At 48.3% G+C, this 141509-nt stretch overlaps 2 protein-coding genes, 1 long non-coding RNA gene and 2 other non-coding genes across 5 annotated transcripts; 2 read left to right on the top strand and 3 right to left on the bottom strand.

The window, feature by feature from the left end:
* The first annotated feature begins 10250 nt into the window (after positions 1-10250).
* Positions 10251-15595, top strand: TMEM248 (transmembrane protein 248). Its single transcript, XM_009982888.2, has 6 exons — positions 10251-10420; positions 10834-11119; positions 12374-12524; positions 13311-13494; positions 13966-14109; positions 14884-15595. The coding sequence occupies exons 1-6, from the start codon at positions 10262-10264 to the stop codon at positions 14902-14904; spliced, it is 945 nt and encodes a 314-aa protein (XP_009981190.1). The 5' UTR covers positions 10251-10261; the 3' UTR covers positions 14905-15595.
* Positions 15596-40431: 24836 nt separating this feature from the next.
* On the top strand, positions 40432-119522 carry LRRC75A (leucine rich repeat containing 75A). The gene is made up of 4 exons (XM_086624784.1): positions 40432-40698; positions 67362-67490; positions 87546-87658; positions 118937-119522. Exons 1-4 carry the CDS (start codon positions 40432-40434, stop codon positions 119520-119522), a joined length of 1095 nt encoding a protein of 364 aa, XP_086480910.1.
* A 19997-nt stretch (positions 119523-139519) lies between these two features.
* On the bottom strand, positions 139520-139594 carry LOC147527267 (small nucleolar RNA SNORD65). The gene has a single exon (XR_015222776.1). It is a non-coding gene; the product is annotated as a small nucleolar RNA SNORD65 (small nucleolar RNA).
* Positions 139595-139916: 322 nt separating this feature from the next.
* Positions 139917-141200, bottom strand: LOC147527265 (uncharacterized). Its single transcript, XR_015222767.1, has 4 exons — positions 141165-141200; positions 140795-140818; positions 140224-140299; positions 139917-139965 (listed from the first exon to the last, which is right to left on the bottom strand). It is a non-coding gene; the product is annotated as an uncharacterized LOC147527265 (long non-coding RNA).
* Positions 140447-140521, bottom strand: LOC147527266 (small nucleolar RNA SNORD49). The gene has a single exon (XR_015222772.1). It is a non-coding gene; the product is annotated as a small nucleolar RNA SNORD49 (small nucleolar RNA).
* Positions 141201-141509: the final 309 nt, after the last annotated feature.

The following is a 141509-nucleotide window of genomic DNA, read 5'->3' as shown; positions in this document are numbered from 1 at the left end:
GCTGGATTCGCTCCAGCGTGCGACTCCTCCCCAGGTCCAGGACTTCACATTCTCCTCTCCTGGACTTCATTATAACTAAATGTTATTTTTCTGGGTCCTTCTGCTAAGTCATCTGCTTTAAGGATTTCATCTCGAACACTTCTGGGTATTGAACACTTTTTTTTTTTTTTTAAAAAAAAGTTGTTTTGGATAGTTTTTAATCGCAAAATGGGTGGAGGGAAGAGGGGACCGGAGGGGTCGGCAGCACCTTTGTAATGAAAACAGGAGCAGGTGCTGCACCAACACCCCCATCCCCCTCCAGCGCTGCGCTCCGGCCCGACGGGGCGGCTCGAGCCGCGAGCGCTTCGCGGACCCCGAGCTGCCGCCTCCGAGCCCGCTCCCGGAGCAGCGGCGAGCGCGGCCGCCGGTGCGGCTGAAGCGGCGGTGCCCGCCCGGCCGCCCCCGGGCCCGGTGCGGCTCCGCCCGCGGGCGGGGGCCGGGCCGCGCGCTGCCGCCGCCGCCGCCGCAGCAAGCTTGTCCCCCCCGCGCCGCCGTCCGCCGGGGTGAAAGGTCACGGCTGCGTCCCCGGAAGCAGCGGGAGGCGGCGGCGGAGGAGGAGGCGGGTGTCCGGGCAGCGGCGCCGGCAACGGCCTCCCCCCCGCCTCCGCGCCCCCTCCTCGTGGCGCCCCCCGCCCCGCAGCCCCCCGCCAGGGCAGGAGGATGGTGCAGAGCCCGCCCGCACCGCAGCCCCGCCGCCTCTGAGCTCCGCCGCTGCCTCCGGGCCCCGACCCGCCCGGCCCGGGGGCCTCTTCCCCACTGCGGGCGCCGGTAAGGTGGGGACGGGGGCGGCTCCGGCCGGCGGGGCCCGCGGGCCTCCCGCGCCGTGCCGCGAGCGGGGATCCCGGCCGTCGCCAGCCTGCGGGCCCGCGGGCGGGGGGTGGGGGGTCGCCTTCGTCCTCCGCCGCCCCGGGGGAGACCTGCCGGTGAGCGGTGGGGGCACCGCCGGGCGGCGGCGGGGCGCTCCGGTGGCCGTTGTGTAACGGCTGACAGCGCCGCGGCAGCGGCCGCCCCATCGGCGGGGCGGGGCGGTGGGCTGCGCGCTCCCCCCGCCGCCGCCGAGCTTTGTCTCCGGGTGGTTTGTCCGCAGGTCGGCGCGGCGGTGCGAGGGACGGGGGCGGTTCGGCGTGGCTGGTACATCTGAGCCTTAGTTTTGCTTCATTGTATTTTATTTTTTTTAAAAAAAAAAAGGTTATTGGGTTGAACTTTGTATGTGTGGCATCGTACCAGGAAAAAATAGTAAGAAAGAGTAATTCCGGTAGTATTAAAAATATTTTCATTTAAAAATATCTTCTGAATAGTGATTCCTCAATTGTTGTTTGTTTTTTTTTTTTTTTTTTTTGCTGTTCCCTACGTATCCATATGTTATCCTCATTTACTTTTTTGATGTTACTTAATGTCTAAAGATGCTGTCACGTCTTTAATAGCAAAATTTCTGGTGCATCGTGCCTGGAACATGGCTGCTAGATACCGAACATCGAGTTGGAACCATGTGTCATAGTCACAGATATGGACACCCTGGGAAACATTTCTGCTTGACAAGGGAAAGAACAGATTCCAGCACAGCTTTCCCCCTCCCTTTCCCTTTGTTTGCTTCTTAAGGGCTTGTTCTTCTCTGGGGAAATTTATTTGCATGATTAGCGCTAGCAGTATAATTATACGGATAAATTTGCCCTGTTAGACCTTGAGTCTAGATAAGAATTCCTTAAGGATTACCCTCCACGTCCTCATCAAACTTCTGAGAAGTTTTGCAGTTGGAAGCATATCGTGAGATGAAGGCGGGGCCCGTCGTTGGTGGTAAAGCATTAATGCATTTAATAGTAACGGCTGAGTTATAGGAAGCACATACTAATCCGTTGGCTCTAGGTTGGACGTATAAAACGGTTCTAGGCTCATCTGGTGAGCTGCTGCCACTTCCATCCACCTGCGTCTCCTCTGGTCTCTGGGAAGAAGCCGATGGCTGCGATCCAGTGTCTGGTCAGCAGGTGTCTGCAGGACAGGGACAACTTTTGTAGGCAGGCTGAGCAGAGACAATACTGAATTGTCCTGCAGACTGAACACTCTTTGCCCCTAGATTTAGTCCCATCAAAGAGGATTAAGACCAGAGTAGCTTTGTTACCTCCTGTGATTCGAGGAGTGGCTCAGGGCCGCTGGAATGTGACTCCTCTTTCCCACTTGAAAGACAAGAACTTGAAACTGCCGCCTGATAACACACCAGACGTGCTCTGTCAGCGGAGAGGAGCAGCTGAGGGCAGGAACAAACGGACCCCGGTGTCCTTTGTGGGAGCCGGACGCATCCGGCAAGAGATGGGAGACCGGCACATCCATCGCCCCTGGATGGATGGCGTTCTGCTGGAGCGCCGCTCCCTTCTTGGGCACTCCCGGGCAGCGTTCCTGCAGACCTGTTAGCTGTGATCCTCTTTATTTTTTTATTAAATAGCATCAACTTCTTAGAAATGAAGCTACTTTATCAAATGAGCCCCGAACTAATTATTAACGAACTTGGTTGGTGTCAGAATTTTGTTGCTTTTCCCAAATCTCCGCTTCCCAAAAGCCTGCCTGTGTTGGGAGTTTCATTTTTTTTGGAGAAGGCCATTCTGACCTGTGAATCAAACTGGTTCCCAGGACTCAGAACTCCTGGGGTTTGTTTTGGAAGAAAGCTTACATATGCCCTGGCATGTCGGGTTTTGTTAATTATCTCTCCGTAAAACGGAGACTGTACTCACCCACGTGAGTTTGGGCTGAGCAAATTCAAGTCCTGTTTCTTTTGACCAGTGGGGGTGAAGTGCAGAGACACGGTAATATTATTGCCCCAAACTCGATGTTTTGACTCTTGCCTAAGTGCCTGACTTCAGTGGTTTTTGCTGCTGTTTGCGTTCACCCCCTCACTGGTGGCCACTGGCGGTTGTCCCCCTTCTCTCGCACAGCCGGCGTTACCTTCCTTCCGCATCCAGAACTCTGATTTTGCCATTTTCTCCAAAGCTGCCATTTCCTCAACTTGTCAGTCATTTTCTGCTTGTGATTCAAGCTGTGTGTCTGCCTGTGTCTCCGCCGCCTTACAGTTCTCATTACAGGCTGAAGAGCCTTTTTCTGGCGTTTTTCCGTCATTTTTCCGTACTTGCGCTGCTGAATTCTGTACCGCATTCCTTAATGTGTAGCCTTAATGAAGCCAACGATTAACCTGCTTAAATTGCTCACTAAACCAGTTTCTGATTATTGAACTGAGACTTTTTATACTTCCTGAGCTGAAGCCTTTCTGTGAACTGCATTGAGCTCTTGTCAGTACAGTACGCGCAGAATTTGATTTCTCCCGGAACTTCAACAGATCCTGTAAAACTGAATCGTTTTACTTTTGCCTTCCTCTCCCAGGTTCTCATGCTGATCAGCAGTGAGCAGAATAGCACTTTTTTAATGCAACTTCAAAGTCCTTTAGTCTAATATTTTATGTTTTACTGTAGTCCGTGTGATCTAGATTGCGGTAAGTCATGTTGTAAGTCACGACTTGTAAAACTTGGAAGGTTTTGAAAATGCCCAAGCCAGAACTCCTGTATATGAAGGTGTACTCTTTCCCATGGCACAGGCTCACCTGGCAAACAGGGCAGCCTTTTTGAAAATTGGCAGCAAAACATCTATTTTAAACCAGAGGTTAGGTTTACTTTCCTTTTACAGCTGAGTATATTTTACGTTGTGTTTTTCGCTTGTAACAAAAGTTAGAGTTCGGGGTTCTTTGAACTTGTGAAATAAGGCTTTTCTTGCATCATTTATATTTTCTGGCTTATAACTTTTCTACCCTTTTCTGGTTCTTCAATTTCTTTAAAACTCTTGGCATTTAAAAAAAGTATTTGGAACTTGTTTGCATTTGTCTGTTTCTGCATGAATTTCTTTTAAGTGGTAAATGAAAATCCACTTTGCTGTCCCAGGAGCATCAGCTGACACCATGTTCAGGTGCTTCTGTTAAATCCACCACAGACATTTTGAACCACCACACACATTTGTTGGGAAGGGCTGTTAAGTATCTGGAAACTTTGCGTACACAGTTTGAGTAATGTCTGATCCACAAATTTTCCTTTATATTTTTTAACTCATCTACTTTTTTTTTATGAGTTCTCTGTCTTTAACAAGAGTTACAGTCAGAAATTTGGGAGTTTGAAATTCAGTATCAATTTGATCCTTAAAATTTACTGTAACTGGCCAAATTACTTCTCTTCCCTGGCTTTGTTTTACGGGTAGAACTGAAATATTTGCTGTTTATGTAGCTCTGGGGGATGTTGAAATGCTTAGTTATGCTTTGAGAAGTGTTTTGAGAGGTGAAAAGAAACGTTTCGTGCAAGTGTGAAGCATTTTGCTTCGTTCTGTTCTTGCAAGTCCCTGGGCTCTCAGGCCTCCGTTAATAATCTGCTTCCTGACTGACTCCGGTATCGGAATAACACAAGAAATGCAGCTCCTTTTCACCAGGTGCTGTTCTGGCTCCAGTCTGTGCTGTGCACTGGTCCAGTCTGTGCTCTGTGCACCTGCAAAGGGCCAGGCCACTTCCCTGCCACACTCTCTGCTTCCAGACTCTAAGAAAATGTTGCGGTTTTTTATCAGTGAATATGTTTATAGGATAAAGTAGCTCAGAAAACTGTAGTGAGCCACTGACTGGTTTGAGATGACTCCATGTTACCTCCCAGTTGGGTGCTTTCTCCATTACCTCCCAGTTGGGTGCTTTCTCCTTGCACAGTCTCGAAGGAGTAGGGAGCCGGTGCACATCTGGCTGCTGTTTTTTTGGCCACATGGGGTTGCAGTGGCTTGAAGGATTCCAGGTGATGTTTTCATCAACTTTCTTCCTCCACAAGTCCTGATCGCTTCTCTTCCCCTGCTTTGGGAAGAAGACCAATGGCACTTAACTACGGGTCTGTTTTACTTTGTTTTATTTTTTTTGAGACTGAAGGACAGGAGAAGGGGAAGAGGCTCAGCTGGATAGAAGCGCTCTTCTCCAGAGGATTCCTCTCCTTTCATTCCTCCAGGAGTCAGCCCTGCCTGCCCTTCTGCTGCTGACAGAGGTTTTAGGCTGCCCAGTTGCGTCTTGCGGGGTCTTGGTGTGTTTCCTAAAAAGATGAACTGAAACAGCTCCTGATAATGGCACCCTCTTTTTTTCCCCATAGATATGAGTATGGTAAAGTAAGCCTTCCTATAAAATTAGTAGGAACTCTCTCTTTTCCTCCCAACTACATGTTTTATGATAAAAATATGGTGTTGCAAAATTCTTAACAAAGATTTAAAGCAAAAAAAAAAAAAAAAGAAAAATCAGAGGGTGGTGAGGCAGTGGAACAGGTTGCCCAGAGAAGTTGTGGCTGCCCCATCCCTGGAAGTGTTCAAGGCCAGGTTGGATGGCAGGGGGGTTGGAACTAGGTGATCTTTGAGGTCCCTTCCGACTCTAACCATTCTGTGATTCTATGATTCTAAAATAAAATGTTGATTAGCCTTCCCCAGTTCCTCAAAGAAACTGACTGTAAGACCTCTTGATTGTTTATTTAGTAGAAATTAATAGTTCATTTTAGGGCATGAAAGGGAAGATTTCTGGTGAGTTTAGGAGCTTCTGTTTAATTTTAATCCTGTTATCTTTCACTTAAAAAAAAGGGAATAATAATTGCTGCTGCTCTGAGAACCAGCAGAGACTTAATTTACAGTTGTAAGATCAGGTAGAGGTTACTTTTGCTAGTCCTGTTTGATAGGCTGGTGATATTAGATTAGAGATAAGAATGTCTATATTAATAAGTCTTTATAAATCTTTTGACAGACTGTTTTGAATATTTTGAATATTTTGAACTTTAATAGGCAGTTTCACAGTTCACACAACTGCGATCTGTTTTGCTTTGCTATTTTAGTGGTTTGGTTTGAAGAGCAGAAAACTGAGTTAAAGATATTTTTGGTACTTGCTAGTGTTTACTGTTCTTAAATGAGAGGCCCTTTAGTTTGAGATCAGCACCATTTCTTTGTTTGCATGTTATTTATGGATGGTTTGCTAGGAAAATCACAGTTTGGTTCGTTTGTGTTTATGAGTGTTTTTCTGGCACGCAACTTTATTTTCATTCAAAGTAGTTAACCCTGATGTGACCCATTTCCTAACCCCTGTTGTACTACTGGTAATGGGGCATCTTGGAAAATGTGATTTATAAACAAACTGAACTGCACTGAAGATCAAACACCGTTATGTGCAATAAGAGGTTCAGCTTAGAAAACATGTGAGGTCTTAATGGGGTGCTGTTGGGATGGGGTAGCACTGGCCTGCTGCCCTTTCCTTCCACCCACGGGTTTCTTCCTTAAAACATTTCAGTGGTAGTTTTTTATTATTTAACCCCCTCCCCTCAAAAGTTTTTCCTCCTCTAGACTGTGGCTATCTTGAATGCACAAGAAAGGGCAGTATTTGCAAGAAAATTACATGACTTTTAAGGTTTCTGGTGGAAAGATGGTAGTTGACATTATAGCAAGATAAAAAATTGTTAGCTGTTTACTTTGATCTCTTTAAAATTCATGTTTTGGGTTTTTTCCTTTTGGCAGCTGCAATTTTACTTTTAATACCTGCTTTAGTACAGCATGCATTTTTAAAATTGTTGTTAAGAATTCAATTCCTTTGATATTAAGCCTCAAAATACGAATTTAATACTTCTGCTATGACTCATTTAATTGTCTTTTTGATCTTTGCAATAGACTTCAAGATTTTCCTTATTTGTAATTTATTCTTGAAAAACTCTTAGGTGTATTTCGGAAGTTACCTTTTCTTTACTCTTTCGTGTACAAATAAGGAAGAATTTAAAATGTTACATCTTTGAGTGTATTTGATCTTGAGCTGCTGTGGAGGAAGAATCCCCTAAATTGTAGAATAAGTATTTCCTTGCTTTTTAGATGGCTACCCAATTCTGTGTTTGCCTGGGACTCTGACGTGTTAACTGTTGCATGTTTCCATCCTTCACCGTTTTTATCTTTTTAACTCCATAACAGATTTTCTGGGGTTTGTAGGGCCTGATTGAAGAGCACAGTATCTCTCCAGTGCTTCCCGAGCAGTACCACCAGCTGAACATGGCATTTTGTCCTGACGTGTACACCTCAATACCGAGCAATTACTTTGGAATGGTGGCCAATGTTCCAGGCTGGCAGTTTTCATTCTTCCCGTTGCGCTCGAGCTACTTGTTAGGCTGACCGTGGAGATTTTTATTGCATCGGTATTAGGCGGCTTAGCCGGAGCGGAGAGAGGCAGGCAGCAGTTATTAGAGCCGCTTTCTACATTATTTATTGAGCTAAAAAGTGAAATCTGATCTTGCTTTCCTGACCTGCCAGGAGGTAATAGCATTCGGTTTCTTTTTTTGACTGTGTGAAAAAGAAATGAAAGTTTGAATTATATTGTTTGGGTTAGTTATTTACACAGAGGAAGTCGTTAGTTACAACTAGAGCTGGTAGAAGAATAGCATTTGTGTTGTGTTTCTACCAGGTCCTAACAGAAAGGAGGAGTTTCAGTGTGGGCCATTAACCAAACCCCTAGAATGCAGTGGGAATATATGTTTTGATTTACGTGCACCGATCTATTTCACAAGTTCTTTGATAATTAGTATTATTTAAGCACTTTATTTCATAAAAAATGGGCAGTTCTTCAGGCAGCAGGGTGGAAACATTTGTCTTCGTTCTGGTTTGTACTAACCGTGTCCAGTGGCTGTTTTCGTGTCAGCTGTAGTATTGAAATCCACAGTTGTTCCCTCTTCTCTCACAAATGCTCAAAAGGCATATTACGCTTCGGAAATTGCAGCTTATAGCATTTTCTAATTGCTTTCAAAGCTGTTGAGTTGTGGGAGTATATTAAGCAACTGGCACTTAAAAGCTGGTGATCTCTTACATAAAAATATTAGCCCAAATATTTTTATATGTGTGCTTTTCAGCACATCCAGTTTTATGGCTGATTTTTAGACCCTGTGGTAAACACAAGTGCTAATGGAGCTGTTGGAAGCCCCTTAAAAAGGGATCACAGGAGTGTATGTGCTGTGGGTGACATTCAGCTTTGATTAAATGCTGTAATAAAGCCTTCGTCTGCGGTGTTATTTTCAAAAAGGAAATTCAGACGGGAACACTGAATACAACTCTGCTTTTGGTTTATCTTTTGATCTTTTTCCATCTCAACATGTGTCTCCAATGTTTCTAGATGGAGCATTTGGGATTTTTAACTAGGGCTCATTTGAGAAATTTGCTGCCGGTGACACGATAAGAGGCAGAACGTGCAGAAGTGCAGATTGTGCCCAGTGTGATCCTTCCTCACACCAGCTCTCCCCTGTCCCTCTCACTCCTGCCTTCTTCTGACACCTTCGCTGGCCTGTTTGGCCATAGCACAGCTGGTCTTGGACAAAGATAGAAGTCCTGGTAAGGCACACATTTATCATCACCTTTTCTTTCCTCTCTTCTTGTCTCCATCCTTTCTCTACGCCGTGCTTTTCACTCCGACACACACGGTATTTTTGTAGAGAGGTGTTTGCAGCACCCAGTCATTCTTGGGCTGATAAAACGGTGCTGGCTTTCCTGGTCTCTGCAGAGTGGATGAAAATTGGTTGATGGTGCAAAATAGGAAACCCAGGACGTGATCTTGTGCACTGGAGTGAGCCTTGCTTCAGCAGATTTCACGGAGGGGAGCAAGTAGGTGTGCAGGGAGGAGATGGGGAAAGTCGCCACGCACAACTCCGTGTTGTGCTATTGTCACTGGCTCTCAGGTCTCTTCTCAGTGAGTTGAATTTTCCCCTCTCTGGAGTAATTTTGCAGGTTTTGTCTGTATTTCTTCCATTAAGAATAACAGGAGCATTTCTGCCAGTAAAATCTCAAGTATGCACAAGAAAGTTCTGATCGTTTTATGATGTGGGATCTGAAAAAGACTTTGTTTGAAAGCTTGTCCTTTTCCCTTCTCTTGCTTGCTTTGAAATGAGTAGATCAGGTCAAAGATTGCTCTCTCCTTCTCTTGCCCTCTTTTTCAAAAGTCTCCCTCTGGTCCCTCTCGCATCCTTTGACTTGCCACCCTGCAGCCCTGCTGCAGGGGATTGCAAGTGACCTGCGCTTCCAAGGAGTCAGTGAGAATCACCCAGACCTGCTGGGAGCAGAGTCCCTGACTTAATTAAGTTATCAGATCTGTGAGAATGCTCACACATTAACCAGTCAGTGCTGAATTCTTTAAATACTAGTCTTAAGGCTTGCCTGTTCCTATGAATTTTGGGGATTAGCAACACATTGTTAGGAACAGTTACCATCCTTCTAGTTTATTTGAGGTTAAAAGCCTTTTCATCCAGGATTGTAGATAAGACCAAGATTAAGAGGTTTGCTTGAAGTTCCTTCCTTGCAGAGCTTCTGAAGCAGATGCCACAAGGTTGCCCTTTGACTGGACTTGTTTGTGAGTGGATATGGGGAAGGTGATACAGTAAACTTAGTCCACATCTTTCTGCTCTGCAAATGAAAAGAAAATTCAGAAGGGGAATCAGACAAAATATTTTGGACAAAAATTAATGATTCAGTACATTTCTCAGCATGTGTAAGGTCTTCTCTTTGTTTGCCAACTCTAGCAAAAGTTTTCTGGATCCTGCAAGAATCAAGTAAAGGGAGGAGTCTTCCAACCTCCACCCTGGAGGTGTTTCTTACCACAAGATTCTTGATGCAGATGCCTAAAGTGATGTAGACTGCTTTTCAGATCCCATTTTGAAGGTCTTGTCCTTTGGGGGGCAGGGATGGGGAAAAGGGGATTTTTAAGGCTTCAGCCTCAGTTTTGGAAGTATTTGCAGGGAAGTACAAAGCTTGATTTATGGGCTGCATTACAATGCCATCCGCACTGTAGTTTGGTGAATTCAGATATTACTGGGATTAACATACAGCAGTATATATTCTGCCTAGGTGTGTGGAGAAAGAAAAGATCTGGTTTAATTGCTCGTTAGCAATGTTTGACTGTATTAGAAGTTGTCCTCGTTTCTTAGAATCTCTTCCTAGCTGGCAATTTCAGGCGCTGAGAAGGTGAAGTCGAGCACGTTTTGATTTGTAATGTATTTAAGGCATACTGTGTTCAATGAACAGAACAGAGTCGTATAATTGAATCTCATTTTGGTCTATGATTCTATTTTTTGTTGTCAAACTTTTGTCTCATGTGATCTGCCAACCCTGCACCCTGTAACACACACAGCCCCGTCACTCTGTTGTAATATTCTTTGTTTTCAGGTGAACAATCAGAATAATGTTCAACATAAACCTGTTGGAGAACCTGAAGGTTTACATCAGCAGTCGACCTCCACTGGTGGTCTTTATGGTCAGCGTAAGCGCTATGGCAATAGCTTTTTTGACACTGGGTTATTTCTTCAAAATCAAGGAGATCAAGTCACCAGAAATGACAGAGGTAGGTACAAAATGTCCCTGAGCTAAACAGTGAGAATACTAATTTGAAAAACGTGCCCAAACTATTCTGTAAGGAGGGAAACCTTGCTAGAAACCACTCATACCCTGAGCGTGGTGAGAACGGACCAAGTTAGTATATTCCCTCCATAGTTTAAAGGAGGATATTGTGCGGCTGTGCTGAGCGGCCGTCAGGCAGCGACTGCGATTGAACACCTCTGACTTTTGTAAACACCTTGCCCCGGTGTCGAGATAGCCATGGTGGTGTTCGTGCTTGCTTTGCGAGCCATGTCGTTTTTGTTCGATGGCTTGGAACTGCAGGAGGGATGGTACGTATCGAGGTCCGCACTGCTCGAGAGAAGTGGCAGTCAACAGTTAATTTGCTAATCTGGTTGAAATCTCCATGTTTGTTTTAAGGACTGGAATACTTTCCTCCTGCGGTTTAATGATTTGGACTTCTGTATATCTGAGAATGAAACCTTAAAGCATCTCATCAACGATACCACAACTCCGGAAAGTACCGTGACTAGCGGTCAGGCAAGGTCTTCTACACAGTCTCCACAAACTCTTGAGGACTCTGGTCCCATAAACATCTCCGTTACAATCACGTTGACGCTGGACCCACTCCGACCATTTGGCGGATATTCTCGCAATGTCACACATCTAAGTTCCACAATTTTTGGGCACCAAATTGGACTTTCAGGTATGGAAGACTTGTTCTTTATAAATGTGAATGTTAGCTGCATAATTAGATAAAAATTTTCCAGCTTATTACTGGTGAGGTAAATGGTTTGCTTAGAACATAACATGTATTTCCAGATTCGCTGTGAGTATATTCCTATGTAGACCCATTCACTTGTTCCCTAGAAAAACTTTTCCCTGCATTCAGAAGGGAAAAGAACCTGCAGATTTGCCAAGACTAAGCTTTGCGGTTTTAAATGATTAACCTAATGACAATGGAAGGTAATTTTTAAGCCACCAAAATTTCAAGCAGCAAAAGCTTCTACAGTTCTATCTCGATACATCTTCAAGCCTTGCGCTCACATTTTAGAGGCATTAATGTTTATGCATTAGAGAGCAAGTAGCATGTTACCTAAAAAAATAAAGAGTTTATCTAAAATGCGGGTATGAATAAGCTTTAATATCACAAACAGCAACAAATAAGACGGTTACGATTTCTGTGATATGAAGAGACTGATCTGCTGTGTGGCTGCCCTGACAGTAAGTTTTGATAGGAGATTGTAGAAAATTAGTAGAAATTGATAATGGAGCCTGATTGAATTTCAGCTTTTAGCCAGGGTTGTGTTTTGTAATAACGTCTGAAGGTGGCTTGAACCTCAGAGACCTGTGAAGAGACATTTGCCATAGCTGTAAATCTGTATTGCTGTGCTTTATGATGTTGTTATGCTACTGCTTTAAGAGCTATCGAATGAAAGTTCCATTTCCAGTAGCCTGGATTTATTTTCCATGTGAATATATCCACATGGAGTTAACCTACACTACTTAATCTGCAGTTCAGTATCTGCTGGCACCTTTTTGTCTACACGAATTTCTCCAATTTGAAAAGTAAGCATCAGAAAAAGCAAATGCGGAACAAAGTCTTTGGGAGGAGAAAGGCTGAAGATCTGTGACTTTATAATTCTCTGAACATGCATGAATTCACTTACAAACAGTGAGTTTGTCATTTGTGAAAGGAACCTGATGACCCCATGTCTTCTAGGGGCAGGAGAGATTGGAAAGACCAGCAGCTGGGGTTTTTGTAGTTTGTGGTTTTTTTTTTTTTTGTTTTCAACTTTCTTTTTGCTCTCTCTGTTAGTAAAGATCCTGGATGACTTCAGAGGTACAGATTGAGGGTTATGGTTGCTGCCTTGGTCATTTGCGTGTTGTCCTTATCCTGGTGATGTTGCTCAGATACTTTTGTGAGCAAAACCCAGGTTTCCTTCTCTTTTTCTCAAAGGCAGAGAATCCCATGAGGAGATAAATATTACGTTCACCCTGCCAGCTGCCTGGAATTCAGACGACTGTGTTCTTCATGGCCACTGCGAGCAGGTTGTGTTCACCACCTGCATGACTGTGACAGCAGCCAGCAATGTATTTCCCGTCACAGTGTAAGTGCGTTTTAAACACTCCTTCTTAGACTGGTTACTGGGTGATTAATTGCTCAGCTGGTTCTCTGAGGTTGTTACTTCCTGATGAAGGTTATTGTTGACTGTGGAAGTTATGTACCTGCCTGACTTCCCCCATGGTAGAACCCTTGTCTTGACACTTGCTGTCTTTTAGCAACACTAGATTTTTCTGTGGATATTTAGAACTACACTCCCTACCTACCTTTCAACATGCTACCTGTGATTTAAACTTCACTAGGAACAAAAGAATTTGTGAGTATTTAAGAAAGATACCCTGTAATTCAGTTTCACTACCTTGTGTGAGAGCTAAGGCTTCACACTGAGGTTCTCTTCCCTGCTGAGAGATCAGCATAAGCCAAATGCTGCTTTGCCACCATACCCCAACAGGTACAGACCGTTCATCAAAATAGTTTCCCTTAGTCTTCTCTGGACTCTCTGACACTATTCAGTACACCCTGGAGAACCACCAGATAGATTCACATGACTGTGTAAAACCTTATGAAAACCAGTGTTTTTCTAATGAAGCTGTGGGGTGTTGACTTACAGGAACAACATGCAGTTAAATTCTAATCTTTACATAGGAATCATACGCTTTTTGTATGCTCGTTTGGTTAAGCTTTGTTATTGGTTCTTGTTTTGGAAGGTCCAATATAAAACTGTGTTTTATGTGTCCGTTGAGAAGACTGGGCTTGACTCAGTTCTGAAAGTTAGCCTTACTGGACATGGAGAATGGCAATTGGGGTGCTAATTATTTCTGGTTTTCTGCAGTCAGCCACCACATTGTGTTCCTGAAACATACAGCAACGCTACGCTTTGGTACAAGATCTTTACCACAGCAAGGGACTCTAATACCAAATATGCACAAGATTATAATCCTTTCTGGTGTTACAAAGGAGCAATCGGAAAAGTGTATCATGCTTTAAATCCCAAACTAACTGTTATAGTTCCAGATGTAAGTGCCACAGTGTTTTTATATGTTATGTTGAATGAAGTCTTAGCTCTGGTTTAGTTGAATATGGTTCTGTTCATGTCCTGACACAGTCACGTTCAGTGCTGGCTTGTTACGTAGTGCGAGGGTTGAGGCAGAGTTGGATATGCTTGATCCCTGGTGGGTGTGATGGTCTTCATGTAATCTCCATGTGCCTCACGGCTTTTAGTAACTAACATTTATATTTTGAAATCATTTGACAAAAGACACTGCCAGTATATGGGAAGAGATCTCTAGTACAGATTTTTAACATGAGAAACGTTTTGGCTCTTTATGTGCCACAACTGGGAATCACTTTCATTACTATGCCAGCTGCGTAAAGGGGAGAAAGTTGATTCATGAAGTAATTTCTGTGCAGATCTGATAATTATTGCTTTAATATAAAATGCCAGCTATTGGTGCGTTGTCAGTAAATGGTCTTAATTCTCCGTGCAGGATGATCGCTCCCTAATAAACCTGCATCTCATGCATACCAGTTACTTTCTTTTCGTGATGGTGATTACAATGTTCTGCTATGCAGTTATTAAAGGCAGACCAAGCAAACTGAGGCAAAGCAATACAGAATTCTGCTCTGAAAAGGTGAGTCTGTGTAATAACAAAATATTGACTCTGATAAGAAAACATAGGAAACCTCCTTTTTACTTAGTACGGACTGTTTTTTCTTACCTCTGGAGATGTAGATTTAATTCCCTTTCAAAGAGTGTTTCATTGTGGACAGTATGGATGGGTGCTACAAAAGACATATATGTGCTTCATAAATCCTCATAGTTTGATTTCTCTCCTACAAAAGTGGTTTATTGCAGTTAAGTAAGTGCTGTAACACAACTCTGCTGCCATAATTCTGATGTTACTTGCACCAATTTGTATGAAGCATTGAATAGATAGCATTGAGTAGTTTTATTTATCTTTTATCACAACAGACTGAAAACTTTGAATAAAAGATGATATGTGATCCTAATGGTGGTTAATCAGATTAAATTAAAACAATGACAAAGCTATTGAAACCATAATTAGTCAATACTGCATTGGAGACCTGCACTTTGCTTGAAGGTTTAAATATGAATATATTTAATTGTGAAGTAGGAAGCTAATGTTGGCAATTTTTGTTCTTAATGATGATTTGTAGTATAAGCTGGTTTGGTTTTTTTGGTTTTTTTTGTTTGTTTGTTTTAAGTGATTATGCTAAGTACAAAACACCTTCAGACTGACTTTGATTTCCTTTCCAAGTTAAACTTTTCAAGGTTCTTTGGAAAGGCAAGGACAGATATGCCAGCTGCATGGAGATAAGTAATATCACTGTTATTGGATTAAGAATTTGACTTTAATTAAATGTTTTCTTTTCCTTTTGCTTAGGTTGCTTTGTCAGAAGCATAATCCATCCTGTCCTCTTACTGAGAATGACTGAGAACCGTAACCATTGCCTGCTGAACCCAGAATGGGTCTTAACACTCTGTGAATACATTATCTTGCAATGTTGGTTTATTCCAACCAAAGACATTTCAAGTGCCTGTAATTGATTTGTACATATTTATAAAAGTATATTCAGAATAGGTCAGATGATGCACTTGTTCCGCATTGTAGTGCGGCCGGAAACTTTCAGTCTTTACCTGTGGACATAGCCGAATGTTCGTGTAGATATGTTTAGTGATATGGCTACATATAGTCAGAGCAAGATATTTTTGTCTAGCTGCATCTGGGCAGGTTAAGATGCCTTTGCAAGTGTCTCAAACAAACCAACAGATCTTTGTTTTTTGCCCAATGATATGTACAGTGTGTTTGAAACAGTATGCACCTTTGATATAATACTGCATTTCCAAAGCCACCAATCTACTACATGAATTAAATGTGTATTTGTGTGGCCTAATACTTTCTTCCATTTGCTCCTTGCTTGCAAGAAAAGATATCAACATTTTAGATTTTTTTTGAGAAAAGAAATACATATTCACGTTTTAATAGTGCTGTACTTAGGACAAACTTGTGCTTTTATTCATAGTAAAAAAATTAAGAAGTGAAGTCCCATTTTAAAATGTTTCTTATTGAAAAGTGCGAAGTTTGATGATTTTTTTTTTTTTTTTTTTTTCCATTTGGCTTGCTGAATGCCAGAGAATCAGTCAGCATAGAGACTATCTGGAAAGCTTTCCACTTGGCCTCCCATCCGCAGCCCTCAAACCTGGATTGTGTGTCTCTGCTGCAGAGCAGCTTTCTGTCAACTCTTTTTTTTTCTAGAAAGTGAAACTTAATAAAAAGGTATCTTTGTATTAACAGTCTGTTGGGGCTCTGCGCAGCCTTGGGCAAGTGCAAATAATGAAAGGAAAAGAAATCCCATAGTCTGTTATAGAGCTTCACTTTGGGACTTTCCATCTGTCTCTGAAGGGCAGCTGAAAATGACACTTTGTCCCGTTTCCATTCAGTGCTGCCCACTCAGGGGAAGATGACAAGGAGGGGACCAGGGCTGTTGTGATTAAGGTCAAAGAAACCAGTAAAACACACACTGTTCTCTCTGTCCATTCTTAAATCAGAGGTTTTATTCTGGGCATTTCTCCCTTTCCCATTCTGACTTTAGCTCTTTCTGTCTGGCTTCTTATTGAGTAGCTTCCTTAATTTTCAAGAGTCAGGGTTTTCCTGCAGACATTTCCACCACTGCTTTTAAAATCTCACTGGTTGCCTTAATTGACCTTTCATCTTGTCTTTCAGCTTTCTTGTCAGGTAGTAGAACTGTAGGTCTGCATACATACACATACACTTTTTTTCCCCCTCCTCCTTTCACTCTAAACTACACAAAAGAAGAAACTCAAGTCAAAATTTCATGGTCTCAGTTATGCTGGCATAAGATTCTTAGTTTATTACCTATAGACACTATTAAATGGGACCCTACTGGTCTGAAGGCCTGTGTGTATGGGACTTCAGTAAGTTCAGGAGTCTTCAGACCATCTGAAGCAAAATAGTCACACTTTTCTTCAGAACATGTTTCCTTTATAGAATTTCAGTTACTTAAGTGATGTTAACTAACGTGTTTTTCTCCGGGATGTTAAGGCAAAGCTTTAGAGATGGCCTAGTTTGAAGTCTAGGAATAAAATGAAGGTTCCAGTTTTCTCCTGATGCTGCTATGGGCTAATACTGCTTCGCTGAAATGAACCAGTGAAGTCAAAACAGGTAGACAGCTTCTCTTGAAAACTGTCCAAGCAGTTCCTAATTCACACATACGCAGCCTTCGGCATTAACACTGACTTCTAGAGTTGCCTACGAGGGTGGCTTGATCTGGGGACCAAAGGCAGGAATGGGAAACAGACAGATGGTGTTGCAAATTCTGGAGATACCTAGAAAACACCCAACATAACGCAACTCCTTTAAAAAAGCAAAGCCGAGTCCTTTTTGCTTCAACAAATTAAAAATCAGACTCCCAATGTTCTAACTGGAATTTGGTCTGTTGGGGAAAACAGAATTGTTTTTCAGCCTGGTTTTGCTGTTTGGTAATTCGAGGAGCCTGCTTTGCGATTTATCGCCCACTGCATTGAAGTACCCAGAAATACTGAGATTGCAACCCACGAAGTCAAAAGGGAAAACGTTAGAGAGTTGTATTTTTTGGCCTTAGTTTATCCCTTCGCACGCCTGTATTGCAGCGGAGAGGGAAGGGTGTCCACCAGGTTGAAATGCTGTAATACTGAGGAATATGGGATTGTTCCGAGGCGCAATGTACAGAAGTTAAATGCAGCCAAACAGAAGAGTAAAAAACTTAATATTAAAGTTCAGATCATATTGATCTTTCCTTTTTTGTTTTCTTTTTCTTTTTAACTATGACTTGAATCAGTTTTGATTCTATTTGTACGTGTTTTCTTGTTCTTAGAAAGCTGCCATTTTCTTTTGCATTTTTCTTTGGCATTACACAGAAAATCTGAGCCTTGGTTTTCAACCCTCTGCAGGTGATTGTAGGGTTAAGATGGCTTTTGTTTGTTTGTTTTGTTCTTGCATTTCACTTGTCTTGTTGCATGATGGTTAATAGCTGATTTGGAAATGACATTTCTCTCCTAGATTAATTTTGTGTTTGTAAGATGTGCATATTGCTTTGCAGAATAAAAAAGATGAAGTTTATTCTCTTGTCTTTATTTCTACTGCCCAGTTGCTGTGGAATTTCCTAGATCATCTGTTACATGGACTGTTGAAGGAGATTAGTAGGGAAAGACTGCAATAAATTGGAATTTCAAACTCTATGTGTGCCTATGGTGCACTGAGCACCTTATTGTCAACTTTTTTTTTTTTCTTTAGATATTACAGTGTAGGGGATGTGGCTGATGAAATGAGAAATGCAGAATTTGTGACCTAGACCCATTGCTCTCCTGTTGCTTTTCCTTGGTGAGGATCACACCTTCCACTGCCTCCTTGCTACAGGTGCTGCGTCACTGACTCAGCTGAACCAAATCCAGATGCTGAGTGTTTCAGAGTGCCTGCAGGTGACTGGAGATGGCCAGAGGAGGTATCTGGATGGCTGTTGACATCGAGATAATGAGACTTGTTAAATTCTAGCTCCAGTTACTCGGCAGCTGGAACAAGTTGCACCTGCATGTTCTCAGTGCTTGAGAGAGTAGGAAAAACAGACTTTGTTTCGCTCTTGGAAGCTTGTTAAAAGCTAGGCACTGCGTATCTGACAAGGACAAGGTGGCCAGCTTGTCTTGCTTCTCTGAAAAACAAGAGTTCAAACCATCCAAATGGTGCTTATTCAAATCTGGTGGCGAACAGGAGCATTGTTTAAAAGCAAATCTGTGACAGTTTTGTAATTTTTACTGGGGAGAGGGGACTCTGAGAGTTTGTAGGAAAAAGTAATTTTAATAGAATAGTTTTTACAAATCCCCTTGGTATGGCTCTAGGAAACCTGGTTGGTTCTGAAATGTCTGCCCTGAATTAATGCCCTGTGTTATCATGGTCTCAACTCAGAGTGAGTCTGCCACTTAGTTAGCAAAGCATCTTTGGCCTCCGCTGAATTCTGTCCCTCAGCCAGCAAAGAGGAAGAGAAAGGCAGTCGGACACGTATTCACTTGTTTTCTGTTAAACAATCTCTCTTTCATAACTCGAGCAGCCACTATTTGGCAAATGCACAGCTTTGTTCAATGACTTCTAAAGAAGTGCAACTTCCTTGAAGAAAATCCTGTTTTCATAGCTCTTGCTGCGTAGTTACACTTGAGTAAACTTATAGGAGGATCTATGGGGAGTTCCCACTGGGGAAAAAGTACCTGGCAAATCAATATGTGATTGAATCCATTTTGTTCTAAAGTAAAGGTGAGCAACCTGCTGCCTGGAATATTTCCCAAGCCTCTTAACAAAAGAAAAGTCTCACTGTAACTCAGTGCCATAGCCTTAAGTCAGCTTCTTTCAAGGCTCTTGTTAGTATGAGCAGCTTAAAACTAGGTGTTACAAGCAAGTAGTACAATGAGAGGGGGGAAAAAGGCTGTTTTGCTCATATAACAGGACATTTCCAGGTGCTGGAAGGTTGGAAGGGTGGAGTGAGCAGAAGGGATTCATTTGATGACATTGTAATCAGGCTGTTTGCTCATGATGATGATGTTTGTTAGCAAACTAAAATAAGGGCAATGAAAAATTATGTAAAGCTTGCTCATCTGGAAAAAACGCACGCGCTGTGTTTGCAATCAGCTTACGTCTAACGTTAGCAGGCTGCTACAGATCGGGATGAGAAGGACCATCTGCCATCAGCCATGGCATTTCTTTAATCAGGTGCTTTGTGCCAAATATTTTGGTATTACGTGAAAGTATTGCTGAAAATGAGGAACGGCATCTGTCTTCTCGCAGCAGTGCCTTCTTTCTGCAAGGAAATTGCTTTAGCCCTCTTTTTAAAATAGTTTCAAAGACATGTTGTTCTCAAAAGCTCATATGAATGAGCGTGCTGGCAGCTGCTGAAATTTGGATTGTAAATTCTCCTTTCCTCTCCAGCTCTAATCAAAACTTTGCTGGTGATGAATGGCCTGGCAGAGTGAGAAAATAAATCTGTAGCTAAAGGTAGAAACCTGTGTTCCAGTTAAACTCCTGCGACTTGTTTGCCTGCCATTAACCAGCTAACTCGGTGACTTTCCAGCTTCTGATTTCTGAGCCCCACAACTGTCCTCCTGGAAGACGCCCGAGAAGCTGCACACACAAAGGGTCCATTAACTGGACATCCCTTCTGTTAGCTTGTGCCAACTTTTCCGGGGTAGCCTGAGGACTGACCTTGAGGTGTCTTAATCCTGGGCTGAAAACAACTCAGCTAAAGAAACAGCTGAGAAGCAAGGTGCAAGCTGGCAGGATTTGGATCTTGCTGCAGCACTGATGCCAAGCGCTGTCCTTGTCCCTCAGTGCGCTGCACCAGCTCTCGGGAGACCTGCGTTCCTCGCAGGGTGACTTGGGCAGCTTGGTTTGTCTTTGTAGGTCTCAGCTTCTCCTTTATAAGGGTTTTTACAGCTCTGCCAAGTGCTATGACTTTTACTGATAGAACTAACCTATCCGCAGCTGGAAAACGCATCCGGCTGACCATGCTGGTACAGGGAGGGGGGGGGCTGTGTCCTCACCTGCCAGGCTTTTTGCAGAACCAATATTCCCTATTTACCTTTTGAAGGTGTTTCTTTACAAGATGTTAAACAGTTTGGACTTAAGCATGGATTTCCTTGTGCTATCTCTATTGTTAGCTCCTTGTGACATGATTCTTGCACCTCGAGGAAACAAATAACAACAACATAAGATTTAATCTGTAGCTATGAAAAAAAAGAGTAGGGCAATCCATGGACCAGCTTTTTCATAGACCTTATTAATATTTGTGAATAAAACATTTCACAATACACTACATTATTGTTTATCCTTTGGAAAGATTGCTTCTGCTAACGACCTCTACCTTCTAGCAAGAGGGGGCTTTACAGCGAGGAGGATGGCAATATCCTGCCTATGGGCTTGGCATAAATCATGCCAGGGAGTTGTTTTGTCTTTGGGGAAAGGGTGAGAGCCCAGGAGCAGCTGGGGTAAGGTGAGAGACTGAAAAAGGTGGGTAAACCAATTATATCCTTGTACCCATTTCACCCCAGAGCCCTGCATGAACAAAATTGTCATTTTCTAGCAGGCACAAACACTAACAAATGTGATTTTGTGGCCCGTGGCTGTTGCAGCTCCTCCTCCAGCACTTGCTATGGCTCAGCACCCCAGGCAGGATTTTCCCCCCTGGAAAATTCCATCTCCCTGGACTCTTACCCTCTCCTGCCTTTGGAAACATCGTTTGCTGAGCACCTGGGGCTGGGTCACTGCCTGCTCTGTTTTGGGAGGGTCCCAGGTGGGTGGAATCACCATTTTGCAGAGTAACGAGGACGAGTGACCTCATGCGTGCCACCCAGAGAGATGGTTGGGTTTTCCTCTACCATAGAGCCAGGTAGGCTGGGAGCTTTGGCCTAGCACAGCTGGAGGAGGCTCTGGGATGGAGCCCAGTGGTTACCCACAGGAGATGCCAATCACCTCTGATTGCTCCTCAGCTGGGTGGTGAGAGGCTGTGGTTGAGCTGGAGCCATCACCACCCAGTTCTCCCTGCTGCTCCCTGGCTGGCAGGGTCACTTGTCTCCCCAGGGCACCATGGAGAAGTATTTCAGGCAATAAATTGATGGTTTGGGTGCTGTGGCTTAGGGAGATACAAGTAATCTCTTGGAAGCAAACAGGCTGCACTGGAGCTACTGGATTCCTCTGGCCCTGGTAAGTCTCTGCCTGTGGGGATGGCTGTGGTGTGGGGGGCTGCAGGGCTGTCTCCAGTGGTGCCTTTGCTGTTTTGGGGCAAAACTGGGCTTTGGAGTGATCTCAAAGGGGTTTAGGAGACTGTGGTCAGCAGACTAAGGGCTCACTACAGGGCTTAGAGCAATGGGGGCGGCTGAATGTGCCCCCAGCCTTTGAGCCTCCCCCTCCTGAAAACCCCCTTGTGCTCATTATGGCTCAGGGAAGGAGCAAACAGCTTGAAAAACGAAAATTTCCAGAGAAATCCTCAGTGAGATCAGAGCTAGTGCAGGCAACCTGAGAGAGCCTGGAAACGAGGAGAAACGAAGAGCTGATCTGGGTCAGGAAAAGAAGTCTGAAACTCCTGCAAGCAAATAATTTGAAGCACTGAGAGAAACTGAAAATTGCTAGCTGGGGATGCGTGATGATTTAACCCAGCCAGCAGCTACAGGGCACACAGCTGCTTGCTCGCACCCCCCCACCCCTGAGGGACGAGGAAGAGAATTAAAGGGGAAAAGGGAAGGAGACTTGTGAGTTAAGAACAATTTGATAGTAATAACAATTATATAAAATTTAAAGGAATAATGATAATAATATATGAATATATATATATAAAAATTGAAAATAATATATACAGACAGGTCATGCACAGCATAATTGCTCACCATTTGGTGACTGACACCTGTCCTGTCCTGGCAAGCAATCCCCAAATAGATAAGACCTGACACTGCAATTCCAGATGACTGAGAGCCCTGCAGCCTTCCAGTACCTAAAGGGGGCCTACAGGAAAGGTGGGGAGGGACTTTTTACAAGGGCGTGTAGTGACAGGACAAGGGGCAATGGATTTAAACTGAAAGAGGGCAGATTTAGATTAGATATAAGGAAGAAATTTTTCACTCTGAGGGTGCTGAGGCACTGGCACAGGTTGCCCAGAGAAGCTGTGGCTGCCCCATCCCTGGAAGTGTTCCAGGCCAGGTTGGATGGGGCTTTGGGCAACTTGGTGTAGTGGAAGGTGTCCCTGCCCATGGCAGGGGGGTTGGAACTAGATGATCTTTGAGGTCTCTTCCAACCCAAACCATTCTATAATTCTATGATTAAAAGAGAGTGTGAGAGAGAGGCAGAACTCCGAGAGAGCCCTCGGAAGAGCAGGAGCATTCCCAACTTCCCGATCAATCCTCATCTATATACTGGGCATAACGTGCATGACATGGAATACACCATTGGCCAGTTTGGCCCTCAATCCTCAGCTTAAATTCAAATTTAAAAAAAAAAAGAAAAACGCTGTTAAAAAGAAAAACGGACTGTCCCGGGCCGGGCAGTCCCCGCGCGCGCCGCTAGGTGGCGGTAGGAGCTCGGCCCGGCGGGACTGGCGCGCTCCTGCTGCTGCTGATCCTGCGGGAAGGGGAAATCGGCCCCGGCAAAGCTACACCGGGAATAAGCGGCAGAGGGAGCGTCGGGTGTCCCGAGTCCCTTCAGGGCACGCGGGCTGGTGGGGGCTGTCTGTCCGTGTGTCCGTCCGTGCTGCCGCCCCGCCCGCTCAGAGCCGTCAGCCCCAGCCCCTCGGGGGCTCGGGTCAGCGGCAACGACGTGTGGCTCCGCCTGGAGCTGTAAGAGCCACAGAATCATGGAATGGTTTGGGTTGGAAGGGACCTCAAATATCATCCAGTTCCAACCCCCCTGCCATGGGCAGGGACACCCTCCACCACACCAGGTTGCCCAAAGCCTCATCCAACCTGGCCTTGAACACTGCCAGGGATGGGGCAGCCACAACTTCTCTGGGAAACCTGTACCAGTGCCTCATCACCCTCACAGTGAAGAATTTCTTCCTTATACCTAATCGAAATCTCCCCTCATTCAGTTTAAAGCCATTACCTTAAAGGGCTCTTTTCTTGGTGAAAAAGCTCCAACAAAGGGACCCCACAGCCCTCCTGGGGGGTGTATGACCCCAAAGGGAGGTTGGAGCATCCATTGTTGGGAGGGCAGGGGAGTCGGGGTCTGCATCTGCCGGGTGTTGTGGCCGCACCTCCTGACCGAGCGTAGGGAACAGCAGTGCAAAGGCAGGCTGCTTCCCTCCTTCCCATGATAAATGGGTCTTTGTCAGATGTTGTGAACCCTCTAAAGTAGGGGGGGTTCGTTTAGGAAGGGATGGAAAATTGAACAGCAGCAGTTCTCCAGCCTTTTCCTCTGATGTTCCCAAGCGGTCTCTTAGTTCATGTGTTCCTTTGGACTTGGTGAGTGCCCGGGTTTTGTGCAGTGAGCTCAGCTGCAGGAGTGAAGACAGGCATTTTTCAGCAAGGCTGACTTATCTATCACTTTTCCAGTCGTGGCCGTGCCCCCGGCATCTCCTGGTGGCATCACCAGACCCAGCCAAGGTGCAGCTGGCGAAAGTGAGAGCTCTGAGGTTTGCCTGTGGTGATCCCAGCCAGCGGACAGAGACCTGCTGGTCTTCCTGGTGCTGGGCAGCTCTTGGTGGCAGCGAGGACCGTGACCATGCTGCTCCCCTCCTGCAGCCCCACTCGCTGCCACGTCCCCTGGCTGCCACCGAGCGTGGTGGGAGACCACACTGTGCCAACACACCTCCTGCCTGACACACTGCCTTGTCTCTTTGTCTCCTGTATTTTCAATCAACGATGCACCCAGCCTTAGCACCCACTTAGTAGGCACATGGTATCCCCTGAGCAGCGTCCGAGGCCACAGATGTGATCTTTGACTTAGAAACAAACCTCTAATGCAACAGAGGCCCTGTAGCTTCCCAGGGCTGCTTTGTAGGGCTTTTAGACTGACTCAAAGCTGGTCCTATAAACTGGTGCTCACTCCAGGTGGGCGTTGGAGAGAAGTAGCTCCTTGACACATTCGGTGCGGCAGAGACAGCCCGATACCTCAGCTCAGTTCTGTTCCTGCAGGTCCTTCTGCGTCTGCGGTTGCTTGGGGAAAGTCTGGGAAATTGGTTCATTTTTCCTGGGTCTTGCTCCCAGGCAGGGAAAGGGAACAGCAGGAAAGATGTAAGGAATAAATCGGGCTTGTGGATCTCGCCCACTGAAGCCCATCCTGGTGAGCGGAAGGTTTACCGAGCAAAGGTCATAGCAATTAGACAAGCCTGTTCCTGCTACCAGTTAAAGGAGATATTGTGGAGGATTTGACTTTCTCCATTGTGACAGTCATAAACCTCAGCCCCCAGGTCTGACACTGGTGCTGGCTAACAAGCACAGGGTCTGTCTTAATTCAGAATAATTATCAACATTGATATCGGGAGGAGAGAGGTGATGTTTCCAGGAAGATGGCTCAAACTCTTGCTGGCAGCAAGACATGACCAGAACCCAGCTCCTGTGCATAGGTTTGCTCTGAAGACCACAGGAATTAGGTACCTAATTGTTCTTTGGAGGATTTGAGCTTTCTCCCATCTCCTATTTTTAAAAAAAGGCACAGTCTCCATGTTTCCCAGCCATGGTGGATGAGAGAACTCTTCTTGTTTCTCCCACCGCTTTGGACCTTGCTTGAATGAAGATGCTGCGTGCAGGGTTCCTGCTGGCTGTTTGCAAGCGAGGCAAACTCCTGGCAAACCGTGCTGCGCTCGGTGCTCCCGTGCTTGTAATTATTTATGACGCTCCATCGTGCATGAATAAAATGGTTTGTAGGAGTACAGGAAGCCTTCATCATGGGAGATCTCTTGCCCCAGGCACACCGCTTGCGTGAGGATACTTTCCCATTGCTGGAGCACCACGATCTGCCTGGTTCAATGCAGCCCTTCTGCAGGGGTTACAGTCTCCCCAGCATTTCATGTGCAGAAGGGATGTGGACCGATAGAAAGCAGCTTTTCAGCAGAAAAGCTCCCTTCACCAACTGGTTGCCCGGGCACGACTGTACATGCGTAAAACAAACCAGTGACTGTGGCACGGGGGGAAGCCTGTAGCCCAGCACACAAGGCAGCCATCATCTGCTCAAAGCCTGGGCCTGGCTGGATGCTGGCATGGACCTTGGTGTCAATCAGAGTGGCTTGAAAGCTGCTGTGTTTGAGCTGACTGGCTGGAGGAAGGAGTCCTCCAGTGTCCAGGGCTTGTTCAGAGCCCGGGGCTGCTGGGACTTGCCTGCTTTTGCTCGTGGGGGTGGCTGAATACGCTGGGGCAGATAATGGCCCCCCGCAGTGGTCACCATGACAAAGTCAAAATACTTAGAGAAGTGCTTTCCCAGCGTTGAGAACTGGGATCTAAGCAGATCCGCTGAAAACTAGAGGGCTAAGTGTGAGCGTGCACGGAATAACACAGCCTCGGGTTGATGTGCCAGCTCCTGCAGCATCCAGGTCTCCCCTGGAGTCACTCGTGGCATCACAGCAGCAGATAGAGCTAAATTTGAGCTAAAGTTCATAGCTCCCCAGTAACAAAGTCCAGGCTGCTGTTCCCAGATGGGGTGGGACAGGGAGGACGTGGTGATGCTCCCCAGGAGAAGGAATGTGCCGTGCAGGGAGGGTGTTCACAGCCTGGCCGCCGAGGGCGAGGGGCTTCTCCTGTTACCTGCCACCTGCTGCTGGCATCTCTGCTAAACTCTTGGCAGTCCTAAGTCCCTTGAGGCCTTCTGGGACTTTGCGCTCACACCTCCAGGAGTTTTTTTACTGCTGTGCTTAGGACAAGCTGGTAGCTTGTTTTCCACTGAGAACATCTCTTGGAGGATCTTCAAAAGCAAAGAGCATCTCTCTGTGTACCGGCACGGCCTGGAGGAGCTTTTAGCACTGACACAGCTCTGCTGTGGTGTGAAGGAGTAGCTGGTAGATGGAGTAGGAGCTGCTGGGGGGCCTCTCCGTGTGACTCCCGTGGTGTGACCTCAGGAGGGCAAAAAGCTTGTGACTCTCGGAGACAGCACAACGTGTTTGCTGTTTTTGGCCAAATTTCCTGAGAGCAGCTTGCAGATGTTCATGTTGTTAGAAACACAATGTCTCCAGGAGCTGCCTTATATGTACGGGACAGCCTGGGAGAGCTGTCAGCTTCCTGCTGGAGAGGTCTCTCCGGTGGGGTCTGCCTCTTCTGGGGCTTCTTAGTAATGCTGATAATGCCGCCCGCTGCTGCCACCTCCTCCTCCTCCTCCCAGCTGGATTCTGTGTGACACGTGGCTTTGTCCATAAGGGCACCATTGATTGCAAAACCAGAAGGTACCTCGCTGCCAAAAGATTTTGGGAAACATTCCTCCCTGCTGCCTCCTCTGTGGACTGAGGGTGCTCTGGGCATCATTCTACTCATTTCCCCAAAATAAGTCGCTTCCGGCCGTGACCCTCTGAGGTTTTTACTGTTGCAGAAAGCTGCCAGTAAAGACTGCAACCTTCAGCATGCCTGAGAACGTGCCTGTTCCCGGGAATGGGAAACTCTCCGCTGAACTAGCTGTCCGTCCATCACATCACCCAGGGTTCTTCGTGCCGAGCGTTAGTAGGGGTTGCTTTTCCTTCTGGAAAATGCAGGTGTTTGGTTTTGTTTATTTATTTGTTTGTTTTGACCTTTCAGGAGAAGATGCCAAGGACGTGTTAGAGGGGTTTAGTTTAATTTCTTGGGCTTCCAGAGGTGCTGAAACCAGAGGGTGAATCATAGAACCGTAGAATTTCTTCCTTACATCTAATCGAAATCTCCCCTCTTCCAGTTTCCAAAGCCATTGCCCCTTGTCCTGTCACGACACGCCCTTGTCCAAAGCCCCTCTCCAGCTTTCTTGTAGCCCCTTTAGGTACTGGAAGGCTGCTGGAAGGTCTCCCTGAAGCCTTCTCTTCTCCAGGCTGAACAGGTTCACTGGTTTCATTTGGGGTTTTTGGGGTGGTTTTTTGGAGCTGTCACAGTTTTGACGGGTGCTGACATGGAGCACCCAAGTCAGGAAACCATGCTGGGATGTAGGGCCTGACCAGTATGATTTCTAAGTTGCAGGCAGCTCCATGCCCTTGGTGGATGGGTGTATCTCCATCGGGCTCTCCCTCACCCACCACAGCTATTTGCTGTGACCAGTAGCACCTCTCACCTTGTACAAACCTCGCCTGTCTCGATGCCTTGGTGCTGAGGGGTTGGGTTTGTGTGTATTTCTATTAAAATTCATGATGCACAATAGAAATTGTGGCGAGACTAACCACTGTTCATGAAGAACTGAAGACTGCTGCTTCTGGTCGGTAAATGTTTTACAGAGCTAGGAGTGTGAAGAGAAAGGCTTGAATAAGAAGCACGGCTGTACCTCTGCAGTTTAGGGTTTTAAATAAAACAAGAATCGACTCTTCTGCTGTGGCAAAGGTATGAGCTTGGGTGAGTCTAGGAGAGACCCTGACCTTGGCTTCTGGAGCCCAACTCATGCTCCTGCTCCAGTCTGCCTCTTGCTTTGAGTTCTCAGCTGCAAAAAAGGGATAAATCCTCTTTGCCCCCATTGTTGAGAATTCAGAAAGAGCCCTGAGGTGGGACAGGATCGACAGACTCCGCAGGGACGAGCATCAGTGTGAGGCTGCTGTAGTCGTAGGCGGCAGTCTCGCATCTCTTTGTCGATGTCTATTAAATGGGAGGTTGCGTTTTGGAAGGATTTTGGGGGAGTGGCAAGGCTTGTAAGGCTCCCTGAGATGGCCAGGAAGAAAGGCAGGGCTCAGTGCTTTCCGCCGCACTCGGGGTTAACGCTGCTGGTGCTCGCTGCTCCGCGCTGCCGCTTGAATCCAAAATCAGATGTTCAGAGCCCTCTCTGCAGGAATTCAAAGCGCTCCTGGATTATTTCAGTGCTGAAGGTTGTAGTGAGAGGGAGAGCTGCAGCATTTAACTTTGATTTGATTTCTCTTTCTTCTTGTGCCTTTTAAGACTTTCAGGCCTGTAACTTTCCCTCCTACCCCCTGGGATCCACCGCACTGTGTCCATCTGCTCATCCCTTATCTGCAGCTGCCAGACAGCCGGCTTTGCTTCTGTCCTCAGCAGCAGAAACACGGCTGGTTTTCATCTTGATAGCAAGAGCAAGGACTAGAAGGTACCTGGGAGTGGAGGCCTCCCTGTGCTTTCATGAGTTTTTCCTCCTATTTATGGCCAGGGCATTCCCACACAACAGCACGGAGAAGCCTGTTGTGTCTGTTGCCCATCCATGGGTTGACCTTCCAATGCCAGATGGGGTAATGTGTCCAAGCACAGGTTTCCTTCTGCAGATGCCATATGAAAATCCAGCTCCATTCCCTGCAAATAGCCTTTGGAGTGATCCACAGAGACCCATGCTCAGCTTTCCCCCAGGGATTTGGTTCCAGGTGGGCTTACTCTAGCCTTTGGGAGCCTGTATAGCCTTACAAAGCTGGGTCTAAAATGTCTGAAAATATGAACACACATTGGCAAAATTGTTATTTCAGGGGTCCAAGCCATGATTGCAACCAACTGAAGTTACTTTGAAGAGCTTTAGCTCTTCTTTCCTGCTGGGGGTATAGGCTGTCCCAGGTCATCTACTGGTTTGCCCTCACAAAGAAGGGTGAGACTGGGAATGTTTAGTGCAAGATCTGAGACAGTTGGGTCTTGGGATGTCTCATCCCCTCCTCTAAATAGCAATACTCCTCTGGCTCTCCAAGATTTAACACCCTCATCTTCTTACTGCAGAAAATAAGCTCTTTGCTCGAGAAGCGAGGGCTTTTATCTAGATTAGGGCTGAGAAGACTAAGCAGGGAAGAAGCCTTGGAATTTGGTCCGGCCTGCTGCCATCTGGCACTTGGATGAGCTTTGTCTGTTTTTTTGCTGAATCTTTTTGGGTCTTTGGGTTAATTTGTGCTCATTGTGCTGAAAAAAAAAAAAAAAAAATCAATCGCTTAGTGTCTGAACTGGTTGTCCCAGGGTAAGAGCTTCTCAGCCTCCCGGCTGCTCTCTGATGGCAGCTGGTAAGAGCAGAGGCTCTGGGTTGTTGAAGGGCTGTGAAGTGATCGCTGTTATCCCTGTGCTGATGACACAGAGTCCTAAAAATGCCAGTGTGGGCACGGCAGCGTGTTGGCTCTGCGGAGGAGCTCCTACCCTGGCTGGGGTTTGGACGGTGGCCTCTGCAATGAGTCTCTGCAGAGGCGTGATGAAGGTCTGATCTGTCAGTGGTTCATTTCTGTGATGGTTTTTAATGTTAATTTTGCTAAGTGATGGTGGCTATTGTTTTCAAATGCTCTGAGATTAAGTCCAGTGACTGCATTTAAAAATATTGCTCTTCTGACCCCGTGATACTGTCACATCTGCGTTCCTCTTCCCGCGGTACTGCTGAGATGCTGAGCGGTGCCATGAAAGGAGCCCTGCAGTAAAGGGAAAGTAGATCCACGCTTCTCAACACTGTTTCTGAATCTTCTCCAAATTCTAGGTCTAGATTTTGATTTGTGGCTCATCTGCACAGCTTGTCTTTTCTTTCTAAAGCACCCTAAACTTTTGATGTTCCCACCTGCGCAGGGCGGAGGGAACTGGTATCCTCTTCCTCTAGCCTTGTTTTCTTTTTCCTTAAGAAAGCTGCAGTTTCTTTCCTTCCATTTACCTTCATCAAATGGTTTGTGCTGTTATTTTCTTGTCCTGCCTCCGCTTGTCATGATGAGAAAAATAATCCTGTTTGTGCTACTGAAAAAAAAAAAAGAAAAAAATATAAAATTGAGAGGAGCAGATTTTGGATTTCACCTGCAGTGTGAAGGCTGTGAATTGCTCTGCCCCGGCTGTTTCCCTTCCATTTCTGCCCTTCTCCGCTCGCCCACAGTTGTTTTGTGTTTAACATCTCTCGTTTATGAACACATTTTCCATCTGGGCTGGATTATTTAGGCATCCCAAGGAATGTTTTAAGCTGCGTCTCCCCCTCCCCCTCTTCCTGGGAAACAAATATTTTATGCAAAAGACTTCCCCACCCCTTGTATAGTGGTGCTTAATTAATTGTCTCACGGTGAATGGGGCTGTCCGATAGGGACCAGCCCAGGAGCTGGAGCTGAGCGAGCACCAGGGGCTGAGCACCCAGCTCTGGGCTTCTCTGCCAGGCTGGAAAAGGGAAAATCCTGGGTTCCATCAACTCTTCTGGTTCTTTGGGGGTGACTGGAGGAAGATGGGGAGTGTTCGCCAGCGAGGTTAACATCAGAGCCCTGCTGCATGGACAGGGATGTCGGGCAACTTGGCTGGGATTTAGGGCTGCTTACCTGGGGATGTGCTCAGGGACTGGACTGAGGGAACACTGGGATTTTAATGCCTGAATAAATCCTGTTGATATAATCTAAAATCAGGCTGGGTTTCGCAAAGCCCTTGGCCGCTCTGCTCCCCCACTGTGGTGGGGGGGGACGGAGGGCTGTGACCCCGCCAGCGCTCGGCGTTGTTCGGCAAATTCCCCTCCGAACACGGCTGCTTCTGCCCGGGGAGCGCCGAGCGAGTGTATCATGCTGGATCGGGTCAGCCTGACTCACAGTACTGTGTTTTGCTGAAACAGCCCCAAAACATTTGATTATTTCACTGAAACAAAATTGAATCTTGCTGCTGGTGCGTTGCGTGATGCAAGTTGGGTGGGTTTTTTTTTAATCACCTATTTTATCCCGTGGACAAGGCTTCCAGCAAGGTCTAACCCTGCGTTGCCAGGCAGGTACCTTCTTAGGTCAGCTTGGAAAGAGGCTTTGTCCTGGGTTCATCCCTGGAGCCCAGCTGGGCCAGGGACCCTCCTGGGAGGGAGGATGAAGGCAGGAGGAGATGCATCAGTAGAGAGAAACACGGGGTAACGTTGATGCCAGCTGCCTTGCTTCCAGTCACTTCATCACAGTAAACTGATAAGAAAATTAGCGTTTCTGAAATCAGAAAGTTTTTCCTTGCACAAGTGAATGAAAACTTTGATTTATAATTATCGTTTTGAAATATCAACTTTTTACTCCAGGTTGGAAAGAAACACGTGGTTTAAGCCTCTCTGCAGCCAGGAAGTCTTGGATTTAGGTCAGTTTTATCCCACGCTTGAGAGATTTGAACTGCAAACACAAGATTTTACTTATTCCTTCTTAAAAGAAGGATATTTTTGGGTTTATGAATAGAGAAGGTGTCCAAGCTGGACCATAGCACCTGGGAAGGTCCAGATCTTGGTGCGGTCCATGCTGGGGGAAATCCCTGCTTGGAAAAACACGCCATGCCATGCCAGTCTTTCCTCTAGATAGAATATAATTCTTTCCAGCTTTAACAAAGTTAGAACGAGGAGGGTAAAACTTAATTTTGCAATTAAACTAAGACAAGTTGTGCTGCGCTGGATGGAGATTCCTTCTCGTAACTGAGAGTTTAAGCCTAAATTTTCTGCTCTTTTGAATGCCCTGAGGACAGTTCCTTCATCCCAGATAAGGACCCAGCACAGCTCACCGAGGGCACGTCCGGTCCATGAACGTAGGCGATCTGAAAGGGAGATGAAATGATCAGGATTTATTTGTTGTCCTCCTCCTCCCATCTGCACTTATTTTCCTTTCAGACTCTGTTGAGCAGCAGGTAACTGAGCCTAGATTTTTTTTTTTTCCTATTTATTATTTTAATCCTGTGGAGCTGCAAATTTCTAGCCTGCTTGAAATGCAACCTTCAGGTGCCGAGGCTGGCAGCAAACCCAGGCTGTAAACTTGCTTTTTTCCCTGACCCTTATCAGCAAACGTGCCCAACCCCTGCACCGGGCAAAACGAAAAGACTCTGAACAAGAGGGTTTAAGCAGCTTTGCACAAATAGGATTTGCACCCGCTTGTTTCTGATAAACAACCCGCGGGTTCAGCTCCTCCTACTCATCCCCAATAGCTCGGGTGGAGAGAGGTTATTTTGTTCCTCCTCTAAACAAAAGGCAGCGTGAGCTCGGCTGGCTCAGTTTATTGTGAAGGCAACCGCGCCGGCATCGCCCTGCCCCTGCGTCTGGCGCTGAGATTTGGTGAGGCTGATGCTGCCACTTGGTCTCTGGGGCTGAACTCTGTGTCCTGGAGCAGCAGCTGACGCGGGCAGGGAGCAGGAGGGTCGGGATGGAGGAGCTCGGGGGAACGTGTGGCTGGGGACATTGGTGCTTGAGAGACGAGACACCGTTCATGTTTTGAAGCCACTGATTGGAATAGGGAATGGGCAGTAACAGCTGGAAAGGCAGTGCCCGCAATGCGGAATGGGCTAGCAAGTTTGGTTTGTGTCCTCGTGGCCACCCGTTGTCCCTGGAAGCCACCTCAGCCCTGATGCTCGCAGCAGCACGTCCATCAGGCATTAATCCTGAGCAGAAACTGGAGAGCAGATAACCGGAGTGCTTAATCCAGAGCCACCGGCACGTGCAGAATGCACTTAATAAACTCCCGTAATGAGTGATGGCCCCTCTTCCCAAGGCCAAACGTGATCAGAGTTGGGCTGTGGCAGGGACGGATGGGGTCAGCCCCTCCGAATTATTTGTCTTCATGTCACGGCTGGATGCCGGGAAACATTTGGAAAGCATCAGGAGCGTGAGTCAAAGTGACTCGTGGCTCTTGGCTCGGACCGGGCGCCCTGCTCGCTTCTCCCTGGCCGCAGAAATGGTGCGGAGCGGCTGGCTCCTCCAGGAGGGCTGGCTGCGATCCTGGCAAAGCGTTCCCTGAGCGCAGGGCTGGTCCTGCTGGGGTTTCGCCCTTCCCGGCCATTTTCCGGTCCTGCCGGGCAGCAACCAGCCCTTCGTCCCCTCCATGCACCGACCTCAGCACCTCGCTTGGCTGGTGATGGATTAACCCCTCTTGCACTGCTGGGTATTCGCATCCCATTACGGATCGTGTACCCGAGCCTGGAAGGGGATGCGACTCCGGGGCACGAAGCTATCTTCAGGAAAAACTCAAGAACATACTCCCAGAGGTTTGACTCCCAATCCCACATTTGAATTGGCTGTTTCCCTAACAGCACAAAAGGATAATTCTCCATAAAAATGCTCCTTGATTTTTTTTTTTTATTGCAATAATTTTTCCCTACAGACCAAAGTGCAGAAAACCGTCCAAGCATTTTAAATCCTGCTGGAGTGAAAGCAGAGGGTAGTTTTCAAGATGACTCCAGAAAAATATTTGGCAGCTTTAACCTCTTGCTAAACAACTTTTGGACAGTGTGTAAACAGTCTCCTGGTTTTATAAACACAGCATTCAGATTGTTGAGTAGAAAAAAAAGCCAAAGGCATCACGTGAAGGGAAGATGTATTGCTTCCGGCAGCTTAAGTATTTTTATATTCTCTCAGGGTTAAAGGTTTGAGTTTGGACATACTTTGCATGGGAAATCTGGGAGGAGGGAGAGGTGGCACTGGAGGGCAAAAGCACCTGCATTTAGAAAAATATGAGATTATAGAAGTGTCTCTTGACAGCAGTTCCCATGGGTGTTTGATACCTAAGTGTGGGGGGAGGAGGGATGTCCCTGCTCCCCTCTGCTCTGGAGGGGTCGGTTTTGATGCAGAAGGGTCTGTCCTCCCAGCACCCATGGGTGTAACGCGGGCAACCACCTCTCCAGGCTGTCTCTTTTTATTGAGGAAATGCTTCTGGGATCTAACAAATGTTTTCCTACTCTTCTGATTGAACTAAATGATTAAGCACTCACCAGCAGCAGAAAAAAAACCACCAAACAAAACCACTCAAAACCAAAAACACCCCAAAACCTAAACCAACAAAAACTCGAACACCCCACTCCATGCATTCTCTTGGAGAGGAATATAGCCTTTGCTGGATTTTGTTGTTTTTTTTTTTTAAAGTCCCATGAGTAGCACCACAGGGATCTTCTCTCGTGCCCCCCCAGGGCAGTGGAGCAGAGGCAGCGGCTGCTGGTGGGATAACAGGGTGACGGCACATTTTGTTGGCCCCCCAGTGAGCCCAGCTTTGCGAGGGGAATGGAGCATCAGGAGGTGAAATGGTTTGGCTGAGAGTGTTGCCTGAAAAATCCCCATTTCCTTCTGTTGGAACAGAATTCCTTGAAAGGGGACTAGGGTTTGATTAGAATGCTAATTCTGTTCTTCTAAAAACTCTTGTGTAGGTAGAAGAAAGCTTTCCACATCATGGTTTGGGGATTTTGGCAGCTCCATGCTTTTGTCTGTAGGAACTTTTCTCACCCTGGTACCTGGGTGTGATGAACACCTCTCCCCTTTCCCTGTCCCTGTCCCATCTCTAACCATCTCCCCTGGGCTGTGCTGGAAACGGGTGCCGGAGCTCAGGGCACGTTTCAAGCAGTGAGGAAGAACAGGAGGAAGGCACTTCCCTCTATTTTGCACCAATATCTCTCTGGCTACTCAGGCTGTGTTCTCCCTTGCTTTCGGGGATGAAGACAGGGATATTTTTAATCCTTTTCATCTGCCTTTTCTAGCTTAGGCCAAATGTGGAGAATTAATTCAAAGGTGACTATGGGAAGACTTCATCCATTGCCTGGAGGAAACATAAGTGCTTCTACATGAGATTCTTTCACTTCTCTTTAAAAACATCTCTCAGTACATGTAATGTTTCTCATCATTCTGTTGCCCCATTTATCCTGGAGTTTAGTTCATGTGCAATTACATCTTGCAGCGTTTCACGAGGCTCTTCAACTCTGTCTCGCTGCGATGCCTTGGCAAAGCCGAATTGAATCAAGCTTAGGATACGGAGAGCCTTTTGTTCTTTTAAAATCATATTTTTCCATTTGGCCTTCTTCCCCGGAGATTGTCTGTTGAGACCGACTGGTCTCCTCTTGCTGGACTTGGTGGTGAGGCTGGGGTTTTTATGAAGTAAGAGGCAAAATCATATTAACCCTGAGATTCCTTTAAATGCCATCTTGAAAGTAATATTTCTTACAGTCAGCTTAGTCCTTTCCACACGCTGAGTAGCACCAACCTGAATCTGATGCTGACATTTAAAATTAATCCTAATCATCCCATCCTTATCAAGAAAAATCAGCCGTGTTCTGCACTGCCCTCCAAAGCAAGAGAGTTTGATGAGAAGCAGAGCTTGGTGCCAACTCAATCTCTGACTTGAATGCCCTGAACGTTTGGGGAAGGGACAGATGTAGATGAGGTAGTTGGTGCTCCAAGTGCTTCCAGTTGCCGTGGCTTTGTTCAGTCCTGCCAAGACATGGGTTGTGGAAAAGATTTTCGGGGTGATGAAACAGTTAAATGCTGGGGGGGTGTGCCTTGACAAGCAAAATGAACAACTGCCCTTGAATTCGTGGGGGGTTTCATCTCTGTTTCTTAGAGAAACAGTAACTGTGGGGTTTAGACCAAGAGCTGAGCTGCCAAGAAACCCCCTCAAGACCTGTCAAGTGAGGAAGAAGTCATAAACTCCTAGGTTTCATGTGTTTGAGTGTCCCTGGGGTGGAGTACAAGAGCTCTCGAATACAGAAGTGATGGTGGGGATGTCTTACAAAACACCCATTTATGGAGGTCTAGAAGAGTTTCGAGTAATATCCCTCTTTAGATTATCCTGTTTTGGACTGTACTTGTCCAGAGTGGATTTTTTGGTTTAGGATGGGAGTTCTGGTCAAAACCTGGGATCAGAAAGGTGTTTTCTACCTTAGGCAAGCTGCAAAATTAATGTTCCCCTTCTAAGCCTGTGAGTACATGGATACAAGGGTCAGTTGCTGCACCTTAAAAAGCGCATTGCAAAGAACAAAAGCGTGCTGGCAAGAGAGAAGTGTAACTAGACTGTGATCTTCCAGTAAAACCAGTCAGTCCTTCCTGGAAGCAGGGAGTTAGTTTTATCTGTGACTAATCTGAAACCAAATGCGTACATGGGTTCAAAGCGGTTTGGTGGTGGGTACCCACACAGGGGATGTCAGGGAACTTGAGGCTGAATGTTTCTGTTTTCAGGTATTTGATGTTGGGTTTCCTGCACGCGGGCTTTTTCCATCAGGTTATCGACTCCTGTGGTGTGGATGTTCCCTGGCTTCTGCATAATACATTGAAAAGCTTTCGTTTCATTTTGTTGTCAAGTGAGAACATTCTTAAATCTGAGTTTTGCGGGAGAGGAGAAACTGTTTTCTTCAACCGTCTCACAATCCGAAGTTATTTCCTTTAAATCTGTGGACTTTTCTAACATACCTTTAATATTAGATACCATAAGGAGTATAAATGCGAGTAAACCAAAAAAAAAGCGAATTTCCTTAGACAAACATCTACTAATTTGCAGTTTGCTCACATCTGCGCTAAGGAAAAAAATGTATATTGGCTGCGGATCTGCTAATGAGTTTAGCAGAATATTTCATCGGTCGGAGAGCTGCAGAGCGAGCTCCAGCCCACAGAGAGCCGCGGGGCTGACCTGGTTCCCAGCACACAAGTGCTGGGGTCAGGTTTTTCGGCAGTGGGTGGGTTTGGTTTGTATAGGGGCGTTTCGAGCACGTATGGGAAACTCTGTGCGTGCGCGAAGGCTGAGTGTTGCCATGAGGTTGGGTCTGGAGCCAGATGAGATCCTTTTGTGGGTGCAGAAGCGAGTAACACCCTAGGATGGGGCATTACTGAGGGATCTGCACGTCTTGGACCATCAAGCCACCAGTGCTGAGCCTCGAGGTTACTCTTGCACTGCCCTGAGCGGTCACGGTGCCTTCGCATCCGCTCGCGGGCGCCTGAACCTGACCCGGCAGCACTTGGCATTTGCTTTGCATTGGTGTAACGAGAATACGTACTGCACTCTTCTGGTTTTTTTTTTCTGGCTTTGTCCTCTGTGCTATAAATAAACCTGTTCAGGAGCAGCAGATAAACTCTCTGCCCTGCTGATAGAAGTGTCAGAAGTGCAAAGGTTGGGGTTTATTTATTTACTCAGGGCCGTGGTTGCTGAGCAAAACCACCTCCTCGGGCAGGATGTGGCTCTGCCAGGCTGGGTGGGTGAAGGGAGATGAGTTTGTAGCTCCTATTCTATTGGGATCCCCAGGGGATGGGTATGGTGGTCCCCCAGGAATGTGAAATGGCCCTTGGGATGGACCTGGAGAGGTGGAGGGATGGCTGTGTCTGCCTGGCGCAGTCAGTCCCACAGCCCATGCTGACAAAGCTGCCCAATCTCATGGGGCTCGGCACAAAGAGCCTTTGTTAAGGTGGGGAAAAATCAGTGATGAGCTGGATTTGGCTCTCCATATGCCTCTAGAAACAAGGTGTTCAAATCCTGAACTATAAAAATTACTAAGTTTTCTCCCCGTGCCCCTCAGTGGCTTCTCTCTTCAGACCAGGCTGTATGTCTCGATTTTGTGGTGCTTCTTGGCGTGAGCAAGGATGCTGCAAACCACCCTTGTGCTGTCCCCGTGGCTGCTGGGTCTCAGGAGAGCTCAGGAGCACGCGGCTGGGTGGGTTCGTTCAGCCGACCTGGTGTGAGCATCCTTCTCCCAGCACAGCCGGGGCCGTCACGGCCAAACTCTTTTCCCTGCAGGACAAGCGTCTGCATTGCAAACCACTACCGGAGACGGTATGGACCAGCCTGAAAACTGTAGTGGGCACAGGACCCACACTGCCCACTCCCGGCAGAGACGAGGCTTCAGGTGACTTTTGGGGTCTTGGCCATCAGCTGGACAGGCTGCAGGTTACTGGTCTCAGTATACAGTGGACTTACAGATGTGTGTAAAGAACAGGCTCTGAGATGAAACTCGGGGACAGGCAGAGGATTTTAGGGCTGGAAGCACCTTGTCTGCCAGCTCCCATCAGGCAGCAAGGTTGCATGTGTCGGCGGGACCGAGCACACAGTTGCTGCTCCTGATGAGGCTCAACTTCTTTCAGGGTGGGAAAACTGCCTTATGCAGAACGAACGTGCAAGGTGACCGATCCCATTCCCACCCACTTTGGGGCACAGTGTGAGGCTCCAGGTCTGACATGATGCTCCTTCAGCCAGGTTTTCAGACATGGGCCCCCCGCAGCGTCTTGCAGGGTCAGAGCAACCTGATTGTTTAATGTTGTTATGTGTTATCACCCTGGTAATAGCACAAAGAGGACTGAACCTTTTAAAGGCAGGGGGGCTGTGCCTAGGATGGAGTCTGCAGGGGAAAATGCTGCTGGGGGGGGGTGAGCCATTGCTTCCCACTGCCTCCTGTAGGCATTAGCAAATTGGCTGCCTCTCCCTGATTTCTCTGGGGAGGTTTACTGCCAGGGGAGGTCTCTGGTTCACACAAACTCGTGCTTTCTGCAAACCGTGGTGTGTTTCCTCGTGTGACTTGACATGGCAGAACCAGCGAAATGTAGTTTCATGCAGCCATGAGCTCTCTTTCTGGGGGAAGACAGTGGTGTTTGGTGTGGTTTTGGATCCCGTGTGGTACGGTTCTGTAAACCAGAGCCAAACCCTACTGAAGTCTGTGGTGCTCTGCGCCATTCTGGTGGTCCATGAATAAAAATGCGTTACAGCGGTTGGCCTTTGGAGTTTTAGAAACAACTACGTGGGCCTCCAGCCATTCATCTGTCGGGGAGAGCCGCCTGTTACTTGTTGACATAACATGATGCTTGTGTGTTTGTGGATGTGCAGTTGCACAGGACGCAGAGGAGGCAAAATGTTCTCATGTGTTGCTCCGGGGTTATTTCTAACACAGTTGCAAAATGTCCCCACACCGTGTTACTGCTGCAGGAGGAGATGCCTTCCCCAGCCCCAGCAATGGCTGCGCTCCGTCTTCTCCTGCCGTGGTCAAGCAGAGATGTGGGGGTGAATGCAGAGTTTGCTGCATGTTTGTGTTGGAAAACAGCTCCTTGCACTGGGAGAGGGTCTGGGGCTGCTGTGGGGGCCTGGTCAGTCCAAAGCTTGTTCCTCCCAGGCGTTTCTCGAGCAATGTCTCCTGCAGCAGGTGAGCAGTCCCTGTCTGGAAGAGTTGTTCATCATGATCTTTATCCAAGAGCTTTAATCCGTGCTTTAAGCCCTGCCAGTGGAGTGCCTGGAAGATACGGAGAGACTGGATATTGGATGGGCAGCTGCTGGAAGGAGCAGCGTGTGCAAGGGTGGGTTGCAGGCGCTGGATGAGGGTGGCGGGGGGGAGCTTTGGCTGGTGCACGGCTGGCAGGGCACAAACGGTGGCTTCCAGACGGGCACCAAAGCGGGTGGTGACAGGGAGGAGGCTGGGAGGTGCAGGAGCAGCCGCGGGTTGGTGCGGCTCCGCAGCGGGCGTCGGAGCTGGGAGACCCGCAGGATCCCCCTGCCCGGTGCCCGATCCCGAGGACGGGCTCAGCGGAGCGCCCGAGGGGCCGGAGCGGGCTGCGTGCGGGGCCTGCCCCGGTCGGAGGACATCGCTGCGGGGCACGGGCACGGCCATGTGCCCGTACATCCTTCGGAGCGAGAATACAACGGGAAACCCCTCCGCGCTCCTCCCCGGGAACCACCAGCGGGGATGCCCCACGCTGCCTCCCAGGGGCTGCCTGCAGCCCAGCCGCGGTGCCTCCCTCCCCCAGTGCAACGCCCCCCCACAAGCCCGGTGCGGCTCCCCTCGATGCAACCCCCCCGGTACGCCCCCCCCTACCCTCCCTGGTGCAATCCCCAGCGCTGCGGGGCGAGATGAGGCGGCGGAGGAAGGAAGAGCCCCGTCCGGCTTCAGCTTCCTCCGCAAGCCCTGCCTCGGTGCCCGGTGCCCGCCCCCGGCCCTCCCCCGGCTCTCCCCGTTCCATGCACCCCACAGCCGGGCGAACCGCGCCGAGCCGAGCCGCGCCACCTCCCCGGGGAGCTCCCGCCGCCGCCCCCGCCGCGCAACAGTTGCCCCCAAGTCGTGGCCGCTCCCCCCGCCCCGGAGGAGCCCCCTCGGCGCCGGCGGGAGGAGGCGGGGGGGACTCGGGGGCTGCGCGGAGCCGCCGCCGCTTTGCAGCGCTGAGCACTGCCGCTCTCATCGCTCCGCTGCCACCGCCCGGGGCCGGGAGAAGGAGCTGCTCGGATCCCGGCTTCTCGCCTCCTCGCAGCGATGGAGCCGGGCGGCGGGGCCGCCGCGCGGTTCCTTTCCGCCGGGAGCAGCCGTCCTCTCCTCCGCCTGCGGGAACGGAGCAGCTCCGCCGCCGGGCACCGGCCCCCCTGCTAGGCTGCCGAGGGGCGCCGAGCCTCATCCCGCACCCCCTGACTCCTTCGTGCACCTCCTGACCCCCTCGTGCATCCCCTCAACCCCTTGTGCATTCCTTTGTGCATCCCCCTAAACCCTTGTGCACCCCCAAACCCCTTGTGCATCTCCCCCACCCCTTTGTGCATTCCCCCGTGTGCTCCCAAATTCCTTGTGCATCCACTCCATCCTCTTGTGTACCCCCTTGTCCCCCCTCACCTCCGTGCCTTCCACCCCAAGCCCCCCCTCCCCACCCTTGCATGCAGCCCCGGGGCTGCAGGAGCCGGGGCCGCACACCATGGGCACCAAACAGACCAAGGGCTGCCAGCCGGGCAGCGCTGGGGAGAGCCCCCCGGCCCACCACCACCGCAAGAAAGTACCCCCCAGGGAAAGGGGAGACTTCCTCGCCTCCCTCGTGGTGAAGTCCGGCGAGAAGTTTGGGAAGGGCGGTGGCAGCAGCTTGCCCCCTTACCACCGGCGGATCTGCATGATCCAGGACATGCTGGTGCTGGTGAAGCAGGGGAAGCAGGAGGAGGCCACCGAGCTGCTGAGGCACCTGCGGCAGGTGAGGACGGGCAGGTTTCTCCTGGGGGGGCTGCCTGCTTGTGGCGGGGAAGAAGATAGCGTAGGAGTGAAACGCATCCTGGTTTCGAAAACCTGCGAGCAAAGAGGGGGCATGCTGGGTTTTCGCAGGTCTAACGTTCGTGGCGGCGTTTTGGGGAAGTGGCTGAGGAGCTGCAGGGTGGTCATGGTGTTGGAGATGGGAAAATAACCCTGGGGAGATGCTTCGTGTTGTCTGCAGTGAGGAACCCTGCCGGGTGCGTTTTTCGCCTTCCCTTCGTTGCTTGTGCTGGTACCTCCGGGCTTTGCAGTGTGCACAGCCCACTCATGGAGGTTCCCACTCAACTTTCTGAAAGTTTCGAGTTTAAAGCAGATCTGTAAAAGCGCTGAGGCGATTTGAGCTGGAAGCTTTTGAGGATCAGCTCTTCCTGGCTCAGAAATACCGACAGTTGGCAGCTTTGCTTTTTATCTTGTTCTTTTTGAACACACGATCACTTGGCAGAGTTTTGCTGATGTTGACTGGGGCTTGTAGAAACGAATGTGTGAGATGCTGTGCGAGAGCGGGGAATTAATGGTACGGAGCCCGAGACCTTTCCCCTTGAAAGTCTGTTTGAGCTGGGCATTAGCTGAGAAGCAACGCTACGGAAAGTTGCTGTGAGCAAACAGAAAGGCAGCTGAGCAGCACCGCTCTGTACCCAGCAAATTAGCATTTAACCTTTTCTACTGACAGACCGTGATAAAAAGACCAAAGCGCTGGGTATTTTCAAGGCTCTGGGGTACACAGGGCTTTGAAAACCAGCAAGTTTTCCGTGCAAACTGAAAACAGACCTGGCTTCAAGCTTGGTTTTTCTCCCAAGGAGCCTGCAAGGCACCTGGCTGTTTGGCGTAACCAGTTCTACCACCTGGGGAAGAGTTGCTCAGATCTTCACTGGGCATTGGGAGCTGCTTTCTTGCCCCGTAAATCTGCTCCGTGTCAGTCCATCCACATGAAAACAGCTGGTCCAGAATCTTGCAGTTTTCTTCTTGATTTTGTTTTGGGTTTTGTTATGTGTTTCCCCCCCCCGCCATTTTCCAGTCCTGTTAACTTTTGAGCAAGCGGACGTGTTGTTCGGGGCATATCCCTGACCCCTTTGCCCCTCCGAGAGGCACGCTGCCATCTACCCCATCAGCCAGGGTCCCTCTGTCCGGCCACTTTATGTGACCCAGGACTATCCCTGGAGCAGTCCAGCCGAGAAATCCAAACACTTTCCTATGTGTTTGCATTCCTTTATAGAAAACTCTCATGACTTACTCTCAACCTTGAGATAAGATGCTTTTTCTGAGATGAACGTGACCCCTCCCCAGAAGTCGGGGGTACAGCTCTTTGGGACACTGTCCTCTCTGTGTGGGATCTGTGCAGCCACGATGGGTCAAACACGTGGCCGGGAAAACCCCGTGGGACAGAAGTGGCCGTGAGTCGGGCAGCGGATCTGTGCCAAAATGTTGCACCCTCTTGGCCCCGCTAAAGCTTTATCGTTGCACCAGCAGCTCGTTGGAGCTGGCAGAAAGGCAGGTGCTACTTTTAGAAGGTGTTTATATCAAGCACACCCCCCCAAAAAAAAAATCTCAGTGCCTATGAAGTACTGTGAGTCGTTCCCAAGTTCTCTCGGGCTTCAGATACCTTTTTTTTTTCAGCGATGCTCCGGACCATCCTCTCCCTCCCCGCGGGTTGGCTGTGCAGAGTACGAGTGAGCTGGGACGTGTCACAGCGACTGCCCTAATGACACATCTGACCATGGGGGCATCCCGTCATCTGGCTAAGGGGGAAAAAAAACAAACTAGAAATTAATTTTAAAATGCTGGGGGAAGCGAGGAACCTGTTACAGTCAGATAAGTCTTTGTGAGTGAGTGTTTCTGAAGAGCTTGCTCTGATAAAATATATCTTAGAGTGTCAAAATAGGGAACACTTTGTCCTAGATACTATAATAGACTCGAAGCACATTTTTAATGAGACAGTGTTATTCCTTGCCTTCGGGTAGCGAACGTGGGATGCCCCCACTGAACAAATCCTGATGGCTGTGGTTTTCCACGGGTCAGCATTTGGGAGGTGGCATTTTGGGAATGCCTTGGTGGCTGCAGGGGATGCTGGGTTCGCTCCCGAGGAGCTGGGGCTGTGAGGCAGTGGGAGCCATTGAGAACTGAGCTCCTGCCGCGTCCCAGCCTGAAAATGCGGATTTGGGGGGAAGGATGAGGTTCCCCTTGCAGAGAGGGATGGACAAGTGAGCACAGTGGGGCAGAGACTTCTTGTGAGCTGTTGATATGGCATCCAGTGCTGCGGGGCTGCGGCGTTGGGTGGTCCGTGTAGTTGCTAATGTAACGTGTTGCACTACTACTGTGAAACTGGGGTTTTCAAGCAAACCTAGTGACCTGGTGCCCAGCTCTCAGTTTTGTTTATTTTTTTTCTATTTTTTGAAAATCCCAGCCATTTAGGTCACTGGGAACCTTTCCACTGACCTCACCAAGCTTTGAAGCTGGCCCAGCGTGCGAGTGAGGGTGTAGGTGACAGCATCCCCGCGGTTTGGAGGGGCTCCATCCTTTTTTATAAGTGCGACGAGCGTGTTGCCAGACACAAGGCTGACCAGCTCTTTGGCTTTCCGTGGCATGATGTCTTGCCCAACCCACCCACTGCTAGACAAGGTTCAGGGGGGCTTCACCTGCCGCCTTCCAGGGCCCCTGCAGAAGCTGTGTTTGATAATCAGCATAAGGGCAGGGCAAAGAAACCATATTTATAAAGGTCATTCCCTCCCAGCCCCACCGCTGGCACCGATGTCCTGCGCTACCTTTTGCATTTCACCCAATTTATCTGTCCTGCTCCCCCGAAATGGGAGCGATGCTGTTGTCTTTACAGGCTTAATTAGTGTATCCGAGAACTCTTGGAGGTCACAAAAGGCTATAAAAGTGCTAAGATAAGAAGCGGGCTTCTTTTAGTTTAAAAAGGTAAAAAAACACGAACGGCAGATGGACTTATTGCTTCGAAGCTGCTCCTCAGAGAGGTCAGAAGTGGGCTCCGGTGCAGGGGCAATTTGATCCCGCTGCCTGTCCTCAAAATAACACTTATGTTATTGTGCGTGCAGGAGCTGGCAGCGGCCGTTCGGAAGGGCATGTGCTCCTTTGGCACAGCCAGCCCAGTTTAACGACAGGTTCTTTAACTGGAGATACTGGTTGCTCTTTCCTCCTGCTCCAGTAACACTGTCGACTGCCTGGAGCCCAAACCCCACACTGCAAAATGAAAATCTCCTCCAAAAAAAGTGCTGTCCGCTGTGGATGAGGTGTGTTTTCCCATAAGCCCTCCTCGCCGTAGGAGACTTTTTTGGCAGTTAAGTGCATTGGAGGAGAAGTGGAAATACACTGAAATACTTAACATTTTATTGAGGCTGGAGTCTGGGCTTGCGAGAAGCTTCCTAATCACCTGGATGGAGCCGGTCGCCTTTCATGGCAGTAATCCTTGCGCTGAAAAACTTTGAATTCTGTTTCTCTGCTATAAAGCAACTTCCTAGACTGACCTGTTGGCATGTTCTCTGCTTTCCTGCAAGGAGCTGCTGCAGGGCCTCACCCTGTGAGAGGGTGAAAACTGAATTAATTAGGGATGGCTCGCGCTTGGAGAAACCTGGGACCATGTACCCTGACCCTGCCGGCTGCCATGAGTGGGAGATTTGTGGCTTCTCTGTGCCGATGGATTGCCATGCCCGATGCCACCGCTTGCAGAACAGGATAGGCTTTAATATGATATAGTGTATCACTTTTTTTTTTTCCCCTTTTTTTTTTGATGCATTCTTGAGTTTCAGTGGTTAAAGCAGCCAAACGCTGTCAGTGTATTAAATTCTGGGAGTGTCTCTCCTGCTGGGGAGAGGATTTGTAAAACAAAGCATGTTTTCCTCCTCTCCGCTGCCAAACGGATCGTTTTCCCAAGTGAAATGGTGAAGCGCTTCCCAGCACATTACGTTTCACTCGAAGAATTTGCCATTGGTTATGGCTCGACGTGGAGTTTTTGTTGGGCTGTTGCTGCTGCTCTGGCGGAGCTGGGCTGGTGGGAGAGGGGAGGAGGAGGAGGTGGCATCCGCCGGCTCTGGGCATCCCCTGTGTGGGACAAGAGGTGTGCAGCAGTGCCAGGAATTAAAAAATGAAAAAAAAGGAAAAAGGAAAAAGAGAGCAAAGTATGGTAATAAAACCTCCGGGCGCTGAAGGTGGCCAGAAGCCAAATGGCAAGGTCCAAGGTAAGGCAAAGCTTCACGACTTGTAAGGTGGCTTCTCTGCTCATGCCAGCCTTGCCTGGGCGGTGGCAGGGTGTGGAGGGCAGGGGAGAGGGGTCAGGGCCCAAATGGGCACAGACACCACCATAACTCCAATTTGCAGGAAGGCACTGGGGGCGAATGTGCTCTGAAGCCCACGGAGCCGTGCAGACCCCGCGCCCACGGTGCAAGCAGCCACCTCTTCACCGTGGGCAGCCTGCGACCCTCGTGATCTCTCCCCCAAATACGTCCCTGCCGTGGGTGCAGGCGTCCCCCTGCCCCGTCCGAGGCTGACCCCTGGGTTTTGCAGGCAGTGGTTGTGGGGAGCGAGGCGCAACGTGTCCCGACGTCTGCCCTGCTGCATCGGTGATCAAACGCCTGCTGCTTCTGAGCAGCTGCCTGGTGCCGTGGGGACCGCGTGGCACAGGGATGCTTTCCTAATGAAATGATGAATATCTTCCTGGTAAGAGGGGGCTTGGCCAGGGGGAATAATAAAAAAAAAAATTAAAAAAAAATGGTTAATGTGAAGACAGTTCACTTTGGGCTCGCTCCCCGCTACACCCGAGCAAAGGGCTGTGTGATAAAATTAAAAAGCAATACTTAGGGGCAGTCCTCCTGCTTAATTAACATTGGTGAGGGCATTAAATGGCAGCCGACTTACCTCGGTTGTCCCTGTGATTTATATCACACCGAGCCCTTCCTCCCTGTGTCCCTGTTTTCTTCTCCCAGTGCTTGGGATTTTGCGCTGTCCGGGGAGGCAGGAGCTGCTGGGGAGAGTTTGGAGCAGGGCTGGGAGGGCAGCGAGCCTTGGCCGAGGGCTGGGGCAGCCCGGGGGGAGCAATGAGACATCCAAACGCTGGAACCCTTCCTGGGGAGAGGGAGCATGGCTTCTGGAGATCTCAAAAAGGGAAGTGCAGATGTTTCCAGACCTTCCTGGGAAGTCATCTCTGGCGTCTCATGGGTGCTGGGAGATGCTGAAATGGGGAGGAAGAGGTTTCCCTGGGCTCAGAGCAGCTGGGCAGCGTCACACCTGGTGGGATCTTGAAAATCAGTCACTTGCGAAGGTGGTTTGGCCCCTTGGCGTAACTTTGGGTCATCAGTAAAAGCTCCTGAGCTCTTTCATGGCCCAATATCAGCCTGGTCTGTGTTACGCAACGTGCACCTTGACGGTACCCGCTGTGGGCTGCGGGTGCTTTCGGGGTTATTTATTTCCTCCAGCTACACTGAAGAGGCAGCGACGCTGTTGCGTAGCAGCTCCCCATCACGGTGGGCTCATTGTCAGGCAGGTTTGCGATGATTGCGGCGGCTCCGGCAGCTCATCAGGATGAAGGGAATGTTTTTCGGTGCCACCTTGTCTCAGATTCAAACTCTCTCCCAGAAGGATGCCGAACCCCGGCTTTGCACCAGCCTGGCAGCCTGCGCTCCAGCCTTGCCCCTGCCGAAACTGCAGGAACCTTCCTCCTTGGCCCCGCGGTTGGCCATGTGGGTTGGCACCTGGAGCAGACCTTGGGCAGCACTGCGGGCTGCCCGACGTGACGCAGCTTCGCCGCAGCCGGCGGGTGCCTCGTAGCCAGACCATGCCACTCTGTGCTTGCTCCCTGCCCACCAGCCATGGGGCATCATCCCCGTGGAGACCATCCTGGGATGCTGGAGGACCTTCAGCATCGTTTCTGCCACGCAAGCGAAGGCTGGATCCCTCCTCCCAAGCGCTAAGAGCCTCAGAGGTGACCAGGGCTGGAGTTTCTCGGCTCCCTGCAGCCTGTGAGCTGCTGGTGGGAGGGCAGGGAGGAAGAGATTTGCAGCACCAGGGTTGGTTTTTTGCAAGGGGGAGTCCCCAGGGCTGGGGAGCAGGGGGCCGAGGCCAGATGTCCACTGTGCCTGCAGCACCGGGCATTGCACGGTGGAAATTGGGTAACTCCTCCACGCAGGGCTGCTTTGGGATTAGAGCTCATTTCCTTTGGTTTGGGTTGCTGATGAAACCACCAGCACTCCCTGCAGTCATTTTTAACCCTTAGGCTGCTGGAGGCGTTGACAGCAAATGACCATGCCTGGCAGCAGTGGGGTGTTTTCTGCCCCAAATGGGTGTCTGGGTCTCCTTGCTGTGCTGAAAGCCCTGCCCTCTAACAGGTGCTAACCCTGCCCTGCTGAAAGCTGCTCTGTTGCAGCATCTTTTCTCTACTTGCTTCCCATCCTGTCTCCTTCTGCTCTTTTTGCATCTCCTGTGGGATTCGCAGGTGGATGCGTCTCATGTCCGCTTGGCATCCGAGCAGCCTGGTTTTAATTAAACCCCTGGAAGGTGGCTGGAAACGTGTCTTTGGGGGATGCTGAGGTGAGGGAGGGCGGGAAGGTGGGGCAGTGCCGGGGAGGGCAGAGGTGGAAGGTGCTTGGCATCCCTGGAGCCCCGGTGTGCGGCAGTGACGCTCACCCTGCCGCCGGCGCGGAGCAGGGCGGGTTTTCTCTGCACGCAGGGATGTTCCCCCTGGGACTGGGGAATCACAGGCATAAGGAATCAGCGTTGCTAGTGGATACGTTCAGGCAACACACACGGTGCACCCAGCCAGGGACAGCACTCAGAGAGCTCGAGCAGGGGTGAGATCCGTGTTCATGTGTCCGCTTGCATCTGAGGAGCATGTCCTGGACTAGCTCCTTCCATGGCCTGTTTTCCAAGGGTCCCCGGTTCAGCTTTTCCCCCACCCCAGCTGCTGGAAGCTCTGCTGGCTCTGAGGGCTGCATGCCCAGGGAGGTGGTGGCTCCCACACGTGCCATAGCTCAGGGTCTGGAAGATGATGGAGTAGGGAGCTGCCTTGTCCAAAAGGGTCAGAAATGAAACTGCTGGGTCAGACCTTGGGTTCCTTCCGCTGGGCTGGGCTAGGCTCTGCTGCTGCCCAGGGCGGTGGGCGATCGGAGACAGAGCTCTTGCCTGTGCCCTCGCCAGAGCCAGCTATCTCTACACTGGGAGAGGTTTGCAGTTGGCAAGCCAGCCCCTATTCAGCACTTTATCTGTTTATATAATAGCAGGAATGTGTCTTTTTATTTTTTCCTCCTTTTTCCCCTCCAGGCTGCTGCTGCTTTCACATCTGATGTGAAATGCAGGCAGCTCTGGGGCTTCAGCCCTCAGACAGGCTGGCATGCTCCTTTTTTTTTTTTTTTTTTCCCCTTTTCCTTTTTATCTTGCTTCAAAATGTGAAAACCTTGTGTCTGAGGATGTCTCCTCTCTCTTGCCAGCGTGTGGGTGTGATGGCTGCGCGGGGAGGGACCTCCTGGCAGACTCCGGTGCTGGTGTGCCTGGGTGTGCAACGGGTCTCGGCGGGCAGGGACGCAGGGGAGCGCGCTTGAAATTCAGTATATTCTAGATTCTTGATTGCTTTACATCAATAATAATATTCCAGGTGATGGGGGGGTTGGTGACTGTGGCCTCCTCTTAGATAAGGGAGATGGTTATATATTAATATTCATTTCATTCTCATACAAAGGGATACGGGATTTTTTTAGCATTTAAATTCTGTGGGTCCCAGCCAAAAGCCTAATGTGATTTAATGTCTAGTTCCCTTTCTCTCTTTTGTGTATCTCAGCCTTCTCCTCCTCCAAATTTTGGACAAAAGACCACTGAATGGTAAATTTAATCTTGCCTCTAAAAGCAAAAGCAAATTGTCCTTTCCGTTCCACCCCAAGCAGAAGGTTTTAGCTCCAATTACTCCTGGCTCTGCCCTTGCTACTTTGCAAGCAGGAGCTGCTTCGAGCTTGCCAGCTTTCTCAGATCTTTTCAAGAATTTTTACCTTTCAGGCTTTGTTTCTTTCAAAGTCAGCGACGCTTTCTTTGTGCGAGGGTTTGAGCACGCAGCGTCGCCAGCTCCAGGATGATCCTCAGACGCACCAGAGCCGATGGGAGGGAGATGCCTCCTTCCTCATGCCTTTGGATATCTCAATGGGTATCTGATTCCTTAGGGCCTCTTTGTATTATCATAGAACCGTAGAATGGTTTGGGTTGGAAGGGACCTTCAAGATCATCTAGTTCCAACCCCCAGCCATGGGCAGGGACACCTTCCACTACACCAGGTTGCCCAAAGCCTCACCCAACCTGGCCTTGAACACTTCCAGGGATGGGGCACCCACAACTAGGAAGATTATATTATAATTATCATAATGTAATATATATATAATAATTATAATCTTCCTAGAGGTCTGGTTCTCTGGCCGTTACGGAGCAGAATTCAGGTTTGATATTGGTGGAGGAATTTCTTTATGAGATGTTTCTGGGTTTTGCCGGGGTTCCAACAACCTGCGCGTTGGCCCATGGAGGGTTTCCTTGAGGTCTGCTCTCCACAGGCACCGCACTTTCAGCCCTTTAACGTCCCCTTTGCCTTCAAGGTTGGTTTCTGGGAAACAGCAGTGGCATTTCCAGGGCTGCTTCACTGCAGACCTGCTCCTGCTTCCCACCAGCGCTGCTCCGCCTGCCCGTCCCCGTGCGGTTTTGCAACGTTTGCGGGTGCGCTCGCGGCGGGCGGTGGATTGCATTCTTGTGTTGCACAAGAGATTGTTTCTAAGGCACTGTCCCTACACTTCTAATAGCAATTGTGTCGAAATGAACGTTAATGAATTAAAGAAGAGCCCAACCACCCAACCTGCGCTCGGAGCAGGACCTGCAGGTGAATTTTTTTGGAGGATGGGGACGCGTGTGCTGGGTTTCTCGGCTCCTTGCTTTATGTTTAGCTACAGAAGATGGGTGCTAGCTGGGAAAGCAGAAGTACACCGGATGGGAAAAGGTGAGACACCAGCATGGGCTGTGGGGTGCGGAGTGGCTCGGCTGAGCTGAGGGGCACGGGGCAAGCACTGGTCCTTGCCTTCACCCAGCCAGGGGGACGCTGTGGCACCCACTGGGGACGGGACCTCCAGCTACAGCACCATTCTGTAAAGCTCAGCGTGTAAAACACGCTGAGGGAGTGAGTGCCCCAGCTGTCCCTTTCTCCCCCTTCGAAGCGTGGTGAGCTCAGAAAACGTGATATTAAAACCCAACAATGATGCCTTTAGTGGTTCCTGTACCTTCATGTCTCTGTTGTGTGCAAATGCAGAGATTCCCCGTGTTTGCGTGACCAAAGGGCACGGGGCGTTAAGCACATCTGTGCCTGGGAGCCCCTGGTCTCGTGGCCAGGTACTATGCTGGGAAACGCTCCTGGAGCTGACTCTTCCTCTTTCTCCTTCTCTGGGGATGCTTAAACTGAGCCCGCTCGGGGGACGGCTGGTTGCCGGCGAGCGATTAATTACTATCTCGTTCTGCAGAGCTGTTCCTTCGCCCCCATCCTCCCCAAGGCCAGGCAGATCTTGGCACAACAGTTAAATCCCAGCAGGGGAAAGCAAAATCTGCTGAGGAAGGAGAGCAGATGTGCCCTCAGCCTTTTGCAGTCTACGGTGGGAAATGGTTATTTTAGCCGGCGATGTGCTGAGGGGTTTTGCCAGGACACCTGTTCCCACCTTGCCAGCAGAGCTGGTCCCACCACCGCGGTGCTTGTGGTGGGAACCACCACCATCGCTTTGACCATGGTTTGGGGACCTCCCCACCTCCAGCAGGAAGTGGAAGTCAGGAGGTTGACTGAAACCCCCAAAATGAAAAACCCTCAAAAATGAAAGAGCACATTGGGGCAGAGCCCCAACTCCTGCACACAGGGGATGTGTCGTACCCGCTGCAGCATCTACCGTGGGTTTTGCTTGTGTTGAACAAGGCACAGGCTCTGGGCCAGCCTGAGCTCACCGAAATCAGGATAGCAAAGCACAAATCTCTGCAGAAGAAGGACTCAAACCTGTCCAGACAACCTGTCCTTGATGGTCCCTTCTCTGAAGGTCCCTGTTGAAACATGGTGGCCCGTAGACAGAGCTAACAAAGCTTTTGTTCATTCTGGTGTTGCTTCATATATCTCCATGTATCCCATCTATTTGGATACAGCTCTCCCCGCTCCAGGATTAAATCCTCACTCCTGATAGCTGCTGTGGCCTTCCTGGGTGAAGGTGGAAAGTGTGAAACAATTTGGGATGCGAGTGCGAATGACCTACCATCCATGGTGGTGACTGCAGCAAGCGAGGAATCTTGATGTAAGCAGTCTGATTTTGTGGGTAGGAGGTTTTTTTTGATCATTTTGTAAGAGAGAGGATCTTTTCCTGTTTGGTTGTAAAAAGCTGCTTCTGCTTGGTGTAATCGGATACTTCCTTTTCTGAGCAAGGAGCCTGGTGTATTTGTGGGCATTTATTTAGGCAGCTGTACAGCTGGGTGATTAATTTTTGTATGTTTTCATTCTAGTGGGAAATGGTGAATTTTGGGTTTCCACGATTGATTTATTTTTTTGTATTTCTGACTCAAGTTACATGGAGATGAAAACGAGAGTTACAAATGTCTAAAGCCAGTGTTAAAATGTTATTGGGTCAGTTAATAAACTTGAAGTATGTTGGATACGTAGGGCAGACAAAGTAAATGTCTCCAAACATATTTTACATTTAAAACTAGCTGATTCATTAACTGGGGTATTAATTGTTCATAACGAATTACACTTCTGGTCACCATAACGAGTGATCTCGGCCTCTCAGGTTGCGGCTTTACTTGCAGATCGGAAAACGCGCGTTTCTCCGTTGTGCTCCTTGTTTGTTCCTTGACTCGTTGAAGTTAGGCGTTGAGCTGGACTGGGTGAATTAACTGAAATGAAGATGTTTTCTTTGTCCTTGTGAGAGAGCCAGACTCCCCCGAAAGCTGTGTTGGCACTTGGGTCTTTTCTGGTGGTGTTTTCGTCAGTGACTTTCCTTAAAACTTTGGCAGCCGGCGTATCATAGAATCATAGAATGTTTAGAGTTGGAAGGGACCTCAAAGACCATCTAGTTGCAACCCCCCTGCCATGGGCAGGGACACCCTCCACTACACCAGGTTGCCCAAAGCCTCATCCAACCTGGCCTTGAACACTTTCAGGGATGGGGCAGCCACAACTTCTCTGGGTGACCTGTTCCAGTGCCTCACCACCCTCACTGTAAAAAATTTCCTCCTTATATCTCATCTAAATCTCTTGTCTTTCAATTTAAAGCCATTGCCCCGTGTCCTATCACTACCTGTCCTTGTAAAAAGTCCCTCTCCAGCTTTCTTGCAGCCCCTTTTAGGTACTGGAAGGCTGCAAGAAGGTCTCCCCGGAGCCTTCTCTTTTCCAGGCTGAACAATCCCAACTCTCTCAGCCTGTCTCCATAGCAGAGGTGCTCCAGCTCTCGGTTCATCTTTGTGGCCTCCTCTGGACCTGCTCCAACAGCTCCATGTCCTTCTTACGTTGGGGGACCTAGAGCTGAACACTGTACTGCACTGGGGGATCTCACAAGAGCAGAGTAGACTGCTTGTTGGTCTGCTGGCTCTCAAAAGCAGGTTTTCTCAACCTTTTCTACTTGTCAGTGGTGATTTTGGATCAGCCTGTGGCATCTTCAGAAAGAAACAAGTCTTGTTTTCTTCTTGTTTAATGTCTTGCAAAAGGAGTCTTTCCTTCAAGCATGATTCCTTGGCATTTCTTGCGGGGGTAAGAAAGTCCCAAGATTCATTTGGTGTTATTCTGTGTTAAATGCCACCCCAGCCTGTTGTGAATGCCGTGGTTTACCCACATCTCTTGTGTGTGAGGCTGTAGGTGTCTGGTTCACCATGGGCCAGTTGCTTCTACAGTTGGAGAGCAGCCCGATGACTGTATTAGTCACATCTCAGTGCTGTCTGGATATTGAAATCAGCTGTTTCATGGCCAGTTGAGGAATTTCAGCCGAGGGTTGTGGATGTCTCAGTGGGGCTATAGCAGGGAAGAGAAAGCTCAGCTCGCCGGCGGACAGGGCTGCGCAGTGAGCTCATCTGGGCATTGCTCTTGCTCAGCTCATCGTCTTGCATCAGGTTTCAACAATTATTCAGCCCTGCAGTTGTATCTGGAAAACAATATTAAGAAGTTAGTCCCGCATCCTGAAGGCTTCTAGGGTTCTTCTTTCTCTGCTAACTTCAGGAGAAACCGGTGGTCAAAAATATTAGTGTTGGCTATTTTGAAGTTGGAAGATAAATGTTCCTGGCTTGTAGAGCTGTGGTGGGAGTTTCAAGCCAAAGGCTTTTTCTAGCACCTGTGGAAATGTTCTTCATCCATAGCATTTCATGGGGTCTAGTTTAGTTTTCCCAGGACGGCTCAACCACCTACAGAGGAGGAAGGGGGATTAGCAGGGTACTCTGTTACTGCCGGCATTTCTGGCCTCTGCTTCTGGCTGGAGTCGCTTCCTGGGGTTGTGTCACATTGTAAAGAAATAGAGAAATAACCCAGGCCATGGAGACAGAGGCTTTTCTTGCTGGGTGCTTTGCTGATGTTCCTCCAAGGTTTGTGCAAGGCGAGATTTTGGCTGTCCCTGCAGACTATGTGAGCAGAACTCTTAGGCAAGTTTCCCAGGCACAAGATCCGCTCCAGAAATTGTCTCCTTCTAGTCAACAAGCAAAACCCAGCGTGATCCATGGGGAACACCTGCCCTAGGGGCTGGTGTGTGTTGGACCTCGCTGGTGTGGGCAGCGGTGTTGGGGGTCAGCAGCCAGGTCTGGGAGGTGAAATTCAAACGGATGCCAGAAATTACAGGAGGAGGAAGGATCTGCAGTAGGGTAAATGAAGGAGAAGCCAACAGCATGTACTGATAACAACCTAAAGCTATTAGAGATGGGATGGAAGGGCTGATCTGACGAAGGACCCGAGGGTTGCCCTGACCAGCTGACATGCTGGATGCTACAAGCCTTCACCCCAGAACCATCTCATGGAGGTTTATGTCAGCATCATCGTTGGAAGTGCAGACTCTTCTATCTGAAAGAAAACCAGTGCCAAAAATCACAAAGTGAAGCACCAGCTGTCCTTTCATCCTTTTGTCCCTCACTGTTGTTCTGCAAGAAGGAAACTCTTGGAGCCTGTTGGACACCTCCATCCCTTGGTGGGAACTCCAGCTTTGGCTGGTTCCGGATGAGATATCTAATGGTTGAGTCAGCGATGCCTGTTCTGGGCAAACAGTGATGCTTTGCTGGTGCAAAGGCTCTACCTTCCTAAGGAGGGAACCCATTAGTGTGGAGCCAGGTGTTTGGGAGATGCGGATCAGCCCCAGGCAGAGGAGGAGGAGGAGGAGGCACAGTAGTGGGCGAGGCACAATGGTGGGCGAGGCACAATGGTGGGCAAGGCACTACAGACCTTACTTGGTGCAGCTCAGCATAGCACCGTAGCCACAGCTCACTGCTGGTCCTGCTTTCTTCATGTGTCTTGGCCTCTTGACCATGCTACAGTTGTGAGAAGCAACTGTGCAAGTCCAGGCTTTTATTCCGAGCACCAGGGCATGGAGCTCAGCTGTGCTCCCATGGGTGTGAAAACACAGAATAGAAGCTGACACAGAAACGGCGATCTCCAGCACAAACCTCTTCTAGATCTACCTCCTGCCTTGTTCCTGAGACTGGCTGGTGGTCCTTCTGGTCCTCATCTTGGACCCCAACAATGGAAGTTGGGTAGAAGCTGCTGATGGAAGGAAATGATGTTGGGAGTGACAAGAAGCAGAAGCCTGTGCTGGAACGTGCGTTGCATCAGCTGGGAGTGCACGAGCTGCGGCGTGACTCAGCAGCGGAAGCAGCAGGTTTTGGATGAAGCTGTCTCCTGCAAAGTGAGCTTCAGGCTTAAGGTGTGGCTGTTGTCACGCACACGCATCGGCTGACGGCGCGCTATCGTCTGCCGGGCGCCACACCACCACGAATCCATCACATGCAGAATTTCCTTCGCAGAAGCTTCCCGGCCGAAGGTATGTTTTCTGTCTAGGTCATCCCGAGTTCGTTCGGCGCACGCTACCGGCGTCTTCCCTGGGAAATGAAACATCGACAAGAGCAGCTTAATGGCCCTGGCTGTCAAACAAAGCAGAAATATTCTCATTTTTAATCGGGGGATGGGGTCAACTCTGACAGCCCTTGTTGCTGAACAAGACATATGGCTGCCTGTCCGAGCTGGAGGCAGCTGCCGGGTGGGCAAGAGGGATGTGCTTCCTTCTCCTTGCCACCCCCGGCCTGCCTGGCTTGGGGATGCTGCTGTGGGTTTGGGGATGCAGAGAGCACCTCTTCCCCCTTGTAGACAACCCGGAGCCTGCAAACAGGGCGAGAGGCACGGAGTAGAGCGGAGAGGCTGTTTATTTTCCTGTGTTCAGCACCACTAATGAAACCTGGATGAATTTCTCTCCTTGGCCAAGTGCGGGCGTCTCTGGCCGTGTCTGGGTTAATCTGTCGCATCCCTCGCAGCCACCACCCTCAAGCCCTTCTGCATCGATGTGTGGTGAAATGAAGAGGAGGATCTTAATAGCACTTACTGGAAAGTAAGCTCGGACCAGCCCAGCCTGCAAATTGCCTACATCTCCTGGGATCCCGTTGCCTGATTTTGTGCAAAACGCTCTTCCACTGATGGCTGAAGCTGTGTTTCACTCTGGTGAGCTGATGTTCGTGGTGTGGCCTCGTACCCTGTGCTGCCGCGAAGGGACCGGGGAGTGAAGGGCAGCGGCAGAGAAGTTTTGCGTAGCGAAAACCTGTATTAAGTGCTCTGCTAATCAAAGGCCTTTGGCTTCAGTGGGGCTTAAACATGTGCTTGTAGTTAATCAGGTATTTAAGTGGTTTTCTGACTTGGCAAGCATGAGATAAGACATCCCGAAGGAGAAGGAGGAGAGCAGAACCGTGGCCTCCCAACTACAGGTGTTTGCAGACGTGGACATTAAAAGGCAGAAGGCAGCAGCATGTGAGTCTGGGGACGTGGGTTTGACTTGCTCAGACTCATTTCTCCAGTTTATTTAGGAGAAGACTCTCCAGCTAAGGCTGGATGCTAAGCCTTAGCTCTCATGCTACATATTGCTGTGACATCACTTTTAGGCACAGCTCCTGCAAAAAAGGCATGTCACAGACTTGATTAGGAGTTAATTGGAGAGGTGGGTGGTACCCCTACTTCTCCCTAGGTCAGAGCAGATGTGGCTGGTTCCAGAGCGTGTCTGTTACCATCCCATAATTGGAGGGATAACTCGCCGCCTCGGTGCAGTGGGTATCGTTGTGCAAAAGCACGTGCAGTGGGTGCTTAATGACACTGCTTCTGAGCCACCGGCTGTCGGCGTCTGGAGAGAAACAAGCCGCCGGCTCCAACTGTAATTCCTGCAATGGGAACGCTGAGGAGTTTATCCCTTCCTCGCGCTCCTCAGACAACCCCTGCCCCTCGCGTGGCTTTTGGGAACACGTTGGATGGTAACTATGGGTGTGCATCTCCGTTCAGCGATGGTAGCCTTTTTTTATCGGAATTACAAAGACATGATGGGACATAATATAGCATTTTCCATGTATTTTTTTGAATTAGGAGTGCCAGCCCTCTGTGTTAAATAGCATCCTCCCTGCTGCAGCTGCTTTGTGCACAGGTTTATCAGGTTTTCTTGCTGGGTAGGTCTTCAGTGGCCGTTCATTCCCGGCACTGGCTGCATCCCACTGCAGGAGAAACAGACCTCGCCAAGCTTGTTAGGTGGCCTGGGCTGGTCTTGAATATGTCTCCATATAAATACACAGCATTACAGTTACTGTGATTATTATGCAAAGCATAGATTATTCTAGCATACAAGTGGGTTATGTATTGATTTGCCATTGCTTTGAATCCCATTACATGAATCTACTTTATTAATGGACTTCGTCCATGTTTGAGATTAACTGTGATGCTGGATTTGCAAATGAAAGAATTGAAATTCATGTTGTCCATATTAATTACTTGTGCGATGCTGGCCTTCTTGGCAAGCTGTTAGAAGCTATGGAAACCTTTATTTTTATTCCATTCCTGTTGCTCTGTCTTAAGTAAGAAAATGAGTTTGGTGCTGTGGGATTTGTTTGTTTTGCTCCTTTGCTAGAAGCCTCTTTTAACCGTTGAGAAGGTACCAAGCGTAGAAAGAGGCGTCATCCTTGGTGTGGAACAGGCTGTTGTTAACTCAGGATAAGCCTTACTTGGTGTGCTTAGGATAGTGCTGGTGGTGCGTGTTGCCATGTCTAGCTCTTCCCTTTCCACCATCTATCCGAACCCATTGCTATCCCTGCTCTCCTCCCGTCCAGGCTCCTGCAGTGGTATAAATGGCATGAAAAAGGCTTTTTTTTTTGTTGGAGTCAGCTGTCATTTGTTCATTTAAATGATCTTTTTTGTGACGTTCACATCATTCCACAGCAGCTGGTTTAAAGAGTTAATCGAATATTTCTCTCTCTCAAAGATGTCTTAAATTACTTCCCTCGAATAACCTACTCTGGAAAACAGCTGTGTTGAGGAATCATTTACGCCTGTTTTTACTAGTGCCTCTATCAATAAGACCTTGGGTTTTATTCTAGCACCTATCTGCTCTGAAGGGTCCAAAAAGCAATTGTCAAAGCATTTGTATAACCTTCCACTGCCGAAATTCAGTCTCTTTGAAGTGGAGTTTAGCATTCATTGAGAGGTAACAATATGTTCCTCCATAGCTAATGCAATAATAATCAACCCAGGGCTTGGAAGTGAACCTGGTTTTAGATAGCGGTTATTGGATTGCAAGCTCTTATTGTATGTGCAGGAACGGATTGATTTCTTTTGGGTGCTGCGGGGGGGTCCAGGAGGCTTCCTGGTGAGAGGGTAACACCACTATCAACGCTGCAGGCTTGGTGTGATGTGCCTGAGAATTTCGGTACTTGGGGATGATGTGGGAGCGTTTCCCGGCGGCTGGCTGCGTGCTCACTGCATCCAAACAAACCCCGGATCAGATAGGTGTGGGTAATCCCCGTCTCAGCATTTTTGGCAGCTCTGCTAACATGGACTTGATTGATCCCCCGACACGATCGAGTTTCTTTTTCCATCATTGGATTACAACAGCTCTCCTGGCCGAGGAGAGGAGGGGAAATCTTCAGAAAGCAGCATTTTGAATGGGTAGAGAAGCAAATGTGACATTTCAGCCCTGATTTGCGATTCCTTCTGTGCTGTGTTGGGATCACCTGCCCCGGGAATGGCTCATTACACTGTGCTCCGGGAGGGCTTTTCGCTCGGCAGCCAGACCCCACACCCTTGTACATTGGAAGGAGACCCGTGGTGGCCTCTTCCTGAAATCTCTCACAGTGGCAGCTGCTGGAAACAGGAGATGGGGCTCAGGCGGGCCAAGGCAATCAATCCTGCTTTCCTGCTAACCAGAGGCTGGTTCAAGAGAATTAATGCTGGAGCTGGACGGCTCATGCTGTGTTGTGTTAATCTGTGAAATGAGGGCAACTTGGAGAAAATGGCTGGATTAGCACAGGGAAGAGTGAGAGATGAGGACTCCTCTTCTCTCCTCTTTTCTGTTTAGAAAAGAGGGTGGTCCCAGTGTAGGACCAGGTGAGGTTGGCTTTCCTGCAGGTTTATCTTGGTTGTCTATCACATCAGCCAAACCTCAGCTCTAGGAAAATCCAGCTTCTCCCAGTGTTGTCCTTGGGGTCTCAGCTGGGCAACCCTGATGGCATCTGTAGGCCATCTGGACCATCTGCAGACCATCTGTCCCCCTGTCTGTCCATCTGCTGCCATGCAGGGTGCACCGCAGCCAAGTCCCAGTCCTTCCCTTACTGGACTCTCTTCCTTCCTGTGACACCGACTCCCCAAAACTTACAGGACCTTAATTACCTTTGAGTAGTTCCCTCAGTTTAGTGAGACTGTCTGACACACCGAGTTCCCAGGGAAGGACGGAGAGGTGGAAGGATGGACAGACAGCACAGTTGCTTAAGCCTTGTTGCCTGTTTGATTCGTTCTTAAGGTTGGGCCATCTGAGTCAGGGTTTTTGGATTCTCTTCTTGGTGTATCCCTTAGCAGAGATATTTGCAGGGATGTGTAAAGCAAGGGTGTTTGGCTCGTCACTGTTAATGCCGCGCTGTACGTGCGGGTGGGGGTTAAGAGCAGATTGCACGAAGCGTGTGTAGACTCAGTGTTGCTCCAAGAATCCTCATCAGTTGTAGCGCGTGCGGGGAGACTCGTCTGTAATTTCAAACAGAAAAGGGGTGTGATGTGAATGCTGCTGTCGTGTTGGGAGTCGTTCACTTGTTGTATGCCCAGATACTGGGGTGCTCTCTAACAGGCAGTGGAAATTATGAAGATGAGTGATTCTTCCTCATCTGACAGTGTCGTCTTCTATTTGGAAATCTCTTCCCCTTTCCTGCAAGTATCTCAGTTCTGCCTTTTTTTTTTTTTTCCTGTAAATACTTACTATACAGACGTGCATGTGTGTATTTAGTGCATGCGAACACAAATAAAAGTCTTCAGTGCCCATAAGGCATCTGCTGTCACCTTCCAAGGACAAGAGTTGTTTGAGCTCCCGGTTACTTCCAACAAAACAGTGGGGGCCTAAAGCAAGACTTAAAAATGTAACTAGTGTTGATGGATGATCAGCTGCAAAACAGATGGGACTGTTCTTTGGCTGGAAGAGTGAGTAGGAAAGCCGTGCGGAGCTCTGCACCTGCTGTGCTGGAAAACAAAGGTGAGAACAGGACGAGAGGGATTTTCCTGCTCCGGTTGCCTAAACATTAAATGTCTAGGATAAGCTAATTAGGGGGGCTTTTCTTGGCAGATAACTCGTAGGCAGCCACATCCAGAGACTGACTCAGCCCAGCTGCCTTAGAATAGGATGAATCACCATCTTCATATGAATTGACAGGACACTGAGCTTAGGTGACAAGCCTGGATCCTTACCTGATGGGAGATTAGATGCATCCTGTGCTGCAAGTCCCTTTTCACACAGAGATCTCTGAGACTTTTGCAAGGGAAAATAAGTATTTTTTTGCACATGGAGTGGCAGGGGAAGAGGTGTGTAGCCTTCATCCTGGGCATCAGCCACTGACCCGTGCTGGGGCAGGAGTCCCTGTGCAACCCCTACTGCCTTTAATAGTCAAAGGCAATCATCACAGAGCAAAAAGAGTGGTAAACTGAAGTTCTGCTTCTGACGGGGGGTTTGGATGCTCCAGTCAGCATCTGAGTTGCTCCAGCAAGCTCTTTGAGCAGACATGCGAGGTTGGGAATGGCAGATGCTAGATTAAATGTGTCATATTTCCTTTTAATGCTTCACTGCGGAGTTGTTAATGGGAGTTCCAGCAGCGAGACCAAAGTTGATAGGGTGGGTGTCTTGCAGGGTTGATGCATTAGCCTTTTTCTTTGGATTTTAGCCATGTAACGTGGTGGGCTCTGGGTGGAGCTGGCTAGCAGGAGGTGAGGTGGCCATGAGAGTGGCCCTTTGGTGTTTGCACTCAGCTGTTGGCAAACTGGAGAGAGCGATGTGTTTGCTCACAGCCTCCTCCACGTCTTGCCATTAGAACTGTGGCTTTTTCTGCCCTCATCTTTCCTCTGCAAGAGGAAAACCATGGGGGATTGCTTTTCCTGGGAGCATTTCGGTGCAGAGCAAAAGAGTCTCTAGTGCCTTAGGGCTGAGACTGCTGGGAGGTTCCTGCTGTCACCCATCCGTCTGGAGAGCAAGAGAAAGAAGTAACAAGTCCCACCAGAAGCCATCTGGTGCAGGCTCCGTATGGCCAGCGGGATCCTGGCTTGGGGCTGGAGCCCCAGGTGGAGCAACGGCCCTGGAGTGATGCACTGGGTTAGGTGGGAAACCGGGATGCAGACAGCTGCCTCTGGTTTAGAAGGGATGAGTGAACAATGTTTTTGTGAGCTTAAGACGAATGCTTGTGTTAAAGGCAGTGATGGATCTCAAGTTTTTGAATTGTTCAAAGGAAGGACTGGAGAGTCACCTTCCTCAAACAGCGTTCCCAAGGTTTTTCTGTACTGGGATCCCTCTGTAAATCAAGATGGGATGGGTAGCTGAAGCGATCTATTCTCTTTCAATATCCACAGGCGCTTTTCTGAAGAAGTCTGTTAGCTGTGGTCTGGCCAAACTCCAGTTGGGGTAATTGCATTTGCCTCGCTGTTTAAAACAAACACAGTGCGTTCTTCTGCAAATCTCTTAGTTGTGGTTGTTTATTATCTGGATGGTGGCATCATATCTCTGCCCGTTAATCCATTTCTCCGAGTTTCTATAATTCCAGCCTGCTGGAGGGGGTTCAAGCTGCCACCATTTATTATTTGAGTCAATCTGCTAGGGAAATGTTTACTTCTTCCCTGAAACATTGACTCTCTTCTGTAGCTGCACCCTCACTTGAGGCTTGAATGAGCAATTGTTGGTTCCAAACCGATATTTACTCTCTTAAACAGAAAATAACCCACATATTTAAACTCTGTTTTTGCCCTATTCTGTTGAATTAAACACAGAAATTTGCAGTAGCAATTGCTGGTTTGGAGGCTCCCAGGGTTCCTGCTGCGATGCCCCATCCAAACGTACTGGTCCCACCACCAGCTGCCTGAACACAGCCAAGCCATGCCTGGCTGCTAACTGCGGCCTGCCTTCTTCAAAGGTGCAAACTTGGGCATCTCTACATTGCTGAGGTCTGTTTTTTTCCCAAAACCTGTTGGAAAGTCATTACCTTTCAGATACTTTACTCCTCTTTCAACCCATGAAATTGGTTCCTGTGTTACAAAGCTGTTTGAGGAAGAGAAGGAGATGGATGGACAACATGACTATTTCAGCCTTAGGACACCCAGTTAAGAATTAAGCTGTCCATAGCATGTGTAAAACACCTTACTGAAATGTAAAAACAGAGGGTTTGTAAGGGGTGTGTGTGGATGGCCGGGGCTGTTGGGCTGCAATAAATGTACCAGGCAGATACTCTTTCCAGCACTGCACTTCTACATTGCATGGTCTTATCTCAGAGGAAAGTAAAGCAGCACCAAACTTACTAACGATGAAGCAAATGCTGGAGGGCTCATCACATGCAAAACAGGTGGAGGCGGATTTTAGATGCCGTGGCCGGCCATGGCCGATTGCAGCTGGCAAATCCATAAATACCAGGTTTTGTGGTCACTTACTAACCTCATAAGTCAACCAGACATCAGAGAGTTTGTGATGGAGTCGAACATCTGAAGGACCAAAGGTGAGAAATATTTTGTTGGCTTGTTTTCAAGGGGCTACCTCTCAAGGCACGGGAGTTGAGCAGCTAAACATGTCCTCCATCAAGACAACCAACCCTGTCCCCTTTGAGCAGCCCCTGCTGTGCTCGCTGTCGAGTCACATCTCACATGCCTGTCGCTCTGAGCTGACCTTACTCACCACATTGCTAATGCTCACCTCATGAAATCATTTTTCCCAGATGAGTCGCTGCGGGTGATTGATCACCCACAATATTAATCCTTCTCTTCCTTCATGCCCGACCCTTGTTTATAAATACCAGCCTCTCTGCTTGGATATCCATTATGCTGCCTTGGCTATTAGTGGAGACAAGAAACAGTTTTGGAAGAGGTGCCGGCCAAAATAGCAGCTATCAGGATATTTATGAGCAGCCGTGATTGCGGGAGCTCGGGGTGATATTTTACACATTAACCTCATTTGGGCAGCTGGTAACTGCGTTCGCTCTGTTTTAATGAAAGCAGCAACAGCAGAACCTGCTTTGTTGTCTGACTTCTCACGTGGAGTTGCTGAATTTTCCTCTAATTGCAGTTCAATTTGCAGTGATAAATAGTTTAATAAGCGAAAACGGGATTGACTTCCATTGTCTATGGCTCCTCGTGGCTTAGGGGAGTATTCCACGATGCTGAGTCTCATGGAAACACAACTTGGAGCTTCAAAAGCTGGTTGCTCAACTGTTAGCTATTGTTGTGTTGCGTTTTTTGACAGGCAGCCGAAGGGCAATAACAAGTTGTTTTACCTGGCACTAGGGAAAGATAAGCTGGGGCTGCAGCTCCCAGATGCCTTGCGTTTATTGTTCCTTATTCACGGGGAAAATGGCATTGCTTGAGTAGTGTTGACTACTCAATGGTGAGCTCTTAGTTTGGGCAGGTTTTTGTGTGGAAGGGCTGTTTCTGTGATTGTTGCTTATGAAAGGGGCCTGGGTTGAAGAGAGCATCTAGCACAGCATCAGCTCTGTGGGGCAGCAGGACCGACTGTGCCTGGACTCTCACCTGGCTTGGTTTTCTTTCAAAAAAATTGGATTGTCTTACGCTGTTCGTGGCTGTAGCTGGGAACTTTCTGTCGCTGGCTGCTGTGGAGCGAGGCATTACGTTTTTCTGCTAGGCTTCTTTGATTTAAATTTCTAATTGCATTTTTGTTGTTTGTTTGTTCATTGGTTTTATTTATTTTTTTTTAAATCTAATAGCTTTGCATTGCTACGTTTGCAGGAGACTCCTCCTATGGAGGCTGAATGCAACTAGTTGGTGGCAGGAAGCTTTCCTTCCAGCGGGTAAGCCATCCCCGAGGACTGACGAGCAGTTTCTCTCTCTCTCGGCCTCCCAAAGCTGGAAACAAATCAAATAAATTGCAGGAAGGGCATGGGTGATGGCAGGGAGGATGCACAGCAAAACAAATTGAGCAAGACTCTTGCTTCTTTACTGCGTTCAGCTCTGGGGCCCCCAACATCAGAAGGACATGGAGCTGTTGGAGCAGGTCCAGAGGAGGCCACGATGATGTTCCAAGGGCTGGAGCACCTCTGCTGTGGAGACAGGCTGAGATAGTTAGGGCTGTTTAGCCTGGAGAAGAGAAGGCTTCACGGAGACCTTCCAGTACCTAAAGGGGCTACAAGAAAGCTGGAGAGGGACTTTTTACAAGGGTGTGTAGTGACAGGACAAGGGTCAATGGCTTTAACTGAAAGAGGGCAGATTTAGATGAGATCTAAGGAAGAAATTTTATACAATGAAGGTGGTGAGGCACTGGACCAGATTGCCCAGAGAAGTTGTGGCTGCCTCATCCCTGGAAGTGTTCGAGACCAGGTTGGATGAGGCTTTGAGCAACCTGATCTGGGAGAGAGTGTCGCTGCCCATGGCAGGGGGGCTGGAACTAGATGGTCTTGAAGGTCCCTTTCAACCCAAACCATTCTATGATCTATGATTCTCTGCTTAGCCCCAAAGTGATCCCCTATCCCTATTCTTTAGTCTTGCCTGGTAACGCAAGACCTCAGCTGATGTGCTCAGTGGTAGGCATGGTTTCTTAAGACACACTCAATGCAGCAGCTCAAGTTGCAGGGAGCAGCTGAACGTCAGGATCAGCAGCTTCTTCCCTGTGCTTTTTGGTCCGCTCGCAGCCTTTGGGTTGCTTTCAGTCACTTCTGGCGTTCTCTGTTTGTTTGATGTCATTAATTCCAAATCCTGCTGGAGTTGGGCATTAGCGCCGGCTGCCTCACAGGTGTAGATGTGCTGTTGAACGCTGCTCTCAAATGTCCTCTTGGCCTTGTCCTGCCAGTGCCTATGGGGACCTTGGCACTTGAGGTGGCTCAGGGATGCGGAGATGTTTCCCTTCTCCTGCCGCCCACGTGCAAACCTTCTCAAACCATCTTAGTGCTGTGCAGGATTTTGGGTGCACACGAAAAAACACCCCTCAAGCATACACCAACAAAGCCGTGGTCCTGCCTGGCTCATAAATACCATCATTTTAAACCCTTATACCCTTCCTATTTGAACGTTGCACTTGCTCTCCAGGTAAAGATCCCCCAGGAAAAGGGAACGTGCTGAAAAAACTCCAAGTGAGTCAAACCAGATGCTGGGTGTTTCCTCCAAAGCCAGCGATTTGTGATCTGCTGCTGACAGCGTGAACTGGTGTTAAGTTATTAAACTGCAGATGAGCTCATCGCTTGGCCTCGAACGAGTTTCAGCCTTGAGTGGCTTTAAAATATTACATGTGGTGGAAAAGAGACAATGCTGGTGTGGCAGAGAGATTTAGGGAGCAGCTGAGAAAGACATCTGTGTATAAAAAAACTTGTACCAGGAGGGAGGAGGGGATACTTCATGTGAAAAATGTAAGGTCTCCCAGGAGAGGGGAAGAGAAATTCCCCGATTTATTCGTTCTATGTTTTAATTTTAACATAAGAGAAAACTGACAGAGTTCTGAGGTGCTTAAAGGGAAGTGGCAAGATGCTAAGCCTGGTTTGATCCTCAGAGATCCCGGTGTGTTGAGAGCTGTGTGTGTGGGATTACTTCTACCAAGCCCCAAAACCAGCTCCTTTGGTAGAGCATGGTGTTTGCCAGCGACACCATACAACTGTGGGCCAAATCCTGATCTTACTTGATATTTGCTTAATCCTAATGTTGAGCTCTACGAGACAGGGAAGGTAACATCCACACTGCTATTAGGAGAGGTGTTTCTCTCCCTGAAAGAGTGGGAATTTCCTTTGGGGATCTCCTTGCCCTACATTATCTAGTTCTTCCTTTTTACCCCTCTTGCCAAGGAGCCTGAGCTCCTGAACCTCCCCCGTTCTGTGCAGTCACCTGTGGATCTGCACAGTGCCAAAATACTTGAGGATGAAGATGGTCTTGAATGGAGGAGTTAGTTTTTCCAGCCTAATTAAACCCAACCACGCTGGAGCAGCTTTGGTGGGCTGGTCTGGCCATCACGGTGCTGGTCCTGGTGAGCACGCCCTCCTCTTCGCTCTAGATCTCAACACTGAGATTAATTCGTTTTCTTTAAGGGCCAACTTGGCAGAAGCCATGAGATAGCTCATAAATCAGTTCCGATGCTTTATTTTTTCAAACTAGATGCATTTGCAATCAGAGGGTACATTGGCTGGTTGAGTTTTGTGGCCGGTTGGGTTTATTGTTTTGGGGCTTTTTTTGGTGTTCCCGGTGAGGGAGAACAGCCCCACACGTGGGGGTTTTTAGCTGCCTCAGCTCTTTTTTACCAAATGGCGTGTTTGCAGTCAAAGCGTCAGCAAAGCCCATGTTAACTCAGCCAGTGCTGCAGTGATGCCCCTAAAAATATCAAAGAAAACAGTATGATCAAGGCTTGCCATCTCCTTTGTGGCATGCGCTGTAATTACACGCAATAGGAGATCTCTCTGCTGCAGCTGGTGTCTCAAGGTGTAATGGATTTGGTTTTTTTAAGTGAAGATGATCGTTTTCAGCCTGTCTGAAGTCACAGAGCAGCAGCACTTACAGCCACAGGTGTTTGCAACGGAGCGATACCCGTGGTCAGTTCTTCCTTACCAAGTTACATCTCCACTAGTCAGTGCTGGCTGTCAAACAACCGCTTCCGCATCGTTTTGGCAGTGTTAGGGGCTCTATTTTGCCAAAACGCATGGCAGGGTGGCAGGCAGGTCTCAGCGTGGGTATGTCCATACTCACTGAGTCTTGTGGAGGTCGTCTGGAAAGTAAATGGTTTGGGGTAGATGTGATAGTGTCTCTGCTATGGGAAGGTTGGATGCATTACCCAAAGGAGGGATGAACTTCCTGAAATGCAGCAGGACCCATGGGTCTTCATCTGGATAAATCCTGTCCATACCAAGTAGAGGAGGCTGCTTCTGGGCTTCACTCTTTAAAAGCAAATGCAGGTCTTTGAAGAGAAATACAAAACGTCTTATTCCTGTCAAAAATAAAAGGCAAAAGGGAAATGACTTGCTCAAGGTCACCTGGTAAGGCAGGGCTAGAAAAGGAGCCCAGCTCTCCTGCAGCCTGGCGTTGGATGGGACCTGTGAGGCCCATCTCCTTTATGGACTGGCTCCGGCCATCCTGTGGGGTGGCTGGTGGACCTCACTGCAATGTGCGTTCATCTGAGAGGAGTTGCTGTCCTATCCCCTGCTCAGCTGCTGCTGAGGAACAAAACATAGTGGAGATGAAATAGCTGAAGTAAAAGGAGTACACTGTATATAACCCTTCCCCTCCTCGTCCCTGTGCACTAATATATTTCATACAATGACGAGTTCTCTGCCAAAATTCCTCAAATTATTATGTCTAAGCATTGAAAATCGGAGAAAACAGTCTTGGAGGAGACCTCAGGAGGTCCGATCCATCCCCAGGGCAGGATCAGCTTGATCTGAACTGTTTTTGACACATCCTTGTCCAGTCTCCAACGGCAGAGCCTCCACCCCTTCTGCAGGCAATCTACTCCACCATTTCGCCCTTCCCAAGCCCCTCCAGTTCATCCTTTTTCCCTTACTGCAATTTTAGGCACATTCCTTCCTCCCTATGCGCAGCAGACCCGGAACACATCTATGCTATATTTATTCTCCAATTCCAGTTTTGTGTTGATCGAGGTGTCATGTTCCCTGGAGTCGTCTTTGGTTTTACCTTGTTGTAAGCAATCTGTTTGCTCGGTGGATTTATGGCTTGTGAGGAGCATCAGGGTTTTCATCCTGCAGCCCTAACACCTCTTTGCAGAGCAGATAGAGCAGAGGAGGGCAGCTTTCCCCAGGGTGACATGCTCATGTGTCCCTTCCTTGCGTTGGGTGGTGATGGGGATCACTTTCTTCTCGACATCTTCATAGAGACCACCAATGTGGGATAATTTTAAGATCCTCGCTAGCGCTGGCTTTTGTAGCACATCTCATATTGCTCCTTTACTCTGTTTTCTGCAGGATTTGGGAATGGAGTCAACCTCTCTGGATGATGTCCTCTATCGATATGCCAGCTTTCGAAACCTGGTGGATCCAATCACTCATGACTTGATCATCAGCCTTGCTAGGTACATCCACTGCCCCAAACCGGTAGGTACCACAGTCTTATCACACCTCCATAACTCTGCTGGCTGGGGAAACTGTTCTGCTGGGAGCATGGAGCTTACTTCTGAGTTCCAGAGAAAAAGCCTGCCGGTTACTGCTGTGCCTTTGGACAGAGAGGACCTACTCAGAGATCGTGGTTTGATTGCACAGTACTGGGCTTTCCAGCTGACCTATTCACCTAATGTCAGTACTTTGGCTGTTGGCACTTTGTTTTGCAAGGGATTTCTGTTTTCTGCCCCTTTTTCTTTCTGTGTTAAAGAACTTACCCCGTCAGGAACACTTTCTGCCTCGCAGGGGTGACAGACCATTCCTCGCCCTCCTGCGATATTTATCATGACATCCAATGACGAGAGAGTCCTTGGCTGTGCCTTCAAGGCCATGTTCCCAAAAAAGCACGGCCTCCGCGGGCTGCTGTTTGGGCTCGGACAGGAGCAGGTTTCCCTGTGAGCACAGCCTCAGGCCAATGTGGACTTTTCAAACTCTCAGCCCCATTTACTCACCGGCACCTCCAGTGATATAAGGGCTCTTGAAAACCCCAGGCTGGTTCCCTGCCCTTCCGTGGTAAATGTGACTTTGTGTGGTGGCCACTGGCTGTTTGGATAATTAAGGTTTCTTTCCCCAGGCGTTCTTTTAAATAAGCAATATTGTCTGTGTCTGTTTTGCTTAGAAAGGTATGAAATGTCTGATTTCTCCAAACATGCTGGATGAGGAGGAAGAGGGGTGAGAGAGAAGCCAAAAGCTACCAGATGGTGATCACGGGAGATGTAGGTGGCATCAGATCTCTGGGGATTTTTGAGGTCTGAGTCCTCCTGTGCTGCAGTTCCCTACCTGTAATTTTGGGAGGATGGTGCACACAGCTCTGCTAAATCGATGTGATGTGTCCTGGCACTAAAGTCACGGTGACATGCCATGCAGCAAACATGGATCAATTGCATCTAAGATGCACCTTTCAGAGGAAATACCTTTCTTCTTGTCCTGGTTCTGGCTGTAGGGTGAGCAGGAGCTGTAGCTGATGCTCCCTCGATTCCTCTTGAAACTCCCAGGAATAGGCTTCCTCCTAAAGAGACATTTCTGTCCATGTTTCGTCTTGCCTGGTACAGGTCAGAGTGTGGTGGGGGAGCTGAAGGCTCATCTATCATGGTTGTGTTTTTCTTCTGCCCTGCACATTTGCTTGTCAGGAATTAGGGTTGCATTTAAAACAAACGATGTGAATTGTAGGAAGAGGCTGAATGATGTTTTCCGGTAAGCCTGAAGGATGGTTTGCAGAGCTTCCTGATGGGACATCTTCATCGTAACAGCTTCCCTGGGAGTGTGGGAGCTGCATGGCCTCCCTGAACTCGCTGTCTGGAACCAATAATCTGCCAAAAAGTTCACTTTGAGCAAAAAGGAAGCTCTTCCACCCCCGTAACCTGCATTTGGCTCTGGTCATGCTTGCAGATGTGATGGAGCTCTGTTTGAGGGCCACCAGGAACAACCTCTCAGGCCACGTAATTCCCAACATTCTCCTTCCCCATCCTCCAAACACTTCCCATGCCTTTTTGTTCTTGGGAAAGAGCCGCCTGGAGCAGCGCCATGGCATCAGTCATGCAGGTTCGTTACCTCACAGACGACTTCATACGCTGACGTAACCGGGAGCAGGGAGGAGAGGTGCAAACACCCCAGGTGGGGTGTGTACCTGGTGTTTGTGGGTCCATCCCCGGTGATGCAGCAGGGTGCAGCCCTTCCTGCAGCTCTCCTGGCCGGCAGCACTGCCAATGTCCCAGCCATGTCTTGGGGGGACATCTGTGCAAGACCCAGGTCCCGTTGGGGATCACATGGTGAACCCCAGGTATTTTTTGGATGTTCCTGGAGGGGATGTGTGTATTTCCCAGCAGGACCCAGTGAGCTCTTCAGGCCTCTGAATTTCTGCCAAGAGCACACTTGTTGCACTCTGTGTCCTTGGATTTTGTTGGGGATGGGGGGTTTGTTTGTTTGTTTTTCCCTCTTGGAGACAGCAAACTCAGAGCTAGCTCGTCTGTTCTTGTCTCTGCTGCTGAACTGCAAGTCACTAACCCATCTCGTGCTTCCTTTTGATTTGTACGCGGTATTTTTAAGCTCTTCTTGGGAAGGGACCATCCATAGGTGTGACGTGCCTGGTGCCATGGGGCAAGGGTCGGAGCTGGGACCTGGAGGCATTGTTCTCCTGTACTTACTGCTAATAACAGGGTTTTAATTTCCTGTAAGAGTGTATGAAAGAGAGAGTCATTCACTGGCGTTTCTTGTGAATGTTTTACCTAATAATAGCCTCCATCGCTACTTAAAAATGAGGGAAATTGCCTTTTTGAAATATTTGAAGATTTCTCTAATTTTGCTGAGGAACAGCTTCAGTGATGCTTGGGGTGTGTCCTCCTGGGCTACGGTGTGAAACTGGATCTGGAATTGCTTCATAAAACTCTGTACACTCCATAAACCACGTTAGGAAGGGTGGAGTGGGCGCAGCAGTGTGCAAACGTGACTTGGGGACATCAAGGACCCAACTCTCCATCCCTAGAGTGAGGATAGATGTCCTGTGTCCTACAGCATGAGCTCAAGGTACAGACACATCCCTGTGCCGTGTAGCTAAACTCATGCAAGGATGCAAATACATCCCTTTTCGTTTTCTTATGGAGAGTAAGATCCTTTCCCCTCTCCTCCCCCATGGGGCAATGAGATGGGAAACTGGAGAAACCTATTTTGACGGGCGCGTTTCCAGGCGGAGAGGCCCTTTTTCCCCGCTGAGGTTACCCTTTTCCAAGGCGTCGTGACTAAGCTGGTTTCTCCTCTGTGTTTTGCCCTGGGAGACTAACGGCGAGCCGCGGCCAAGCGTGCGCTCTCTGCTCCTCGTAAAAATAACCTGAGGCCACTGATACAACGGCGGAACCGCTCCGCTGCTGGATACCTGCTCTCGCACGTCTCCCTGCACGTTTCTTTTGGCACCGAGCGCCGGGAAGAGTTTAGCGCCAACATAATCGTGGAGATGCAAACTCCTGATACTGCATCATGGGCTTCCAGCAAACCGTAGTGGTAAAACAGGCAATAGCAAACCCCAATAACACTGGCCTGTGCAGCACTGCGGCTCTTCTTCTGCATGAGATGCTGCTCGTCGGCTGCGCTGGGTCCACTCCCCATCCTTTGCAGAGCTCCGGGTTTGCACCACGCTGGGTGGTTGCTTTGGTGCCGGAGCAAGGGACGGCTTCTCCGGACCAGTGGTCCCTTAGTGGCAGCTGCGGCAAACACTGGCAGGTGGCAAGAGCTCGAGTGAGAGCGGTGGCAGCTGTGTTAATACAGCAAAGAAAATACGGCGGTATCGCGAGGCACAGGGATCCGCAGGGGCTCGCAGGCAGTTGCCAAGCCCTGGAGCATCCCTGGGAGATCGATGGGTGTTGCCTTGGAGAGGAAAGCAGGCAGGTGACAGGCAGCAAGTCCAGCAGCAAGCAGGACCATGCTGCAGCTCCTGGTCCGTGACTTAGCCTTGCTCGGGCTTTAGGTACCACCAGCGGTTCTTTAAACCCTCTTTTTTTGGCAGCTCGGGGTGCTGAGTGAAAAGTAATTTCACCTCAGTGTTTGGTGGTGGTTTTCTGAGATGCTGATTTTCTTTACGTCCCCCAAAACCTGCATGCCTTAGTCACCTGGGTTATTTTCCAGCATCCAGTCCTCTTCTTTCCCCGAGACCTCTTTCCCTCCCGCAGTCTCTTTGCGGAGACTTGGCAGCAGCATACAAGAGCAGGAGGAAGCTCAGGGCCAGGAGCATTGCAGAAGTTTTGGCTTTCGCTCTGCCTGCCGAAGGTATGCCGTTGCATCCCATGGCACGAATATACATGAATACGTAGGTTGGGGCAGCTATGAACTTGCCCATATCCATATGGAGGTGGGACAGATGGGGCTGAAGAATGGGACTGACCCGGACCCTGGTCTGTATTAACCTGCTTTATTAAATACGTGTCTGCTCAGGGTTTTGGGGTCTCACTTTCCTCCTCCCTCCTGGACAAAGCACTTCCCTGGCTTTCTGTATGTTGCTCTTTCCATTCAGCCTTTATTTTTACCACCCTTAGCTTAAAGGTGACCCCTTGGTTTCTCATCTGAGCTAAAATAAAAGTTGAATCGTGTTTCTGAGCTCTGGGTAGACACGTCCTGGTCTGTATGGCCAGAAAAAAGTTGGCCTGGGCCCTCCAATGTGGCTGCAGCTCCACACGCTTCATTGGATACTTATTCCAGTGAGTGAATTCACACCAGCAGCAAGGCGAAAAATTTAACTTGTGCTGGAGGAGCCCGGAGTGCTTTGAACGAGTCTGAGCATGGAAATTGTTTGGGTGAGCTTTCCTATGGATGTCAGGGCATGTGTGCAAAGGCTGGACTGTGTCTTTCCAGACCCCGCTGAGATCCCAGCCATCCCCTTGAACGCTAAAGAAGCCAAGTGAAAACTCTTTTCCAGATCACTTGGAAGTCAGTGTTTGGTCCCATCCCTACTTACAGACATATAACGCAGTTCAGCTTAACCCAGGTGCCCTGAGCACCCCTTCCCTGAGGAGCTGGGACGTCCTTGCAGCACAACGCCGCTGGAGCCGTGCGAGAGCAGCCACCCGGGTCCGGCTGTGGGCTGCGGGGTTGCTGTCTGGTGGGGAAGCGTTCCGTTCGGATAAACGCTGCCGTTGCACGTGAACGTAGTGTTGAGTGGTGCCCGTAGATGTTGCACTCCGTATTTATCGCCTAGTGCAGCTATTGTAAACCTGGGGAGTTTGTTGTGCCTCAGAAGAGGCGGTTTTGCTCTTCAGGAAACTCAAACACTTTTCCACCAGGGTGTTTGCGTAAGATCAAAGACATTTGAAAAAGTGTTTTCTTGCCCATGGCCATGACCTTGGGGCAGTCTTTTATCTTCCTGCCCCTCTCCGACCCCAGAGCCCGTGGAAAGGTGCCAGGCAGGGTCCTCCAGGAGCAGCTCAGCTCCAGGCACAGCCCACAGCCACCCCTTTCCAAAACGCGGTGCCGGGGTATGGAGGCAGTTGGTGCTGCTGGTGCTCTCGGGGTGATGTCCGTGTGTTCAGGGTTGCCCCGTGAATGGGGGGAAGGGGACAAAATACTTTAGTGAAGCTGCATGACATGGAGTGGAGCTGCCCCAATGCCCGGTATCTTTCCTGCAGCTGCTCAGGTTTCCAGCGGGAATCATTCCAGGCGAAGGAGCTGAAAACACAAATGCTTAAGAAGCGAAGGGCCCCTGTAAAAAATTCACAGCTCTTTTTTTGCCAGCAGGAATATCTGGCCATAAACTATTGGAAAATTGAACCGGTTTCTTTTTCCACAGGCCTCATGTGTGGATGACTGATGACTGTGATAGGGAGTGAGTCAGGTTTTCCTCTGGTTTGAGGACTTGTTGAACGTGGGGTAAGCGCTGAGTGGAGCTGGGGGAGAGAAGAAAGTGAAGCCTTGGGAAAAGGCTGCTGTCCTCCTTTGCCACCTTGGGCTGTTTGACTGCACCAGCTCTTACCGGCATGGGGATGTACCGTGGCAGCTCCTCCAGCCCCTGAAGGCTGCCCTGAAGAAATCCAAAATGAGATTTTGGCTTTGCTGATGCTTTTTCGTGGAGGAAAGCTTTTCTGCTGGTCAGTGGCTGGGGAAGGGCTGGCAGAGCAGCTTCACAAAACCCCGTCCCAAAGTCCAGCCTTGCCTGTCAGTTCTTCTGTCGGTGTCAGGACTCTTAGGCTGCAGCTCCACTAAGGAGACAAGTGAAATCCATTTTCCTTATAGGTGCTAGATACGGGCAAACATTTTGGCATGGAAGCTGTGTGCGACAGGTAACGTGGTCCTCAGCTTCCCCACCAAAATTCGTAGTGTTTCAAGATCTATGGTGACAGCGATGCCTTAGGGAGGGCGTTTAAAAACTCTTCTAATAAATTGATGTAGCTGGAGAGGTGACATGCTGGGACTGGTAGCCAAATGGATTTTGCCCGTGTAGCTCTGGGTAGAGAGAAGATCTATTTTCTTATTTGCTTCTTTGTCATTTGAGAAATATGTGCTTAGCCGCATCCCTGGCTCAGATGTCTTTTCCTGCCTGAGCTCTAAATTGATCAGGTTTTGCAGTCTGGATTTGATTACTTGAATTGTCACCTGTGAACACAAGAAAACATAGAAAGAAAAAATGGTTATTGTGACCTGGGTGAAATAATCTATTTCTAACCCTTCTTCAGCTCTGTGTTATAAAGATTTAACTTACAGGTGATGTTGGGTTTTTTATGCCCTGCATTTTTAAAATGTGTTATTTTTGACGGAGCCGCATCAAAGCTAAAATGAGCATTTTCCCTCTTATTTACTACCTGTGTGCTGTGACATGTGGCTAAAACTGTATTAATAAAGTCAGTTCATACAGGACGAATATAATCAGGATTCCGTGACCACCAGCTCGGTGCCTTTATCCCCAAACCAAGCACGTAATCCGGCTCCTCCGCCACGCGTGTTATTATTTGATCTTGGATTCACATTATCATTCCAAGTTTCTGACATCACACTCGTTTTTACAGCAGTATGAGCTGAAATTATAGGTATGAAGCGATGACACGTTGAGGGACGGGCAGGCACAGTCTGTCGGGTGAGCTGTCAGCCTCCCAGCCTCCACCAGTTTCTTACCTTTCCCTTTTGCTATGAGATGTGCGAGGAAAACACATCTCACCCGTCTTCTTGCAAAGCTCTCAGATTCCAGATGCAATGTGCTACGAGAGCACCGAGTATTATTTGTTCTTTGCTGTAAGGAACATCATAAAAGGAAGCTGGTTTATGAATGAAAATCCTCTAAACCACCAAATACCTGATAAAAAAGCAAGGGAGATGATGGGGATTCAACTGAGTCAATTGTATTCTGTATTAATGGCGCTTTTCTTTTTTTTTTTTTTTTTTTTCTGGTCTTGTTTCAAGTGTGAAGATCACTCTTTATGGGCGTTTAAGACATCTGCAATACATTATAATATCCTGTGGTATGAAACAGGCTGCGAAGCTCAGGCTCCACTAACGACAGCTCTGGTTCTTTCCTAATCTGATGTGTCGTGGTCTCAGCTCGTCTTTGCTTTGCAAAAGAGAGATGTTCTCTCTCGTGTGTGAGCTAAAGCCAAGCAGAGTACCTTGGAAACAAGGGAAAATGGCACTTTGCAGGTTTTTTTAAATATTAAGGCTAAAAGGGAATAACAGCGAGGTCTAGATGGGCTGTGGTGGTACTACTGGCAAATTATTGGTTTCGTAGGTGAAATGGGACGGCAGAGGGAGAGGGGATGTGCCCTGCCTCAGCCTCCTTGTCCAGACCCTGTATGATGTGAGAGTGTCCCTGCTGTCCTCGTCCCTGCCTGCCTGATGAATTTGCCCGGCACTCAGCCTGTTTGTGCGTGGGGTTGTCGAGCAATTAATCACAGTATGATCCACAGTGCGGTTCTGCTGGTGTCTGTTTTTCTTTTTAAAAAAAAAATACACCTCACCAGCATCAGCGGGGAAGTGACAGGATGCCACCCTTTATTTAAGTGCGCTTCATGGTGTTGGAACCCAAGGAGAGTGTTTCTGTCCTTTAAAAAAGAAATTCATTAAAATGTCGTCATCATCATAGAATGGTTTGGGTTGGAAGGGACCTTAATGATCATCTCATTCCAGCCCCTCTGCCATGGGCAGGGACGTCTTCCACTAGATCAGGTTGCTCAAAGCCTCATCCAACCTGGCCTTCAACACTTCCAGAGCAGGTAGATTAACTCTTATTTCAAGTATAACACCTTGGGAAAGACGCTAAGTCTGCGTCCCCCTCAGCACCAGTGCCAGGGCTGTAGGATGAACTGGCCTCTATTTGTGCAAGACACTGTAATATTTTTTTGGGAGGAGGTGTAGGGTTTGTCTGCCCTTAACCCCCAGTCTGCTTTGTTTTCCCTTCTTTGAGGCTGTGTGTGACAAGGTAACCCCCCTTTCTGGCTAGCCAGTATCTCCCTTGGATGTCCGGGATAATTTCTGAGAATTATTGCTTATTTTTTTTATACCAGTTGTGTTATCTGAGGCAAATTCAGCTTGTGATGGGATTTGAGCCTGTTCAGTGCAGAAGAGACAGGTGTGGGGGAGCAGCCTGGGGAAGCCCACCCAGCACACCCCGTTATCAGTGACATGAAAAATTCCCTTGGATTAGAAAGTATGGAGTTTTTTATGGGATTGGGCTGGGGCAAGGCGGCGTGTGCAACTCTTGCTGCAATGTGGAGAGACAAAGAAGGCTTTCTCTTGTTCCCAGCTACTTAACTGATACCATGTGGGGGTCAGTGAATAGAGCATCTGTGATTTGAAAGTCTCTGAAATGCTGCAGAACAATTTGGGATGTAAGAGGCTGTAGAAACACCGATGGTTATTGGATGAGCTGATTGAGGCTTTTCAAAAAAAGAAGAAAAAAAAAAAAAGTCCAGTGTGGCCAGGGTGGCTTTTATCAAACTTTTATCTTTTTATCTCTTCTGGGTTACTTAAACCCAGAATCTCCATGCCAGCTGGCAGAATTGCCGGGCTCCTTGCTCAGTTCCCAGAATAATAAGACGACCTTTCCTAACCACTGCGTAACCATCTGCAAACCCTCCTAAATGCCGCAGGGTGGATTTTGTCAGCTCGGAGATGGATTTTACAATGCCACCAAAATGTCAGGTGCCACGCGAGCCGGCGAGCGATGTGCAAAATGCTGCGGGCACAGCTTCCCCTCTTCTGCCAAGCAGTCGAGAGCGTGTTGGGTGACACCAGTTGTTGGTGATGGGCATCATCTCACAGTTTGGAGCCGGAGCAGAAGATTAAAAGAAGAACCAGGAGCAGGAAAAGATGTTTCACAGTGGCCCCGTCTTCTCTCAAAAGGCAGCCAAGACAGCTAAGCACCCGAAGTAAACTTCAGAGCTGAATCCAGAGAAGAAGGGAAGGGAGAAGGGAGCAGGTCAGCACAAGTATTTTAGTGCCAAAAAGAGAAGGAAAAGGGCTGTGGCTGCATTTTAGAAGGATCTACCAATTCCTTGGGTCAGTTGTTTCTTCCTTGCCTCCTTGTTTCTCTTCCTGGTTTCTTCTCCTCTAGAGAACAAAAACCATAGGAGATTACATAGAACCCCACTGCCTCTGCTCTTGACTCTCCCTGTGATGCTCCATCATGGCTGGACAGAGAAGAGGCTCCTCTCACCTTGCTTCTTGGTGGCATCTCCTTCATGGTGGGCAAGAAAAAGAGCCTTAAGAGATGCTTTGCTGTTGATTGTGACAAGCAAGACTCACTTCTAGTACCACTGAAGTCAGGGAAGGCTCTAATATTTGTCCTGTGGCAGCACCTGTGACTCAGTAGCTCTACCTTGACATAAAAGAAGAAACTACATCTTTACATGAGGTGCTTGGGGGTTTCAAATTGTTTTCTGGAAAATATTCTTTCCTCACCCCACATTTGCCCATCTCCCATGGTGAAGCCAGATCTTCCGTAGACCCTCAAGTCTGTACTAGATATGGTTGTCGCTTGCATGCTCTGCTCTTCTGCCTGCAGAATGATACCAACTTTCCAAGATGATCTGAGGGCTAGAGCACCTCTCCTATGAAAACGGGCTGAGAGAGTTGGGGTTGTTCAGCCTGAAGAAGAGAAGGCTCCGTGGAGACCTTCCAGCAGCCTTCCAGTGCCTAAAGGGGCTACAAGAAAGCTGGAGAGGGACTTTTGACAAGGACAGGTAGTGATAGGACATCAGGTGATGGCTTTAAACTGAAAAGAGGGGAGATTTCCATTAGATCTAAGGAAGAAATCTTTTACAATGAGGGTAGTGAGGTACTGGACCAGGTTTCCCAGAGAAGTTGTGGCTGCCCCATCCCTGGAAGTGTTCAAGGACAGGTTGGATGAGGCTTTGAGCAACCTGTTGTAGTGGAAGGTGTCCCTGCCCATGGCAGGGGGGTTGGAACTAGATGATCTTGAAGGTCCCTTCCAACCCAAACCATTCGATGATTCTATGATTCTCCTTTCACTACAGCTGGCAAGGGCTGTAGTTACCCTGATTAAATTTGCGTCTTTTCTAAGGACCTTTCTGGCACAGCCAGGAGTTGTGTGTCATTGCACAGAAATACTGGTGCAAAGACAGGTTCCCATCCCCATCCTGAGCTGGGCATCTGGGACTGTCCGCCCAGCAACGCGCTTCACCCCCAGCCTCTCGGGTAACATCAAGTAAGTGTTCCCAAGAGAAATGACAGATGAAGAAACAGGTACCTCATTAAACAGTAACAACATATTTTATTGATGTTTCCTGATGGTAATTGGCGTTTGAGTTAGGTTCATTTAGCTCTTAATCAGAACATAATTTACCACAAAGGAAGGAAACGTATTGATTCCCTGCCGCCTTGCAGGAGCGATATTTATTTACCTCGAGCACTGACGAGTGCGTGGCGGGGACCTCTCCCACGGTGTGACTTGGGTGCTTGGATGAATATTTTAATTTCTATTCCCAGCCCAACACACAGGGGTGTGAATACTAAGCAAGCGAGTGGTCTGCTGGCAACGTGGATTTGCAGGAATGAGTGGTTTAATGAGGAGGGTTTGCTGAGGTCTCTCTTGGGCGAAAAGTAATGAAGAAACGGAGAGCCGAGGTTTTGCCGATAGGGAAGTTGCCAGCGGGATTTTCAGCGATTGCTCTTCAGAGATGGCAGGGACTGGGATTTCTGCCCACGGTCCAGCAAGTGATTATCTCACAGTTTGGGGTATTTGCGGATTTGGGTAAGAGCTTTATCCCATCCTTTCCATCTTCAAAGAGTTTTGCAATCGTTAGGTAATTTGCTAATTCTCCCAATTTCTCTGTTACTTTCTCTTTTCTCCTTTCCGTACCACTTTCCAGGAATTCCCCAGTACAGCTCTCAAGTCCACGTTCGTAGTTTCGCATCCACTTGGAGCACTGGATGAAGTGACCCCGCTCCCTCAAGTCTCGCCGCTGCTGCTGGGAGAGCTCGGCTGGAGTGCAGCCACAGCTGCTGCTTCGTTACTGCCCTCTTATCTTTTTTTTTTTTTTTTTAAAAAAAAAAGAGAAAATTCCCAGCTCTTTTGTGCCTACGAGGACCTGCAGCATTTAATGAGCTGAAGGTCAGCGTTGCTCTGAGTTGTGCCCCTGCCCTGGGATTCACGTTTCTGTGCCCTCCTGCAGTGGGGAGCAGCGAGGGCTGGTGTGATGGGGTCGCTGCCGCCCCTTCCCAGGCTCTCATGTGCGTCACGAGACTCCCAGGGGTTGGGACAAGGGGCTGAGAGCCCCCATGGAACCCCGTAAATATTTGCAGTGGTATCCTGGGGACGCTCCTGCCCTCCTCCACCAGCCATAACGGGCTGGACTGGGGTTTGCTTCCCGTGGGATCCACTGCGGTGCAGCTGAGACACACGCTCCGTAGGAGACTTGTCGGGCTGGGAAAATCTCCACGTCCTGTCCTACATCTGGGACATAAATAACCAAATAATCTACTTTTGGTTTAACCCTGGGGAGAGAGGGGTAAAAATAACAGCGAGTGGTTCTCTGCGTTTAGCAGCCAAGGCAGGCGCTGGGCTCCCACCTGCAGCTCCCAATGGGATGCCCCGCCAAAATTACCAGTGCCTGCAGAGAGAGTGGCTGGGGCAGGGTCTGGCTGAAGAGCCGCACTTGCTCAAGGCAGGATGGTGGGAGGTATCACGGGCTCTGTGCACCCATCGCTCTGCAGCCTCCATCTCCGTCCTGTGCGCATCTCCCTGAGCAGGGTCTGGGAGCCCGAAAAGCACCTAGAGGAGCCCCCGGTGATGCAGTGCTTGCTACAGCCCGGGGCCACGTGGCTCAGCAGAGCCATTGGGTCAGTCGGTGAGGGACGATGCTGTGGAGCTTTGCCTGCAAACCACATCTGCACGGTGGCCATGAGCGATGGGGAGTGGCTGAACCCCACTGGGGAGGAGCTGCCCAGGGGGTTCTGCGTCCCCCGAGGCTCTGAGCTCCATCCTCCCTGTCTGTGTGTGCAGGAGGAAGGCGAGTGCCGTTGTCCGCTGGACACACGGACTTCAGCAGGCATCAGAGGTCGGCACCTCCGGCCCCTCTCCCATTTGCAGTGCAATCTGCGCAGCACCCTGACTGGTTTTTCCATCTTTACTGTTCCGCGACGGCTGTAACGATTCATTCGTCAGTCAGTTGTTTGCTGAGATATTTCCAGGGCAATGAATAGCTCTTCTGGATTTTTTTAGCGGCTGGCTTTGTTTTATGATAACTCTCTGTGTCTATCAGAAGGATACAGATGCATTTGTCATTAAAAGGATGGTCCGGTGACCCTTCCAGGAACAAACGCTGGCATCTAAATGGCCTTTCCATTAGTGACTTTGTTTGTAGCGCTGAAGCCAGTCCAATTTATTTGGCCAAGGATCTTGCTGCGTGTGTCAGGAGCACGTGTTGGAGGGATGATCCTCAGGAGCCTCCTCCACAGCCATAGTTTTGCTGTGCACGTCTCAACCGGTGTGGGTTCCGCGGTGTTAGGCAGCGCGGCGCGGGGCGGTGCAAAGCAGCGTGCAGATCCCCCGCCGTTCCCTGCGTCGTTTTGGCTGCTGCTTATTTATCCTCTGCTGCGGAAGCTGAGCTGGGTACCCTCCAGTAGCTCTCACAAAAGATTTTTATATTCTTTTTCTGCAATTTCCCTTTATCTTACATGTTCCCCTCAGGGCCATCTATCACCTTGAATTTTATTGCCTTCTTTAATTGCCTCTCTGAAGTCTGAGTGTAATATTACTCCAGGATTCTTTTGAATAACTTCCTGAGTTGCTGCCATCCCATTCATCTTGTACTTCTGGCTCTCTTGATAAGCCCCATTGTACGTTGCTTTTCATTTTGGTGTGTCAACACTGGATCTAACACATCACACTTTGGCCTTTCGTCAAAGCGGGTGGTGAGCGCTGCTTCTAGCGGGACCCAAGCTGCAAAATTGGTTTCCATTTCTTTTCTTTGTTTCTACAAATTTCCTCTTTCAATGAAAGTTGAAAGAGCTACTGTTGCAGCTTCACCAGCTGCTAATTTGGGCTAGTTCAAGGCAGGGTTTGATTGCTGGGATCTGTGGTACTCGGTGATCATCCTGAGTGAGCACTCAGAACTGGCTTGGAATGCCCAGTGTGCCCAGTGTAGATGTCCTCAGCCATGGATTTCTCAGGTTTGGCAGTGGCTTTGTGGTGTCAGAACTGGTCTGGCTGGTTTTTGTAAGAGTTGAACAGGAGCAAATACTTTGCTGAGAGCAAAAGAGTTAACCTTGCTGATGCTCAGTCCCTTGCTGGTCATGTTAGGGAGGTCAGCATCCACTCCCATCTCCGCAGCCAGCATGTGATGGCAAGACATGGTGATCTCATGCCTTTGTGGTTTGGGCCATGCTGGGAAGAGGATTTGCAACATTAACAGATCTGCCTGAATGCAGAGGATCTGGATTTTTTGAACTGTGAAGTTAGTGTATGTGCCACGCCCAAGAGCTGAGTATTTGGTTAATTTGATTGAAGCCGGTTGCTCCTTTTGAACCAAGGAGTTAATGGGACCTTCTGGAGACTGGCTGCAACCAACATGGCAAGGAGCGATGGGTCAGGCAGTTACCCTCAGCGTGGTTATCCCTGTGGGCACCTCCTGCCCAGAAGTCACCAGGTTGAGGCCATTTTTGATTTGCACCAATTGCCACCTTTCTCCCTCGTTGAGTTTTATGCTGCTGTTGACCAGGACTCCATGAAACGTTAGTTTTGCCATGTTCACTGCCAGAGCTGATGCTGTCTGCCCTGGCATGGAGTAGCTGCCATCTGCTAAGGGACACCTTCAGCCGCTGCTCCTGCCAATGTGTCAAGCTTCTCCAACAAGGTGGTGAAGACCAGAAATGCTGCTTAAGCTGCGTACTGACAGCCCAGGGCTTGCAGCTAATCATGGCCACAACCTTCAATTAGTCTTATGCAAAAGCATTTTCAGTTTGGGGGCATATTGTGCAGTAGCTTAGGCTGCAATTCCTGATTCGGCAAGCCTGGCTCGATTGCTGCAGGCCTGGGCACGGGGTTTGAAATTGTCCTGGATGGTTTGGTTGCAGGGTTTGGGTTTTGCCAGCTAATGGGATGAGTTTTGTGACCAGGAATGCTGGTGAGAAGTGGTTCCTCTATGCAGTTCTTACAGGATCTCCAAAATGCCCCTTCGTGTACCAAAGGGTTGCTGCTGAATGGGAAATTTCACTTTCTGATAAGCTTTTATCAAAATATAGTTTATTGCTTGATAGGAGACTGATCTTTCTTTTCTTTCTCAAAAAAAGAGCCATATTTTTCTTTGCATTTTATTTACACTACTTTAGACAGCTGCTTTTACCTCTGCCCTTCTTTAAGCCTGTATCCTAGCAAACCAGAAGGAAGGGAGTAAGGTTTCCAGTATGGACAACATTCCTCATCCAAAGAGCATCTGGGGCTGTTTGGTGGGTTTGCATCGTTTGCGTGCAACTTCTGTGTCTACGCATTTCTATTTACATACTTTTTTATGTGTCTTTTAACGTACTCTCAGTAGAATTTCCCACGAACCACTTCCTAATATTTGAGATAGTTTTATACGAAAATACCCCGACGTTAGGTGATTTGAAATAAGATATAGCACCTTATTTGATGCTGGGCTTTGACCATATGTTGAGTTCCTGTGAACCCACGGTGGCCACTGTAAAATATGATGTTACAGGACAGAAATGAATGGTTTGTCCAAGGTGGAGATGCTCCTCTCCTGGTAGAAAGCCTCCAAGAAAGGAATCCAGCTGTACATAGTCATTTGTCAGCTCTGTGAGGGTCTTGCTTGCTGCTCCCAGGTCCATGACCCGAATCCTGCACCCCATGCACCCAGGTCCACCACCAAGTGTCCTTCTGCAGTGGGAAATTGGGAGCTGGTTTGTTTTTGTTATCTTTTCAAGCCTCCTGCTGCTACGTGGATGGCTGGAGAGGAGACGTAAGCAGTGCTTGGGAAGGACCCTGCAGCGAGCTCGGTGCTGGAGCCATGCTGAGAGGGAGGTCACCAACACCAAATCTGAATTTCCCATGCCAAAAAAAAAAGACATTTTCCCTGTAAGAAGCCAAATGCCTCTTCTCATATCAGAGACCTTCATTCTCTTCCAGGACCAGCTGGTCTTTTCTTGGCCATTTCATAATGTGAATTAATCCTGGGGCACATCCTTCCCTTTCAACAGCCGTCAGAGTGTCTCTGCTGCCGGTGAGTGGCTGGCCCTAACCTTGAGCAGGAGGAGGCATGGGGATGGTTGGCCCCATGGCTGCGAACCTGGGGAAACTGAGGAAAGAACAAGTGCGTTAGCTCAGTTGCAGTGAACGCTGCTGGGAACAACCTCGTTGATAATAAAATGGCCTTTATTAAATCTGTTCCATTTCTCCTCTAATTTGAATTAAAATGGCCTTTATTTTCAAAAGATTTTCTGCATGGGGGTACTGTGTGGTCAAATGGACCCGTTTTAAGCCATATTGTCGCTTTATTTGTTTTTTCTGGATTTTCTATTTTTCCTCTATGTGGACAAGATACATAACTTACGTCCACCATGCCCATGTCTGCTTGCTTTTGCACTTCATCCCCTTCATTCCTCATTCACCATGCACTGGAATCTCTTCCCAGAGGAGTCTGAAACAATGGAGAGGGAATTGCAATATCCTTATGGTAATATTTTAAGGACACCTCCCTGGAGAGCTCTTCCCCACAGCATGATGGGGATTTTTCCACCTGCATTTTCATGTCTTGCCCAAGGAGCTCAATGATCAACCAGCCATGGAGGAAGAGGGGTTTATTGCTGGTGTGGATCCTCCCCTGCACAGCTGGATGGGGTGGTAGGTGGGAGCATCCACCGAGCCTCCTGCAGTGGGACAACTCACACCAACCTGAGCGCTCGCTGCCGGCTGGGTGTTGGTGTTTTTACACTTTTTACAAGAGCGTGTGGTCATAGGACAAGGGGCAATGGCTTTAAACTGAAAAGAGAGGAGATTCAGATTAGATCCAAGGGAGACATTATTTTATATTGAGGGTGGTGAGGCACTGGCACAGGTTGCCCAGAGAAGTTGTGGCTGCCCCATCCCTGGAAGTGTTCAAGGCCAGGTTGGATGAGGCTTTGAGCAACCTGGTGTAGTGGAGGGTGTCCCTGCCCATGGCAGGGGGGTTGGAACTAGATGATCTTTAAGGTCAACCCAGAAGATCTTTAACCCAACCCAAACCATTCTACGATTCTATGATTTGGCCTTTGGTGAGAGAGGAATGGTGGATTTAAAGCCTTTCCTACCTCCTCAGCTCCTTGTCTCGCAGGAGGAGCACAGTTTGCTGGAGAAAACTCCGTTAGGGCTTCAAAAGGCAAGTCTGGTGGTGGCTTGCTGGGGCCGGGGCTGGCTGCGGCGCAGATGTCTGCGTGCAACAATAGGCTGCAACTTAGTCCCATGCTTTGAAAGCAAAGGGGGAGGGGGGAGAAAAAAAGAAGAAAGGATAGAAAAAAAAAAAAAGGAAACCAGAAAGCCATTAGATGACTTCAGCTCCGTGTGACTACATCAAAAGGGAAGGCGTCGTAAATTCGGTTTCTATTAAACGCCGGAGCCCTGGCGCCGCGGAGCAGGATGCTGTTCTGGTGCCAGTGGCCGGGGAAAGCCATTTCGGGGCCGCAGGAGCGGCTGCAGATTTGGGGGGGGGCAGAGCTTTTTCCCAGCTGCTGAGTTGAGCTGGGTTGCGAGGGGCTTCGGCCACTCTGCGCTGGTGGATGGTGGACATGGCCTTTGCCCAAGATGTGTCCCTGTGCTTTCTCTTGCCACCTTCCTGGTAGGCATTTGGAGGTCCCTGTGGCCCATCAGCTTTGGCGTGTGTTGGGCATCTCCCGGCGTGTGAAACCTTTGCACATGGGGACGTTTCACAGCACTGAGATAACATTTCCTCTTCGTTCTGTTGCCATCCTTTCCAACCCCCAAACTCCATCCCTACCTCAGCGTGGGTTACTGAGGAGTCACTCTCCTTTCCTTCTTGCTAATTGATAATAATTGATCTGATGCATGTCAAAGCGGTTAGGATGATCTGTCCTAGGGCTTCCTAGAGCATCTCTCACTATTTTGTATCTTTGTTTAACCGTGTGATAACTCTGTTTACTGTTGTGAACATAGATTTGTTTTTTTTCTCTCAACTGTTGTGGTTTTTTTGCTTATTAGTCCAAACTGTTATCCTGTTGTCCTGGCTAATCACCCAAGACAAATAAAACAAGGAGGAGGATTTGGAAGGAAATCTATCATTCTCTGTATTTTCTGAGTATGAAATAGGTCATGTTGTAAGGGTCACTGTCCACTGAACCCTATGGAAAGCAAACATTCTTGGCTGAAGGGTATCCACACCAATTATTTGATATGTGGGGAACGGTGGTCCCAGGATATGAGTGTGGTTTCCCTCATCTGTGGCTGCGATGGTTTGTGCATGGACAGAGCTTTTTGTGCATCAGAGCAGCACCTGCAAATCCTGCAGCATCTGGAAAAGAATGATGCAAGTTTGTGAAGTTTTTTAAAATAGAAAAGGGGGAAAAGAATTTTTAAAATTTTAATTAAGTCAAAATCATTGTTTTGAAGGGCCAATTTGCAACTCTTTGCATGTTAAGATTTGCAGGACAGCACCTTGTTTTTGCCCAGAGGCTGATTGCATGTGACAGAACCGTGGGACTGCATAAAAACCTGTCGCTTCCTCCCACCCGAGACAATGGCTAATTGTTCTAATTTGGGTCAATCCCCTGCTGTGCTGCAGCAGGAATTCTTTACCAGGGTTCTTTAATCATTAACGTTGGCCTATTTTACACGATGTTTGGCCACAGTGTGACCCCCCCAGGGCTCTGCACACCACCGGGAATTCTGCAGCTGGGGGAGGAGCGGCTGATTCATTTCTTAATGAAAACAAATTAATTTGCAATAACGTCTTTATCACAAGGTTTTCATATGCTTCGTGTCCTCCTCCGAGCTCTCTGGCTGCTTCTTTTGGAGCAGACGTGAAATTCGGGTTGTGAATATAAATCTCACCTCCTGGCAGGGCATGGTGCTGATAGACCTGAACAGCTTCTCTTCTGTGCTGCAGCTGAGACCATCAGTGAGGATAAAACCAGTTTCCCTGCAGAAACCAAGGCAGGTTTAGCAGGACACAAGGAGGGTGAGCCTGGCTCCTGGCATTTACCTGCTCTCATTTATCCCCAGGGTATCACTAATTCCTGCTTCAAGGGCTTCAAGCCTCCTCTTGGGGCTGGAGCCAGAGTTGGGAGCTGGTGGTCCCCAGCACATGCCTGGGGCTGCCCCTCCACCACGGAGACAGACGGGGCTCGGCTCGTGCCTCTCCCTCTCGTTTTCCACTTGAATGAGATCCCGTTGGTGCAGGGCTGGTCACGGATCGCAGATGGGGCATGTGCCATGAATCCCTCTCCCAGCTGAAATCTGTTAAGGGATTAAAATCTCATGAATCTCCAGGCTCCTCCCGGCAGCGAGCAGCCTTCCGCTTCTCCAGAGGGCTGGAGGCAGGCGAGGACGGAGGAGGAACGATGGGAAAAGGGGCCCTTTGCAGGGAAGAGCCTCTGCTCTCAGCTTTCCCCTCATCCCTCCTCTGTCCCGCGCTCAGCATCGTGTCCGATGGCCGGGAACTGCGCTGGTTTTCTGCCAGCTTGGAGAGGACACAGTCGAGTAGAAGCCAAGACATTGGGCAAAAACTGTTTCTCTGGGCTGATGCTTGCACCACCTGGGCTTGCTCTTTGTGGGTCCCTGAGTCTTGCTGAGAGCCTGGGTGCTGCCTAAACGTGCTCCACGAGGCACATCTTCCCAGCTGAGCAGCTGAGATGAATGCAAAGGAAAGAGGATGCCATGCAGAGAGACTTTGCCCTCCATTTGGATGCTGCTCAAAGCCATTTTGCTGTGTGTGGCACAGGTTTCTGTCCCTGTTGATGGAGGAGCCGTGCAGGCATCCACAAGCATGGCACTGAGCGCTTTTGCAAGATAAAAGAGGGGAAATTTGGATTAGATCTAAGGAAGAAATGTTTTACAATGAGGGTGGTGAGGCATTCATTTCATCATCAGGATTGAGAAGACTCTGCCAAAATCCCCGTTTTCCTTAAGGCTTTTTTTTTTTTCCATAATAAATATGTTTTGAGAGTTTCTGATGAGCGCTGTTCCCGAGATCTCCATCAACTCATAAAGGCTTTTAGTGTTTGCTCTTTTGTAAAGCAGTTTTGATGGCAATGAATGGGTTGTTTGGTTTGTTTAATCAATCTCTGTAAAACTTTAGTGCTGAAAGCTGTTGTGTAGAAGAGAAAGCTCTGAGGAGATTTTCTAGCAGCCTTCCAGTACCTAAAGGGGCTACAAGAAAGCTGGAGAGAGACTTTTTACAAGGGTGTGTAGTGACAGGACAAGGGGCAATGGCTTTAAACTGAAAGAGGGGAGATTTAGATTAGATAGAAGGAAGAAATTTTTTACAGTGAGGGTGGTGAGGCACTGGCACAGATTGCCAGAGAAGCCAGAGAAGTTGTGGCTGCCCCATCCCTGGAAGTGTTCAAGGCCAGGTTGGATGAGGCTTTGAGCAACTTGATCTAGTGGAAGGTGTCCCTGCCCATGGCAGGGGAGTGGAAACCAGATGATCTTGAAGGTCCCTTCCAACCCAAACCATTCCATGATTCTGTGGTTCTATATAGTGTCAGATGATAACGGTGCTGCTGCTGCACAAATTGCATGAGACAACCCTGCCGTGCAGACCCCTGAGCCCCAGCACAGCAGCCGAGAAGGGCCCTCATCATCCTTAACCAGGCAGGACTCACGCACTCCTGCGTTCGCTCTGCAGCCGCAACATCTGTGGGTGTGCAGGGTGGGGTGGCCCTTGGTGAAACACCCCATCCTTGCAGCAATCAGTGGGGTTTCTTTTTCCTGCCCTGATGCCTATACAATTTTTAGTGTGGTCCCTTATGACTTGCCAGCTCCTAGCAGAGAGCTGCTCTGGGGTTGGAGCATCCCCCAGGCATCACGGTAACACTACAGACACCTTATCTGGCGTCCCTCCCTTGTCTTTGCAGGAGGGGGACTCCCTTGGGGCCATGGAGAAGCTTTGCCGGCAGCTCACCTACCACCTCAGCCCCCACTCGCAGTGGAGACGCCAGGGCATCATGAAGAGGAAACCGCAGTCCTGGTGAGTCGGCTTTTGAAAGCCACCATCTCCGTCCCCTCCCTGCTCTGTGTCCTTGGGACCAACTGCAGGCTCAGGAGAGTGGGAAGAGGGTTTCTCCATGATATTTTTGGCTACGGTGTGCAAATGTGGGTGCTGGTGGGAGCTGCCTGTTGCATGCAAGCAGCAAGAGGAGGAACAAATCCACCATGATGAAGGAAAGTGCTTAAAACCATTAGTGGGGGCTGGGAGGGAGCCAGGAGGTCAAAACCTTCTGAGCTCATCACAACCTCCAAAATCCTCAGTTGTCTCCAATCTCACTGGCATTTCCCCCATGCATGGTAGTGTTATCAGGTCGCTTCATGCTCACTCAGAGGTGTTTTCCTCCTTTTCCTCTTTCCTTTCCCTCTTGCATCCTGGTTGCAGAGAGGAACAGCACAGTAGTACCTGAGGAGGGGGAATGGGCTGGAAATCCTGAGCCATCCATCCTCCAAACATCCCCATGCTGGGCATTGGAGAGCTGGAGACAAACTGCTCCAAGACATCCTAATTAGCTGGTAATTAACGTACAGGCATGCATCACCATGCACACCGTAGCTCAGAGCGTGTTCACACAAAGGGAACTGTTTGATGAAAAAAAAGAGAGTAAATGACCCCGGTTCTCTCCTCACCCGGGTCCTCAGCAAAGCGTCCCGGCTGCCAACATCCTGGATCCACAGAGCTGAAAAACCCGTGGATGAGGCTGATGGGGATGGAGAGGGCTCCTTATTTTCCGTGATGTTATGCATCGTATATTTATTATTTTTGTTTAATGAAACGAGAAACACAAAAGAAGCTGCAATCTGGTAGAGTCAGGATTTGTATCCAGGTGTTCGCTCGTGGTCCCAAGAGACTTTTGGTTCCTGTTGTAGCAGATGCTATTTGTAGCCATAGTGGAGGCTAATCCCGTGAAAAAACTTAGTCTGAAAAGAGAAGAAGAGGGGAGGAAAATGGACACAAGAGGAAAACAGACACCAGGGAATAAAGGACTGTGTGGCGAAATAGGATTAGGACCACACCTCCCGGAGATCTGGCTCAGCATCCTTGCATCTGTTGTCCTTAGAGACCCAAGCGTGGAGGAAAGCGTCCGTTCCATTAGCAGTGGTAACCATACTGGGGTGTGTCAAGCGTGTTTAAGGTGTGCTGATGACTACAATTTGCTCCTTCCCGTAAAGCGGCAGAAATGGAGAGAGCGTGTTGGGGCTACGTGGGGTGAGGCTGTACCCCCCGGGCTGGGCTCAGCACACGGAGCCGGATAGTGACCCGGGAGCTCAGTTACCCTCGGGTGTGTTTTTTTCCTTAATTAAAATAGGAAATGCGCACCGCTTGTGATCCCATCAGGGCGTTAATAAGGTTACACGGATGCAGCAGTGGGGAGCTAGAAAAGAAATTCTTGAAAATGAAAAAATTTAAAGCAGCGCTTTGTGCCACTCTGTCTTTAATTACCAATCCCTGTCCTTAATTATCAGCTTGGGGCGATTGTGCGAGCGTGTCCGCGTGCCAGAGATTTGCGAGGCTTTATCTTGCACACCTGCTGTAACGCTTGCCTTTCCTTGGAAGAGCTGAGGAATAGCTGAGGTTTTTCATGGTTTTAATAGCAGGGGTGAGGTTTTGGCCATAAACGAGCCCTGACCGCACAGCAACGACCCCCGGGCTGCGAACACGTGGCGCTGGCTGCTGGCTCTGCCCCAGCGGGGGTTTGTAGGACGGGATTTGCCTGGAATTCTGGTTTAGATGCTCATTTAGGAGGCGGCTGTAAGTTGAAGTCAACCCTTTGCTAGAAGTTGAAGTCAACCCTCTGCTGACATCTAAATGCCGTAATATAGAGAATATGTAGAGAATAGAGAAAACATCTTTCTTGTCTTCCCTGTGCTCAAGCACCCACCACTTTGTGAACTGGCAGTTACCCTGCTAGGGATGCTCCTGATCTCATGTGCGTGTTAGTTGGTGGGTAGTTCCTTCCGCCACCAATGACCAGTGGGTGTTTCCCCAGGGCCCCGGCTCTGGGTTGAGGTTTGCAAGTGCCCTGTGATACCTCCAAGGGAGTAATGGGGTCTTGTTCCCAGGTTTTGGCTTTGACTTGACCCAGCCCTGCTGTCAGATGTTGTAGGAATTTTCAAATATGACGTTTACACACTTTTTTGTGTTTCTGTTGGCCATCCATAACCCATAAGCGCCCTGCTCTGGGGTGTGATTAGTAGCTGGCTTTAATGACCAGGGTGCTACAGAACCCCTCTCTGCATCTGTCTCTTCTCAAGAAGAGCTTCAGCTTGGTGCGGTGATAGCGGGGGATTTTGGTCCCCACTGGTGGAGTAGGAGAGGACAGGCCCATTTTATCAGCTATAAAACCGAAGCCAGAGGGAATACTTTCCCAGCTGTTTCTATAGCTGCTTTTGTCATACTGTATCTTGTCCTAGTCCTTTGCTTGGACAGTTGCTGTTCGTTTAGAAACTAGACAGAGCCAGTAAATCAAGCGATTCCTGGACTTCCTTTAAAGTTCCCATTCCTCAAGTTCCTCTCCCTCCTCGTGTGCTAGTTTTTGCAGGATTGATCGTGCCTCCATGGAGAAGGTGTTTGCTAAGCAGCTATGGACTACCTTTGTAATTAGGATATGGTTTGTTTTGATTTATTGGAGGCTCCCCTTGTGAAATTCCCATTTGCACAGGCGCAGAAGCGGTGCAACCCCCAGTGTCTGGGAAGCCTGGGACTTGTGATGTGGATCCCACCAGTCTGTGGATTAACTCCTCTTCCAAGCCTGGGATTCACCTGATACCTCTCCTTGGTGTTCAGAGATACTCCTCGGTGGCCTTCTATACCACGCAGCCAGCAGTCGATCCAGCAGTAAAGTCCCAGGAAAGCCCACGGCGGTGCCCATGGCACGGTCTACGGTGACCCCTCTCTGCAGCAGCAGCCCCCAACAGGAGGTCATCAACAGAAGGAGGTGTCTGCTCTGGGGGCTTCGGAGCCCTGAAACCGGGATGTCCTCTTGAGAGCTGTGTGCGAGCCCGGATGCCTTGAGGAAATGACGAGGTGTGAGAAATCACCTTCCTTAGAGGTCTGCGGAGGAAAACGCGTTGCCTGCTGGGATGAGACGCACGTGTGAAGCCGATGCGCTGGGACGAGCCCTGAGGCTGCTCCTCCTGCTGCTCCTGGCCCCGGCTGGGGAAAACAAGACAGGGGCTGCTGCAGAAGAGATGATGTTTTTTTCCCTTCTCTCCTCTCCTTCTCCCTGCAGTACCTTGTAACATCCTCAGGCTGCACCATGCAAGTGATACATTCTTAAGCCATTTCTTCTCTTTTTTCTTCATTCTCTTTCTTTCTTTGCTCTTTCTTTTCATTGTCTGTCTTTCTTTTTGGAGAAGTCGTCTTCTGAGTCTCCTGCAAGACAACTTCGGGGTCAGAAAGGGATGATTTGGAGCCACCTCCGTGTTGTGAGCTGCCTGGTGGATCGATCCATGAGAAGGATGTAACACCTTGCTTTGGATGTGGAGACCTGGTCTCTCATCTCCTGGATGGTTATTTTTGACCTTACGTTGAGTGCTTTGGCTCTGTCACTGGTTGTCTGCTGATAATTAGGGATTGCAGCACAACGGCAGGGGTTGGTGGAGCCCACCATGGAGTTACTCAAAAATACTTTGTTGATTAGAAATCTGTATCTTTGTGATGCATTGTGCTCCTGGGTCCCATCTGCTGGAGACCCGCTCGTTAGCGCACTGACTCATAATGAGCAGAAACACACGTGTCGTCATCTGTGCCATGGCTTCGTTAAGAGGCATCGCTTCTCTGGGCTCATGGCTGTGCCCATCTCCTGATGCTCTGCAGTCCCCTGTGCCCTATAGCTGGGTTAGACCTGTCAGAAGGGTTTGGGAAGGAATTGGGGTTTAATTATCCCTGCTGTCAGGAGTGCATTTGTGGGTAACGGAGGCTGATATGTAATAGCATCGGCTGCGTTAGTGCGATGCTGCTCCCTCTCTTTGATCCAAAGGTTTCTCCAAGTTGTGAGATCAAGGGGGTCTCAGACACCAGTGGGACGTTTCTCTTTTCTTGCTCAGGACTGGTGAAGGGGTGGTGGCCTCTGGATGTCATTGTATTGCCACCTCCTCGGATGCCCACAGTCATGTTTTTCAGGGGATAGCATCCCTTCTTCACTAAACTCCCACTGGCATTTCCAGCAGGCATCGGGGCCATAGCCACAAGCAGTGGGGTGGACCAGTCCTTCCTGGACCACCCTGCCCTGGGACCCTCTGGTACCTCGGCTGAGGTCTCGCCGGTGTGCCAAGCAAGATCCTCGCACGTGCGCGCAGCTCGACCTGAGCGCTGAGCAAAGCCAAAGAACTGTGATTGGCCTCACCAGAAATGCGGTGAAATAATTACAAGGGGAAATTGCTTTCCTTTATTCCGCTGTGTTTGTTATAGGTGATAATGGGAAGCAGAGCAGCTGGAGGGAAGGATGGGGACAGGTGATAGCGAGGACTGGAGCTGATTTTCTTTTTATTTTTTTTTGGTCAGTTGTGTTATGGCCGGGCAGCCTGCCGCGTAGGCAGAGGAGGATGGCAGCGCTTCCCGTTCCATCTGCCCCCAGGCATCACGTTCAGCACGTGCACAGAAAGAGCCAAATCGAGGGAGAAGCTCTTGGCGTTGGCTGCCCCGCTCTGCCTGGCCCTGGAGCACCCAAACCTGTGCCAAATGACTTTATTGTTTTTGGCGTATTATAAATCTGTCTGTCTCTCGCTTGCCATCTCCCTTTCCGTGCCTCCCTCTGAATCACGTGTATTTATATTAAACATCCAGGATGGAAATCAGCGTTTTGCCTTGGAAGGGTAGCCAAGAGCAGGAGGATGAAAACAGCGATTCGTACATCTCTGGCTCTGCCTAGGGCCGTGATTACGCTCCAGCGTTTAACTAGCAAGCGTTGAATTAGATCCTGGAATGTCCCTGCTCCTCCTGCTGCCGAGCGCTCGCCTTTGACATCGCAAAGGCTAAAGTGGTGATCAAAGCTCTGCGCGTCCGAAATTGCTTTGGAGCACGGGCTGGCGTGCTTCATGCAGAAGGAGGAGATGTATCCTGGGGGAAATGGCCTCCGTGGCGTTGCTGTGTCTTTCCCATCCCTGGAGAGTCGTGGCCAGTGCATTGCCCGTATTTGCTGCCCGTGTTGCGCTGCGCACGGGAGCGACAGTGAGGAGCCAGGGAGGGGATGGAGTGGGGGTCTCGGCCCCGCCGTGCCGAGCAGTGGGCAGATTCTGAAGGAATATCCTTTATTCGTATCGTAACTCCAAACATAGCCCTGGTTTAGATCAGGTAAAACCCTTTGTCGCAGGCAGTTCCTGTCGATGTCACTAGAGTGAAAAGCATGGAAGAATTTAGGGTGAAGCAGCTCAGTTTGAGCCCTGAAATTAAATGGAATTGGTCTGGATCTAAATCCATGGATTTTTTTAACACTTCTTTTCATTGCACTGTATTTTTTCTCTGCAATAAGCAGAGAACTCCCAAAAAGAAGCCCGTGCCTGCCCTGAGCCTGGTGCAGAGCTTGCAGAGGGGGTGTCCACTCAGGTCCACACCAAGGTGAGCCAACGTGGCACTTTCTTCACTTTCTAAAACTGCTCTGAGTTTCAGAGCTCCTTGCTCATGCAAATCCTCCCCCCGAGTGCTGGGACATGTGAAGAGTAAGGATCTGATTTTTTTTTTTTCCTCAATTCACACGGGTTTTTCAGTGGTTTTACTTAGTTCCAGCCAACTCTTTTCTTTGCCACTTGTCCCTTTTTGCTGGTGGCGGGGCCAGCCTGAACATGGAGTGGCTGCCCAGCTTTCGCACAGCCATGCGTGAGCAAATGCCGGCTCGTTCCTATGACTGATGGAGAATCTTAGTTATTTCCGAAGTATTTATGTATGTAAAGGATGAATCGTGCCTGTAGTTGGTCTAAACAAGGTCTTAAAAGTCTTGAACAAGGACAATAATGCTCTGTCAGCAGCAGAGCCTGGTTCATGGGCAGCACGTGCCTGCAGGCAGCTGCTGGTGGGACATGTGTTGAGGAACAACGTGGGCAGCAGGTCAAGGGAGGGCCCCTCTACTCTGTTCTCCTGAGACCCCCCTGCAGTGCTGTGTTCAGCTCTGGGATCCCCAACATCAGAAGGACATGGAGCTATTGGAGCAGGTCCAGAGGAGGCCATGAAGATGATCCGAGGGCTGGAGCACCTCTGCTATGGAGACAGGCTGAGAGAGTTGGGGCTGTTCAGCCTGGAGAAGAGAGGGCTCCGGGGAGACCTTCTAGCAGCCTTCCAGTACCTAAAGGGGCTACAAGAAAGCTGGAGAGGGGTTTTGGACAAGGGTGTGTAGTGACAGGACAAGGAGCAATGGCTTTAAACTGAAAAAGGGGAAATTTAGATTGGATCTAAGGAAGAAATTTTTCACTCAGAGGGTGGTGAGGCACTGGACCAGGTTTCCCAGAGAAGTTGTGGCTGCCCCATCCCTGGAAGTGTTCAAGGACAGGTTGGATGAGGCTTTGAGCAACCTGATCTAGTAGAAGGTGTCCCTGCCCATGGCAGGGGAGTTGGAATTAGGTGATCTTGAAGGTCCCTTCCAATCCAAACCATTCTATGCAATTTTGGCAGACATGCACATGACAGCACACTGATGGGGTTGGAGCAGAGCCCCATGAGGGTCTGGCACACTCTCTTGCTGCTGGAAGCAGCTGAAAATGGGCTTTTCTCCTTTCTTTTCAGGATCAGCATAGCAATAATTTGGAGGTATTTCACCTCTGTGGGAGGCAGAGCTCCCAGCTCCCATTTGTGGAATCCTGCACACCGAGGGCTGCCCGTCCCGATTTTCCCAAACCAGTTCACCCCCTCCAGCCACGGCACCATTGCTCACTTGTTTTTTTTCTGTGGTATTAAAAGAGATGTGGAGACACGCCAGTAAAATGCATTTCACCAGGGAAGAACACTTCCATTGAGCTTTGGTGTCAAAGCTGCTTGGGAATTTTTCTTTAAGGTCAGAAAATCCCTTATTTTGCTGCAAAAACTGTCATTTTTTAGCTTGGAAGAGTTCAGCAACAGTTCAGTGCCAGGAGACTCTTCCCATTGAAAGGGCTGTGAAAAGTGGCTGAAATATTTTAGCCTGAGCAGAAACTGAACCCTTGTGAAATGAAGGGTTGTGTTTTCCCTCTTTTTCCAGACTGTGCCCAAACGGTGAGCATTTGCATCAAGCAAGGATTTTATGTGAGAGGTAATATTAGCCTGAAACAAGCGCTTCGGGGCCCTACCTTACACCTGGGAGTTGGCCTGAACTCCCCTTGCTCTCTTGAGACCCTCTGATGCGAAGTTGGTAGAAATCGTCTTGAAAATACCCGGCTGAAGGAGCAAATGAGCAGTTTGGGACAGCTTGGGGAACGTCAGGAGGTTCCATTGGGCTGCTGCAGTTTTTAACCTGTGGTTACCTATGGGCTGGATGTTCTCCATTGCCCCTGGCAGCTGGGTACAGAGACCTGTTAAAACAGAAGAGAAAGGTGTTTTGATTTAGTGATGAACTTATGGAGGTTAAGCAGCCTTATTTTGTTGGTAGGAACAATCTTTTAACATCCCACTCCTGATTTCATCGAGGGCACAAAGCATTTCTGTCCTGGAGGAATGCTGATTTTTCCTACTTGCTTGCAGTGCCTGCTTGCATTTCTCTCCAAAGCCCTTGAGAAGCAAAAAAAAAAAAGGGAGTTTTCATGGGAGGGGGAAGCCCGATGCAGGAATAATGTGCCCTTCCTCTTGAAAACAGAAAGAAAATGACTGTTTGTGGACATAAATCCTCCGCTGCTGCCGGCAGCTTGTGGGCGAGCGATAGGAGAAGTTGTAGCTCCTGCAACAAACGGGCTCTTCAGAGCATCCACCATAAATCCGCTGTTGGTGGGAGGAGGCTGGAGCCAGGATTATGCAGTCTGTCCCCGTCATTAAAATCCCATCTGCGTGTGTGCGCATGCACCGCAGGCGTGCTGGCAGCTGCTGCGGAAAAGTGGAGAATTTGTGAGCTGGAGACCTTTGGGACCCATGAGTGGGTGATCCCTTCTCTCTGTGTCAGTGGGACTTTATTTTGCCCTGTGTTGTGTGGTCATCCCAGAGATCAGAAGGGACAGAGGAACAAAGTGCTTTCCAGCACATGGAGTAAATGCTACAAAAACCGCACTGGGATATTGCCGGGTGTTGTGATTTTGGGGTCACTCTGCCTTTGCAGTGGAAAGTAGGTGATTTCCAAACCTCTCTGCTCTTCCCCTGCATGGCCCGAGACTTTGTACCTGCTTTTGGGATGGAGAAAACCAAAACTGTGGTTCTTCAGTCGGCCTGGGGTTGGGAATCGAGGCTGTCTGGGTTCATCAGCGGGATGCTTGGCCCTGGCTTACCAGTGGGGTCCTGCACCTCACAGGAGGATGTGGGTGAGGGATGGAGGTGCTCCTGACCACAATGGATCTTCTGACCTTTGCTGGGTCATACTGCTCCTGAGGTCCACAGCCTCGTCGTACCTGTGCGGTCACCAAGTCTATAATCCTTGTGCCGCCATCCGTCTCGGGAGTTAAATACCTGCTGCAGTGGCTGCTGTTTGGTGATGGCTCAAAAAGCTGCGTCACCCCCCAGGGAGGGACCGGCTGGGACCCTCGGCAGCAGGAGGCGGCCGCTGGTTGCCCCTGTCCTCACCCAGGCGTGTTGCTGCAAAGCTGCCGGCCGCGCGTTGGCTGCGGCCGTAGCACAGAACTGTCTGGCTCCGAGGCGATCGCAGGCTGGATGCAGGCGGAAAGCAATTCCTTTTCCCAGGGCAGGCACTAAATACCGCCCGCTGCCTGCCCGTGCGTGGCAGTGGTTCATACGAGCTCTGCTGGGCTGGAGCAGAGCTTTTCCCTGGGTGTATCCTGCAGCATTAGAAGCGTTGTGGTTATTTACTGCTGGTTTTGCCTTTAATTGCCCTAATTGCACAAGAGAGGCCGTCTCCGTGTTTGTCGTTACCCTACTTCTGTGATTGTCTGTACCAAGAGGGTTGGAAATTAGAGTTTAATCTCTGTGTATTGCTATGGTTCAGCATTTAAATCCCAGCCTGGCTGAGGCAGACCAGACTTTCCCCTGGAAACATTAAATGGCCACCAAAAGAGCTTGATGTCTGGTTGTCCCTCGTCACTGTTCTCCTGGTGGGAGGGAGGCCCCAGGCAGCAGGTCCTGCAGATCCACTTGATGCGAAAGGGTGTCCCTGCGTGAGGACTGGGAAGGGTGAGGGTTGACCATGGGGACTGAGGAATCCTCCCTTAACAGAAGGATCACTTAATGCGGTGGGAGGACCTGGAGTGACACAGAAGAAGTCAGAAGGGAGCTCAGATTTTGGGAGAGAGGGTGGAAAACAAGGGGAAGATGAGCAAGACAAAAAAAAACCTTTTCCCTCAGCTGCTGGCAGAGATGTGCCGAGTGATTTTGCAGCTCAAGGCCGTGACCGGTCTGTCCCAGCACTGCTGCAGGGCTGCGGTCAGTGGGGCCACCCGCCACGAGCATCATCCTACTCATGGTGCATTGGGCACCCTGCTCATCTCATTTTGTCTTTTTGCTTGATTTTTCTTCTAAGTTGTTGGTGTCAGACTGATAAAGCACTTTGCTCAGCCTTATTAACGAATCGCCCCGGTTACGAGAGCAATCGCGGGCCGAGATGTGGTGTTAACCTCTGTATCAGACGGAAGGGGCTGGCTCAGCCCCCGTGAAGCAAATCCCAGGGGATTGCCTCCAGCAGCTCCTTCGGGATGTACTCACCATTGGTTTGGTCTGGTACACACTGCACTCGACCAACATACATAAAACCGGAGTATTTGCTATGCTTTGGCAGAAATGTTTGGAAACTGTTGCGCCGCTGGGAGGGGACTGTCTTCCAGCAGCGCTGTGATCATCGGCTCTTTGATACAGCTCTTCGCCAGGCACCGTACAGAGAATGAGTGGGTTTGCTGTGGTTCAAGGCATACACCCTGGTGAAACTAAAAGGAAGAAAAAAATAATCCTTTTGAGGTACCAGGAAACGATAGGGAGTTGGGAGAAATATTTGGATGTGGATGATTTCACAGGAATGGGCTTTTCATCACCTCTATCCTTCTCACCTCTGTCTCCTCCGTGGCCGTGGGGCGTTTGCTACATCTGCCAATCTGGGACTCTTTGGACTTTTTAAAGTTACTCGAGATGAATTTATATCTCTTATATAGCTGGGATTGTGACAACCATAATTTGACCTGTCAGTTGTTCTGTTCTCAGTGCTCTTCCACATGATGCTGCTTCTGGGCTCCTGCCTCTTGAATCTGTTCCCTTTGGCACACGCGTGACTGGAAGCACACTGCCTGCTGTATTTTTACTCTCTATTCATAGAATCGTAGACTGGTTTGGGTTGGAAGGGACCTTCCAAGATCATCTAGTTCCAACCCCCCTGCCATGGGCAGGGACACCTTCCGCTAGACCAAGTTGCTCAAAGCCTCATTCAACCTGGCCTTGAACAATTCCAGGGATGGGGCAGCCACAACTTCTCTGGAAAACCTGTTCCAGTGCCTCACCACCCTCAGTGTAAAAAATTTCTTCCTTATATCTAATCTAAATCTCCCCTCTTTCATTTCAAAGCCATTGCCCCTTGTACTATCTGGTGTCTTGTGACCGTGCAAAAAACCCGTAGTGAAATGTTTTGTCCTTCTTGTGGGAATGGTGTGTGATATCAGAAGGGAGAGGGTGGATAGGTCAGCAATTGTCCACCACAGGGCAGCAGTGCAGGTGGAGCCAGGTGGGAAGAGGGGAAGGATTTCATCCGGTTGGAGAGAGATATATATCTGCTGAATGAGAGAGGAATAAAACCAAGCTAAGTCATTTTAAAGTCAATAATGTATAGCTGTAAGCATCTTTTGCTTTAAATAATGCTCTTTTAAGGCTAGTGGGGTATAAATACCGGGGCGTTAGGTTGTCCCCGGTGTGCACTTTATCCCTGAATCAGCGTGTGTGCATCAAACGGGGAGGGACGAACCTGACGGTGCAGTGAGGATGCTCGGAGCCGGCTCCCAGCTTCCCCCAGCTGAGCAGCCAAACGAGCTTGCCATCATCACAGCAAAGCTTCGACGTCAGCAAGCAGCAGGCTGGAAACGAACAAGAGTTGCTTTTCCACCCGGTTCTCTCTGTGGAATGATGTCGAAGGGCCCGAAAGCACAGAGAGCTGAGAAAGGAATGAAGGACAGCTTCATCGTGGCCATCAAACGCCACAGTTCAGGCTCAGCCTCTGGCCCAAGAAGTCTCTAAAGCATGGAATGCTGTGAGGGTTTGCCAGGGAGGAGTCATTGAACAAAGCTCTGGATCCTTTACCTAAACATTAGCTAACATCCAGTCGCAGGATTTGGACGTGGAAGACCTCGATGTGACCCAAAATGGTTATTTTTTGCACTGGTGCTCAGTAGTGTTAGTGCAGCACGGAGGTGAGGTTTTCCCAGGGTCCGCAGCATCCTGCCATTCCCGTACAACTGAGGGGCTCAGCTCCAGGCTGCAATTCCCCCAACACATCCTTGCCCTTCTGCCTTCACTTTTCTGCCCAATTCCTCTGCCTCCAGCAGGGCAGACCTACTTTTTGCTTTCTCATGTGTTTTGAAGAACCCTCAACGGTTAAAAGTGCAGTCCTCAGAGGAAATCTTTGCTGAGACTGAGCCGAGACAGGATCTGGCCTGGGAGAAAAAGCCGTTTAGATGCCTTGCAGGGTGCAGAAGCGCTCCGATGCCAGCCGAGACGGGGTCGATCCTGAGCTGGGGTCCCTCAACATGTCAACACACATCAATCTGCACCAGATAACAGAGTGACCTGACTTTCCCTGGGGAAGCCAAAAGACTTGAAATGAAAGTGCTGCAATGTGTGTTGGGGAATGAAAAGAATTAGAGATATTGGAAGGACCTTTGGCATGATAAAAATGACATTAACCAGCCATCAAATTAAACCCCTGTTGTGGCGAGAAAAGTGAAGGACTGCAAGTCCAGAGGAGCACATGTTTAGCAGGGCTGTGGTTAAGAAATAATTCTACAACACGCTGTTTGTGGTGGTTAAAGAAGCTGCCATCCTATTTGCTTGTTGCAGATATTCAGGGGAAATTTGATTTTTCCTGCGCCTGTCGGAGCAAGAGCTGTTGGGGCTGCTCCCCCCATTTGCTGGGACACATGGGCAATTTTGCACACCCCAAAAAGTGCCAAACAGGGAGAGTAAGCAGCTGGTGAAATCACCCATTTTGTTCTTTATTTGCACTGAGAGTTATCTGGCCACCAGATCAGCAAGTTCAGGATGGAAATGAGTTATTTTTGCTGAATATCGCAGCAGCATCTGGAAGGTGGGACTGTTGCTGGGCACTGCCCGAAGGCTTCCCAGCCAGGGCTGCTTGCCACGGGGCCCTGTGTGTGCAACGGAGATGTGAGTACTGGTTAAATTTCCCAGATGCTCAGCGAGCTGAAATCATCTGGCTGAAATCAGATGATCCATCATGCCAGCGGGTTACTCATGGGCTGGCACAGCTCTGGAGAGCGCAGCACTGCAGCATCACTGCCCAGGAGGAGTTTGCTGGGACAAGGCACGGCTGCCTGTACCTGCATGCGTGAGCGAAGGATGTTGTGCCCCTTTGGACACCGGGCCAGTGCCTTCAAACACTGGAACAGGCTTCCTAGAGCAGTGGTTGATGCCCTCAGCCTGTCAGTGTTTAAGAGGCATTTGGACAATGCCCTTAATAATTTGCTTTAACTTTTGGTCAGCCCTGAATTGGTCAGGCAGTTGGGCTAGACGGTCCTTGTAGGTCCCTTCCAATGGAAATATTCCATTCCATCCCATCCCATCCCATTCTATGCTATTCTATTTCTTTTCTATCCCATCCCATCCCATCCCACCGACATCTAATGGAGTTGTCTGGAGAAAGGTGCATCCCAGCTCCCGCACCAAGGGTGTTTAGAGCATCTTCACACTTGACAGCATCGAACCTTATGCTGCTGCCACTGGTGCTGATAAACCTCATGAGGTAAGAGAGCAGCCATGAGGCTTGATGTACGGGGCTGGGTTGCTGCCGACCCAGCACAGCTTCCGAAGCAGCATTGGAGCCAAGAGGGCCATGGGCAAACACAACCATGTTTCCCCTAAAATCTCCTGCGTGTTAGCAGCAAGCATCACCCTGCGGAAGCAGGAGAGCGAGGCAGAGCTGGGCATTCGCTCGCTGCTTTGCTCTGATGGTAGTTGGACTGATGAGATTTCGGGCAGATGACTTGTTGATTAAATAGGCCGAATTCCAGCACTTCACATCCAGAAAAGACTTTTTGGCAGCTGATGAGGAGGCACTGAGAGCGCTTCTGCTTGCAGAGGGCTCATCACCATGGGAAGGGAGCACGGTGTCCTCACTCTATCACAAAGTGCCGTGGCTGCCTTGGGACTCTTTCAAGTCCTGGAGACATGGGTGTGCACACAGATTATTAGGGACTGAGCCCGGACATGAATTTGCAAACTTTCAGCAAATGTGGGGAAAGCAAAATGCAGGCAGGTGTGATGGTGCAGCACTTGGAGCACGAGAGCCAGAGACACCGGCTGCAAAGAGATTTCATGCCACGTGCGGTGAGCATCTGTCTAATCCAAAGTCAGCTCGAGGTCTGGGGCTGCTGGTCGCTGGCCAGGTTTGGCCGGTTGGGAGGACGTGGCTCAGGAGCAAAGTCTGGTTGTGGCATCTTGGACGTGTGGGGTTGGTGTTGGTGTAATTTGACGTGGAAATAGGGAATTTGCCTCGGCTGCCCAGAGTTTGGTGCTGGAGGCAGTGACCCTTTGCTTACCAACAGCAAACAGAATTTCTTCTGCCTGAAATAACTCCTGGCAGGGATGTTTTGAAAGAAGGCATCAGCCACCATTGAATTTGGCCGGCGCATGGGTTTACGTGTCCCACACCAGCTGTAAAGCATCACTTGGGATGGTCAGTCATGCCCTGCAGTGGGGTTCCATGCCTTTGGGTTGGGATCTCCAGGTTTTGGGCACTTCGCTGGGGAGCATTAGAGATCTCTCATTAGAGATCTCTCATTTATGGCATTCCAGAGCGCAGGAAATGTGAACGTGGGGTTATTGTCCCTGCGACTCTTCAGCAGCTTTGAATGAGATGCGTCGCAAATAAGGCGTCCCAGTTACGATCCAGGTTTCTGTCCTGTGTTGCCCCTGATCTCTGTTCCAGTGACACATCCGACCTACTAAACCTCTCGATCCGTAACCGGCTGCCTCCCAGCCTTCCCCCATGCCATCCAGCATCAGCACATCCTGGCTCGGTCAGTCTGTCTCCCTCCTCTGCACAGCTCGTTCCTGGTGAGCCAGATGTCATCTCGTAGCTGTCGTTTCGCTGATGGAGAGGTTATCCCTTACAGCTCCCAAATTGCGGCGAGGCTGTGGCTCCTTCCCACGTGCCAGCCAAGCTGCCGTGCCAGCCCCATTGGTCCAAAGGAGTTGGCATTAGCAAAGACCTACTTTTTAAGCCACGGTTGGAGCTAAACTGTAAATAATGCATACATATTGAAATGCCACCCGGGTGAGTGCTACGGGGCAAGCCGGCATGTCAGAAGGGGCTTAAGGTTTTCCATTGACTCAGTCTGTAAAATGAGCCCCTACCCGGCGCGTTGCCCTTCACAAGTTGTCTGGGTTGCTCCGGAATTTAAAACAATTAACCCAAACCTCAGAGTACTGTGTTGGTTTTTTTTTCCCCGCTGATGAATATTGACCCTGACAAATGCTTGAACTGCCTTTGCTGGTCCCTCGTCAAGCAATTGACCTGCCAGCCAGAAGTACTAGAAAATATCCTAAAATACATAAAAAAATCTGGCAGGGAGGCTGGGATGGGGTGAATGATGGGAGCAGGAACATCCCTGCCCACCGCTGGGCTTTTCTGAGCTTGCTCACTCTCTTGCTGCAGCCTTGAAAGCTTCGGGTAGTCACAGGCACTGCCCGTGATTTCAAACTTCCATTTTGAGCCACCCTCCTCCTCCTCCTCCTTCCTCTCTCCTCCTGCACCTGGACTAAGGAATAACCCAGTAGTTTTCCTCCCCTTGGAGGGAACATCCATCCCAGCTCCTTGCACTTAGGTGCTTGTGATCCCCGAAATAGGTTTTCTAGTCCCGTGTCTGATTAGAAAAGACCTTTGACTGTGAAAAGTATGGGGTTTTTTATAATTACTCCTCCACTTCCTCTGCTTCTAGAGGGAGTGGAAATTAGATTTGCTTTTGACACGTGATGGCGTTTATTTAAATCTATCCTCACAACTTAAGGCTGCAGAGTGGGGAATCAACCGGTAGAAATTGTTGTGAAATGATCATCAGCTGGTGAAATAATTAATCCCCGCACACGCGCGCTTCCTCCCCGCCTTGGAAGTCCTCCAAACATCCTGGGATTATTCATCGTGTCTAAACCAACCGCTGCCTTAGTCCCTTTTTAGCTGGTGAGGGGTAAATCACTTCCTTGCCCTCCAGCCTGGCTGCTGCTCCCGTGCTGGGCTGGTCTCCTGCCACCGCTCAAGAAATTCATCGCACCCCGAAGCGGCGGTGCCCACCTAATTACCAGCCGGCCTCGGCGTGCCTGTCACCCCCGGCTGTATTTCCCAATTAGGAGAATTGGGCTTTATGATGAAGCTTTGATAGAGGCTTTTAAAATGGTTTTGTTTTTTTTTTTTTTCCAAGCCCTTTTCACGTCGCGCGTCGTTAGCGGTGGTAAATGAAGGTGTTTAGTGAGCTCATCCATCACTTCGACTCGGGGCTCCGACTCACTGTTGGGGTCTGTTTCCATCTCCCGCGCCCGCTGCTCCTCTCTTTGAATGAGAATAATGCTTTAAAACAGCCGTGCAGAGGAAGATGGTGGGAGGAGCTCTGGAAGCGCCACAACTCCTCACCGCTGCGCGAAGAAAGGCTGCACGGAGGGTTTTCAGCGTGAAGGTTTTGGATGGTGGCAGGTGGGCATCGAGCGTTTTGAAGGGGCACCGAGATGTATTTAGGCTGTTTCTTTTTTCTTGTACTTTGCTGTGGGGCCGGCAGGAGTGGGAGAGCCGATGTAGGGAAGGTTGGACTGGAGAAGGCTGTGAGCCGTGCATGAGGAGATGGGAGCTGCGAGGTGCAGGGCTGTGATGAAGCATGCGAGAACGTGCTGGCAGCTGGTATGGCTGGAGCTTCCCTGGCACGGGCTCCTGCGTCTCGAGCCTGGGATACTTGCAGTCCTATTTGCTCCGGTTGCTTATTGCCAGGTGTCCTCCGGGACATCACCATCTGTCCCTGAGGTCCTGGCTCAACCCATGGATGACCCAGACTCAGACTTGACTCATCCCCTTCCAGTTTGACTCTTCATCATTAGGCATGATGTAGTCCTTTGACTCGCGGGTGATGGGGTGGAGGAAAAAGCCTCCCTCGGCCATCAGCCGAGTGTCCCGCCAGCCCTCAGAAGGGTCTTTTGCATCTCAAAAGGGGCTGGTTGACACCTCCAAGAAAAGGGAGACCAAATTACAGAGTTCAGACCCTGGCCACGTTCACTTCTCAGCTTTGGCTTTTGCGTGTCTTGCCAACACGCATCAGCCTGTGCTTTGACACATCCTAGTCCCCGAGGAATGGGACGTTCAGCCCCCAAACTGACTTCTTTTGTCTCACAATGTGTAGCCGAGGGTGCCAATATGTTCTTCGAGGTGTTTCACCCTCCCCTTGCCCAGGGTTAACACCAGACTGGAGAGCTGGGGTTTTTTTTAAGGAGGAAGCCATACTTGTGTGCTGGCCTCCCCGCGTGCTCAGCCTCTCGTGAAGGTCACATCTCACCTTGTAGCCGGGGATGAGGATGGTTCCTTGGCAACATCTTGGCTAAGAGAGATGCCCATCTGGAGTAAGTCCTCTCCTCCTTTCCCCAGTTTAATCAGCTATTGGATCATGTTGGCCACTGAGGGCTCAAACGCGGCTCATTGTCCCAAAGATGGTGAGTTGGAGACTCGGGAAAAAAAAAAAAATGTGTGTGTTTGTGTAATATGGACAAATTACTTACCTTGGGAAGGCTTGTTGTTGGGCTGGTCTCTCCAACATTAGCTCGGAGCACAGTGGCACGAAACCTTATTGCTGACGAGTGGAGAAAACAGGGAAAAAAGGGGCGAAATGTTTGTGTTTGGAAAGCGGGATGGGAGAGGGCGATGGGTTCATAGTTTTATCAGTACAGCGGATAACAGCGTCTGTCTTTGAACAGAAAAGTGAGTAGGTTACCCAGCCAGTCAGGGGCAATCCAGGGAAGTATATTTATTTATTTGTATTTATAATATAAATAAACCAGGTTCAACCCCCTGCTCCAGTGAGCAATTTTTTGATGTTCTTATAAAGAGAGAAGGACAGGGGTCCTACTAAATCTTCTCATTGGAACAGAATATGAAAAAGCTACAAAGCCCATCCCTTTTTCTTTTGAAGACACGAGCGGGGAATTAGTAGCGGATCGGGTTGTATCCGGTTATTCCTCATTTGATGAAAGCTGAGGTTACAATGGTCGCTCTGTTCTGCTGCGCTGAGTAGGACCTGTTATTTTCTGGGCGCGTTAATGGGAAGCAGATTGCATCTCGTGGCGCAGGGAGGGCTTGGGGGAGCGGTCGCACACGGGTCACGTCTCGTTTGCTTAATGCTGCCTAATCCCCAGGGCTCTTGGCCCTCCATGAGTATCATAGGGAAGCAGGACGGTGACAGCACAAGGGCTTTCCGGGCCAACGTGACGCTTGTTTATCGAAAGTCACGCAGAGCAGAACTTTTTTGGCTCGATAGATGAGCAAACTGCAATTAAAAACTGATAACAAGGCCGAACATCAGGTGAAAGGCGCCCACCTGGGCTCTCTCAATTCACCTCTCTCCTCTTCGTTTGGTTCCTCTTGCAACTGAGACCTTCTCGCTGCGTCGCTCCCGCTGACGTACGCACCTGGGTGCCCCATGGTCTGTCAGTAGGATGCTCACAATAGGAGCTGGGAGGGGGATTCCTCACCCACCGGAGGTGGTTGGGAGACGCCAGCCCCATTGCTATGGGACGGCTGCAGGTTTGTCCGTCCTCCGCGCTGGGTGGGGGAAGCGGTACACGTCCCCCCAAAAACCAGCTGTCTGCGGTCAGGCTGAAGCAGAAGGAGGTGGTTTCCTGTTGATCCACCGACAAGGGCATCAGGACCCGTGTTGGGATTCAAACCCTCTCTTTGGACACCGGTGGGAAGGGCAGGGGTTTGTCATGAAGTGGAAGATGTGCCGAGGATTGGAGGGACCAGGGGAAAATGAGGGTTGATATCAGCTCCCAGCTCTGGAGAAAACATCTTCCCAAAGAGGATGAGGGATGAGCAGGGACCTTGGGAGCCGGGATGGCGGCTGCGTCCCGTGCTCTGGCTCAGAGCAGCGCAGGCAATGGGGGACCTCCGCCTGCCTAAACTCTTCCAAATGTCATCTGTGCTCCAATAAAATAAACAGTTTAGGGAAAGCGAAGCCCCAGGCGCACACTTTGGCAGCTGATCCCTCTCTAATTGCAGGAAGAGCAGTTGGGAGAGGGTTTTTCTTTTTTTTTCTTCTTTGGGCTGGTTTCTGATGAGAAAACTGAGCTGAAACTCAAGAGAGAGTTGAAGCTTCTCTCCCCTCACCTCCTGCCCCAGCAAAAATCCTGTTTTCTTCCCCTTTGTATTAATAGAATTCAACTTATTTCAAGGAACAGGAAGCATAAACAGCCTCTAAAAAAGTGTGAACCTCGAACTTTCGGCAAAAGCGTGTTCGGTTTGATACGGACTGTTCTCTGCAAACTTTTCCTGTTTTTTTTTTTTTGTCGTTGTTTGTCAGCACTAGGAATGGGTTCGAGGACTGGGAAAGGATTTTGGTGAGCAGAAGTAAACCAGAGCCGCTGCCTCTCAAGCCGCCCTGCCTGTGTGTGTTTCCCCCACCCCAAATCTCCCTGGGCCCCGGAAAGCAATGGAGATAATTAAAACCAGCCCCTTTCATCTACAAATAGACAAGATGTGTCAAAACTAATTTCTTTTTCTCTAAAATTTGTGGCGAGGGGGACAGAGAGGGAGCAAGATAAGACAAAGCGGTAACGAATCCGAAGGGAGAGTTTGGAAGGAAGGATTTCAAGCAACTGTCCATCTCGGTTCGGCAGAACGTGCTGGAGCCCCGGCCAGCGCTGCCTCGCTGTGCCCCATCCATCCCCATGGCTCTCCCATCCCACACCATCACAGCCCCTTCCTCTTGGCCTCCCTGGCTCTTTCCTTTTTCCTCTTCTTCCTTTCAACTCAACAGTTTGGACTGTTTTAAAGGTATTGGCAGCAAATTTGATGTTTTTATGAGCAGTTTACTAGCGATTTCTCTTCCTATGGCCTCTTTCCTTCGGACACTGAGGACTACAACTCAATTCAAATGTCCTTTTTTCTAGTCAAACCAGAGCACATCAGCTTCCTCTCTCCAGAGTGGGGAGTTGCTCATGTAAATCAAATAGTTACTCCAGTATTTTTAATATACTCAATCATAAAAGTCCCTTTCCAAGAGTTTTTTCAGCCTTTTTTTTTCCCCTCATGCGTTAGAATTTAAAGAAAATGGTGTTTATTTTATTGCAAACTCTTATTTATTATGATGCAAACTTGAACAATTTCTTATTCTGGTCCAGTTCTCTTCCAGGAGGTCATTTACAGAAGCAACAAGCCCAACGTGTTGTTTTCTTTTAAATTCTTGATTGTTTTCCTGTTGGCACTTGTGCAAATTGCCTTTTCTGCAAATGCATGTTATTAATGGGGCGTCAGCTGCAGTTTCTTATTACGCTGGAGTAGAGTTTGTTGGAAATGTTCCAGCATGGTTTCTCTACAGGAAAATGCAGGTTTCTTGAGAGCAAAATGTATCACAGGAAGGAGTATATAAATATATTTCATTTTGAGGAAGACGGGAATAGAAAAATGGAGTACTCCAACAGCAAGATATTTACATTTTTTTTTGCAGTAAGTTAAATAGAGTTATAATTATAGCAAAGCATTTTGATGGATCCCAAATGCTTATTTTTAGAGTTTTGTTCAGCAGGAAATTAAAAACAAGTTGGGAAAAAATCCCCGTTCTTGTAACACATAAATGATGGATCTCATACAGAGCAAAAGACTGTCGTTTTACAAAATATTTGAATCCAGCCTCCTCGGCTCTGGACCGTGACGAGGAGCTGGCTGTGCGGCATGCAAATGAGAGCAGTTCTTCTGCTTAATTATCCTTACTGGAGATATTTGTCAAGTTGCTTCTTCGGATAATGGTACTTCATTTTCCAAGAAGCTTGTTGCTCTTAAAGGTTTAATTGGGTCCTTTTTACTAAATACCACAGAAGTGCCATGAAATTGTGACGCAGCAGTGATTTCGCAGCTGTAGACTGTTGAAAGCTGCAGGAACGAGCGATTTTCTTGGCCATGGGAAGGAGAGAGTGCTATCTGTTTTGGTCCACCCCAGATGTTTTGTTTGGTCTAACTTTACCACCAGACCTTCTAGAGAAGGTTACCATCTAGAGGGGTTGCCCCTAGAGGGGTTACTGTTGTAGGGCCCCATCGTTGGCTATAGGTCACCAAACACTGACCCAAGTGCAGCTGCTTCTCCAGCAGCCTGGGCGTGAGCCCCAGCCGTTGGACCCAGATGGACTTTCCTTGCATTCTCGGGTGATGGATCTGTGGCTTCCACTTGGCCAATGTTAGCGGGTCAAATTTGTGTGGTTTGGACTGAAAACCAAAAACAGTGCACATTTTTTTTCCCCTCTTTTAAATTCGTTTCAATAACTTGTTCAATATGTCCGGTTCCTTTTCGCATAGTGATATTTTTCTCCTCAGCTTCCAAAATCAACACAGCCCATGTGCCCATGAATGACAGTGCAGAAGCCAGTCCCTGCCTGTGGTTTTTGCCCGGGCTGCCTGACCTTCCTTCCTCTTGGTCTCCTGTCTCCTCTATGCTAGCACAAGATCGAGGCATATCAGCTTTAGAAAGGGACTAAATATCACATTGCCAAAATGTTTAACGGAGAGAAAAACTCTGTCCTTTATTTCTCTTCCTCAGAAGGATGCTCTGGAGTGGAATTAGAGGCATTTTGGGAGACGTTAAAGAAAATTAATCCACCCATCCCCAAACAGAGAATCTTCTCTGTTTCTTCTGCTCTCTGTTCTCTTCTACGCTCTGTTTCTCCCCAAAGAGGCGCTGCACCCAAAATATCAGATTCCTTCCTCCACGCACACGTTATTTTGAATATTAGGATGCATTTAGAGCTGGATCTGGGTCTTCTAAGTCTGAGCGCAGTGGTCCAAAGCCACCATCAGCTCTCAGATAACTCAGCCCGTGTGACATATTCAAGATCACCTCCTCCAAGCTCAGGAGAGGTGCATCCCAACAAAGAGGAAGTCAGGTAAGAACTGGTCAAGGGGCTGGAAAATAAAACTTATGAGGAGCGGCTGAGGGAGTTGGGGCTGTTTAGCCTGGAGAAGAGGAGGCTGAGGGGAGACCTGATTACGGCCTATAAATACTTGAGAAAAGATGGTGGGGAGGTAGGGGAAGGGCTCTTTACATTAGTGATGGGAGATAGAACAAGAGGAAATGGGCATAAGCTTAGTCAGGGGAGATTCAGGTTGGATGTTAGGAAGTATTTCTTCTCTGAAAGGGTTGTCAGCCATTGGAATAAGCTGCCCAGGGAAGTGGTTGAGTCCCCATCCCTGGATGTGTTTAAGAATAGGGTGGATGAGCTACTTGAGGATATGGTTTAATGGGGATTAGGGATGGTTGGACTCGATGATCTCTAAGGTCTTTTCCAACCTAGAAATCTATGAAATCTATGAAATCTATGAAATGAAATCTATGAAATGAAACACCAGGAGACCTGCATGGATGAATAAGGAGCTCCTGGACCAACTCAGACACAAAAAGAAGACCTACAGAGGGTGGAAGCAAGGACAGGTAGCCTGGGAAGAATACAAAGAGATTGTCCGAGCAACCAGAGATCAGGTTAGGAAAGCTAAAGCCCAGAGGAGGCCACGAAGATGATCTGAGGGCTGGAGCACCTCTGCTATGGAGACAGACTGGGAGAGTTGGGCCTGTTCAGCCTGGAGAAGAGAAGGCTCCAGGGTGATCTTATTGCAGCCTTCCAGTACTTAAAGGGGCTACAGGAAAGCTGGAGAGGGACTTTTTACAAGGATATATAGTGATAACACAAGGGGTAGTGGCTTTAAACTGAAAGAGGGGAGATTTAGATAAGATCTAAGGAAGAAATTTTTCACTCAGAGGGTGGTGAGGCACTGGAACAGGTTGCCCAGAGAAGCTGTGCCTGCCCCATCCCTGGAAGTGTTCAAGGCCAGGTTGGATGAGGCTTTGAGCAGCCTGCTGTAGTGGAAGGTGTCCCTGCCCATGGCAGGGGGGTTAGAACTAGATGATCTTGAAGGTCCCTTCCAACCTAAACCATACTATGATTCTATGACATACCCAGCAGAAGAACTGAGAGCTGTGCCGCGAGTAGGACATCCGATGGCATGGTGACATCTCACCCCTTCACCACCCCAGGGATGAGATGGCATCACGTCCTCTGCGAGGTGGGAACCCATCTGCAAGGTGCAGTTTGTGGGCTGTCCCCCTCCAGATGTGGGTTTGGGTTGGTGCGCTGGCTTTTAGGCACCAAGGGCTGGGTGACACTGCTCTCTAGTGGATGGTTCTTCATCGGATGGGTGGAGATGAAGGAGCTGAGGCCAATGGAAAGGGTCAGCACTCATCTAGGGATAAAAATTACTTTTTCTTGTTATTTGTATCATGAGCTTTTAGAGTTTAATACGTGTCCATGGAGACGTTACACAGGCATTACATAATTTAGTGAAGGAATATAAATCGAAGATACTCGACTTGATCTCACCATGATGGGAAGGATTTATTGATCAAAGTCTTTCTGATGCTGATGGTCCTTCCGCTGCCACACTGGCTGAAGCCACAAGACCGGTGTCAGTTCTCCTGGTGCAGGAGATGCTCTTGGGTGCAAGAAATGACTCTTCACATCAAATACCCCATGCACTTTTTGCCTAGAACAGCGGAGGAACAGGCCTGCATAGCTTGGTGTGGAGCCAAAGAAAATTCAGTGGGATTTGGAAAGGAAAGACGTGTAAACAGAGAGCTATTCCTGGAGCAGCCCATGCACTTGGGCACGCAGAGGAGGTATTGCTGCAAGAGGAAAATATAGAGAAAATGTTAGTGTTCCCTCCAGGTACACTCTTAACAAGACGCTTAAAAAATGCTGTGCTGGATCTGAGACGCATCCCAGTGTTTGGTCTTGCAATGGCAAGAGGAGATCCTGGTTAGGGGAGGTGGTTCCCACAAAGCATTCCCAGCAGCCACAATTATTTTGTAAATGGCCATAATAAAGTTAATTTTGGTGTCATGCATTGGGACCCAAATTAGGAGCAAAGCCTCCCAGATAACAAGCTCCAGGCTGAGCGATCTGCCCAGCTCAGATGGCACTCGCCAGAGGAGCAGTCTGGGATTTTGATAGCTGGGGAAGGTAGTTAACAACGGGGATGTCTGGACCTTATGATGTGAAATCTGCAAACCTTGGCAAAACTGGGGAGGCTCTGGGAACAAGAAGAGACCAAATTAACTAATCTCCACTGGTACTTTCCCTCTTAACAGTAAAGGCTCAGGAATTTCTTATGTGTTTATTGGTAAGCTCTAAAGGGGCTTTAAAGTAATGTATTTATGTATTTAAAAATCCTCTTTACCCTGAATCTCTCTAAGGAGAGGAGGGGTATCTTTCCAAGCTATTCCTTCGTAAAGGTGGTGAAAAACAGAGTTTAAACTACGCTGTTAATAAACTTCTAAACCTTTCTGTGTCGGTAAACAACAAGCTAAACCAGCTAATGGCTGATCCCAACAGCACACACACACACACGTGCTGAAGTGTTGACAAGTACAACGTAAGAATGCAGTAAAAGGTGAGCATAAGTGGTGGTGTCCAACGTCTTCAAATTCTGGAGGATTTGGCAACTCCGGTTCTGAGCCATGCTCTGTCTACATTATTTTTGGATTTCATCTTTGGTGTTTTGATGAGTGTTGGGATTTAAAAAAAAAAAAGAAAAAAGAAAAAAAAAAAAAGAGTATTCAGCCAGGCAGCATCATGAACCTGTAAAAAGGATTCTTTTTTTTTTTAACTTAACTTGGGAAATACAGCCCTTTCCTTGCCGCTGGCATATGTAGAAGTATTTCTGCTCTGGGACTGTAATGCCTCTCCTGAGTTTAAATAAGGAGCAGCTGCAAAACACACATAGACAAGCACGCACATGTATATTTTTATATCCCCTCAGCCTCCTGACACAGCCTTTGGACCAGCCAGGGCCTCTCAGGGTCCCACGGCCGTTGCTGGTCAGCAACAGGCTGCTCACGTAGGACCAAACCATCCGTCCCGGTCCAGGCTCCTGGCAATGAAGCAGAAGGGTCCTGTATTGGTGAATTATAGAATTTCTACAATTACACTCCAGAACATAAACCCAGCCTGTTTGTTTAGTTAGTTATTTTTTCAAATGACTTTTGATGTTATCAGCCACAGCAACACGGTGTCCGCTTTGGACCTCCCACAAAGCCCTTGATCTCGGTGACATCCCGTGGCTGGAGCCAGGAGGTTAATTTGAGCTCCGTGCACACAAGCCTGCCTTAGATCTGCTGGGAGTTTAGTTTTTCAGCATCAGTGGGTGTCCCTCAGCTCAGGCATTAAGAGAGACAAAGAAAGAGCAGTCTATTCTCATCTTCCCTGCTTTATTTATCCTCATTATAATATATACATTATATATTATGTATTATATGTTACATATTATATATTATAATATGCATGTCAGTCACATTCCTTGTTTAAGCTAAATAGTTATATTTTCTTGGCTCTGTTCCTCCTTTGAGGCTGGGGCAGCTTAACCCTTTTGCCAACATTATTACTAACAGAGTACATGCATTTCTGTGTATTTCTTCCCTCCATTTCCAAAATATCTGTTCCAGTGTTTGACTTTCATCATCTGAAGCAGGAGTAGGGACTTTGAAAAAGCTATTTAATACTTAGCGTTGATACTATCAGTATTTTAGGGCAAGTCTTCTATCTCAAGACTTTACTTTTTTTCTGATGACTCATTACATTCAGTAATTTTTTTTCTGATATTTTGGTAGACGGTTTTCTCACCAGTGATATCATATAAATTCCATACTGTAGTTCTTCACTCTATGGGGCTGCCTCTTCTTCATTTCTTGAGCTATTCCTTTGCCCTCCAAGGAAAAGTGGCTCAACAGCCCAATTATACTTTATTACATGACTCAGCGGCATCTCATGTCCCGACCTGTGCAGTGCTTTAGAGAAACGCTGTGAATTTAAACCAGGAGGCAATTCCTTTCTTTTAATTCTCTTTGATCTAAACATCGATATTCTTGTTCATGTGAACATTTTCTGATCTGCTTCAATACCGCCTGCAAAATAGCTTTTAGTTCAACATGGGTGTGTATAAATCAGCATCCTGCCAAAGTGTTATCGAGATTTAGTGCATGGTTTATACCCAATCCTATGGTTACATTGGTCAAACCCCCATATACTGTTTACAGCCAGGAAAAACAAATAAAAATCTGTGGAATATCCTCGTAAAATGTGAGGATGAAACCAAGTGGGTGTAACTGATCCGCCACTAAAGCTCACAGGGATTTGTTTAATGGTAAGACCTTCCTACAGAGATTTGGGGCCATTATGTGGCAAACTTTATGGCAGGGACGAAAGTTTTTTTACAGCTGTTTGTTAACATAATATCCTCCTCATTTCCAGGAGATGGTTCAGAATAGCCACCCAACTGTTTTTATTAAATTGTGTTTGGGATTTGTTTCCCGAGGGACAGATTGAGCATGGGCTGCTGCAAACCAGTGAGCCGTCCCCCGCACCAGCACAGGGCTGCTCTCACCCCGTGATCCGGGAGATTTCCTCTGCCTTTCATATAGACTGCAGATCTCCAGGGTGAAAAGGCTGTTATTTGTACAAGATAATCAAGCCCTTTCAGTAGGTATCAGTTCAATCCCTCTCAAGGAGAAAAGGGTAGAGCCCTAGTGAGGAATTCTCTTTTACTTGCTGGTGGATATTATATGCATGATCCAAGAGAAAAAAAAACCCACAACAATCCACAAATGTGAAATAGTATTGAATGTAGCTCAAAATAAAACAAAACAAAAGAGCTGTGCTGAAGTTATCCCCACTCCCTCTTTGTTATCTTCTTGGTTTTGCTAAATTAAAGCCACAACAGAAGTCCCACAAGAAGTCACATGAAGCATCACTACATGCAAGATATTTCCAAGCTGGATAAAACAAGCATCAGCCTCTTGAATGCTTATTTTAGCCATGCTATGAAAGGGTCATCACTTACTTACAGGGATACTAGGTGCTTTATTTGACAGTGAGAGCCTGGTGTAACCAGCTTTGGGCTCCCAGACAGCAAACCAAGAGTAAATTAGGTTGTTGTTTTGTTTTGTTTTTTAATTTAGATAGGAAGAGCTTGTTATGGCAGCATCACCATGGCCCCAGCCTCACTACACCTCGTTCTCTGGGGCAGCTGCCAAACACCAATGCAGCAGCCCATATGGGAGAGAAGTGGCTGCCGACATATGAACATCAATTTATTTATTTTTTAAATAATAAACGTACTATTTCATTGGTTTCTTTCCCAGTGTTGCCAAAAAAATTACCAGTAAAGAGAACCACTGCACATTAGCAGCTGTCTTTCTGCCCACATAGAGGTTAAATGAGCCCTTGTAAAGGGATAAGTATAGATCTTGCTAAATTACTGCGGAGGTGTGTGTTTGAGGTTTCAGCTGACCCAGCAAACCACAAACTGTGGGTAACAGAAGTGCCACCGCAGCAGTGAAATGGGTCCCCGAGGCACAGGAGAGTTTAGTGAGAGTCCAGATGTATTGAGCACCAGGATATTATTGATGTACCCACTGGAGCTTGGCACTGGGTCATTTAATTGGTTTTGCACTATATGCTCTGTCTTGCCATAAGAAAGAAAAAAAAACACAAAACAAACCTCTCGTATTAAACAAGGAAAAACATGAGCAGGTTTGTATTTTTTTAAAAAGCCCTCTTGTTCTGCTACTGAGGCTGCTCAAGGACCAAACCCCACACATCCCTAGGTAAGTTATTTCTACCAAAGCTGCCAGAGCTGCTTACTCCTACAAGTTTTGAGCTATTTTCTCATGTTAAATGAGCCTTAAGGCTGACCTAACGCATTTAAAGGGAGGGCTTAGATTTAGCCTGGCCGTTTTGATTTGAAACACATCCCTGCGGAAGAGCAGCTCAGGGTCTTGCCTAAGGCGAAGGGGATCTGCATCCAGTCGTCAGCATCACTTTCCTCTGGCTGGTTTTGGGCTGGGTGGCTGTTTGCTGACAGCTGCACCTGATGAAAAACAAAGCCCAGGTTAGTAATTGCTCTGGCTTAGACTGAGCAGCCTGGGCTGCAGGAGAGAGCTCTTGCCCCCGTGCAAATCCCAGCTTAGTGCCGATGGCAGGGAATGAGGGAGGGAGCCTGAGCTCTGACCCTTCCTCCAGCCCCTTCGCAGAGCCCAGTTCACAGTGTGGAATAAATCCAAGAACCCGTTGCATTATCCACCACTCCCTTCTCTGCTTTGCAGTGCAAGTTTGGTAACACATCTATTTTATCGTGACATAGAGGAGCGTAGCAGACGCATCCCAGCTTCATCGCGGCTTGCTGCTGAGAGAAGGAAAGTGCTAATTGCACCATTGCACCAAGGCACCAACATTTTTAACAAAAATTAAAAATTATATAAATTGTCTAGCTGGCCTTTGGCTAAGCAGCCCGCGTGAATAATCTTTCCTGGGGCAAACCAGCAACTGAAAGGGGCAGATGATAATTAACGGTGGCAGCAGCAGCTCTCAGTCATTAGCCTTTGCTCTTGCCCCAACCCAACCGTTAGCTGATGTCTATAATAATTCACAGGCACACACTTAATGATCCGAGATTTGTTTAAAAATAAAAAAGTGTATCCAATCAGGTTTGTGTGCCTTTGAATCAGCCTAAATCACAGGTTCAGAGCCTGCCGTGGGGGATCATTGGCTGGGGCCTGTGTTTATCGGTGAAGCCCCAGCCCACTTAGCACGCAGTAAAAATGCTTAGCAAAGGCCTGCTTGTCCATCAGGCTGGTTTGATTTCTTCTCTGCAGACCACATGTGCTTATGGTTCCCACTGGATTGCCTGCACCCACGCAGAGATCCTGTTTTAACCCAAAAAGCCCACTCGGCTGTGCAGGACCCTGTGGGAGCAGAGCTCTGTGCTGGGGCTTCAGTTTATATTGGCTAAAGCTGCCGCTGCAAAGCCAGAGGACCAACCCTCTTGGATTTCATCAGACCTGGAGACGTGAAACCACATGTTAAATAAATAATACACCCATAAAACCCAGCATGCTGCTGCTCTCTGGTTTCTCTGTTCCTGGTGCCATACACAGAAGGAAATGCCGCTCCCTCTGCCTCCAACTGGCTTGGTTTTCCTTCTGGAGTTCTTGCCCTACCTGATCACCGATCTGCTCAGCATCCTACCTATCCGTGCTGGATACATCCCATTTCTCCTGATTTCTGTTCTCGAGATTTCATTACGGATATTTTCTTCCCCACCACCACCAATGGACAAGACATTTCTCATGATCTTGCCCAGCCTCGTAGGTAGGACTGCATGTCAAATTGAGAGACAGGTGCTAATTCTTGCAAGACATCCAGATGTTTGATGCTCTTCCCCATCTCCTATGGCTTCTTATCATGGTCCATGGGGTTTGCTATGCAGCCATGAGCTCCCACAGCCCAGGGCCTGATGGAACCTGCCCCAACCTGTGGCAGAAGCGTGGTCACAGCTGGTAGCGCTTGCTGAGCCACCCCAGCTCGCTTAGCCGGTGCCATATCCCAATGCCTCCTTTCTGCCAGGGCGGCAGTCAGGAAGTGCTTGGGTCTCCTGAGTACTTAGAATTAGAAGGTCAATAAGAAGTCAACCACTCTTATTAATGATGGTAGAGAAATCGGCCAGCTGCTGCACGCACCCATGTTTTAAGGATGGGAAATTAATTCATGCAGCTGCCATTTGGGCTAATGGCCACCCAAGCTTTGTTTTGGGGAAGACTCACTGTCTTCCCTAGATCCCTCAATACCCATCCTGGTTGCTCCCCCCCCACCTAGCTCAAGCCTGCTCCAGTCCACGGCAGCAAACAAAGCTGGGACAAGCTCTGCTCTTCAAACGTAAATACTTAAAATCCCTTAATAACACGCACAGCAGCTGAGCAGTTTCTGGGGCACAAAGAGGAGGGAAAAGTGATTTCCTTAAGGAGACCTTAACATCACACAGCCTCGTTGAGGTGAAATCCAGTGGTTTTGCTCGCAGCACAAGAGGCTGGTGCCTTTCTGGTAAAGCAGGAGGGTTGCACTGGGCCACGTGAGCCTGTAAAGGGCTCAGGGGATCACAAATAAAAAAATTTAGTTCTTTCCTCTGTTGGTGTTCCCTGCAAACAAATAATTCATGTGAAACAAATGAGATCTGAGAGCCAGGTGATGATCAAGGCCTTTTGCACCGTTGGTGCATCCAGCTCCAGTTTTGGCACCTGCTCGAGTGGAAATTACCTCCCTTTCTGCCACGGTGCAATGTCAGAAAGCCAAGGCTTAAGTGCAAATCGAAACCGGGAAGCGAGTTTGTTTTCCTAGCATTTAACCAAGCAGCTGGATGGAGGTTGACTTTAATCCCAGTGCTTATCTGCATCAACTTCTTCCTTGTCATAAGATCTTCAAAGGAGGAGTTAACAAAGCACTGTTAAACAGACCATGGATCCAGCATCACCGAGGGAACTCTAAGAGATCTTTCACCCCTCTGAGCCTCCCCATCACAACCTGGTTGGGTTTTGTGCAATGTTTTGGGTCTAAAAACAGCACCCAGGAGTTTGCCTGCTCTCACACTGGGTCATAGCCAGGTCTCCGTAGCCAACCTGTGGCCATGGGCACCCAGTACAAGAGAGCAGAAGAGTTGCTCCGGGTTTGGAGACTCTCTTGTTAACTGGCACACAACCGGTGGGTGGCTTTGGAGGAAAGCTCTTGTTTTCCCCCTTGTTTGAAATAACATTCTCTGGGGAGTCATCTCTCATGGGCAGCTTGGAAAAACAAGCCCAGAGGAGATAGCAAGCAGCATCTCAGCCCCAATCCCTCCACAGCATTGTGTTATATTGTCTGGCCAACAGCTTAGCCCCAGGTGTAGATGCAGTTGCTTTCTAAACCAGGACAAATGCAGGGATCTGATGACAGGACATCAGGACAGCCCTGCCACAGTTCGGTCTGTGTTTGCTGCTGAAGACCATGTAACGCCTGTTAAGCTGGTGCTTTGCTGCCTGCAGCAGCTGCGTTGCCCCTCCGGACAAGGTGCCCTATGGCAGTGGTTTGGGACTCGCTGCCTGCTGACTCAAAGGCAGGCAAGCTAGTGGGCCACAGAGAGGTGAGAGACAGACAAGTGAGTCACTAGAAATAACTCCATACCCTTGGCAGAGTGGTCATGCACAGCAGATCATCATCTGTACCTTCAGATGCTGCACCTGCACTGGAGCAGAGTGCCTTGAGCATCGGCATTGCTAAGAGAAGCAGCATTAGTGCTGGTTTGCATTTTCAGCCAGAAGAACCACGATGTCCTGAGAGAACCATTCCCCAGCTCAGGATGTAGTAAAAGGCAAAAGCGTTTCCACAGCTGGCTGGTTTGGCGGGAGGCTAATGCATGTGCCACCACACCGGAGGAGACGTGTGAGCTCACCAAGCTGACATGAGCAATCAGCATGCACGGGGCTCTTTCTGCCTCCTAATTCACTCAGAATAATTCATTAGCAAAAAGTCCTCAGCAGTGCTCGTTTGACGACGGGTCCTGATTGTAGAGGTGTTCTTTGATTCGCTTTAGAAGATAAATTGACCAGTGACATTCCAGTCTAGCTCATGCCAATGAGTCTCTGTAGGACCATCATGAGAATTTATTTAGTTATCTAAGGATTTCTCCATAGTGCTCATCTGCTTGGCAGCTAGTCTACAGAGACATAATAGGTCTAATGCTCCTGGCCTCTACAGAAGAGGTGGTCATCCCCAGCTGAACATCCTACCTGAATAACTCCTGTTTTTGCCCCTCCAAGAGTGGCCAGGGTGCCCAAAGCGATGCCACCAAGCAGAGATGTCCCTCCGCATTTACATCTCTCCCCTTTTCTTCCTCTGCAGCTTGAAAGCTGTCCTGATGGGGAAGCCTCAGGACAACACAGTGGACTTGTCGGGCATCCCACTGACGCTGAAAGACTTGGACCGTGTCACGTCCTACCTCCAGCACAGCTCGGAGCACATCGACACGGTGGAACTGTGCTTCACGGAGCTGACGGACGACATGCTGCTGCAGCTGCTGCCAGCCCTCTGCGTGCTGCCCCACCTCACCACCCTCTCCCTCAACGGCAACCGGCTCACCAAAGCCATCCTACGGGACCTCACCGAAACCCTGAAGGACCCCAAGAAGTTCCCCAGCGTCACCTGGATCGACCTTGGCAACAACGTGGACATCTTCTCCTTGCCGCAACCCTTCTTGGTCAGCCTAAAGAGACGATGCCCAAAGCAAGGCAACTTGCCAACCATTCTGGAGTTCGGCGAGGGTCAGGTAAGTGACTTGGAGAGCCAAGATGGCCCGGCTGAGAGCCAGGAGGACCTGCGAGCTGGACCAGGCAAGACTGATGACATAGGCTTGCAGCAGATGGCCAGAACAGTTGAGCCTGGGGAGCTCCCCAACTCAGAGCAAGGTGCTGCGACATCCCAGACATGATGTCTGCCTCCAGGGCTCTTGGGTAGGTGTGTTGAGCAAAGATGATTTAAACCCGAGACCTCAGCGTTGGAGGTCCCGGCAGAGGGTTGATTCACACAGTGGGATGGTTCGGGGGTCTGAATTGCTGCCTTCCTCCCGCACGATGAATGTCAACCTTTTTCTTTTCAAAGAACGCATAAAGGTGATCGCGTTGAATATTTGTATTTTATAAAAGCTGGCTGGGTATTTTTAAACGTTAGTGATGTGCTGTGCTTTTTAACCGCCCAAAAACGCACCTCCAAGGCGATGTACTACGAGACCCTACGAAGAGCACAAAAGGGGAGAAGAAAGGTGCCCAGACTTGGCAGGGAAGGGCTCCCTTAGTGCTGGATCTACCCAGATCCCAGCCGCACTCCCACGCATGGTGGACGGACAACGGTCACCCCAAAGAGAACTGCTGCCGAGACAAACCTTAAACCCTTTCCGATCCTGACGTCAGGCGTTATCTGCTGAGACACAGCAGAAGTCCGACCACGCGCTAACCAGGGGTGTTTCTCTTAATGTTGTGAGCCAGCCCGAAGGGAGAGCTTTGCTTTCCTGGTGTGGAGCTAATTCCCAGCCCGCCCTCACCCTCCAGCCTTACCGAAATCAGGCTGGCACTTGTGCCTGCCCAGTATTTATTGGGATGTAAAATCCTGTTTCCCACCAGCCGCGCTGCTCTAGCAACTCCAGAGATTTTTAACATGGTACCTGGAGCTTGCCCCAGCAATGCTGAGAATGTTTGATCTGTTTTGGGGAGCAATCCGCAAAATCCGGAGCCAGGGCTCAGCTCAGGTTCATTGCTGTTGCTGACAAAAGAGACCACAATACTGAAGGTTTATAAAAGAAAAAATAATCCTGGGATTCATCCCCGTGTCACTGCCACCAAGGGCTGGGTGGACACGGCCAGCTGGAGATTTAAAGCCTCAGAAAGGCTGTTGGGTCACTTGGCTGTGTCCATTGCCCCCGGACCAGAAGTGCTTTGTTTCTAAAAGGTTGGTTTTGCATTTTTTTCTAAGAAACATGGTTTTGATTTTATTTTATTTTTGATGGAAAAATGGATCACCCCAGAGCAGCCGCGTTGGAACGTACACTTTGGCTTTTGAACCAGAATTTTGTTTGATCCTAAACTTAGGACAGGGCAGGAAAGTGTGTAGAACTTTCTCTCCTTTACATTCAAAGGACCAAACTAAGAGGGAGCACCTTTCTACCTGTTGAAGGCCCTTCCCCTGACCAGCTTTCCAACATCGTTTTCCAGCAGCGACCCTCTGGCTTGGCTTTTTCTGGGTGCAAATGCTGTCAGACGTTTGGTCGGCTCTTTGGCTCCGCTCATTTAACATCACTGCACCAGGAAGCTTTTTCCAGAGGGGCTTCACACTGTCGGTGGTTATTTCTCCTCTGTACACAAGTAGATAACTTAGAAGAAACTCTGCTACTCGTTTTAATACATTCGGCAACATTCAGTATGATTTGCATGTATCCAAGCCTTTTTTTTTTTTTTAATGCTAATTCTTTCCAACAGGCATGAAAAAACCTTTGCAGTGAATTAACTGTTCTGTTTGAAATAAAGGAGTTATCCATAATCGAAATAAATGACAATGTTTAATAAAGACCCAGCATTGAATTTGTTCCTCCGTACAGGTCGAATGCCCGAGCTGGCAGCCCAGAGAATTCCAGGAAAAACTACAACCAGAGGAGAAAGCAGTGCTGGGCGCTGCAGGCCTGGGTTCTCCAAGGTGCTTAAAAAAAAAAAAAAAGTGACTGTAGCTGGCTGGAGAAATAAATAGCCCAGTTTGTGGGCTGGATTCTGCAGGGTGGGCATGAAGTGGACACAGAAGCATCACAAAAGCCTCTTTAAATTTCAGATTTTGCCAGTGCACAAAACTAACGTGGGGGAAAGGAATGCTGAGAAGGGTGTGCTGCTCCACGGGGTGTTATGTCCAGTGTCACAGTCTCTGGGCACTGAAGGAAATGGCTTTTTAATTGCAGTAAGCACTATATAGTGTTCCTGCACCCAAACCACAACAGGGGCTTGCACAGGAGCAGATGTGCTGGTGGGAGCAGGTTTTTCCTTACTCACAGGAGACCTTCCCTGCAGCACTCAGAGACTATTCCCACCATTACTACAACTTTAGTAAAATACCTTTAGTAGAGGTATAAATAAAGCAAGATGCGATACACCACATCTCGGCTGCATCCGTAACCATCAACCTCTCCTTGGGGGAGGTTGAACTTCTCTCCCCCTCCCCAGGAGCCACACACAGGGGTCTCCTTGCGAGACAGAGCCTATGGCACCTATGTTTTGTTCGTATGGAAAGGCTGACAGGCAACACGTAGAGCCTGTGCCTGCACCCAGGGTGGGCAACGAGACCTGGGTAGCAAATCCACCATCACTGCGTCATCCGCTGCACACAGACATCACCCTGCTGTGCCCGTAGTACATCCCTCCTGGAATATGTGAATTCAATGTATGGGGATTTCATCAAGAACAAGATTTCTCCTTGAAAAAAAGATACTGCAGTGATTTCTCCCATAAGAGGTCAGGCACTGGTTTGCTCAGTACCTCAGTACTCAACACCGGGCTCCCCTCCTTCCTATGCACAGCTCAGGCCTCTCTCTCTGTTTAAATTATTTCAATCACCAGCTCCTTGCTGCAAGGTTTTTATTTTCTGCTCAGTATTTGCCCGGGAGTCAGCCCTCCTGGACCTCAGCACCCACCTGGACCCCCTCAGTTTGGCTGCACAAATTCATAAACCAGAGGCACTTTTCATTTCGAGTGCTGCATCATTTATTGATGCTTTACACGCTCAATTCCCTCACTGACACCAACCACCCACGAGGTTCCTTCTGCCACGTTTCCCCTCCAGCCGAGCTTCTACCTGCTGTGAAACACACTCATCAGCCAGGAGATAATTTGGATCTATCAGGCTCATTTCTGCACGGGGCTACCAGCTGCAGAGGGCTGAACACGAGGCTCCATGCCCAGTGCCGACACAGATTTGCTGCGAATCGGGAGCACCCGGTCTCAGCTGTCCCCCGCTCCTGTGAAACGCTGCAGTTGGGTCCCTCACGGAATCATCCAAGACCATTTTGCAAAGGACAAGCCTCCGGAGAAAGACCTCCACATCCCTCAGCCCTTTGCCCCATGCAGATGTTGCACCGCTGGAGCTGGCTCTGCTCTGCTGATTCAGACAGTATCTCTGTGCCCAGTGAGGGTTCAGCCCTTCTGAGAAAGCAAAACAACTAGAAAGGGCCTTTTATCAATACATTTGTGCATGCTGATGCTTGCACCAAATTACTGACTTTCACAGGAAAAGAAAAAAAAAAAACAACCCAGGTCTAGTGGCGACAGTTATAAAAACAAGAGGGCTTTAGCTAATCAGTCTCTCCCTCACGCTGTGGATTAGGTCAATTAGCCATTTATTGCACTTCAGGATGACAAGGATCCTGTGGACTCTGTAAAATGTTTTTTTCTTTTAAGAAAGCAGGATGGGATTTGCTTCCCTTCCCGGCTCATCAGCATCAAAACAAGCTTGGAGCTCACTCCATATATAATCCGGGTTACACTGGGCTAGTTATTCTGGTCAGGAGCTTTAAATGGCTCTAGAAGAAGGAGTCAAGTACTGAAAATTACTGCTGTTAGAATTATTAAAGTTGATTGAGGTCATCTGGTGTCAAAGAGGGGGAGGAAACGTCCGCCGTAAAATCAAAGAGTCCATAAAACATCCGTGCCCGGTTTGGTTAGTTATCTCCACCAGCACCGCACAGCTCTGCCTGTGCAGGAAAGAAACTGTTCTGTGGGAGAAGATTTATGCCTTCAGCAACAAAAACATAATTGGAAATCACTCTGCACAGTTTGAAGAGCCCACACCGAGGGGAATCAAAACAGCGGGCGAGGAATGAGAAAGGCATGAAAGGGCTGATGCCACATGCTCCGGAGGGCTTGTTCCAGCTGGGTTATCTCAGAAGAGTTTGCACAAGCCCTGTTCAGGTTTTTAAAGGTGTTTATTCATTTAATAATGAGGGTTACGTTCCTGAGGAGGGTTGGGAGCCAGCAAGAGGACTGGTGATGGTCACCCTCTAGCAGGGACTGTGCTGGAAAGCCACTGTTGAGGACATCAAGAAGCTCAAAACCACTTTGGCCAAAAGCATCGGTTGCTGCAAACCAGTCCTTCGGAGAGGAGCAAAAGACTGCAAGTGTCTACCCAAAACTGCCCAAACACCTACCCAAAACTGCTGCAGAAGAGAGGCAAAAAAGGGACCCAAGGGACTAAGGGGACCCAGGGGTAGGCAGCAGCAGCTGAGCCGGGGACAGGGCTGCCCCAGGCAATGGAACCACGTTGGGTTATCACACTGCGGCCGACTTTGCACTCGGACACAAACGTTCCATCGCTTCCCTATGGCTCAGCACACCTCGTTTCAGCAACAGGAGAGGAGGCGGCTCCTGAAGTCGTGCCGGGACCAGTCGTGTCCTCAGAAACACAAAGGCTCCCGTGTTCCATTAACCGGGAGCACATCACTGGTAGCTGCTATTGCCAAGGAAACCGATTGACCTTATTAGCAGTGTTAATGCTTATGAGGAAGGGGAAAAACAATGAACCTGACCTCTCCAGTGTAATGTACCCAGGTGAGCAACAGGTTTAATCTCTTCCCAACCTCTTTGGTACATGGACGTCGTCCTGGAAACATCGCACAGTGCTCCCACTTTTCCTTCGCTCCGGGGTCAGTTGAGTTTTTACCTGCCCAGGGGATGTGTTGCACCAGCAGATTATACACAGCAAGAGGAGATGATCTTTCCAGCTCTATGAAATATCTTTAGCATTAAATTCTGAAGGATAAATGGGAAACTAGATCCATCATTCACAGTCCTCCAATAGCCTCCAGCAATGAGTCTCGCTGCTTCATACAAGCGGGCTCCATCTTCGAGAAATATTCTCAAATGCTCAACAGCTGTAAGCAAAAGAGCTGACGACCCTGCAATACCAGAACCTGCTGGGTTTTGGAGATTCAGCCCTTCCTACCACGCCTTGGGGGAACAGAGGTCTTCTAAGACAAAGAAGCAGAATTAAAGGCTTGGTGAGGATCACTCCCCTCCCTTGCAGCACCCCACAACCAGCTGGTTGAACACTTCCAAGATACGGGTTTGCACGCAGTCAGGCAGCACGTCGTGATTGCTACTTATCACACAGACCTAGCTAAAAAATAAAAAATACAGTAGGTTTGGGTCCTAAGGTGTATTCATGTGCATGTTGTCAAGGACAGCTTGTTCAGGAAGAAGTCAAAGAGAGGAGGAAGTGTCATCTCCCTGCACTCATTATGGCCATGATCTCCACTTTGAGCCCGGTGCAATAGCCCGGGCAATACCACGCTGAGCTACGAACCCCACCAACTCCATCACAAACACAAACGTCTGCAGCCAGCGACTTCCTGCGGGCAGGAAGGTTCCCAGCGGGGAGAAGGGCAGAAGAGAGAAGGGGATATTTTAATGCAGGGCTGGCTGCGAGGCTGCCCACTCATTTCACCCCACTGCAACTCATGTTTGTATAGGAAAGCTCCTCCAAATCCACGCAAGCACAATCCCTTCCCACTAGGACCAAGACCTGGGGGATATCAAGCCCCCCCCTCCCCAATGCACACAGCCCAACACCGCCTTTGCGCTCAGGTTCTCACCCATTTTACTTACAACCATCACACCCGCCTTTAGGACAACTCATCTTTTTTTCCTTTTTCATCTTTCCTGTTTTTTATTCAGAGGAAAAACTGAACACACAGGAGGGTGTCCAGGCAGGCAAACGGTTTTGTCTGCACTTGCTAAAGGACTGGGGGGGTTCCTTGATGCAGCCCCCTCTCTGCCTTAGTGAAATCCAACTTGTGTTGTATTTATTTCCATTCCCTTCTAAGCTTTAAGAAAGAAATATACATTTGAAAGGCTGCAGCACGCGGAGGATTTCCCATGTGCTCCCCGGGAATGCACAGCACTGCAGAGGAGAACTGAAATAGTCATTAAACTGAAGGGGGAGTACAGGCTGTTGGTTTTTTTTTTTCTTCTTATATCTGCATTTTGCAGCCTCTGAGTTGTAAAGAAGCAGGTTCATAGGAAATGGCTGTTTACGTGGAATGGGCAAAAGAAAAATAATCACAAATGCTGCAAAAGACAGTGGGTTTTCAAGGTGAAAAAAATCATGTTTTTCAAAGGAGAAGAAGCTGACCTAGTTGAAAACCCCAAGAGCAGCAGGTTGGCTGACTTCGATTGTCATTAAAAGTATTTACTGGAAAGTCTTGTGCCTGGGGAGCGTGACAAGTGCTTCTGCAGGGACCAAGAAGGATTTCAACACTTCCCATGGTAGGTGCCTAGTGAGCACCATCCCGAGCAGATGCTGCTGCTCCTGGGTGCGGATGCAACCGAGCCCTCGACGGCCAGAGCGCGCTGAGCTGCTCCGAGAGAAGCCATGTGAAAATCTCAATGAAAATCCCAATATTCAAAATTTAGGAATGCTGAGCTGCTATTTTTCTGAACAGACAGGTCCAGAGGAGAGCCACCAACCCTACCTATGCCCCAGGGCCCCTCCTTCCAAAACCATGAGTCAGACCACGCACAAAATCAGGGCTTTTCCACCTAAAACATAACTCAGCAACTCGGGAGTGCTTTTGAAGGCTGCGAGCCAGGCTGTAACAAAACCTACGTGAAAACCCTGGTTATTGCAAGGAAAATAGACTCTTGCAGGAGTGCTTCAGCTGCAGCTGGTTAAACAGAGAAGAAAACAGCAGGAGCAAAGGAAGATGTTTACAGGATGTGGTTTTCCCATGGAGAAGGTGACTCTGGGGGGGTTGCAGTAAAGGAAATAAGAAGGGAGAAGGGTGAGACCCAGGCAAATCTCATCCGCAACATCTGGGATTAAAAAAAAAACAAACATCCACATAAAAACCCAGAAGGCAGTTAGGCCAAAACTTCCAGCTGTTCCCATGCTACCTGAAGCCTGGTATTTTTTCCCTTACTAGTAGGAGAAAAAGTCCTGGCTAGGAGAATCTTTTGCATTATTTATTGGCAGCTCATGCTGGTGTGTCTAACGCTGGCCCTGAAGATAGCAAATAGTCTACTCGAGCTCAGCTGATAGGGGAAAACATATATAGCGGCATCTGGAAAAGTAACTTAAGTATTATCCCTCAGGGACTACCTGTTCTACATACAAAACACTGAGCAAGCACAGTTAGGAACCAGAAGGGCTTTAGCTCTTGCTGATCAAGGAGATCTGAACCAAAATTACATTGCAGTTCAGACGTGTGCAATTCTTGCTGGAATCGTTTTCCTTGGTGGAGTGATAAGGCTGATGCTGAAACACTCCAGGACCCAGGAAAAAAGTGCCAGACAGCAAATACTGAGCACTGAGGAGGACCAGCTTCCCATGAACAGGGATGTATGGATCAGGCCACCCTTCCCTTCCACCCCATCAATTATCTCCCACATTTCAGTGAGCAAATATTCCACCCAATTGTGAAGTTTCCCTTTTACAGCAACCATAATAATACTACAAAAAAAAAAATTAAAATATCTGATGTGTCCTATTGTTTTGATGCTTACAGCAATGCTACAGGTCCTGGTCAGGATCAGGGCTCTCTTGCAGCAGATGCTCTACAAACACAACAGCCCCCACCCATGACCATGGGCAGCGCAGCATCCTTCCACCACGCGCTCTAAGCTAATGGCCAGCAAAAGCAACTCACAACTTGCTTCTTTAAATAAGATGGATTCGAAACCAGTTTTCTTAAACTGTCAGGATTAACATTGGCTTTGGAAACATCTCGTGGGTTTTTTTTTGGCGATCCGCGTGCCCTGCACTAGCGAGAGCGATGTGGGACAGCCCGCAAGGCTCGCGCAGCGCTCTCAGCCTCCCAGTCCGAAGTCGGCAGAGCAGCCTTGAGAGCTCACAGCCACACTGAGCAGGTTTCACTGAGTCATCAATGCAGTGGAAAGCTGCTGCATGGTGGACAACTGGTTTATTTGCAACAGATCACGCTTAGGAAGCTGCATTACAGAGAACAGCGGCAGCAATAACTACTGCTCTTCTGCTGCCGCGTGAGATGGTCGAGCTTATAACCAAACTCACCGACCTCCTTTTTCAGATGCTGCAATAACCAATGTCTCCAAGAAACATTGTAAAAGAATGGCAAACAAGAGCTGTACATCCCAAATCCATGATTTATATTGAGCTTGCTGCAAATAAAATGTAGATGTCAGCTTCTTTCTTTCAGTAGCCATAATCACTAACCTGATGGGGAAAGAAAGTATTCCATCCACTTTGATTGTGCGTTGCCATTAACAAAAATTAACATGGAATTTGTTCACAAGGACGAACTGCAAGAGCTTTGCTAACTGGAAAGGACAGGATGAACCCTGCCATCCCAAGCTGGCACCTCAGGACAGGTGTTTAGTAATACAGTGCCAAGATTTTGCATGAAAAAGGCAGAAGCCCATGGCTCAATTACTCCTGACCAATGGGGAATTGGAGATGCTTTGTTTATAGTCCCTTCTGGCAGTTTTGGGCTTGCATTTTCTGTCTTCTCTTCTGTAAATATGCAGAGGAGACAGCTGGTTTTACCTTTGGCTTAGTTTACGGTTTTACATAAAATTGAAGACCTGATTTAACAGAGTCAGAAAAGGTGCAATCTGCCGGTCACCACCTTTAATTATTTGTGCAGGTTTCTAAATAAATTCCCCAGGTTTTCTGCCTCCTAATAGCTTATTGATTCTGCAACTTCTGTGCCATCTTTCATTCTTCTTTGCTATTAATTCAATCTGAGGAGAAGATAAACCTGTGGAGCCTATAGAGCACCCTTCAAGAAGGGTTCACTCAGCTGCATCTGGTGGGTTTGGCTGAGCAATCAGGTGCCAGCACGGCTCTTCAGTAAGCCTGTTGCATGCTGCATCCCTCCGTGAGTTGTTAGCAGAAGCAGAAATAGCATTTGAGGTTTAGAAAAGAGAAGCATAAGGCCACTGCCCTGTGCTGTGCCAAGGAGAGGGGAAAAATCAATATATAACTCACTGAAGATTTGGCCCACGCATTTATCACTGCTTTTTTTCTAGGTGAGGCTGCTCTATTTCTGGCTCTCCCAATGGCTCAGTGTTACCTGCCAGTCGTGTCCTTCCCAGGGGAAGGCAGAGCTCCCCTTGGGCTGTACAAGCCTTTGCAGAGGTGCTCTGTGATTAGGGTTTTGCATCGCAAGCAGCGACCAAAGGTCTCCGCCAGCAGCAGGACTACAAGCAACAGTGATAGACAAACACAACACGAAAATCACAGCTACATGGTTAGACCTCAGAGCACCTTATTACAGGCAATGCCTGTCCGACAGGTGTAAACTCCTGGAATAGTTACACAGAGACTCAGACATGTATGGAAAACAGCAAGAATTTATATGGGAAACTACAAGATAAAGGAAGGGACATTGGCTATAACAAATATGGAAAATCCAGCTACATCACCATGGGAATGAGCCTCCCTTTTTTCTCTTTTGCAGCTGCCTCTTGCCTTGCTACCACCTCCAGGTAAGACCTGCAATTCCAGCTCATCTTATGCTTTGTTTATATAAAGTGGCAGTAAAGAATCGATCTCTGAGTACACCCTGTGCATCAGGCTCCAGGTACACACTAACCTGGTGGTTACAAACAAACTCCTATGGAATCCTGCCCAGAGAGATGCAGGCAGAAAATCTCAGAGGTGGACAGATTTCCAAACGCACAAACTAAAAGGCATCTGCTTCAGACTGTGGGCCGTCACGCATCGCTTTCCAGTAGGAGGGGAACATCACCATTACTTTTTCGTTTTAGTTCATCTCCTTCACTGTACACACCTGCTTGTTAAATTATGAAATTAAAGGCTAAGTATTTTTCCAGCTGCTCTGGGGAAAGCTGTGCTTTTTTTTTTTGCAGGCTCAGAGCTCCCCTCCACCACATGCACTGGAAAGAGTTTTGCACAGAGCTGACAATTAAAATGCAAAACTTTGCCTTTCTTTGTGCTCCTCCTCTGCCTCCCTTTGCCACAAACTGTTCAGGCTCTTTGCAGAGATGGAAAGAGAGAGATAACCAGGTAAATTATAAGGGGGAGATTTTCAAAAGAACAAAGCACCTCCTTCTGCCTTCCAAGCAGCTGAAGAAGGGAGGCTTTGCAAGGTGCTTAAAGCCAGCCAGGCGATACACATTTTCCCAACAACCAGCAAAAGTTACTGTAAAAATCCCTCCATTGATCAGCCAGGTAAAAAAAAAACAAACAAACAACAAAGCAGCAGAACAGCTTAAACCATCGCAACAGTCAGGAGATGTGAACTGTATTTCACTACTGCTCTTTTCTACAGCGCAGGTCCAAACCTCAGCTCCCACCAGTGGGACATCAGGCCCGTTCGGAAAAATTGCCGACATGGGAAGATGTTTGCAATGCGCTAAATGAACCAAGTCCCCAGTGTTGCTGGGAGAAAATCCTGCTTCCCATCCCAGGGGAAGGGAAACTCAGTCTTCTGCACATCTCTCGCTGCTGAATCTGTCCTTGTTCGGGCTCGTTGACCTGAGTGGATATTGCTTCTTTAAGTGATAATACTAATTAGGAAGCAGTAAAAAGCACAAGCTGTTTTCCCCGCACCTACACAACAGGCGGCACACGCGCAGAACGGAACTGCAGCTTTAATTTAGGTGGTGCTTTTCATGTAAACTACATCGTGCAGACTGACCATAGCCACTCAGGTTTGCATGACAGCAAAATCATACAATGGCTTGGAAGGGATGTCAAAGATCATCTAGTTCACCCCCCTGCCATGGGCAGGGACACCTTCCACTACACCAGGTTGCTCAAAGCCTCATCCAACCTGGCCTTGAACACTTCCAGGGATGGGACAGCCACAGATTCTCTGGGCAACCTGGTCCAGTGCCTCACCACCCTCATTATGAAAAATTTATTCCTTTTATCTAATCTAAATCTCCTCTCCTTCAATGTAAAGCCATCACCCCTTGTCCTATCCCTATGCACCCTTGACAAAGTCTCTCTCCAGCTTTCTTGTAGCCCTTTTAGGTACTGGAAGAATCACCCACCTGATGGGCAAAGCCTGCTCCAACTCCACGTGTGCCAAGCAAGCCCCATTTAAAAGTTAGTTGCACACGAACTCAGCACAGCTCACGTGAAAGGGACTAAACCAGCATCCTCTGATGGTAACTGCCAAACAAAGCAACTGGTAATACCTGATAGGAAGTAAGCTCCAGACCAGGGCGCTTCTGAAGTAATGCCATGTACTCACAACAAAACATCACCCATCCTGCATGATTCTTACATATTTAAGTGTCTAGAGGTCTATCTTGTCCTTATTTTCATCGGTGTGTTCCTCCAAATCAGCCACTTCTTTTCCCTTTCCCTCTTAGCCCACCAAAACTTCTTCCAAATTAACAGGCATTAACAGCCTCCTCTCAAAATGCCTCCACACACCAGGATCAGTATTTCCCTACGACCACTGATGATTTCCTTCTCCCTCCTCAACTTCTAGGAAAATCCAAAGGGTGTGATTAGACACCAGCTTCTCTGGGAAATCATAATTTTTTCCTACCTGTTTTAATTTCCTCTTCTAATGGATATAGGTACCACCTCTTCTTCCTCTTGCAAGTGTGACCTTCTGCCTGCTCCTCTGCAACTTCAAAGGCTTCTTGCTTAATCATGGACCAGAAATGCAGCTTTTCCTCCTCACCTACCTCCAAAACCACCCAGCACCACCCAGAAGTTCGCTGTTTCATCCTTGGAGCTTGCCACCCTGCAAGCAGCAGGAGAAATTAGATAAGTGTAGTGTTATTTTTATAAAGTTTTGGATTCTGCTAAGGGAAGAAAGAAAGAAAGTAAAAGAAAACCCCAGATCCTTGCTCTGTGTCTGAGCAATCAAGGGGAGTATTAAATGGGAGGTGGATATTTAAACCAAACTGGAGATAAACAGCCTCACCTGGGATCCCCAACGAGCACCAGCTATTTCATTATAAAGGTCAGCAAAAGTCCCGACCTCAAGTCAGGCCCTGCGTCAGTCTGTGAGCAGCCTTGGGGCTTTTAATGAGATTATTCAAGCTCTAACATTGTTCAGCACAGATTGGGCCACCCCCTTCTCCCAACGACCTGCACACCTTGCTTTTTCACAGGGGCCGTAGAGGGGGATGAGGGAAATTGCCGGAGCGATTAGATGTAATTTTGATTTTAATGCCTCAGATCAGGAATAAGACCTGAAGGATGAACCTACAGGCTTTGGTGAAAAAATCTCTGCTGTATCTGACAGTTGAAGTCTTATTTTGTAATTACAGTTCTGCACAAATATCCTCTCTGAACTGACCAAAAATCTGCACCCACAGTGACAGGGCTCCTGAACATGCTCTCCAGAGGTGCTAAGGGCGAAAAAGCTTCCCCAAGTACAGTATAACTTTACTGTCACTTTCTATTTTCTTTTTATCCATTTCCTCTAACTTCCACAGGCTCTAATTTCCTCCACGTACTTCCCACACTTTTTGCAGCATCCCATCTACAAACCCAACGACCTGAATCTGCTGCTCCCTCGATGGAGGAGCTCCCCTGGCAGCAGAGCTGCCTCCACCTCCCTCTGTACCAGAAACCCTCCGTGAAGACACAAGCAAACGAGTTTTCACACAACCCCTGGAGAAACCAACTTCTAAAACTGGCTGAACTTCACCAACAGCCACCCATAGCAGGGTTGGCCATTGGAGCAGAGCTGTCCCTTCATCCATGTAACCAGCTCCAGGTATCACATCCATTCTTCCAACAATTTAGGCATCATTGCTGTTAACTTGGTCCTGCTCTCCTCCCTCAAACCCTTCTTTTTCCTCGGCGTTAGCCTCTGAGCTGCTGATATTCTGTCAAGTGACACAGTGTTGCTGTCATCTCCAAAGACCTTTTTGAAACCTAAAAGCAACAGCTTTGAAATACCTTCTCCCTTGATGTGGTCTCGTTCCGGATTACCAAACAGCCTAGTGCTGACACAAAAGCTTTACATTGCCTCTTGCAAACGCAGACCATCTTCCTCCGTCCCGGGCACAGAAGGGGACAGGCTGGTTTAGAGGTGACTGGATACATATTAAATCAAATTCAAAGTGCAGGCACCTCGGTACAGCATCTTCCCATCACTTTCTGAAATCACCGTGCGTCCAAAGCTCCCACTTCGCACCTTGCTTTGAAACAATTCTCATCATCTTCACAGCAGGCATCCTACGTATTTCACATCCCGAGGAGCACTCAGCACAAACATTTTATTATTTACTGCTGCAGTGGCAGGTAATAAATATCTGATTTGACACAGTTAAATAAAATTACTGTATCCAACAAGCGTCCAAATTGGCCTCTCCTTTTCTCACTCATCCCAGCACTGCTCTGCTCTCCAGTTTCTTCATCTGTAAAAAGGAGGTAATGTGGCTTCATGGAGTGGTTAGAGCAGGTCCAGAGGAGGCCATGAAGATGATACGAGGGCTGGAGCACCTCTCTTACGAAGACAAGCTGAGAGAGTTGGGGTTGTTCAGCCTGGAGAAGAGAAGGCTCTGGAGAGACCTTCTAGCAGCCTTCCAGTACCTAAAGGGGCTACAGGAAAGCTGGAGAGGGACTTTTTACAAGGGCATATGGTGATAGGACAAGGGGCAACGGCTTTAAACTGAAAGAGGGGAGATTTTGACAAGATGTTTTAGAACGGGGGTGGTGAAACAGTAGAACAGGTTGCCCAGAGAGGTTGTGGCTGCCCCATCCCTGGAAGTTCCAAGGCCAGGTTGGATGAGGCTTTGAGTAACCTGATCTAGTGGAAGGTGTCCCTGCCCATGGCAGGGGGTTGGAATGAGATGATCTTGAAGGTCCCTTCCAACCCAAACTGTTCCATGATTCTATGATTCACGGGAATGCTGGCAGACCACTTCAAGATTATCTGATGGAGGCACAGAACATGTAAATCATTATATTAGGCATTTCATCTGCTGTCTTTGTAGGCCATGTTAAACAACTGGACATATCCATAGATCACCCGAACACCGGTGTTGCGCTTGCTGTCAGACAAGGAAGGGCTCTGATAACCGAGTGGCTATAGGAAGTATTTGATACCACTAGTATCTTGACTCAGGAATTTATTAATAAAGTTTAAGCTATTCAGGAAAATTTATCACCTGGGCGATAAGCTTAGTCTTAGCTAGGAAATTTGTCTCAATGTACTATCAAACCTCAAACCTATTCCACCATTCAGTTAATGACGGCACCCAGTACAAACTCACAGCCAACACAAACGAATCATCAAGTGTAGTTCACACAAGTACAGAATACGAGAAAAACACAGACAGCCCAACCTGAAGAAACTATCCTCCTACAGGATCCGGAAAAGCACAAGCAAAGAAGTCATTCAAAAATCTAGAAAATAAATTAAACCAAAAAAAACTCCAAGGACAGCCCACCAGAACGCTACAGGCAGCTTTAACAATATGGATCATTATTTAATTTGTTTAGAGCATTCATATTGCAGCTGTTTGCAATTAATTTACCACTAACCATCACAAATAAGAATCGTTATGAAAAAAAATCTACTAATATCTAAATATCTAATCTTTTTATTAGACTCTAACAGGAGTCTAACAAAAAAAGCATGTACAGGAAAGGTCTTAATTATTGGAGATAAAACTTTCACCATTTCAAGTTGATTAAAACAGCAGGGATTTCAAATTCGGTCTCCGTCACAGAAATGATTTTCTCATTTGTATTTTGTTCAGGTTTTACCCACACCTGTGGGTGCCAGGCTGCGAGATGGTCATGGACTTCAGCTGAGCTGAAATAAGTCCTGAGGCTGGGTGCCTTTGAGTGAAAGGTAACGAAGGGCAAGTAATTCTTCATGTAGTATTTTTATTTTTACTAAAGAAAACTACATTTTACCTTCTTTGGCTCCTCCTCACACTGTTTATTCATGCACTCGTGTGTCACTGCTCGCTGCTCAGATCAGAATCACTTTGGGTTTGGGACGATGGGAGCAATGGGTTCGCATCACGTTGAAGAAAACGGAGGCTCAGCCTTTGCTGGTCCTATGCTAAGAAACATGATTTACAGCCAATTAGAGAGTGATGTTTTCACTGCGTGGGGGATTATCTGCGTGTTAATGAAAGTTCCAAATCTTATTAGACAACCGGAAAAGGACCAGCAGTAAAATCGTTTCCCAAAACAAGCATCTTCCAAGGTTACAAAATCTGTGTCTACAATACACGCTCTGAACTTGATCGCTGCACCATCTTGTGGGCTTCAGTGTCAGGAGGTGAAACAAGGGAAATGTTCTTCTTCCTGAATTAGAGTGCAGGAGCACAAAATGCTAACTGTTTTTTAAAAATGTCCTTGTTGCACGCTCTAAATCGAGTTCCACCTGTTAAATTCTTACAATTTTGAGCAGTATTGGTATCAGTTCATAACATCTCAGTTAAAATTGATTTTAAGCGTAAAATTGAAACACTAAACTACATGAACTGACAAAATTAGGTGGATGTTCGTCCTACCAGACCACTAAATCATGTGTCAGCCTCGTCGTTCTTTATAGGAAGACGTGAAACACGATAAAGCTTTGGCAGCACAAAGTCAATCGGGTGCTAGGAACACCGCTGAGCCCGAGCCCCGAGTGAACGTGAGAAAGGCCAAACCCCCCCCAGCTAATTTGAGCCTTCACTCTTTGCTCAGAGCAACTCAGTCGCTGCCTGTAGCACCTGAGAAACAATAAAAGACAACGCATTGGCTAATGCGGCAGCTGGAAGAAAGCAAACCCCTAAATTTTCCTTGCAGGACACTAAAATCATCTTGGTTGTTCCTTCTAGAAAACAGCAACTCCCCTGACAGCACCTCGCTTCTCTTACACTAATTTAAAACGAGGGAGAGAAGAGTTGAAAAATTAACTGCTCTTCCACCTGCCTTCAGGAGAAAAGGAGTGAAGTTTCAAAACGTAGGACCTAATTCATTCTGAAAAGGTAGGATAGGCAGTATATCCCCTCCTCCCGTCTCATTAGGTGGATACAGCCAGCTAAAACGGATTCAGCTGAAACAGCAGCTACCAAGCCAAGAACAAACATCTTTAGATTTGCGTGAATAGCTGGGATATATTAATTATAGTAATTTACGGGTTCGCATGAGTGATTATTTTAATGCTGATGTAGATACGATTGCTTTATAATACTAATCAAGAAATAATGAGGATAACCAGCATTTATATGAAACGTGAAGCTTGCGATTTACAAAAAGGAAACAGAGTATTCACAAGGCAGCCCTTTCCCAAGTCTCCTCCTGATGACACGAGCCACGCCACACTTGCTATCCTGTCCTTCATCCTTTTGACACAGTATTGGAAAGAAGGGATGAAACTAACACACCTTCCATGGCACATGCAAATGAACCATTTGCACAAAGCCCATTCCAATTCATTCTACCTCAAACATGTCGTGCCATGAGCCGCCCGCAACGCGTGCCTCTTGCCGCAGCCACACGGAATTCCCGGAACGGAGATCACAGGTCGGTCCCATCCGATCTCGTTTAGTGCCCCAGAGCCTGAGGATTTGAGCCCGGTCACTACTAAAGGCACGCTCACATCACAGAAGTGGTTTTGCAGTCGGCATCCTGTGCACCACCTCGCTACAGAAAGGTGCCAACGGGAAGACCATCACCCAGAGCAGCCGCTCTCCATCAGCTCGGCAGTCACAGCACATATTTCCTGGATAATACGTAATCACCGCGTTTTCTCTCACAAATGAGTTACTACATGACGTTGCCATCTCTCTCATTGCTAAAAACTGGCACTCAGCCACTCTTACCTTCACCGCATAAGATTATTATTTTTTTTCTTTCTGCTTTAATCCTTTCATCTATTTAGATTTATCCGCACTTGCTGGCTGTTGTTAAGTGTCAGGGACTCCTGCCAACTGTTCTTTTGAACCTTTAGAAAATCCAAAACGAGTATTTTAAAATCAGTTTGTGTGGGTTTTTTTTGTTTTTTCCCTGTTGCTTATTCCCCAATGCTGGAAAGTTGATGAGCTCCAAGTGTAATCAAACCAGAATTTTATTTCCCTTCCCCACAAGCACTGCAAGACAAATAGTAAGATTATGTATGTTCCTGTTTAAGATCATAGTGATATATTAAGACACCTGCTTTGTTCAAAGGTACCATATTCTAATAGCACTAATAGTAATTAATCTAACAGTAACACTTTGCCGTTCATCCATCTTAACAAAACCCAGCCTGCTAGAGGATCTCTGCGGAGAAACTTTTGGTTTTGATGAAAACAATAAACAAGTAACACTAGAACAAAACTCATGAATAGTTAATTATAATAGATACCACCGACTTGTAACCTCAATAAACCCAGATAAACTGTTTCCTGTTTACGTAAGTATTCCCAGACCAACTCTTCTCTATTGTAACAAGATAATTCTGATACAGACTAGAAAGAACAATTACAAAAACAAGTCACAGCAAACCTATCCTGAGCAAATTAAACAGCACATTATACAGTCAAGCAAAAATTTGAGTTGTTTGTGTTTACTGAGGGCGTGTGGCTACACTTACCTCCATTATCGTTAATGGCGCAGAGAATCTCACTTAAAAAAAGATGGATTCCTTGTGCTCTTTTTGAAACCTTTAAAACCATTTTTATTTCCAATGCATATCATATCAGCTAAGAAATGTCTTCTGTCAACACATTCTAATACACAACCTCTTAAAATCAGGCGAAAATAGTTTTGTTTCATTAAACACTTGGAACAGAATGTAACTCTACTTTAAAATTTTAATTAAAATAAACATTGGAGCAACCTGTTCTTCATACTGCTCAAATATATTCAGATAAAAAGAAGCTAATTAGTTCCAAACAAGTTTTGCACACTCCATTACCCAGGTTGAATGTTTATATTAAACCCTGTATGTATCACAGTAATGTTCTGAGGAAAAATCCAGATTAATTTACCTGCACATTGTAGTATTGGACACTTCACTATTCGACATTTCTCTGAAAACCATTACACTTGTTCTTCCATGACTTAAATATGAAACTCTTGGCTTTTCAGGGAGAGAAACCTCTGAAATCCCGCATTTCATACAATTTAACGTCCCCAGCACAGACACATGTACTACTTCCACCAGTTTCACAGCCACCAGACATCACGGCTCACCCGTGCTGTCAGAGGGACAGTGGCACTGCCCTGTGATGCCAGATGAGCAGCAATAAGCCACAGCATCTTTATTTCAGGTAATCAGCCAGGAGGTAAAACAGCCAAGAAAGCAGATCCAAAGACTTTACCCAAACTACACAGGGAAGTGGTCACCGCAGGGGCTCTCCCTGAAGCCTCACCTGTGACCCAGGACTGGAAAAACACTGACGTTCTGCTTCACCTCTGCTTTTTCCCTTGTCCTGTTCCGAAAAGAAAGCAAGCTCGCACTGTGAGAGTGGTTTTATTGACTGCAAGTCCCTGGGTCAAGCTGTATCCCTTTTTATTTTATGGCAAACAAAAACCATTCACCCCAATTGCTGCAGTAAAAATATTACTCAGTACAAAATATCATTTGACTGTTTTGTTAGCTGTCTTGAATGGCTTTTTCCCAGCCAAACTCCCTCCATCAAAATTCCTAATTGGCTGAAAGTTTCATTGCTTTCAGAAGCAACACCAAGGTACCTTCCATCTGGAGCTGTACAGTTAACTTTACTTGGATCCTTGTTGGCAGAGAATGAGCATGTGCTCACACAGAGATCAGTTTTAATCACAATTAATGTCTACCTTTTTCAAAAAGCACACGCTAAAGGCGACTGTACTAAAATCTTTCCCTTAGTGACACCAAGTGGGCAAAAAGATCAGCAACATCTGTATTGTTAACTGTCTCAGTGGACATGCTCAATCGCTCTAGGTTTGACAAGACTCCTACATTCCACACCTCCTACAAAAAGAGCATGGAAGTGTTACAGCCTACCAGTTATGTGATTTGTTATCTAACCAGTTATCCATCAGTTACCTAATCTACAGCCTAACCAGTCAATCTAATTGCAAGTTTCAGCCTCCGACACTGCTTTTCTCATTTAAGCACCTCCATTTTAAGTCCCAAAGATTCCCCCAAACCCTTTAACTTCTGTTTATCAATCTCCATCATAACCAATCTTAGAATGAGTCATTATCACAAAAGCAGCTTTTTTTACTCTTACTAGTGATGCTGAAGAACACTGACAAATTTGCAGACTACGAGTCTCTTCCCTTTCTCCACATCTGGCACTTAATTTTATATTCACACATTTGGACCATTATTTAGAAGAGATGCAGAACACTGGCTAGAATGCTACTGCTGCAGGAACAGATTCTACTACCTCAGTAGCAAACTTTTTTTAAAAAAAGACTGAGGCCAAAATAATGAAAAAATGGCAAGTCTGGAAACAAGCTACAGAAACTGACATTTGCTCTTCTGGCTTTTAGGGGTATCTAAGGCCTAATCTCTCCAGCACTGACAGCAGCAGTATAACTTGTTAAAACCATTTAAAGCAAGCTAGCAAACACCAGATAAAATGCTTACACAGCTAAAATCGATTTACATGATCTACAGTAATAATGCTGCAGTTTGAATATACCTAATTTATCATATTATAGCAAATTATAGGAGTGCGCAGCATGTTTTTTGAAAGTGTGCTGCGTAACGGAAAGTCATTCCTTCATGCAGTAGAGTGACAAAACCAGACCCAGATGGTTTGAGAGAGCCAAGTTTAATGTTCATGTAATCAGAACAGTGTAACTGTCACCATTTCTTAACATCTTTAGGCAGAAAAACATGTAGCCTTTACAAACACTAGTCCCCGAGCTCATGTGCGTGTTTTAATCGATTCCTTCTTCCTCAGACAAGATGTTTTCAGACAGGCACCTGTAATACAACAGTGTAAGTAAGTTCACCATTCAGCATTTAAGCATTAACTCCTTTGTTAAGGTAAGAGATATCATCAGAAAAACCTTTGCTCACCACCAGTCAATCTGCCGGTAATTCCAGCAACTTTTGGGTTAGTTTCATCATATGATATCTTTAGGTAAATGACTCATTTCCAACAGAAGCAAGACCTTTATCCCTTTGCTCTGTAGTGCTGTCAGTAAAACCGTAGTGCCGTCAGTAAAACTGTAGTGCCGAAGACAGCTGCTCTTATACATTTACTACCTGTATTTCAGTCTAATAAAGTATTTCTTGGCCTAGAACTCTGTTAATTATACTTTCAGAGCTAGGGATATAGAAAAATAGAAACACAGCCAACGAGAATGTTCTCAAGTAGGTAATGTTTCTGAGACCGTAGACAAAAACCATGGTATTAAACTAACAGCACACCGAATATTAAACTCACCCAAAAGAATCTCGTTCTTGCTGTCTCACTGCCTTCCACAGGACTTGTGGAGAGCTGTAACATCAATTAGTAGACCTTAGTAACAATTAGCACACAGCAGCAGAGACCTGCAAGCTATACCTAAATATAGAGACACTAGGAAGTGTCAAGCTTTAAATTTTCAAAAGAGGAAGGAAAGCAGATTGATTCAAGCTATTATGAACTGAAAAAAATGCTTTTCAAGTGTCTCACAGCCTATAAACACCGTTCCTTCTAAACTTAGATTCCACCTGGTATAAAGCTCTACATGGCCCAGTGAAATTCATCACTTACCTTCACATTAGCAGCATCTCCAAAGAGCGACCTGCTCCCGGCCGCAATTGTGTCATTTATCTGAAAACATCAGGCTCTGCAGATGGAGTGAAACAGACGGACATGAAGCTATGTTAGATATTACAAGAGCACTTTTCACAGAAAGCAAGTGTAATTAAACATTGCCCGATTAGTTTCAGAAGACAAATTTCTAGAACACTGACTCTGCAGGAACGTAGCTGTATTTCAGACATGCAAGAAGGTTATCGTCAGTTCTCGCATCTGACGGCACTTCCTATTCAGGGTTATCATCATCTACAGCCAACAACTTTTGAACGCGAGTACTTAAAACACAGCAATTGTTTCATCTTGAACCAACGGCTGTACATTTCCCTCTGTTTTACGAAAGGTATTAGCTCTGTTAACAGTATGCAAAATTATTTATTAAACTTGCCTTAAGATGTAATTGTTACAGGTTATTTTCAACTAACAGCCTTGTATTTAACTGCTTTACATCATTAACAACTAAGTAAAGGCCTGAAACTTTCTTAACGACTTTCCGCACCTTAGTACAAAATAAACTTTAACTTACTCTGTACTTCAAGCCATCCTTCTGCTGTAGGAATAAAAGCAAAAGAAGCATTACTAGAACACTCTTCAGCACTCATTTTAGAGACTTGTAAAGTAGGTTTATCCAGGGGAAAAAAACAACAAAACACAAAGCAAATAAAAAAAATAAAACCCCCACCGAAACCAGAACCTCACCGCCAACAGTCTGCTTGTAATTTCACCCATGTTTGTGCTGACATCATGAATCGCCGGAATGTTTCTACCAGGCAGTTTTCAGCAGTCAGCAACCCTCTCTGAACGGGTTTTAGTCGGGAAACTTGGAGGTCTAAGTACCCGCCGTTACCTCCCCCCGCCACGCTCCCAGGCCTCCGCTCCAGCCCCTTCTCGCTCACCAGGAACCGTTCCAGCGCAGCGCCCGCCCGGCCCGCGGTGCCCCGGCAGCCCGCGGTGCCGGTGCCGCCTCCATGGCCGCCCTGCGGGGACAAGGGCGGTCAGGCGCCACGCGGCGCCAGCGGCGGCCCCGTTTCCCCTCACCCCCTCCCCTCCCCGCATGGTCGGGCCCAGCAGGACACGGCGGACGCCACCACCGCCGGGCGGGCGGGGCCCCCCCCCCCCGAGCCCTCGAAACGATAAAGGCGCCTCGCTCCGAAAGCCGGACCTCCGCCTCCGCCTCCCCCCTGCCCGCCTTCCGCACCGCCCGGCCGGCCTCGGCGCCGCGCGGGACACTCACGTACCGT

The sequence above is a fragment of the Tauraco erythrolophus genome, chromosome 21, assembly GCF_009769465.1.
Source record: "Tauraco erythrolophus isolate bTauEry1 chromosome 21, bTauEry1.pri, whole genome shotgun sequence".
Taxonomy (NCBI): Eukaryota; Metazoa; Chordata; class Aves; order Musophagiformes; family Musophagidae; genus Tauraco; species Tauraco erythrolophus.
Note: the sequence above shows the minus strand (reverse complement) of the source record. Positions and strands in the feature narration are given on the sequence as shown.

Excerpts from the sequence above, each read along its gene's own strand:
- TMEM248 (XM_009982888.2), top strand. The coding sequence starts at position 10,262 with ATGTTCAACATAAACCTGTTGGAGAACCTGAAGGTTTACATCAGCAGT. Across the intron at positions 10,421-10,833 it reads AGTCACCAGAAATGACAGAG|GACTGGAATACTTTCCTCCT; the intron begins GTAGGTACAAAA and ends GTTTGTTTTAAG. Across the intron at positions 14,110-14,883 it reads CAGAATTCTGCTCTGAAAAG|GTTGCTTTGTCAGAAGCATA; the intron begins GTGAGTCTGTGT and ends CCTTTTGCTTAG.
- LRRC75A (XM_086624784.1), top strand. The coding sequence starts at position 40,432 with ATGGGCACCAAACAGACCAAGGGCTGCCAGCCGGGCAGCGCTGGGGAG. Across the intron at positions 67,491-87,545 it reads ACATCCACTGCCCCAAACCG|GAGGGGGACTCCCTTGGGGC; the intron begins GTAGGTACCACA and ends TTGTCTTTGCAG. Across the intron at positions 87,659-118,936 it reads AAGAGGAAACCGCAGTCCTG|CTTGAAAGCTGTCCTGATGG; the intron begins GTGAGTCGGCTT and ends CTTCCTCTGCAG.